Source organism: Stegodyphus dumicola, chromosome 8 (assembly GCF_044657685.1).
Source record: "Stegodyphus dumicola isolate Sdum_Otavi_A_Nest chromosome 8, ASM4465768v1".
In the NCBI taxonomy this organism is placed as follows: domain Eukaryota; kingdom Metazoa; phylum Arthropoda; class Arachnida; order Araneae; family Eresidae; genus Stegodyphus; species Stegodyphus dumicola.
Window position 1 is genome coordinate 61,576,450 of NC_140775.1, and position 144,179 is coordinate 61,720,628.

The 144,179-nt window shown below is 31.8% G+C and overlaps 1 protein-coding gene across 2 annotated transcripts; it reads right to left on the minus strand.

Moving 5' to 3' along the window:
• Positions 1-9,093: 9,093 nt before the first annotated feature.
• Positions 9,094-118,198, minus strand: LOC118195405 (lysyl oxidase homolog 3A-like). 2 transcript variants are annotated; one of them, XM_085821901.1, is made up of 9 exons: positions 117,985-118,198; positions 117,164-117,450; positions 46,539-46,744; positions 39,505-39,684; positions 36,128-36,281; positions 28,631-28,765; positions 23,019-23,136; positions 20,135-20,387; positions 9,094-11,359 (listed from the first exon to the last, which is right to left on the minus strand). In XM_085821901.1, the coding sequence occupies exons 2-9, from the start codon at positions 117,429-117,431 to the stop codon at positions 11,237-11,239; spliced, it is 1,437 nt and encodes a 478-aa protein (XP_085678027.1). In that variant the 5' UTR covers positions 117,432-117,450; positions 117,985-118,198; the 3' UTR covers positions 9,094-11,236. The 2 variants fall into 2 exon arrangements, with proteins under 2 accessions (XP_085678027.1, XP_035222604.2); XM_035366713.2 differs by having other exon boundaries at positions 117,164-118,197.
• Positions 118,199-144,179: the final 25,981 nt, after the last annotated feature.

Below are 144,179 nucleotides of genomic sequence, written 5' to 3' on the forward strand. Positions count from 1 at the left end.
AAGATTCCATAAGATCATTTATGGGTTTAATGTCGCCGTCTTTCAACGGGTCTTTCCTGACTTTTTCGTCACTCCATGTGTCTGGGACGATGTTGTCTGGCGGACGATGTTGAATTCATAACTTGACTAACGATCGGATTCCGAAGCTCGTATTTCGTTTCCACCCTGGAACAATATCAGCAGCTTGCTGGACAGGATCTTCTAGACAGAGCATCCGATTCTCCATGTGATGATCCAATACGATAATGGATAGTGATGTCATATTTCTGGAGTCTCTGCATCCATCTGGCTACTTGGCCCTCTAAATTCCTGAAATTGAATGCCAGGTCAACGGATGCATGATCTGTGCGAACAGGAATTTTCTGCCGTAGGGATGATGATGATGCAAATGTTCTATGGCTTTAAGAATGGCCAGCAACACGTACTTGATGACAGGGTATTTCCTCTCCGGTTTAGATAGACTTGCTTCAGTATGCTACGACACTTTCTTGATTATATATTTCTTGGGACAAAACAACACCGATACTCTCATTGCTCGTATCCTTTGAAGAATAAATGGTTTGTCTGCTGAGGATATGTTAGGATTGTAGCAGGTATTAAAGCCTCATTTAGTTAGTTAAATTCATCCTTCTCGCATTCTTTTATCCACAAGAACTTTTGCTTTCTCTCGGCTGATTATGAAAGGGTCTTGCGGTGGAAAGAAAGTACTTCACGAATCTCCTTTAGTTGGCGCAAAGCTCCAGAAAACTTGCCAGCTGATGAACACTTTTGGAGCGTCTCCAATCTTTAAATGCCGGCACTTTTTCTGGATCCTCACAGAAACCTTTGGCAGAGATGACATGTCTGAGGTAAGCCGCTTCCTATCTGAATAATTTATATTCGGCAGGACACTTTGATTTCTGTCAGCTTCTGGAGCACCTTCCGAATGTTTTTAAAATTATTTTCAAAACTCTATCCGACGATGATGATGTCATCAAGTATATCAGACAGGCTACGCGGGAAAGACCTCTGAGCACAGTCTCCATAAGGCGCTCGAGTGTTGCCGGCGCGTAACATAACTCAAACGGAATGACCCTGAACTGCCAAATTCCTTATCCGGTAGTAAATACTGTCAGGGTGTATCTCTGCCTGTCCACATCCACTCTTTAAATCAAGAGTCGAAAACCACTTGCCTCCATAAAGAGTGTCCAGAATATCGTTAATTCTAGAAATAGGGTAGCTGTCTTTAATTGTAACCTCGTTCAACAAGTCATATTCAATGTAAAATCTAGTTGAACCGTTTTTCTTTTTAACCAGAAGGATGGAAAAAGCCAATGGATTTTCTGAAGGCTCGATAACATCGCTTTCTTGCATGTTCTTTATAAATTTTCCTACCTCCTCCTGTTTAGCAAACGGTGGACGTTTTGGTGATGCTTGATTAATGGATGATGCCCTGTTTTCAGTTCTATGCTGTATCAAACTGGTCTGACCTGCGTGAGAAGATAAACTGCAGAAAACATCTTGAAATCCTTGAATGACATGTTCTGCAGCATTTCTATCTTCATCGCTTAGTTGTGCATTCTGCAATAACTTCTATGTTAGGTTCACCGAAGAAGAAGGAATTCCTTCCTTCCTAGAATTCCTTCCTTCGTAAGGAATTCGCTGATCACTGAAGTAAATGTTACAGTCACTTCACATTTCCTAACGACTTTCGGCTTTTCAGTTACATTGGCAACAGTTAGCGGGATAACGGTCTTCCATAGGTCGACGAATGCCGAAGCTAAGAGTACTCCTTTAGGACTGTTACAGTTTTTGAGATGTTTCATGATGTCACACCGGAAAGGCGGCACTTCAAAACATGATATTTAAGTTTAACTTTCCATCCATGTTGATTTTGTTAGCGGACATTGTCTGTAGGATAACGCAGGACGATGTAGGGATGAGTTTATCTTCCAATTGTTGAGCCCAATCTTTCGGATGACGGTAACATTTACTCTTGCACCAATGGGCATATTACAAAGAACTCCACCGATATGTCCACTGCTCCTCGATAGGGCCAATAATTTGTTACTTGCCACCTTGCTAGGGAGTGGTCTTATTTTAAGTGCGTTGGGGTTTTATGCAACTCCTTCGGACGTGGCCTTCAGCACTGCAGTTCCAGCAGTTTAGAGTCGGTTTGTTGCCACTCTTGTACCGCATCAAGGCATTGACTTGCTTGGATAAATCGTTTAGACGAGCAGTCATCTAATCACCTGTTTCCTGAACATGAGCAGCCCTTCTACGAATGTTTTGGTAGGCTGCCTGGAATTTTATGGCTTACACTGAAGCACTTTTTATATCCTTGTCATCCGCCGTTTTTAGTGCTTTCTGTACCTGAAGACTCCGGATGTCATCAGTGAAGTACTGCAAGGACAGTATCTCCCTTGTTTGCGTTGGACAGTCCGTAAAGAAGAGATGAGACAAATTCTCAACATACGTGGCGAGCTCCTGGAGTGTTTCTGAGGGCTTCTGTTGACGAAATTTTAACCGAAGCTGTTAGTCTTCTAAAACTTCTCGCCAAAGCGCAGCTTCATTGTTCCAGATAGAGCTTCGAAATTAGTTTCTAGTTTTCGGGCAGAGTTTGAAGGACATCCGCTGCGACTGCTCTCAGAAAAGCGGTCAGATAGCAAGGCTAAGCTTGGGAATTCCTTCCGTTAGCATCCGCCACTATTGGGAACTGAGTTTTCTCTACTTGCTAGGAGGTCTTTTCATCATATGTGGACAGCTTTAGAGAACGTTGGGAAAATGTAAATTGTCGGAGCGTATGTAAAAATTTAAAACCGTCAGAATTGCTTCCTACTGTCACTATGAATTTCATTATGCTGTCAACTTCTCTTTTGACAGCAGAAACTCTGTAACCGATTTCTTGTCCGACAGTAGAAATTCCCTCTTTAGTTTGTTGTTTGACTACAGTCATTTTTCCCGATTTGTTGTTCGTCAGCAGAAATTCTTTTTTCAATTTCCCCAAATTTATTTTCAGCCATGTATATTTTTAGCTTCCATAGCCTCGAATTTGTCTTCTGTTATGGAGGTAATTTATTTTTTCACTTCCTCCCTGATTTGCTCCAGTCTTTTCTTGAACTGATTTGGCGGCCCCTTCCATCTTCTCTTGAACAGCTTTCACATCTTTCTTAAAAGATTCGGTACTATTCCGTTTTGAGGGCCGTAAAAAAATTGCAGCGAAAATGTATGCGCAAAAGCGTCAAATCCAGCAAACGCGCCAATTTAACAGCGCGCCAAATCTAGCGTACGCGCTGATTTCAGATTGCGTAAGTTTATATAGTTCTATATTTCTTAAGACGCCATTGAAATACTAATTTAATTTTTAAATCCTTTTTTGATATCCTATGGATTTAATAATTTGGGAATTGCCCATGACGAAAAGTCGGCAATAGAATTTTGGGTAAAGTGCAGAATCACCCACTGCTTGACGCGTTTTTAAGAAATGCACATACTCGGTATGCACATCGGCCCAGTTTCACTTTAAAAAAAAAATCCTAAAATTGCACAAAAATGGCACTGCGCACACCCTTGACATTATGTACACATCGACCTATTTTCACTTAAAAAGTAAAAGAAAATTGACAAAAATCCAATTGTTTTTACCCTTGTAAAAAGCGGAAAACAAATAAGTGAGCGATTGTGCACTTTACCGAGAATATTTTCAAAGGAAAGGCATCATTTATTATAGAAAGTTACGTTTGAACAACCAACGAGATGAAATTATGCTTTAGCGATAAGTCGGTAGCGAAATAGCGATGCAGGCATCCATTCAGTTATGCTTAGCAATTTTTATATAAATTATAATAATGATCTGAAATAGTTATTTACTCTTATGCTTTCATTTAGTCATGTTCAGCCTTTTTCATATAAATTATAATAATAAAAAAGTATTATATGAAATTAACCTTTCATCTAAATTAAAACATGAATCTTAAATAGTTATTTAGTATTATACTTCCTTTCTTGCCGCAATTATTAGGGTTACCGCAATTATTTTTGGCAGCATTGGCATCAACAATAGTTTGGCGATTTTTTACGGCCCTCGAAACTGAATAGTACCAAAGATTCTTAGCCCGCTTTCATATTATTATTATTATTATAAGGACACAGCCCCGATCCTCCTAGCCGGCATAAGCCGGCCATATGATCGAAAAATGGGACTAGCCAGAAAAAAACAAATATAAGGGGGGGGGGAACATACAAAATCTGAGTCTCAATGCCGAATTCCAACTCTTATTGCTCTCATATTGTTGCGTGCGTACGGGTTCGTAATAGATTAAATTCGCAAGTCCGTTAAAAGGTTAATAAAATTTATTCTTATCAAAAGAAATATAACAGAACGCTTGAATTTTCCTCAGAGACATTCGTATAAGTGTTCACAATATCACGCAGTATAATCAGTTGTTATACGTCAAACTACTAAAACCGTTAATATACTACAACGCAGTGCAAAGCGTTATCTAAAAAGAAAGCTAATTCAGATACCTCAGTTCACGAGGAACTAAACAAATCGCAATAATAGTATTAAGAAACTAACTAAAACACTCTCTCTCCAGCCTTTTATATATTGCACCGGAGTTCGCGGGATCTTTCTAGTAATTTCTGCTTCCAGATTTCTGGAAAGCAAAAAGATGGAATTGCGGTTACAGCTAACTTAGTGTTCAATTACATTTATACGGTAAATATAAATTGCCGAGATAAACCTTTACTCAGTATTAAATGCGCGTGCTCCTGCATTTTCCGGCATAGTTTTCTATTAAAATTCATCTCGCGCTACATAGCTCGGGGAAATGAAACAATTTTAATTATAATTCTACTAAAATTAGCTATGCAAATATAAATTCGTAACAATATTTTCTTTAATGGACTTCTATCATTTTTCGGTCCGCTTGCGTCTTTTCTTAGCCTGCTTTCATCTTCGCTTGTCCCGTTTCATTTCTTCTTTGAATGCTGCAAAGACTGTCGCAAGCTGTCTTAGTTGCTCTCCGTCGCTCTTGTCACCGGCATTCAGCCGCATTCCTGATACCAAAAATTATTGCATGAGTATGGGTTCGTAATAGATTGAATGCACATAGAACCGATAATAGCTTGATAATATAATTTTTATAAAATGAAACACTTCAAAGTTCTGGAACTTTCCACAAAAATAATCATTTAGCTCCTCACAGTATCACAGAGTACAATCACTAGTTACATTCCAAACTACTAAGAATGTTAAACACAACGCAATACAAAGTGCATTTAAAGAGCGAAGTTCACATGAAGATATCTCAGTCTCCGAACTCAAGCTGAACTAAACAACTTCTAATGCTCTCTCAGATCTTATTACCGTTATTACCGTCAATTTAGGCGCCTTTTACTGATTTTTCTCAATTTTGGCAAAAAAATGCCTCCCGAAACCATCGCAAGCTTGGCGATATCTCACCAATTTAGTGATTTATGCGTTTATTCAATGTTAAATAGACTTAACCCTGTATTCTTGCTTTTCTGGAAAAGCTTCGCTTCCTTAGATTTTCATGTTACCTTATATATATATATAAAAAGTATAATTTCACAAAAATAATTTACATATGTACAAAATTCGTAACAGTCTTGTTGGTAGTGTGGCATTGCAGGACCGGTTATTCTGAGCTTTTAATGCAGTTTCTTATGTTCTATGAAGGCGCTCAACATGGCCATTAGACGGGGGATTGTAGGCAGTAGTATGTTGCAAACACATTTTACACAAAATTTTTAGTGTTTCACATTTAAATTGGTATCCACGATCACTAACGAGTTGGTTTGGCGTTCCAAAACGCGCAATCTAGTTGCTGTATAAGGCTCTTGCTTCAGTATCAGATGAGGTAATATCTAAATGAATTACTTTTATCCAATTCGGAAATTCGTCCATGCAAGTAAGACAATAAATATTTGTTATAAATTAATAGCTCGCGCCATTTGGTGGCTCTCCGATCGTCTTGTCTCTGTTGATATTCTATAATTTTAATTTTAGTTTGATGGAAGAATGAAAGTGTTAAGCCTAATAATGATGAAATCGTGTGCCTAATAATAATGCTTGTAAACCATTGTATTATATTGTAAATAAAACGTGTGTGTATTAATAACGAAGCGGATTATCACTTACCTCTGGAACTAATACTCTCTGATGGCAATGGAATTAGTTACTACAATATTTCCATTCTTTCGCAAGTTTCAGTTTTGTCATTTTAGAAACATAAGTGGGTTACTAGTATATAGCCTTTGAATACCTTTATTCAAATTGAATTACAATTTAGAAACAGCAAGAATACTTCCGTACAACTAAGTTTATTGTTTTTATTACTCAGCTATCAAAATGATCTGTGACTCAAAGTAACAAACACAACAGAATCAAAATAATTCCAAATGAATCCGTCCTGCCATTCAGCATAAGAAATATAAATATGAATATGAACAAAACGTTAAAGTTAATTTTACAATTAAACCCAAGCAAAAATATAAAACACGGGAAATTAAGAATAGTTATTCCTCGTGCAAAAAATGAACCACTACATTCTTCCTCTGTAATCTGCAGTAGATGTAGACGGCTAGAGGATCTTCTTCTAGTATATTATGTCCCTTTCAGTTCTCTAGCAGTCTCTATCACGAGAAACCTAAGTAGCTTCGTAAATCTTTATCTAGCAAGCAATAGCTTTAAAAGCAGATGCATCCATTTTAATAAACTCTTTTTAGTACTGAGATTCAAAAAAGAAGAAAATTCTTATTCATTATGCTGAAATTTTAAATTGTCTGCTTAAGAATTTATTTCTTGTGTAATTAATATTTGTGGTCCTCGTCAGAGATTTGTTTCTGTTAAATTCTTGAAATTTCTTAATTAATGAGGTAAAATTACTTATTTGTCTTCTTCCAAGACAGCTGGCGCATAGTTTAGTATCCTAACTTTTTCCTAAGAAGTAAGCAGGACACGGAATATTTAAATGATAAGTCCAATTAAAGTTTAAATAAATTATACTTAGGATACAATATTTACAAATTATAAGCATGACGGTATTTTCCGTTATGGACCTGCTATGCATGTTTGCGCCTGTGAAAGAGAAGCCAAATACACGCCGAGACCCAATGATAGCGCCATCTGGGACCAACCCATTTGTGTGTATGTGTGCGTCTAATTTAACTACATGACTTATAGTTTAATTACATATAAAATATTCAGCACGCTCTGCTGGACATGTCTTTACTCTTTCAAAGTTCTGGCAGTGATGGGATCCGATAGATGGTGCTAAAAATAGAAGCGCCAGCAGTTTTCAGGATGCACCATCTTTCCACCATTGAGGTCCGATAATCCAGCTGAATCATTAGATATGGAACCGCTGAGGAGGCTTGATAATTCGTCTAACTCTGGTCACAGTGACAGGAGTAGAGACAAGTTATGACGTTTGAATCTCATAGAAATATAGATAAATATAGGTGTAAATCAGAATATCAATAATAATTTTTGTGACTATTTATCAGTTAGACTGAAGTAATAAAATAGTTTAAAAGTTTTTTATGTAGTCTCAAAGTCTTTCCCATTCTCACAGCTAGAGGGTGAAAAAAAAAAAGCTGACAGCTCTACATACGGATAACTGAAGTTCTTTTTGTAAAAAAGATTTGAAACAGAGAAGTTCTTAATTAATTAAACGTTATGTTCATATTCGGATTTACAAACACTGGAACTCCGCTTTAATTTCAATACAGGTGCACAAATGGATGGGGCACCTGAATTTCTCCAATGGTTGTACAATGTAGAGCACAATGTAGAGTACAATGTAGTGTAATTTCAGCACACTGAAACTGTAAATCTTCGGCCCAGTTTTGATGAAGACCATGTCAGGGAATGGTCTTCGGAAATACCATCTCTTTTTCCCGGCCACAAAATCACAGGAGAGAACTTCCGGCTCTTCAGAATTTTAAGTGCTCTCATGCCGCACAGACACTACATACTTACAAACATCCATGCCTTCTACGCTATAAGAACCCGGACCTATCGGTATGGCTATCAGCTTCGTTAACCACTATATCGATCAGAATAAAAGAAATAAATTGTTCCACATTTTCACTTTCACCCAGGAAGTGGCTAAGTGCTCCATACTCCTGTTCTTATAAATTCTGAAGACAAATTAAAAAATTTATGAGTGAACTTTCACTACCAAATTTAATGAGTCACTGGCCAAAATATTTTTGAAAAGCGTGAATGTTTGACGAAAAATGGGGAACTGCTACAAGAACAATTAAAAAAAATTGACTAACTTTTGTGGCAGATTTTATTATCAGCAACAGAAATTCCATCTGTACATCGTATTGGTAAAACTTCTTGAGACAAAGATAGAAGTTCTTCACACTGCTCTCTGGCTGTTTCCACAGCTTACCATGGTGTTATCAACAATAATAAAATAACAGGTATTTTCAATTGATTACAATGATTTGACTATTTTCAATTGATTGCAGGTATATCCCATTATTAATCGGTTTTAATTATCGTTCAAAAATAATACTAATTCAACGAGAGTATAAAAAAAGATGATATATTGGTTAAAACGTTATTAAGCCATGAAAAGAATATTTTAAATGTATATTTAATTAATCTTAGCAGTTTATCAAACAAAGCATTTTCAAAACATTTGATAAAATTTTCTCGAACTTTGTTCATTTTTTATTATAAACAATTATTAGTATCAAAGAAAATTGTGAAGGGTTAAAACATGAAAATAAAGGTATGGTCTTACAAATCTGAAAGATGTAATTGAAAGAAATATAAAGTGTCGAATTAATCATGTAATTCATTTTTCAAAATTTTATGCAACTACATTGAATAGAAAGGGCTGCTTTGTTTCGATCTGTATTTCTATCGAACTCTGAAATTACCTGTGTACGTTTTTTTTAATAAAGGTCGGTTCATTTGTGTACTTGATTTTTTTACTTTAATAAAAATGCTTGAAATAAGCCATATGCTCTAAGAATTTCACTTCACAAATTACAGCATACATATTACAGATTGAAACCTGTGTTTTAAAAGGTGTGTTGTTTGTTTCAATGAAGGATTATTCAAAGACATTACTGAATAAGAAAAATTTATTTATCAATCAATTATTATATTATAAATTCCTTATGCTTGAACTTTTAAAGAAATTACCTTAATATATTCTAAAATACTTATCTTTTATAATAAAGAATTGAGATAGAATTTTATTCTAATTAGAGTTGTAAAACGTTTCAATGATGATCATAGGATTATCAAGCCTTTATCAAAGTAAACATACTTTGCCATTTTTAAATCAGCATTCCAAGATTGCATCTTCTGTGAGAACCATTCTTTCTTCGTTAGTTTAGTGAATAATTGGATTATAGCAGTGTATATGAGAATGACATTCACTCGGTCGTACATAGAATTCGATGTCTTTGGCAAAAATGGCAGCATAACTACACTGAATTATACAATTCACCGAGGATAGCTGATGATTGTGATCAACTAACCGTTGTGAAGAGTTTAAGTAGTATGCAAGTAATGTCCAAAGGACGGATTGTGAGATCAACCACAGCAAAAGTACACTAAAGGAAGACTGTTCTTTCGATTTTACAGTACTCAAGTTCTCTTCATAATTTTATTTCTAACAAGCATTTTTTTTTTTTAGGAATGTAAGCTATATTAAAATATTGCTTCTCCTAAATTCCAGTTTCTTTAATTGATCATTTTTGAAACAATGAAAGAATATAGGCAATGTTAATTTCATTATTTTTGAATAAAATTCAACAAGAGTATTATTAATTGTATTCAGTAGCAATAATATTTTCCACAAATATAGTCATCTGAAATAATTTCGCAGGTTGTTTTTGCCATAGAGCATCTGTCAATATCTTATGAATAATTCCTAAGCTCTGTATTATGATGCAAATAGTTATCAAAATACGTAAATAATATCATTGCTATTTGTCAATAATTTTTATTTTCGCATCGTACAGGAATTTCATTAGGATGTAAATGAGTATTTTTAATTAAACATGAATTTCGATGTGTCATTAAATGTGGTTTTACGAAGTCAAACCACATTATTTGAAGCCAAATCTTATCCATTCAATTTCAAATCACATTATGTGAAGAAAAATCTCATCAATTAATTTGAATCTAATGCACTTAAGTTTTCAAAACATAATAATTGTTTTGATTTGTAATCAGATTTAATATAACACTTTTATTATTTTAAACGCCAATAAATGAAGTACTTTCGCATTCTCTAAATAAGTGCTTCTAAAATATATCCATTTTTCGAATACTTGTTAGTTTCCCAGAGAGAGTAAAAAAAAAAAAAAAAAAAAAAATGTATGCATTGAATTCGACTTCTGTAATAAATCTGCTTTATAGTAATGTGATATAAAGCAATTACTTAAAATTAGATTTAAGCACAAATACTGTTAGGAGCAATATTGGAAAATGGCACTATATTCTAAAGTTATTTATAACATTTATATTTTACATTAAATGTTCTACTTCCATAAAGGCAAATAGAACAGATTATTTTAATGACAGAAACAGCTCTCTTTCCTTTAAACTGTTTAAAATTTTATACGTGATTCATAATATTCTCTTTAGTAACATATTGTTGGCTATTTCAGAAAGCTTAAAACTGTTTTTTCAAGCTTTAGGATAAAAGTATATGGGTGATACAATATCACATAAATAACACACATTTTGTCAAGCTCAATCTCAAACTAAGCAACAGTTTTCTTTCTTTTCCTAATCACATTTCGCTTTTCGTACATAAATAACAGCAAAAACGATTCAGTCTTAAATGTTACATCCATACTTCACACCATGTAGGCGCATAAATTAGAACACTATCGGAACTTTACACAAAACGAAAAAGTTTAGAAGAGAAAAGAGGAAGAAAAAACCTGATGATCACCACTGTTTAAGTTTGACACATGATATATCACTTTATGTTTCTTCAAGCATTAAGCAAGTCACCAATTTGTCGAAGCTGATTCAGTTCAGAAAAACAGTTCGCACTTAAAAGTACTGCAGTCCTTTGTACTCATGCTGATGTTCCAGAGCTGTGATAACAACGCGAGTTTTGCCAGCATTTTTAAGTGTTCTTTCACGTTTTCAGTCACAGTCACAGCTCTGTCTTCGAACCCCATCCAAGTGCAACATTTTGCACCTGGATGGGAACTTGACGCTAATCCTGGACGCTTCCGGTTCTCATGGTCTTCCTAGAGTGCAGTTGTAGACTTGTGCGGATACGTAATCAAAATGGACGATGCAAGTAGCGGCATTGTTGTCATAAGAAAGTTCAGCAACCTTCAGTTCAGGATTTACTGATACCTGTGGAAGAAAATTAATGTTAATAAACACACCTTCCTGTAAAACATAGTCATTCATATAAAAAGAGGTTGCTAAAATTAATTATGCATTGAATATGAAACAAACAAAAGTAATAAGTTACTAAAACACCATATTTCTTAGATTCCAAAAGCCTATTTTACCCAATACCTAAAAAACATAGGACCTCTTAGAATCGAATGCCTCCTATATTGGCAACTTTAATTGGCAAATTTCTTATACACATTGCAATAGCACCTAACAGTCTGTTTTTACTAGGAAACGCCACATCCAAACAACTATGCGTCGAATATGAAACGAACGTAATAAGTTACTGCAACACTATATTTCTTATATTCCAAAAAGCCTATTTTACCCAATACCTAAAATACATAGTACCTCTTAGAATCGAACTTTAATTCGCAGATTTCTAATACACATTGCAATAGCACCTAACAGTCTGTTTTTACTATAAAACGCCATATGCAGTCAACAAACCATTCAGGATTACTTGAGAAAGTACTATGAATGTTGGTTCTAGACATATTCCGGAAAAATGAAGAAAATTAAATAATCGAACAGGGAGAATGAATACAAAAATATGGAAACTAGAAACAGAACCAGAACTATACCAGAAATAATAGTACGGGACATTAATTTCTAAATGCAATAACACTCCTAATGGCTCTGTAAGGTTCGTTTAATTTCATAATCCATTATTTATGCTAATTCCTTTTCCTACCATTCCCTGCCAGAATGCAAATTTCCAGCGCGCGCGATATTTAAATTATGCAGAAAGAAGGAAGTATTTAAATGACGTTTGGGATGATGAAATCAGAGCGTGTTCTGCCTGCTTCAAGGCCATTTTGCTAACTTTGATAGTCTAGCGATTAGAATTCTGCGGCGTTGAGTTATTCTTGCCATTAGGCTTGCTTATGCCGACTTCGGTCAGAGCCACCTTGCGCGCTAGTTAACTGTGAAGCTATACTTAAACTTCATTAATTTTAAGTTTATCCATCATCTTGGATTTTAAGTGAAAAGTTTTGGCCTTTTTTAAGCACGACTTGGTGCCGAATCTTTATTTGAGTTAGTAAAAGGACCCTTTATCGTTCCCCTGTCATTGTGGTACTTACAAGACATAGCGATAATTCTCATACTGTCTTTTAGAGTTTTGGATCTAGTTTACATTACCAAAAAACACCAAACTCTATAGCTTAAAAGCTCATATTTTATAAGACAATGGAGGCACAACTTGAACAGAAAACCAGACTCTGACTAAATGTATACTGATGAAGTTGTAGATAATCTATGATTTAGAACAAGTACACCCAACAATTACTCAAGTATACCCAACACTTGGTGTCACTTGTTATATAACATGTGCTAGAGCTATAATATGTGGCTTACGATATCGACGATATTTTTTCCAGTTTTGTTTTTTGAGGATTATAAATTATTTTGCAGTGAATATTGTCATCTGAAATGCTAATAAATTACAGTAAAGCACATAAGAACTATCTGCCTTAAGAGAAAAGATGCTTTCTTGAAGGATTTTCTAAAGAAAACTGGCTCATATTCACAGTATATCCAAGGAAGACCACGGAAGTGCCCAAGCAGCTAGCCTTTTCACCAGGATTGTAACCCCAGTCGAACCTACAGTGTTCAGAAGATCTTGAAATATTAAGATACCAAGAATATTAGTAATTAAAAATCGAATCTTTTTGTATAAAATGTAAAATCGTGATTTATAGATTCTTCATCTCTCAACCCTTAACCGCTACAGCCATAAATTTGAAATTTGGAGCATACGATTTCCAAATTTGACTCATTAGCAGTTCCAAAATTTTCTGCAATCAGAATGCAACACAAATTACACAGGTGTCGTTTTGCTTTTGCGATGCGCAATAGTTGACCTCTCTTAAGTGTTCATACATAGTTTTGAAGCGAAAGATTTATTTTATCCAAGAGTTCATAAAAAAGAAGATTAAACTACGTACTATCTGAGATCGACTAACTCTGAGATCGACGATAGGAGTGGGTGGTTCTGTTTGAAATATCTCCTGATATGCGCGAACTTAGATTGAACCTTCAGTCAAAAAATCAGCTATGTACATTTTGCTTGATGTACAGCTGTGTACATGTGTACATTTAAGATTTCAAATGAAATTGTAACTGTAACTGAAAGATCGCGATCTGATGAATTTTAAAGACACGGCAACAATGTATGTCACAGATTATTATGTTGCTGCAATTCACCAACTGCAGGCTAAATTCGAACACAGATTCTAGGGGAGACAGACTAGGAGGAAAACATGTAAGTAAAGATTAACCTATTCTTTGTGGATATTGCCGATGCTCTGGGACAGATCTTCAAAAGTAACACTTAGATCTCCCGAGTGACTTAAAGTAAAATATTTCGAAGTATCCAAATTTAAAGTTTTATTAAAAGTATGTGGTGAATGATAATTTCTCAAAATCAAGATACAAGAGTCCCTTTTCAGCAGCACCTGTTTATGTGAACAATTATTTTCACGAATGAAATCTGTAAAATCTAAAATAAGAACAAAAGTAATGAGCAAGCATTCAGAGCATCTAGAATCAATTTAAATAACACTTAATAGAGTCATTAGTAAATGATAAGCAAATTCAGTATTTGTATCAATTGAATATCATACTACTTCTGTGTATGTAGAATCAGATCAAAACTTGTTCTTCATACTTTTGTCAGTTTTGTGAACCGTAGCCAGAAATGAAATCACATTAAGTGCCGCGCGACTGTCAAAAATTTGGGTACGTCTGTCTTAGAAGAATCATGTTATAATGCTGATTCACAGCGAAAACAGAATAATACGCTTTTTAATTAATAAATATCATGCTGTTATTAAATTAAATCTTGCTGTGGTAAAATGCCTATTTAAATATGTTTTAGCGTTTCGTTTGATTTATTTAATTTACCTAGAACCTACGTTTTTTTCCTTTTGATAGACCGTTACAATCACTGAAACATTGAAATCAAAGAAGTAACGTGATTGTTAACTTAAGACAAACGAACTTTCTTTTACATTTTAAATTATTTTACATATATCAAAAAGGTATTTGTAAATTTGGAAAAGATACAACTAAAGATTTTTCAAATTCAGATCAGTACGGTAATTTTAAATCCATGCATTAGTAATAATAGCAATTATAACAAGAATAATAATATTAGTCTATCAATCTATGTATTAATAATAAAGAGTAATAGTCATCGTTTTGAAAACTTTTAAAACTATTAATCAATTTTTAGACCAAAGGATTTTGGATTTGCTTTGGTTAAAGGACAATTTACATTCAAATGTGCCCTGAAATGGGATTACTTCATAAAGATGCATTTTATAAATACACAAAAAATATAAACTTCTCAATTTAATAAAAAGCTGGAATTGATAGATCTTAAGAAGAAAAGCAGTTTAAATGTGAAGACAGGCCATAATCTTGACCTCTTTAAGCAGTTAGCCTAACTATGAGCGTACAGAAAAAGGTCTTGATGAAAATTCAAAATGTCATTCTAGATGGTACAATATAGATGCTATAACATACAAATGGTAAGAAACTGAAGATAGAAATGGTAAGAAACTGGAAATACAAATGGTAAGAAACTGAAAGAACTTTATTAATGTACAGACTATAGGCGAGTGGGCAAAAGTAATTTCTCTCATGTTTTGATACTGGGAAGCTAAAATATTCCCGCGGTTCGTTCTATTGCTTCACCCACATAATTGCTTCACAATGGAATCGAATGAGAGTTATTTCAAAGTATGTTTGTTATTACACATTTTACGCTTTCTTCTAAATTTCATTTTGTTTCTTACGTATAGAAGAAAGTTCAAGCTTAAATTTACTCCTTGAATGTGTAGTATCTACAAGAATACACCACAGAAAAGAATATTTTAATGGTGTATCTCAAAAACAAGTTTTAAAAAGGAAAGCTTAGAAGAAACAGAGGTCAAATTTTATTTCATTTATTAGCTGTTTATATTATCATGGAAAAGTTATTTAAATCACTCCTTTGAAAGCAGATGTACTATTTCACCATATACATAATACCTAAATACTTAATAATTACAGCAGCTTCTTTGAAAATTGGGGCAACTTGCACATTATTTTCGAATACATAATTTTAAACATAATTTCACTTTTTTTTAACCAAAGCAAAAGAAAATGAGATACCATATTGCAGATAAAGCTTTCACTTTCGAAATTTCCGTTTTCTTGGGTCTGCCTGTCATTTCTCGCAGAGTCCAAGTTTCACCTTTTATCTCGCAACTAATAAGCTTCCGATGATACCAATATCAAGAAAGCAGTCGTAGAACAATAGAACTTCTTATTACTGACCCAGATACCTCTTTAGATATGTATGTTGCCAACTTAGATTATTAAAGTTTAGAATTTCACGAGTTATTTAAAAGCAATTTGATGGAGCTATTTTATGTCTGTCATAAGTGTGGCGATTGTTTCATCCATGGGATGTCTGACCTGAGGTCGCATTTTGTACCATTTTTCTTTTCTTTTGTTTTATCTTTTTATCCTCTTTTACTTTCGTTTGATCCCATTTAAGCTTTCAAAGTAATAACTGGGGTTTAATCAAGAGGTCTGTATCATACCCAACATCCTAAATGATGATCATAAAATTTGTTTTTATTATAGATAATCCGTTTTTATGATCAAAAGATTATCGTGACGTTATATTAGCTATATGAAGGAAATCATTGTAGCAGATGGTTTGATAATAAGAATCTGGATACTTTACTTTTAAATTGCGCCATCTCTTTTCGTTTCTTTTATTTGAATTATCTTGATGGCAGTGAAAAGGAAAACTATGTAAATTAGGAAGTATTGTAGCAAATTATTTCACTGTTTAGCCCTTTTGTAGTAACCTATATAGCCTAAATATGTAAATCTATAATGAATTTAAATACAATACCTTAGTAGCAAAAGACCCTTTTTATATACGTCTAAGTATAAATATAACAAAAGGATATCAAGAAACATAACAATAAAATGTTAAAAAAAATATTTATGACTAATACTTTTTCCTCTCACTCTTCATTTTTTACACAGACTTCCTCTGCACAACGAAATTTGTATAGATAAAAATATAACATTCTCAATACTTTATTTACTTATTTATTGATTTATTTTGAAAAAAGATAATGTATGTTCCTAGAGCAGGTATGAGTTAGGTAAAGTTAGAGCAGGTAAAGTCTCAACGAATTAAAACACAAGAAATAATTACACAGAAGAACAAAATAAAAAAAAAAAAAACTCTTTAAACAAGTATTTTATCTCGTTATTATTTATTATCAGAGACTAATACTTATTTTTAAAAAATGCTCTATGTATTTCGAAAGAATACGTTGTGGCTGTTTCTTTTTTAAGAGACAAAAATACTGGGCTTTTCTAAAAATACTTCATTAAATTAAACAAAATACATGTAAAAAAGAAAGCAACAGTTATAATTATTCTAAGAAGGGAAGCAACAGATTCAGCGTCTAGTGAATAATATGAAAGGGATTAAAAATAGAATGACGCTTTCAAATATTTTTGGAGCGTTTTAGAATATGAATTAAAACTCATTTATTAAAAATGAAAGATTTGGATCTCCATGGGATGATTAAAAGAAATTTTATTCATCATTTTAACAGTTTCCTTTTGAATAATTTCAGCTGAAGAAGAATGTTAAAATAATGGATAAGAGTCCAACAATGGATTAGAAAAGAAAATTTATCTATGTATTTCTTTCTGATGCAAGATCCGTATTCTTGAATGCAAAATTTTAAAATTCTTGTAGTCTGGCAAACAGCTCTTGAAAATTGGTAAACGAGCATGGGGTTGTCTTTCCAGTTTCAGCATATGCTTGAAAACCAAGTCAGATTTGATTTATTAGATATTTTGAGATGGCATTTATAAGCTATTCTTAGAGTGATTTAGAAGCTTTTAAACATAGTATATATGGTAATTTAGATTATTTAATCTGAAAATGAGAAAATTATTTTACTTTTGAATACTTTTGATTTCAAGTATTATTTTAGAAATCCTTGTTCAGCTAACACAAAAAGGGAAAATTCTGAAAATATAGCTATTTTTTCAATTACCAAATATTTTCGAATTTAGATAATTATACCATTTGGTAACCAACCTTATTATACTCATTAATTTGCAATTCATAAAGCGTATAATATAAATATTTCAAGGATATTTTAATTCTAATTTATGTTTAATTACAAGACATAAATTCCCCCCTTTTTAATTAAAAATACGTATGTTAAATTCAAAATTATTAATTTTGAAAATTTTCGCATAAAAACAAAGAATTACATGATGGTAGCAGCAAATATCGAGAATGAGTATTGTGTTGTAAAAATATAAGGTGAAGAAGTATTAATTGAACGATTTGGAACACACAAGTAGCTTAAAAAATTATTTCAAATTTGACAGTTCTAATCAAGTTTATGCGTTTAACATTACTTCCGTTTTAAATGAATGCTTAACAATAATTATGCTGTTTCACAGTAATTCTGTGTCATGAAGATGTAGGAAATATTCTAACTCACTATAAGTAGGTTTATCGAACACATTTAAAAATGTCATTTGCTTTGTATTTTGTCTGACAGTGCATAATTACTTTGCATTCTTTCAAAATAAGCACAACTTTAAAAGAATGCTGAAGAATAATTATGCATTGTCAAAGAAATGCGATATTAACTCAACATATTTGAATGCAAAGTTTAATTTTTTTTTTTTATTCTAGAAATCCTTTTAGGCCAAGATGATAACTTTCCATTCTATATTAAGGTCATTTAAACCATCACTGGATGTGGAAGTACTTTTTTTTAGTTGATTAGTAATTGCTGAGCTGAAACATTTATGATGAAACAAAAGAATTTAAAGACTCATGTGGTCAGCTTAGCATAAAAAAGAACAATAGAACAGAAAAATGCCGTAGAATAAAACAAAAGATGTCGACTTTGGCAATGAAAGCTGTAACGATTAATCACTGATTTCAGCTTTCCCTTTTAGTTCATGAAATACAAAATAGGGGAAACTATCTGGCAACATTTTCTTTCATTTTTAATGAAACGGCCTCGATGCTGGCCTTGACACACTCTGAAATATGTGGTATATTTGATTTCGCATCCGAGATGAATTTAGCCATAATATTTAAAAAGTTTTTAATCTTATTTCATATTCAAATATTGCATTATGCACAATATGCGAAATAAATGGAAATGCAGTGAATACGTCAAAATATTTGAATTAATAATGAATTGTGCGATTCAGTGCGAAAAAATAAGGGGTGTAATTTATTTATTTTTTCAACATTATTTCAGTGTAGTTCCGGACATTCTCATTTAAAAAAATGACATCTAGGTCACGCGATGAAACGTATTTTGTCACGAAGGTAATGATGTTTCCTCTTCAAAGCAATGCCACTGTAACCGTGAGAAATAATTCGTAAGAGAGGAAGGGAATAAAAAAAGGAGAAAGAGGGTCGAAACGCAACGTAAATGTATTTATTTACTCAAGCATCGTAAGCTATTCAGAAAGTATTTGTCAAACATTAAATGCTACAAAGTCGGGGTATTAAGTAAAGACTGCGAATGGAAATGGGCAATAATATAATTAAGGAAAACACTATTTTCTTACTTAATCGAATTTTTCGAATAAAAAATTGGCAATCTTCTGATATAATGAAAACGAAATAATAACACAGCTGCCTGTTATTATACAATATTTTTTAATAATGGCTGGAGGCTTTATTTAATAGCCATTAGCCTTGTGCGACTACAAAGGCCGGAAGTGGCGACCATTTTATTATGGAAGCACCTAATAGATGGCCACCGTTGCCTCCTATGAAGCGACGAACAGTTACAACCATGCCTTCTCCGGGATTCGAACCCGGGCCCATCGGCAGTCAGTGTCATTAAGCACTAAACCAGCTGAGCGGCATTTGTATTACTTTTTACTTATTACGTGCTTCACCCTTAGGCACTAGGCGGAAAGTTAGGGATGTCCTGTGGAGGTCTTCTTAAGAGAAACTGGCTCGTATCCACCTTACACATAGAGAAATCCACGAAAACGCCCATGCTGCCAGCCCATTCGCCGGGACTCGAACCCAGAACCAAACTACCAGTATACAGCGGCTTTTACCGCCCGGCCGCTGGTGGGCATTTTGCATAACTTAGGTCTACGAATGACAAAGAAGATACAATTGCTAAGCTAAATAAATAATAATGCAACTAAAAAGCAAAAGCCTTAACTATACAGTCATGATAAAATCGCCAAAATAAAAACATCAATTATTTTCATACGGCTAATATTAAATGGCGTGAAAAACCAATGCTGCTTTTGATAAGTATGTTAATTATTTTTACAGATTTAAAGTTTAGAATCATTTATTAAATTTTATTGATTTGCTTGCTTTACTCTAATGTTTAATCTTCCAAATTTTAACAAAATGTTGCGAGGAATTTCTTGATTTAGAAAATGTATTTCACGCCTGGCTTATCGAGCCGGTAGAATTAATCTTTAAAAATTCCCATCTCTTATTTAATATTCAATCTTTAAATATTCACATCTATTAGTTAATAATTAAACTTTAAAAATTTGCATCTGGATATTATTCCCAGCTTGACTGAGTTCAACAGAGTGAATAATAAATTATACGCTCCATGCACAAAGAAAGAAAGCGCTTCTACCCTTACTTCAAATAATATGGAGAAATAAAATCTTACTGACCTTGAAATAGTATGTTCCAGGTCGAATATCTGTAATATCCACCCACTGACAATCAATGTTGTGATGGTACGTATCGACGCAACCTACAGATATACCTTGGTCTCCATAATTGGCACAAGCATATTTTTTAGGAATATTGGTGTGGCATTCATTGTCCTCTAAACAGAAACTAGCCTTGTGTCCTTCGGCTACCTTGTTTCCGCGAGAATCGATGAGATCGAAGTGTGCAAATACTTCCATACTGTGGTAATGCCTGAAATGGGATAATGAAAGTTAAAAAAATGAAACCCATTCCTTCAGATTTCAATTTAACAGCGATATACATTTAAACATTTGAGTCCATTAATAATTACAAATCAAATATATTTCATATACTGAAATTAGTTAGTCGTATACTTTTGATAAGTAAATTAAAACAAATCGTTTACTTGTGACGAAAATCATTTACAATATTTGCAAATCTCAGGAGGAAACCAAAAATAATTTTATATTATTATGTTTGGAACTTTAACCAATAAAAGACTCAAGTGTAGAGGGTAGATAGATCATCACACTGTAGTTGTTCTAAATGTTGTAGCTTAGAATGAAACTGATCTAGGAGACAGCTGAATGATTGTTTCTGATCATTTTTTGAAATGTATGTTGGCGAAAAATTACATTCTACTCTTCTTCGTTTTTAGTAACCATCGTTTCAATTTTTTGTATACTTCCAGTGTTGTTACATATTTTTATTACTTCAGGTTATATTTTTTAATAAATAACACCTGAAGTTACATCTTTCTGTATTATTTTCTTTTATAATCATTTTGTAACGATTAACCGATGGTAAATTGCCTTGTACTTACGGTGATTATTACTCTATTTAGATAATTATGTCAAAAATCTGTTAATGTTTAATAGACTATATGTTACAAAAGCTACATTAGTGACATAACGGAAAGTGTAAAAGAATACAGTCTGAATCTCTAAGTTCTTTGAGATTTTAGTTTTAGAATAGACAGATGCATTTAAAAAGAGTAAGTATGGCATTCATAGGGAAAGTATTAAACATTCATCTGTCTCCCATGAACTTTTCGCCTTATATCTACTAACTCTACTGAAAGAATTTGATCATTCTTTCCGCTATTAATTTATTACAACAGCTTACATTTGATTGTTAAAAAGAACTAACTGTGACTAACAAGGATTGAAAAGGCCATCCTATTTTAGGAGAGCTATCATTACAGGTAAAATGTTTATTGCGAGCAGTTACACCGATCTAGCATGTCTGGACGGAGTAGAAACCCTTTCTCACATACTGATGTATATTGTAACAAATTTTTTAACTGAACTGCTATTACTTTATTTGGAATAATAATTTGGAATTTTTATTGTAGGCGATATGATGCCGATTTAAACTAGAAGCATTGAGTGACAGCGCGTTTGGAATAAACATGACGAGGATACATTTTCTAATCTTCTTTCCTTTATTATTTTTTAATAAAAAGTAAATTGCAATTGATATGCTTTTTCCTTGTTTCAACACAACGCATAAATTCTATGCACCAGTTGCTTTTAAAATAACCCGAATTTTAATTTGAAACCTACCATTCAAAACTATTAGTCCACTTTCGAAACAGAAAGAACATTCAAAAGAATAAGGTGAAACGTGCTTATTTACCCACCCAATAAATGATTTAACAATACGATTGTAGGCTGAGAATTCGAGGTGGGAAGTAGATAAACTGTCCACGCTTTTCCCGTTTATCGCCTTTTTTAACCGTTTTTTTCCCCTCAAAAGGTTTTGCTTAATCCGGCGCCATGCGAAGGTGTGGGCAGCGATGGCGCCTGAGTTGTACACATAGTTCAGGGTTAACCACAGACGACTTCCTATCTTTATTTCATGGTTCTATCCCTTTGTGGAAAAATCCGTTTACTGAACATCAAATAGAAGCAGTCAACTATTCTAAAATATGTCCGTGCAACTAACTGCTAAAGATGACAAATGATTGAGGCGTGGGTGGGGTGCAGTTACTGGAGGTAGCCATTTTACCTCTGAAAAATGGGCTTCTGCACAAAGAGAAGGAATGGAAGTTCAGAGCCATGTCTCTTTTGTTCATTTGTTTTGTTTCTTAACTCCTATTTCTGAGTTTATAAATAAGAAGGTCGTTGCATTGTGCAAAAGCTTGGGAAATCTGTAACGATAAAGTAAAAGAAATAAAAGGTGCATGTGCAAGGCACAGAGGTTTCTGTAAAAAGAGTATTAAATAGATAGATAGCTTTCAAACAATAAAAACTTACATGATTTTCGGAGTGCAAAATTTTCCATCTGTCAAATTTGTATAAATGTCTTGCACAGCAATTTACGTGCATATTATCTATGACTAGAATTTAAGATATGATATATTGCTTTACAAAGAATATATGTTGGTCTTTTATCATTCAAACCTGAAAATAAGTTTGAAAATGCTGAGGTGTAATTAGAATTGATTACTCGAAGTAGCTCTTGGAAAACGCGACTATTTCGCATTGTTAGATTTTCTTCTGAAACTACAGAAAGAAAACACTGATTGAAAACAGGGTTATTAGAAGTTCGAGACTGATTATTCCGTCCTACATGCGTCATTATGTCTGTGGGTTATGACGTGGATTTAAAATAATTGGGGACTTTTAATGGAGTGATTATCTAAGTTGAAGAAGAAATTGTTAGTTCATACGAGAAAGGAGGGAACATGAGAAAAATTAATAATATTTTAATAAGATGCAAATATTTTCAAATAAAATCATGGAACTTTCCATGGCCTTATTGAGCAATTTCGTTAATAAATACTTACTGGAATATAATATTTCCTAAAATATAATAACTCTTATTACACATGCCATGATGTAATTAAAGCATACTCACAAATGACAGGCATGCCACTGCCAAGCTTGCTTAGGTAAAAAGGGTCTGAAATCGGTAGTTCCAAAGTTTCCGATTCTGGCTGTAAAACGCAAAACTCTTCTTTGCAAGAACTGCCAACCTGCAAGAAAAGAAAATTTAAGTCCCAAGTAAAATATTTACATGCTCACGTATGTAGCCTGATATATATATACAGTGGATGGACAAAAATATGGAAACACCTTGTGAAATGCATGTTTGAAAAGAAAGATGTGAGGTTGTCATTGCATTATGTCAGAGTTAACAGACTTCGAACGTGGGCAAATTGTTGGAGCACGTATGGTAGGTGCTTCCGTAAGCAAGGTAGCCGAGGTGTTTAGTGTTTCAAGAGGTACTGTATCGAAGATTTATTCCGCATATTTGAAAAGCGGAAAAACATCATCTGCTAAATCACAGCGCGGACGAAAGTGTGTCCTGAGTGATCGTGACAGACGATCATTAAGGGCAATTGTGACGAAAAATAAGAAGACCACAGCTGCAAAAGTTACTGCTGAAATGAATGTTGTGTTACCGAACCCTGTGAGTACCAAAACAATTAGAAGGACTGCCAAGACTTATGTGAACATTTTGGCCGATGAAGTTCATCCCATGGAACAAACTGTGCTCCCCGATGGTGATGGTGTCTTCCAAGATGACAAAGCCCCTGTTCACACAGCTCACATTGTCCAGGACTGGTTTTCTGAGCACGAGGATGAGTTGTCCCATCTCCCCTGGCCACCACAGTCACCAGACCTGAATATTATCGAACCTTTGTGGTCTACATTGGAACGGAAAGTGCGTTCTCGTTATCCACCGCCAACATCGTTATCTGAACTTGCCACCGTTTTGCAGGAAGAATGGTATAATATTCCCTTGGCAAACATACAGGAACTGTATTTATTCATTCCGAGAAGACTGCAAGCTGTTTTGGATGCCAACGGGTTTCCTACACCATATTAAGCAAAGAAACATGTTTTTTTAAAGGTGTTTCCATATTTTTGTCCAACCCCTGTATATATATATATATATATATATATATATATATATATAGGTGCATATTATACTAAATCTGCATTTATACAAGAGTTTCGAAAAAAAAATATGCTTTCTTTTATTATTTTATATATTGAGATTAGACATCCAATTATAAAGTTTTCAAATTGAGATCGAAATTTTATGAAAGTAATCTCAATGTTACAAATGGCGAGAGCGCTAAAGAAAATTATTGTTTACATAGTTCTCTTAGGCTGAAAATTACAACTGGTAAATGTTCATTACGCTTTCATTAGTTATAATAAAACTTTCCGTATATTTACGTGCAAAATTTATTGAGATACCTTAATATATATTTACAAGCAGTGAGCTACAAATTTATTATTGAACGCTAATTTCAATCAGTAGAGAGCTGTAAATCGCAGGAATAAGCAACTTTGCGTTTTACTATACGTACATGAAATCATGGTGAGCCTACAGACCCTTCAGAGCACTGAGCTTAAATTAATTGCTACATGACTCAGACATGATGGTTGAATATATGCGATAAAAGATATAGAGATATTGGTACCTGTTGATGGTATAATAAGAATAATTCTTAACAGAACGTTACTAAGACCTTGAATGTGAAAGTCTTTTCTTTATGCATTTATAAATACAGAAATAAAAATGAAAGTCTGTACTAAATAATAAAAACGAAAACAGAATACGAAATAAGCTTTGCTTCCATTTACTTATCTGAATAGTCAATACAAATGTGACAGTCTGACATCGCGTGTTGTGATGGCACCTTCGGGACAATTTTTGGTATTCTGCAGCAGCCACGCTGGGGAAACACCCAGACTCCCGGCTGATTCCTTTATTGATCGCAACATATGGGGAATCCCAAAGTTTTAAAAATACAGAATAATCCCGCATGCTTGAATATAAAGGAAGGGTGCGCGTAGCAATAATGAAAATCGATCGTCGATTTGTGTCTTATAAAATATATATTGATTGAAAGTTTTTTTTACTTGAATTTTTTATTTATTGGTAAACTTTATTGGTTATCATAAAATCGCATCGCACATACATAAGGTTAGAAGTAAAAAACACAGCATCTCGGGGACCATATTGTAAATCATAAACGAAATCTGACCAGGATATGAGATAAATATTCATTTTTTAATGATTACACGCCCAGATACCATGGGACAACTGCATACCGATACAGCTAAGACCACGGATGGCATAATTAATCAGTCTGTACAGCTTGTCAAAAATATCTTTGTTCTAGTAGGCACTGTTTGACGCATAGGCAGTCACTTGCTGCAAAAAAAAAAAAAAAAAAAAAAAAAAAAAAAAAAAAAAAAATATTCTCCATTTTATATGATTGCTCCTGGTGAGATCATCAAAGTCATAAACTTCATAAAATCACGGCTTTAATTAATTGTTTATTCAAAATACTATGTGAGGTCATCAGAAGTTTTCACAAGTCTCTTATTTTATGTACTCGAGGAAAGATGTTAACCCGTATTTTTGAGCTAAGAGACGAGATGACTGCTTTTTTTAGAACACAATTTCAAATTGAGAGGCCGATTATGTGATAGAAATTGGCTGTTTAAAACTGCCAAACTTACATTTTTACAAAAACTAATGATCAAAATTCAAAGTGTTAATTTGTAGGCAAACAAGTAAATGTATTTACTGTTCAAGGAAATGAAAAAGATAGAATTTTGGACAATTTGTGAGCGCTTCAACGACTTTGATTGCTTCCCAACAGTAAAAAGCTTTTCAGAAGAGGAAAGGATTGAAATAGAAGAGACATTTATTGAAGAAATTATTAAACTGAAAAGTTTGAGTGAAGTTTTTAACCAGTATTTTCTAAAAGAACAGCAGATCGAGTGTCAAAATGAATTGTGAATTAAAAGCTCATTTATTGGCAAAGCACAATCTTTCGCCATGTCAAAAGAAGAACACAAAACTTTTATTAAAGTGACATCTGATTCATCTTTTGCGAGACAAAATTTTAATTAATGCCGTTAAAGGAATTCTGGCGCAGCTTTTAAAAGATGAAAATCCTCAATTTTACCATTTGCAGCTATATAAAAAGGACTTCTCTGCTGTGTGATTCAACAAAGAATAAATACCGCCACGGACGTAATGCTGAACATAGCATGCGAATTCATTTTTCGTCTATAAAGTCTAATATTAAGTATACATGCGATAATAAAAAGCAGCCCCACTCATCTCATTAAAAGTAAGTTAAAAGTATTGTTCGAGTACGCTATTTTATTTTAAAATGAGCTATTTTAAGTTAAATTTGAAATTACTTTCTGAAGCAAATAAATATTATTTGGACAAACTGTAATTTTTGTTGAAAATATCCATTTATAAAATGCTGCATTAAAATCATATTATTGAAGAAAACCAGGGTTTCCATGATAAAATGGACATTAAAAACAGTGTCACATATCAAAAAGATTAATAATATCTAAATAACTGTCCTTCTGCTACATTCGTTTTCTCTGCCAAGTATGAATTAAAGAGAAGTAGTGAGCTTCACACATCACGAGCGGCCAGAAATTGTGACCAGAATAAAATCTTTCATTCATTGAAAGGTCTGTATTATGCAGTATCGCTTTATTTGACAGTTTCTAACTTTTTTTAGCATTCTAACAACGTAAAGTTTCGCAATTGGAACAATTAAATTTCTGTAGGGCTTGGAATATTTTCTCAGCCTTTAACTGTACTCTAACTTTACGAAGCTTGATATTCAGCAATTTATGTAAATCTTAAAATGCATGTGATGCATTACACTGAAGAAGTACTACATAATTTATTCAAAATATAAGATATTATGTTTTCTTGCAGCGTACGCTGCAAGAAAACACGTGTCACTGCATGCATGAAAGGTACATTGTTTTCGTACTTTTTCAATAGCTGATTACAGTAGGTGAATAGGCAAATTTATTTCAAGGTTCACTGTTTTACATTTAGTAAAGAAATAATGAATATATATATATATATGTGAGTGTGTGTAATTTTGTAGATCAATTACAATGCTTAAAACATACTTTTACAGTATATCGCATGCTCATCACATTGAAATTCAATTAGAAAAGAACTTGAGGTTCTAGGTTCTGAGTTAACACTATGCAAGCACAATTATTTATTGCGTTTTGAAGATGTTGCCCTTTGATACAACATCTACAAAATTCAATACTTTTTTTAATCAGATGCAAAAGCACTTATTTAGACATACAAGAAAAAAAGCTGTATGTTTTGTTTTCCAAATTGTGTTTCATTAGCATAAGTTTTTAAATGTGCGGAGAAAGCTAAAAATAAATAAAATAAATAAAACTAAAACATCCTTTCCATTTATTATATTGCGCTATTCTTTATTGCGGTGGTCATGTACTGAATCCACAATATCTTAAGTACGCCTGCATTAAAATTAGTTTGGCAACAATTTATGAACTGAATTATCCTCATCGGAGAGCAGAGGCATATTAATATAAAGAATCAATTGCAGTAATAATTTTTCTGCTATCTGGCGAAGAGTTTTCAGGTATTTTTCTAGTGCTGCTTGTTTTTCAAAATGACAATTTTTTCAACTGGAATGTTGTAGACGACGCAATTTATACGAATCTGTAGGTAGGGCTATTATTTATTTCCTTGTGTAAATGATAAAATTAGTAACTTTCAGTACATGAATAATTAAATAAAAGAAGGAAAAATATTTTCACTTCGGAGATAGGTTATTCAAAATAATTTAAGTTTCAATATATAGGTTATTCAAAATAATTTATGTTTCAATATATAGGTTATTCAAAATAATTCAAGTTTCAATATAAAGGTTATTCAAAATAATTTAAGTTTCAATATTTTCGTCGTCACGACGGACTTAAAACAAGCTTCTCTTCTGAAACTCCATTTTATGCCATAAGTTACATTATCATTATTTACTAGTTTCAGTTTTAATGGCTCAAAGGTTTTGAAGGAATTAAATTTTGAAGAATGAATCATAAATTTTCCTCTTTCGAGTTTTGAAAATCTTATAAATGTTAAGTCTAGATCAAAACTTGCATTATAAGACATAGTAGGCGAAGGTAAGATATTTACGGAAAACAAAAATCTAGCACACAGATGATTTTACAACATTGTGTTGTTCCCTATTTATGACTTAAAAAACCAAATCCAGAGTATTCCAGGCAAACATAGAAAAAATATATGTGCCTAATATAAATATAATCCAATCTGTTGAAAAGCATATTAAACAGCAGCTTATGTCTTAGCAAAAACGTAATCTAATCTTCCAGCAAACATAACAAAAAAAAAAGATTGGTGAAAATCTAATTCATTCCGCCAGCAAGCATACTAAATAGAACTTGTAACTTAGTAAGCATAAGCATAATACAAACAGAACTCGTTGCTTAGCAGAAGGTCTGATCAGACACCTTTAAAAATGCTATAAACGTAGTCATTAATCTCCTATTTAAAGAAAGCAATTTTCGTTCCATTCAGAATTTAGAACATGTTTTTAATGTCCAGTAAGTAATGCTTTCTTGTTGTGACAGCTTCATATTCCATTACGTCTACATAGAAAAATAAATATAAAGTACCTGGACGCGTTCTGTCGTAAGCACTGGAGGACAAGCAATTTTCTTCCAAGGCACATTGCAGATTAGACATAGCTATGTTGTCGATATATGAGGTTCTTTCGATTTCTTTTTCATCAACTACTAAGTCTGGTAAACCTGAAATTAAAAGATAAACGATTGGTTAATTCATCTAAGATATATTTAGTCGTTCAGTTGTAACACAATAGAATAATTTATTTCAATTTTCTGTACTTAATTGAAAAAAAGGTGAAAACATATTAAGTTTGAAACATTTTTATATTATCGTTCTGAATATCAAAATATTTCTTCAACACGATAACTTATAAAGACTAAAATTTTATTAAAAAATACAAACTCCAAGTTCTCTTTAAGAAAGTACCCAATAATTTAATTTAACTATTTTAATCTATTTAAATGCTTTCCATGAATTACATCAAAAAACTTAAAAGGAATTAAAAGTGTCACAAAATATTTGTTTGTGATAAGTATTAAATAATTCTTTGGGAAGTAAAAATAAAAGTCTTAAATTTTGCAATCTAACATATCAAAAGGAATTTTACGTTAAATAAATAAATAAAATATCATTATCAACTGATAAATCTAGTTCCTCTTTATTTTAAATAAAGTTAAGACTCGGGAAAGGAATTTAAGCTTTGAAAATTCCGGAATATTTTTCATATTTCATTTCTGAATATGTATAAAAAGGGAAATATAAAAACTATATGTCGGTTGTGATATGGGATACAATACTGAGATTAAAAATTTTATTAAAAGACATATTATATGGTAATTAAATTTAATAGATATATTACATGGTGCTCAGCATTTAAATCAATACTATGAAATGAAAGTTGCTGGAAAATATTATTAGAAAATGTAGATAAAATTTCTTTTTAAAATAATTCACTCCGATACGTTAATGAGTGACTCATTTTAATATCAAGAAATTAGTTAGATTCTTAATCTCTTGTCGATTGGCAACGGCTTATATTCTTCATTTGTATGGACAAGAAAAGTTAAATGGAAACAACAGAATCATTCTGAGGTGCTGATAATAATGTACTACTATTCAGGTGAAAAAAAATACTTTGAAAATTAATTCCATTCACGCATCAATTTTAATTAACAAATTATTAAGGTGCAGCTTAAAAAATAAACAATTGAAATAATTTGTGTAAACACTCTCAATTATAATATTGGCATGCATATCACAATACAATAACCTGAAATCTTATATCAAACTAAAACTATTGACCACACTTCGAATGGAAGCCGTCAAATGTTATTCAGATAATGGCTGTTTATGCATATATCCTTCTTTACACGTGTGATAACAATTTAAGAATTCGTTAAACGAGTTAATGATTGATTTAGCTTGACGGAGATTAAGTGTGTTTTGATGCCAAGAGTTCACTGGTGCAGAAGTTCTAAATTGCAATTTTAACTCGGTTTGGAAAAATAGGAAGCTTGCTGTGAATAATATTAATTAAATACAATGCAATATTTTCTAAAAGAATTTAAAAAATGAATGGAAGAATAATGTTGCCGATTCCCGGAAAAGTTAGAAACAAATATTAATATATTTTCACGTTGACTTGATTATCATAGATTATGGAATTCACCTGCACAGGATTTTACATTTCCTACCTATATACAGGAAACCTAAAACGATGAGCTATCGATTCTTCATCCTGATCGATGCGAAATACTTAATTCATATTAGAGCTTTTTTAAAGTAGTTGTTAATTATACTACCGTTGCTGTTAATTCTACCAATATATGTTCTTAATTATATATAAATTTCTTCAACCTAATCGGTAGAAAAAATTTCTATTTCTGTACGCGTGGTACTTTATTCATGTGAGAACTTTTTTATAGTAGTTGTTAGCTATACTACTGTTGCTGTTAATTATGTTACTATTGGTTGAATGTTCTTCAACCTAATCAGTGTAAGAAATTTCTTTTTCCGCATGCGAATTACTTAATTCGGATTAGAGATTTTGTATTATTGTTGTTAATTATACCACTGGCATAGTTGCTTTAAAATGGCCTCTGCAAAAAACATTTCTTGCAGTATTACCTTAAACTAAATTAAATTCCGTTTGTTTACGTAATTTTTTATTAATTATAAGAATAATATTTTTTACAACTTATATAGCCATGCCATAGTATTTTCCGAAAGTATTTTAGTTAGTCTAATGAGTGATTTTGATTGTTTGCTGATATATATGAGTACTGTATTGCTGTCATTTATAAAAATGGGAATGGTAACACCGTGAAAGTTATGACATAAATATTATGTTGCAGAAATCAAAATTATTTTTCTGAATTTTAATATCAAAGTTTTTGATAATAAGATTCAGTTATGTCTGAATTTAATCGCTTTAGAGTTAATGTCTGTATGTTCACGCACGTTCATCTTACTGGAATATAGCTCATACAAGAAACTAGCACACAAGAGAAAGAAAGTTTTGCATAAAAATTAAACTTAAATGTGTCCTTTAATAACATAGGCATTTTTTAATGTTAATCATTTATTTATCGTTACCGATTTATACATAATCGCATTATCTCAGTATTTACCTGTTGTATTTAAATTATATATATCATAAATATAATTTGAACATGAATTAAAAGAATAAAAAATACATTCAGTAACGTGAAATGGGGGATTGAGTATATAATATTAGTTTAGAATGTTTTCACTGAGCACTCTGCATTATATTTATTCTATTTCAAGCTTACTGGTAATACGTATATAAATACGTTAACTTATTTATCTAAAAATCTGGTTTTTTTTCGTAATATCTTGGTTTCTTTACGTGCTTAGATCTTAGTTAATGTAATTATATCTGGTTTTAATTTTTACCTCTTCATTATCTAAGATTTCATTTGAAATTTAATTAATTTATAGCCTTGATTTCTTACAGAGCCAAGGCTCTCTTAACTGGTATTCGAATCGAACAAATGTTCTTCGTTCAGCTATTGTCAGCTCTTGATACCAAATTTTCTGTCTTATCCATTCCTTAATTTAAATGTCATACTTCTTAGTTATCAGGCTCACCAGCGGCCATGCGGTAAAGTCGCTGAACACTGGTAGTTCGGTCCGAGGTTCGAATCCCGCGAACGGGCTGGCTGCATGGGCGTTTTCGTGGTTTTCCCCATGTGTAACGTGTATACGAGCCAGTTTCCCTTAGAAAGTCCTCCATGAAGGCATCCCTCCTCTTAGGCATATAGCCCTCGAGGCTTTGCCATAATCACACACACACACACACACTCTTAGTTATCAGTGAATTTAGCTTCGAAAATAAGTACTGAATTTAAGACCTTACTATTCGAAAAGTTTAGAATGCTTGAGCTACCATACCATTCTAAAATAAGAATAAATACTTATTGAATATATGAGCCAACATAATGATACTAGCTATAATGATTAAAGTGATTATGATCTTTCGGCGATAATTCAGTTGCTCATTCGGTGACCATATTTAAAGTAAACCTAATCATGTATATTTAAAATCTTTTAGCAACGATTAAGTTATATTGTATTGTACATTTTTGAATTCTTTTCAAATTAAAATTTTAAGTGTAGATGAAGATTGGTTTTCACACCTTTTTTCGAAAATTCTTTACGAAATGAAAAATGTAGGCCAAAACATTTTTAATGCGTGAACATGTAAATGCTTATTCTACACGTCAAGATATTTTAAACATACTAAGTATACTTACAATAAAATAACTTCATGATGGATATCATGACAAGATTGCTTAGAAATATAAGAAATGTAATTAACGTTTTCGAGAAGGAAATGACTTTAAAACAAAAATTTCAGTTGATTGTCAAATGATTTCGTTTGTATATAATTAAATTAGATCTAATAAGGTATTCATACATCAGGGATTTGTACTAACAAAATTAATGAATGGGGAAGTAATCATATAAGAGGAGATTCCTACAATACAATTTCGTTTTAACACAGTGAATAAAAAGACTGTCAGAATAAAATTTCAATTTGAAATTTTGATAAATAAAAAAAATTAAAAAAAAAAAAAACCTAAGTAAAAACTGATAAAAATTTCCCTTTAAAATTTTACCCCTTCTCCCAACACACACACAAAAAACATACAGGTTGGTATTAACTCAGCCTGTGGAACTGCAGTTTAGTTTTAAAAAAAAGGCCCCTTTTTTACCAAAAAGTAAACTACGCAACTGTTTAGTTTCATGCTACTAATTTTTAAAGACTTACAAACAGATCATCAACAAATAAAAACAACAATTGTTTTTAAAATACGCAATGTAGATATGAAGTTAGTGCAAAAGAAAACTTGAAATGATTACAGTTAGTTTAATAGAATGGAAATGCTTTTGTTAATAACATGTATTCAATGTAATACGTATTAATGATGATACTTATCAGTCACAGAAAAAAGATAATGTGCATTACTTAGCATCAATATAAAATAAATTTGATTAATTATCCATATTTTAATAAACATATTTGTACTAGTTATGGAACTTGACCCTGTTGCTTAATTTCGCATAACAGAAATTAGGAATCTAATGACTAAATCATTCGAAGGTTACTCGTACACAACACGCTTTAGAATGATATTAGTAATAAAAAGGTTTGATCTATTAGCCAACAAAACGCTTTAGAATGATAGTAATAATAAATTAGTTTGATCTATTAAGCATGGTTATATAAACTCTGTGTGAATTATACTGCGAGAACGAACTGAACACTGAACATTAACATAAATGCTTAGCTTCCGCATACCCTTTTGCTGCGCGATAAACCTCACCGTGGTCATATATCTTAATCGTGTGGTAACTATACCCAACTGACACCTACTCATTAAAACTGGAGAAGTGTGGCTGGTAAATAATACACTAGCTCTAACGATTTTTTCTCGCATAACGCTAGAGGTATTAAGAAAGCAATTTCAGAAATAAAAATTGTCCAACCCTTGTGTCCTACTTGAAGGGATCAACAAGCAAATATCCAGAACAGCTGAATATTAGCCATATACAACACTGCTTAAGAGAAACTATTAGAAAGACATAGTGATTTTGGGCTTTAGTGTAACGGGCGCAGCTCGAAACAAAAACTAAACGTCGTTGAAAACTGGTTTCTCCCCATAAGAAGTCCTTATTAATTAGACTATCTTACTGAGCTGAAGGGCTTTTTGACATCCAGAACGCAACCACACCCTTGAGAAGTTTAAGGAGGTACACTGCACCTGCTCTGGTGTTATGTTTCCTTCGTATAAAATGCGAAGAAAACTTCAACTGAGATAGATTTCCTTTTCAGTTATAAGGCAAAATCTTTTCATGTTTAATGCTTTAATTAGTTTTTAAACAATTTCTCTTGAGAGAAAATAGCTGAAAGGTCATGTTATTTTTGGTCTGAAAGGCCTAATTTCTAAACCTTACAACAATTTTACAGCAAAATGAAAATAAGCGTCCTTTACATGATGGTTTGGTGGTTTAAGATGGAGAGATTATTAACTTGTTGCTAAACTAATGGTTGGGTTCGATAACGGGTAAAGTTTATATTTTAATACGTAGCTGGTAAGTTTAAATATTTCGTTCTTCAACGTTTTATTCACTAGATTTCAAATAAAATGATTCAAATCATTTTGAATGCTATCCATTTCTTTTGAAGATAATTCCGACTGCAAGTATAAATATCCATCTGCAATTTGGAATAGTGTACTTTAGAAGTGAGACAGATAGATAGCGGCAGTGTTTTTTATGCTTCATATTCTCCCTTGTTTTACACAATTTTCTAGAAGCGGTGAAAAAAAGAAAAAAAAAAAAAACATAGAGGTTTTAACTGTCAGAATATTGATAAAAATTCGGTTAAAAACGAGTAAAAACCTGTTTTAAAATCTCTACAGGATCGAACATTTTTTTTCCTGACATTTATAATGGACGGGCTTGAATGTTTTGCAGAATACCAACGGAGCTTGAGTTTTTCCTGCGATCGGATCATGATATAATAATTTGCTTTTGGAAAAAAGAACAAACTCTTTTTCCGAAGTACAGTGAAGTTTTTTAAAGTAAAGAAAAACAAAGTCTGAAATTTGCCAACCGCAAATATTCAAGTCAATTTGAAGCTCTTATACCTGAAAGCTCATTATTATGAGTGTGTAAGCGCTCATTTGAAAGTATGTATTTATGCTCATCTGAAAGTGATGACGGAGAGTAAAAAAGGAAGACAGCCTCATGGATACAGGTAGAAGTAGGTGGGACACCAGAATTACATCATTAGTTGGACAGGTATAAGATTCCTCCGCGCTAACTAAGCAGTTTCGCCCCAGTTTTGAAGAAGAATGCCTCTGGGGGTGGTCTGAGGGTCTCCCACACCCTCTTCTCTTAACTCTAAAGAGGTTATCACATCTAGACGGGTCGTTTCTGAGAAACGAAATTCTAGTAGCATTGGTTTAAACAGGAGGATTCCTAGATGAAACAGCTCCGCTGGAAGTGAAGTCTCGCCTAGCTATGGAAACGATGCCCCGGCTAGGCGGAATATTTAGATACGTCCCCAAAAATATTCCGTCTGCAGCTCTGTCCCTCGTAGAGATCAACCAATCAGACGAAAGTTCTGCTTCTGAAGGATCACGCCATCCCAATCTGAGCGACAATCGATTACTGTTTGGCGTTCAAGTCTGTTTAGTAAGTGAAAATGGTAACCTCGTTACGTAGGTTTCGTGGAAATGGGTGGGTTCTTAAAATGTTCTTTTCGACGTCCAGTCCTGCGTAATGGAAGCATATGTAACAGAGACTCATCCCCTCAAGAGGACTTTCGGTTCACCTCATAGACCTAGACACTTAGAAACATCTATGCCTTCTCCCGGATTTGAACCCGGCGCCATCGATACGGCAGTCAGAGTCAGTAACCTAAAGGCTAGGCGGCTGGGCAAATGTATAGATGTCTATTATATAAATTTCGATCGCAATTGAATTTTGTACTTTATAGAATTTTTCTATTCTTCAGACATACTCCAGTTAACGGATATGAATGCCAAGACAAAACCACGTGCATTCTAAATGCAATATGTTCTCGTTCTTAAATTCTATAATTCTTACCAAAAAATAGCCATATTGTTTCCAAGCAATTTACCAGTAATTTACCAATGTGTTAACAGCAGCATTTGCTTTAATATGTTTAAGGGAAGCATTTGGATTGCATTTTAATGTTATCCTTTAGTGAACTTAATTAATCAACTGGATCACTGTGGATATCATTTTGTAGACCTGTTCACTCTCGAGTACATTTTAAAATTAAATGCATTTATTCTGCCATTCAGTGAACATTAAACTCACTTGGTATTGATGCGACTAAAAAATTCAAGCGGTTGGAACTATGTAGCATTTGCAGTTCATCTCAAGCTCAATTAATATCTCTTGGAAAACCTTAAAAATCACGCATTCTTATAAGTCTGAAGAGTTATTCTGTAATTAATTAATGAGTTACTAATAGACAAACTTACTTGCTGAACATACTACGCCTGCTATATTTTCTTCTCCCGGACAAAAGACGCGACCAACCCTGTCATGTAAGCAATCAGCAATGTTGTGCTCGCTTCCTTTGCATTTGACACCACTCAGTATCATATTGTTGTGATGACCACCATAAGCTCCGCTCTGCAAACATAGAAATTATCGATTATTAAGTAATATTAGAATGTCAGTTAAGAGATGCAATACTAAATGTAGTATTTTAATTTTTTTATGAACTTAGGTTTGAATTAATACGTATGCTGCTAACAAAGAATATCACTTAAAAAGCCGAGATTAGGAAGTGGATGCGTCTCTGTTGTGAATTTTTACAAGAGGTTGAAAACATTGCCATATTGTTAAGCAGTAATAGTTATATTTTAATACTTATACTCTAAGCGATGAAATATTGACCACAGATTCAACCCAATCTGATCACTAAAATGGTTAAGATTTGACTCTGAAGACTGTGATTTCATCCCCTTAGTACTACAATGATCTTTGAAGAAGAAATTACTTGCAAGGATAAAGAATAATGACAAGAAATTACTTGTGGCTAACATTAAAAGAAAAATAATCACAAAATACTGCAGAAAATATTATTTTATTTAACAAAAGACAGATGAAGTAAAATAACGGTAATTAATATAGGCCTTCGCTTAAGTTTTCTTCTGGTCTTTCTTGTAACTAATGTTTAAAATAATTCACCAACGTTTTGACTTTGCAAATTTAACGTTACCTTCTCATTTAACAGTCTTAAAAACATTTATTTGTAAATTTAAAGTTATGTTTATTTTAATAGTATTGGAAATATCTAATCGTCGTGATTCTTAGTCTGATTAGGGTATTTATTGAAATAATATGCAAATCATTTAGATCCAACGGGGTGGTAAACATATTTCAAGATCATGAATCATATCTCAGTCACCTCCCTTTCCATGTATATAAAATGTTGAGTTTTCGCTTTGTAAGGGGTTATCGCATTTTTCCTTGTGTGTTCTCGCAGTGTCAGTGTGTCTCGCAGTGTCAGTGATGGCAAGTGGAAGAGCTGAGAGTTGAATGGCGGGGTGAGTAGTATTGACTTCTCATGTTCCAAAAAAACCTCACATTTAGATTTTTGGAATTATTAGAACTGTTAATTCAGCTACGACTTTTTAACAATTAACAAAGCGATTGAATGATTTAGTTAGAATTCTGATCCTGAATATTGCTAACGCTCCGAAAGGGCTGTAATAGAATTCAGTCATAGAGGAAGATATTAATAAGTATAAAATTGACTTAAATTGTCCATGAAGATGGAAATACTCTGATTTACACTTTTTTCTTTCTTCATTTTCATTTTCTTTTTCTTTTCTCGTTCAAAAAACACATACACATGTGTTTTTTGAACGAGCGTTCATATCATTTCTTGACACATTGTGGCCCTACTGGTTTAGGTTTAACCCTCCGAGCGTTACGGGTTTAGCCCTGAAATTTCAAAGTTCCTCAAAATGTCATGAATAAGTGTATTTTCTTAATTTTAATTAAAAAATGACTCTCTCATTTTGTACCTTGATTCCTTTTCTTCCAATATACATCCAAACCGAAATCAGATACAATAAAAGCTAGCAGAAGTTTTTATGTATAATGAATATAGAAGGCAGCCTAATATATGGAATTTTTCGGCCATAACGCGGTTAATCATGCCATTTCCTATCTAAACATTTCAAATGCTTCACTGCTTAAAAAAAGCATACGTCCTTCATCCTCTCTGCAATGGATGAAAGGATTAGTGGCCTGAATATTAAAAATGTTCAAGAAAATAACATGCATGCCGTTTCCTTTGTGAGAAGGTAATAATTACCAAGTAAATACCTTTTGCTATTAGAAAAGAAAAGGCTTAAAACCATAACAAATTTATAGAGTTATAAGTATTTTCTACCTCCTTTACGCATGCCTTCGTGGTGCGGATTAAGCAATTATTGTGTTTAAATTTACATAAGCAATAATGTTTTAAATAATAAGCAATAATGTGTTGTAATAAGCAATTAAAGTCTTTAAATTTCACTCTACGGTGTCCAATAAATAAAAAAGATAAACTAAGTCTATAATTAAAGAAATATGAATTAAATTAAAAAGTTAATAATAAGTTAATGTTCAATGCAAATCTTCCATTCTCAGTTATGAAAATTACTCATCACCATCTACATTTTACTGCATTTTCCCAATATATCCTTAAAAGTGCTATCGCAATAAATTCGCTTTAAAAATTCGTACCTACAAAATTAACAATGCTTAGTGTGAAAATATACATGAATACGGCTTAAAATTAACCACATTATTTATAAATGATTGCAATAGTTAATTATGATTTGCTTCAGGTAACCTCTTGTTACTGAATTTAAGAGTTTTTCTTTTACTTTTGACTTAAATGTGTTATTTAAAAAAGTGTAACCGAATCATTTGCTCAGTGTTTTAGCTCATTTCAACCTAATTTCGGAGTAAATGTCATGTTTCATTTAAGTTGACGTCCGTGAAGAAATACTACTGGTCAAATACATTTTACTACTAGAGAATTTATCATTGTTTAAATGGATCTAATTCGTGCACTCTGTTTTTGAAATGACTGGCCTTCAAAATAGACACGCCTATATTTCCTAATCAATTTTCTACTTTTCAAGCAAATTACCTGAATTCCAAGTGAATTTCAGTTCAAGGAATAATAACAAAATTTGTTTCACGTCATATATTTTGAAATATTTACATTTAATTGGGGCCCATTTTGGGGGGAAATTTTATGTTTAATTTGATATATTTAAAATTATTTCACACAATAACATGCCGGTTCGCTTAAAAGGTACTTAGCATGAGAAATTTTCTTTAGATCACAAATCTTTCCCTACATCAATATTTGTAAGAATTAGAATTTGTCAAAAAATATGTACTCAGCTATTTTTATCATACGTTTTTGAAAGCTAACAACTACAAGAAGGTTTGAGTTCTTCCAAAATATGACATCTGAATAGTATGAGGATTTTTATTTGTCTATATCGAACGTGAATATTGGATGGCATTTCTAAGTTTCTATGACTCAGTCACAGAAATTTTCTAGCTATTGCAATCTAATCAACGTGATGTACATGCGAACCCAACCCGCTATCAGGCCTTTATAATTTAAAATGTAAAGCAAGCTGTGAATAAAATGTAAGTGACAATACTCATAGCGTTGCTTCTAAAGTTAGATTTTTGATAGCACAGCAGATTTCAAGATAACTTTAAGAGGTCTGCTAATGACAGAATTATTTAAAAATTCTACTGTATTACATAAAGAAAGTTTTAATTGTTTACAGTAAGAAATATTTGAAATATTCTGCAATAAAAGATTGCTGACCTGTACTGCTGATTTGGCATGACCTAGTTGTAGCATATTGCAAACAACGTTAGCTTCTTGTATGCCCCAACCATCTCCGCAAAGGAGTCCCCATCCTTGGGGCATGCGCACTTCCACGCGTCCTTCTGTCGTTGTTCTGCCACCTACTACTCTGACAGTCAGATCTTTCTCGGTTACAAGCTACGAACAAAAAAAAAAAAAAAAAAAAAAAAAAAAATACATTACGATGAAACATATACATATAAAATTACCATTACTTACATGAAGCGCAGGAACTAAGACACACATGTATTTTACTTACACACATAACTTGGGTATTAGCTTAACAAACATTTTCTTGTATTTAAGAGAGAATTAAAAATTTCCCAACCGAGAACTGTAAGGTAAGATAGGTTAGTTTGAAGAATCTGTCTCTGATGTTAAAGCAGATGGCCATTAAAGATGCAGGTTAAAGATACCTTTATGATATTGTTGTTCAATGTAGTTATATATCCGAAGTAGCTGCCCTCACGCAATCTTCCAATTTAAACACCTTCCCTCTGGCACGTTTTGAAAAATCTCACATAATAATGAGGTACTTTGACTGAGGGACCGGGGTTCTCAGTTTAAAGTACTGATACTAGAGAGTGCTTTATCTTGTTATTATGCAGATGAACTCATCGCAGAATTTACTACTACATTTTTCTGTAAATGCATACCACAGTCGAAAGATCAGAACCATAAAAATCTATCAGTTGGAATCCTTCTAAAGCCGTAAAAGAATAATAGAATAATAGCACATTGGAACATTTTGATAGCAAATATGCCATCAATACCTGCAGTTCTTACTGCATACAAAATTCTGCTTGCAACGTATATATCTTAATGTCATGTGCTGGTCACAAGCCTATGCCATTAAAACATGCCCATGCCATTATGTCCAAACCAAGATATACGAGGTACAGATGATCTCAGCATGATCGAAAGGAAATATTTTTACCATCCCATATTTGAATACTGATTGCGATACTTCATTTGCATATTACACACAGGATACAAAATTTCATACGCGTAATAAAACAATATAAAGGTATCCTAAATTACATAAAACATAAGGTACATAAGATATCCTAAAGTACATGTGACAGATTACAGTGTTGTTTAAGTCGTATTGCACGCAACACACACGGTATTAATTACAACGTTCATTCGCTCATCTATAAACAAGGAATTGCACCCTTCATTATGTATGGCTCTAAAGTCTGGAGTACATCACTTTAGAAGAAGATAAATTATAGATATTTACCACGTGTTCAAAGGCGGATACTTCTGCGGGCCATATGTGGATATCGTACCGTTAGCTATGAGTCTGTTTATGCAATTTCTGGCTTTCCTTCAATTGACATTGCCATTCTTCATTCTATTGCTTATAAGAAAAATATTTCTGCTTCTGCTGTCTCTGAGTATGATTGTATTTTACCTCCATCTGATCTTCCTCATCCTTCAGAAATAAATGCTGTTAATTTTATTCAGTTTAGCAATACAATCGTAGATGATTCACCTGTAACTTGCTATACTGATGGCAGCAAAATTGATGGCAAGGTTGGTCTCGCATTTGTTGTCTTCAAAAATGGTCTTGAATTTGAGCACTTTCAATTTAGAATTAGAGATGAATGTACCGTTTTTATAGCTGAACTTTAGTGCTTAAACTTCGCCATCAAATGGGTCTCTGAACAAAATAGTGCTGTTTCAAACTATCTCATTTGTACTGATTCCGTTTCATCCTTGGAGATCTTAAAATGTATTTCTTCTTCTAATAATATCATTATCCAGAATCAAAAAGAACTGAAAAACCTAAAAGATAAAAATATTTCGGTTGGATTTTCATTTGTTCGTAGTCATACAGGTGTTGTTGGAAACGAACGAATCGATTTCCTTGCTAAGACTGCGACTAAGCGGGAAATTGACACTTTTGTCAATATCCCTAATTCCTTTTATAAGAAGGTCACGTATGAAAGTATTGTGGAGTCGTGGAACCAAGAATTCATTAATTAAAATAAAGGGAGCTTAATAACTAAGAGATTTTCCCCTTCTATCAAGATGAGATTGTCATGTCATCACATCTTCACAAACTATAACTTAACCCAATTTCTTACTGGCCATGGAAATTTCAAAAGTTATTTGAACAGATTTAAGTTGAGCCTCGAGTCTGTCTGTGATAGTAGCCTCGGTGAAGAGGAGAATGTTGAACATGTGCTTCTTCTATGTCCTAAATATGAGAACGAAAGAAAAGTCTTGAAACTGGGACTGAAAAAATTTAATATTAACTGGCCTCCAGAATTTTACCAATTTATTTCCGAGAAAAGTGCTTTTAACATTTTTTGTCAATTCATTGTACTCATCCTTAATTTTATTTCAGTTTTTTCTTCTGTTTATTTTGTATTGTGTTTCATACTTAAGCCCTATGTGATACTATGTGGTACATGGGGAACTTATTGTGTTTTTTTAATTAAAAAATGTACATAAAACTACATGTGTAATTTATTACGGGTGTGGTAGCCTAGCTGAAACCATACCTAATGCCTTATAAATGAAGACTGATTCGAATCAAAATAATAGCAATAATCTGTCCAATATGCAGAATAGGAAAATTAGGCCATGAAGTTAATGGACTAGTTAAGTGTTTAATGAATGCTTTTATTACAATTTTTTTACTGTATAGTATTTTTGTAAAATTAAGGAATTCGGATTTAGAAAACTTAACATAGAATATCGGATTACTAAGTATTAATGTTTTGTACTTCCATTTGTTACTTATCTTCACAGTTATTTCCTTTCTTAATATCACTGTGCTGAAACAATAGCTAGATTTGTTGCTTCTCAAGTTTACACTTTGCAAAGAATCACGGAAATTGCACTGTAGAAGATCAGATGGTATTTTAAAGACTAGGCTACTGTTGTTTTAATTTCATCTGAGGTTTTAATTGCTGAGAGAACATTATAATCTATCGCTCTAAAAGTCATTCGGTTTTCTACATATCATGTAGTTAATTAATTTTTGTAACTAGTCTTCGCTGACTTTAAGAACATAACTTAAAACATTTAACAGCTTTCCGACTAGTTATCGCCTAGTCTGAAGTATAAAATTATATTCTGTTTTCAAAATGATTGTACTATTAATCACTTCTTGAACAGTCTGTTTTAGATTGATGATTTAATAGAAAAAATAAGACAGGACTTCATAATGGGACATTTTTTGTTATCTAGCGTAATTTACGTAATAAAGTTATGATTTATATCAAGTTCACCAATTACTAAGTTGCTCTTTAATTAAAAAGGGGAAGTTACAACATGTAAAATTAGCCTCAAAAATCGCCGACCTTATATGACTTTCACTTTGACGAGATGACCGCGTTTCCTCGAAGAGATGAGAAGCATTGAAATCAGTTTTAAATATCATGTAAAACTTGAATTTATTTCAGTAAAAAATTTATAGCTTTAGTATTTCTATTAAACGGTTATTTGAAACCAGTGCTTCTGAATTAATATTTTTCTAACGTTAAAAGCTTCTTTTGAAAATTTGCATCTTAAATTAGAACTAAAATTGTATTATTGCTAACAGCAGTTTATATAAAGTCCTCAGAAATTTTGATCCCATGAAGACAAAAGTCGTTTAGGAGAATCAATAATTCGGTCATAGGAAATATATCTTTCACTAACATTTGTTTTTCTACTAAACCCACACCTAAGCTTAATTTTAATACAGTTTTACCTGATTATAAGGAGCAAAAATTGCCTTAGTGCTAATACTTATCTTATTTTATTTATTTCATAAATAGGAGCCACAGATCTTTGTGAAACCATTCAACAGTTTGTTAGCCAAGAAATTCTTTTAAACGCTGTATACGTTCGTTGGGAAATATATACTTAATAAACTATTTTAGTTATTAACGTAGTCATCCCAGCACCGACTGTTACTATTTGCAAAATATCTGCGTTGATACATAACATATTTCAGTTTATATTAATTCAAATTTTGGCAAGGAACCTTAGAATGCTGCAAAATTACCATTTAAATTAAATTATGTGGTCCTTGGATTGTACCTTTGACGTATATAAACTATAGTTCTTTTGTTGAATAAAAATTTATGGACTACTAAATATTCAGAAAGAAAAATGCATTAAATTTTAACGTTTGTCACAATTTCTACCCTTTGCTTGCTTATTTGCAAATCAGGTTAAGGACAAGGTATTTTAACAATAGAAACAATGAAATATATAAAATCTAGTAATAAAATTTGTCACTTTTATATTAACAGTTAGATATCAGCCTGTCTTAGAAACGAGCTTTAGAGTTTTCAAAAAGAAAAGAGTATTTCCTGCCAACGAAATTTATTATGCGAATAAACTATTAACAAGTGAAAAATAAAGCATGGATTAGCGAAAAATACTGAGATTAGATAACGGAAATACCTTCAAAAGTTGGCTCTAGGTATGGTAATGTAGTCGAAATTCGATATGACGACCGTTCGTTATAGCAACCCTTCCATTACTATACTGATACACAGAGTCTCTAACCGATGAGAATATATTTATTCTATTTCCTAAAGCAAAAATTCATTATAACGACTATTCTGTATACAATGTGAAGGGTCATCATAATGGGCGCTGGTTTTATTAGATTGATTTTTTTTCTTACTTATTTAGATTCTTTGCATATTGGCTCTGACTATTATTCACCAATTTGTATTACATTACTTTTCTCTACATTCATCTTAAGTTGGAAAGTTAAGGCATTACTTTGTTGGAATCAGTTACTGTGATTGAGTCCAAAAGACTGAGATTTTATTCCTTAATTTGCAAAAAATGCTTAGTGATGTGCCATATTTTAATGGTGAATTTTTCTGGGCAGTCCTAAAATCAAATAATCTGAGGCGGGAACCAAAGTATGAGATGTTTGTCATTTAAATAGCTGTAATAGCTATCGGAATGCTGCATTGATACAGATGAGAAATACCATGAACAATACCTGCAGATGCATGATAAACCCTTAATTGATCTTTTATTATAAACGTTCTTTTAGTGTGCATGACGTGATATTTTTTCGTATTATTTCTTTATCATTTCATTATTCAAGGTGAAGGGCACGTTCAATTTAAGCAATACTCTGAAAATTTTTAAGATATAAAATCTGATTGATGTAAAAAATTAGCGTGAGCTGCCATGTTTTACATTAATTTTCAGAAAATAAAATGATTTAAATATAATCATTTGTGAGACAGTGCTGGCATAAACTGAATTTGATATCTATTTCTTCAAGAAATTTGAAGTTAAAATAAACACATAGATTTTAAGATCTAACACAATATAAATCTTCATAAGAAACAGCATTCTTATTTCGAATCTCTCTATAGTTATAGCATACAAGAGAGAAACGAGTAAAATTCTTGTTACAAGCCATACATATATTAGCCTTAGTGAAATTTTCAGCGTTCTGATCTGATTGAAATAAGAGAAGAGAATTTATGTAACAGATTATGTATTACGAGGCATTTGTTAATATTAAAATAAGTACATATGAAAGAAGATAAGAAAAGACATACTGACGAACATTCCGCCAGTTGCCATTAATCCTTGGACTGCAAGAATCAAAATATCAATCTACCAGCAACTCCATTTATACGTGATTTCAGAATTCATTTGCGGTAACCAAAAATGAAGTAGCATTGCAAAGCTAACAATCGCGGACCCATATTAGATTCCGTCGATGGGGCACAAATCTGAGCATAAAACAAGCATGAGAAAAATCTCCATTCATAAGACATTTAGTGTTGATATGAATTGAAATTGATGCATGTTTTTACTAAATACTGGGACTCTTTTATTGTATACGTTAACAATGAACGAAGATTAGTTGATTACATGCTGGAAAGAGCAAGATATTTTCTACTGAAATGGCATTAAAAATTCGTTGGACAATCCACCGTTGCTTGTTGATGATATCTTCAGTCCTTGTAAAATTGTTGTTCAAATTAAATCATTTAGCACCCACTTCATCATACACATTGTCGGCTTTGAATTATGCTGAGCAATCTTTATTATGATGTCTGCAAAAATAGCTGCTGCTGTCATAGTGAATGATAATTAAAAGAGGTATACTAAATAAAGTGATGACTTTCAGCTAGTATTCGTGATACCGCACCTCACCATGTTGGTGTTGTTACTGTCAAGAATAACAGCAATAAGATCTTTAACCTTTTATAGTAAACAATGGCCAAAAGCTGCTTGCTAGTATACCTCGATCGATGACAGTTCTTTACTATTGTTTCAACATTGTGTGCATAAGAAGGTTTGCTTGCTGGGATCTTCATGACTTGTTATACACCTGACGGCCTTTCTCTTAAACAAATCTTTTCATAACACTCCGATTTTTTTAAATTTCCACATAAGACATTATTCTTCATTTTGTTGATGCCATATGTATATTATTATGTTTTTAATTTTATTATTTATAGTAAGAAATTTTAGGAAGAAAAGTCTGCTGCGTCTTTTATTATAGCAAACAAATTGGTATCTGAGAACTGCTCGCACTGTGATTGTTTCTTACTATATGGTTGACTTGCTTTTTGATTACATTTTACGCAAATTCTTGTACAATAAATTTGCAATTATGCAACTCTAATAACATGCACATTATACTGCTGTTTTAACCGTTCGTTCTTCATGATGTTTTAAGTTTGATTCATATGAGTAAGTATCCTAAATGATTAATTCTTTGTTATGTATATTACGGTTGGTATTAAATTAGTCTTATTTTTGTTTCCCGATGGCGAGCTCTAGTGGTTTATAGGCATTGGCCACTACTAAGGTCAAAAGCGGTGGCCTCTTAATTATGGAGGAACCAAATAGGTAGGCCACCGTTGCCTCCTAAGAAGGGACGGATAAATTACATCCATGCCTTCTCCGGGATTCGAACTCGGTCTCTTCGGAGTTATTAATGACATTTCTGTCTGGGTGACTATTATCTGAAGTAAATAGTAATAATAAAGGCTTACTCTGATTGCTGTCTTTGCTACTGGTAAAGCATTTGGTGAAGATTCAGGAGATGAGGCTTGAGATATTGCCCTGGCTCTTTGTCCATCGCAGACGACACCAGCAGCTTCAGCATGATTGCAGTCATGGACACCCCAGCCATCAAACCTACATCGGTCCAGCCTGAACTCTCTACCCGTACAGAACATATTATCCATCCAGATGAGATCTAAAGAGAGTAAAATAGAAGCAAATTAAAAACGAATAATGAGCTCATTTAATATTAAAGCATTAGTAAGTTATAAGCAATAGCAATGGTTCTGAAAATGTTTTGTACTCTGGACTAGTAGAAACATTTGATCCCTTTCGTGCCCATTGCAGGTGTATTCGTACATTGGAGGTTAACCCAATGTCTGATTATGACTCGTCATTCAAAGACACATGAAATATTTTGTGTGGCTTTCCATCTTGCAACTTTTAGGTGTGCTGGTTATTACACTTCTAAAGGCTAAGAAGGTTTGAATGCCTATATTAGATTGAGAATACTTATAAGATTTCGATGGCTATACAAGGCTGAGAACACCTGCTTTAAAGCGTTTCTATATCCTCAACAATCTTTATGAAAAATTTCAGTAGTCAAGATTCATAAATTTACTAGTCATAAATACTTCTAGATCCTACCTAAACGTTTTAAAAATTGAGTAATGATATCAACTCAGACCCTTTGAACAATACTTAACACTTTGCGCAAGTTTCTTTGTTATGCCTCATCCGTTAATATTTCCTCTACATTGATGCTTTTTGTATTCGTTTTCATAGTATAAAAATATAAATATTAAATTATCTCCATAAGGTTTCGCTGCAATTTTCTCTACTTCCTTATATCTGTTATATTTATTCTTTATCAACACAAATTTGAATGGATAAATTAAATGTAGAAATGCTGTTAAATTTCACTTTATTTCCAAACAGCGTCCGACTGGATCAAACACTAAATTGCAGCAGATTTCTTCCGATTTTGATTCTCTGCGGAACCTGTTATTTCTATATATCAAGTTTCCTTTCCATCCTTACATTTTACACGTACGTAAATGACTATTCTCCAGCGCTAGGTAGGCCTGACAGCTAAACCACTATATCATTAATGAAAGCCAGATATTCTCCAATCATATTCTTTAAGAGGGGATATAAATGACCTAAAAAAAGGCCTCTCATTTCATATAAAAACAAAGTGAGTATGGGGTATCAAAACATACTAGTAGTAGTAGTAGTATGTAGCTATCAAAACAATATAGGTATCGAAACAAAGTGGCTAATGCTTATAGATTTTAAATTTAGAGATTTTCATTTCTCATAAAAGGGATATATAAAATTTCGCGAAGATTATTCGAAAATATCCGAAGATTTTGTTCTGAAGTTCAATTTTTATTAAACTTAAAAAAAATAATAATGACATAAAGCACGAGGTAAACGTAAAAACATTTAAAATAAGCTATTCATGTTAAACAGTATAAATTCACACATTTTTGAGCAGATTTATTTCAACAAATATCTAATTAGAATTAAATATTTAAAGCCTTCTGCTGCCTAACTCTGAACATGCGTGTCTTGTGTGAAATGTGAAAACACGTAAATATGTCTAAGATTTCAGTTCACGTTTCTTGCATTATTCTTTCACTAAGAATGATGTTATTGAATCGCCAAACTTTTGAACTGTCACTTTGCATTCAAAACAACATGTCAGTGTTGGCCTTAACTGACCCTCGCATTCCCATCTTTCTTTCAAACGAAAGTTGTTGCAAAATTTCAGTAAAAGTACTTTCTCTGTTTTATTTCCATTTAAATAAATCCTTTTAACGTTACAAAATATACGGAACAAGAAAACAAAAAACGTATAAAATAAGGTAACAGGCAAAAGAGGTAAATTCGAGGCAGAAAACCGGAAACTTTCAGTGCATACCATGTCCAAATCCTTCCAGACTTACATAATTCACTCGGATAAGTCACGCGTTGCCGGGTTTTCTTGCACTTCGTCCAATTCATGTTAACAAATCGGCGCAATCATTTTACTTTTTTTTTTTTTTTTTGTGTGTGTGTGTGTGTGCAGTGGGCTCTTATGGCGCACGACCTTAGGTTACGCTTTGATGAGTATTTTGTTTTGACGCAAGTTTTGACACGAACTTAGTCGGGGGTGATCTCGGCCTAGTTTTTTTTTAGGGTTTGACGAAGATTGAGAAGGTGTGCGAACATCACACTGAAAGCATGGAATGAAACGTGAAATCTGTAAACCATTAAAAATTGCCTGAGCCTTTTTCTTGTAAGAAAAAGAATAGATGAATAAAGAACCACTTTACGCTGTTTTGTAGTATTGTTCAGAAGATTACCCCATGTAACATAACTATCGTTTGCAATTTTAATGCATAGTATTTCTGCACAGCTTGATAGACTATGAATGGAACTAAATACAAAGACATTACAATTGATATACCCTGATTATAAAATGAGGGTAGGAAAAATATGAAAGAAAATCTGGGTTTCGTTCATTTTTGCCACTTAAAATCTCGTAAAAGCCAGAGAAATGTCAAATGAGACGAAAAATTTATGATTAACGAAGTAAAAGTGTTGTTTTCGGTCTTCTTAGGGAAATGCAGGCAAAACGAATTGTAAGGAAAAAAGCGCAAAATCAGGCATTTTTCACGAGATCATCATTTAAGTATTTATTCGCAGGGATGGCCAATTAAAATTAATTGAGAAGCACAAAGTCATAAAGGTTACCATCACACGGCCGAATTCATAATTTGTTTCAGATTTTAGTTATGTATGTTATAAATTTAATGTAATCTTATTCACATATATGTGATTAGAATTATATTATGATTTATAATAATATAATTTACTTTTTAATGGTTTTATAAAAGTTTTGATATAAACTGTAGGGCTTATCAAAATTTCAAAAACTTTCACCAGCCAATTGAATTCTGACGATCTACATTGAATAATATAAGCAGGTTTTAAGAAATACATTGAGAGTCACTGTTTAGCTATTACTAATTCATATTATGTAAGGAAAAAAGTCTTCTTTTATTTTAGTGCTACAGTTTATTACAGTAGATGAGCCTAATATGATAGCGATTCAATTCGGATATTGTTATTGAATTGCAGAAGTGTCGCTCATTTGTATCTGAAAACATGGAACATACATGACATTTTATGATTAACAGGTCGATTAATGTTATCAAAACATTATGGAATGAAATTATTTAAACTGAAGTGATGTCGCTAAATAAGATTGAAATAGCGCATAGAAATTACCAAATGACGAAAACATATCTTCGATTAAAGGATTAAGTCGCCAAGCAGCTTGATTTTGATTTATGCCAGAAAACTTGGAAATAGAACCCTCTGTCCAGGTTTTAGAAAGATCAACTGGCTTGATGACCATACGTTTTCTGGCCAAAATATATCTTAGCTTCTTTTGAGCTTTACATTTTTATAAATGTTTCGTTCAAGGAAACGCTCACTATTTTACTCTGTTCAGTCGTTTTTATTACTAAACCTAGCAAAAAGTATAATGATCTGGGAGTAAGGAATAAAGTCGGCTTGTTGAACCGCTACCAATTCCCAAAAATGAGTCAACAGCAGCCTGCTAAGTTAAATATTTCTCAACCTTTCATATAAATATACCCTTCATAAGTTAAATATTCTCACCCTCAATTTGTAAGTTTATTTTATTTTGTGTTGTGTTGTTGTATTTTTTTTTTTTTTTTTTTTTTTTTTTTTACTAACCTCTGTAAGCCTTGTGTAATACTATGTGGTGCACAAGGATTTAAAATTTTCAATAAAAATAAAAAAAAAACCCTTCATATACAAGATTTTGAAGAATCCTAAAGATCTTATTTTCAAATCAAAGCAAAATCGAAATGAAAGTATGAAACAGATGCGTAGCTGAAAAGATCTCAGTGTTGCCAAAGCACTTAAGTTTTGACTTGGAGATGCTCATGAAAATTATGTGGAAGTCAGTGGTCCATCAGTGCGGCAGAAAGCTGACAAATTAGCCATAAAATCTCGGAAAGATGATTTTGTAACAACTGATGGTTGGTTTTGCCAAGAGAAGCAAGAAGGATGCCTTATGAATATTAAGATTAGGGGTGCAGCATCGGTCAAATACATGCCTGAAATGTTATGAGTATGAACAGGTAAATGAATTTTTGCATAACAATCACAGATAGTCAATCATTAACGACTTTTTTCTGGTTAAAGTGCTGTAGAAGTAAGAGTTTATATGTTTGTAGTTTTATTTATATGAAATAAGTTAAATTGCATTGATATTTTCTTCATCACTTAATGTTATCATTCGGGGAATGTAATCAAAATAGTCATCTACAAACGTTACTATACAGATAATCTTTTCTCATATTTACCATCTATAAATGTGTTTCACGTAAAATGTTTATTACCTTTCTGTTCACAGTTCGTCCAGCTAAACTTGCCAAATGATTTTGCTTTTTTTTAAAAAATGTTTTCGCTTACATAACTTACATATCATAGGGGGCTCTTAAACATTTGATAAAAGTCATAACTGCAGCACAAACGCTAAACACCGTTACTTTAAACTACGTCATTTCATAACATATTTAATCTAAGAAAAATTTGGTTGCGAGTACTAGCTTTCGCCCATTTTGGCTTGAGTATTGAAATTTTATGTTAACTTTAAATGTCCAGAAATTTAAATTATACAGACTATTAGGTGATTGAAGTAGGAAAAAGGAACAAATAGAATTCTTGACTTATTATTTATGTACATATTATTAATATTTAGCAATTTATTGAATCATAAATGAAGCATGAAAAGCGACATGCACTATGTTAAAGTATTATAAATATCAAGAAAGTTAAGCATGAATACAAAAAAAAATTTAATTAACAAAATATTTATTGAATGGGTATAATCAATACACATTTTGTCATTTTGAACATATAACTAATAAACATTTCGTTATTTTTGTTACGTAAAAGCATGTTTAGAACTTTACATATAAAGCTTTAAAGCCTCACGTATCAAGTCTAACGTATGTGTTCATCTTTATGCATAATTTCATATAATGAAGCTCTTTAAAATAAATAAATACGTAAATCAATAAAAGCTTAGCATATATACTACTAAACTGAAGTACCCGTTCTACACCCGCATGGCAAGCATTTTTTTTTAAACACTGAAAGGCTTGTTCTCAACGCAAAAGATGCAGCCTAAACATGGGAACTGACAGAGCATAATGGCGTTTCCAGCTGCCTACTTCGAGTGCGCTTCACCCATTTCTTACTGACAGGCGACGAGCATTTATTCCCTCTCAGTCACTCTCAGTGCAGCGCCCTATACCAATGACCAATGATACAGTGCACGGACCGCCCTGGATTTTAGTACGACACGTTATTGAAATACCTGGCTTAGCCCGAGTTTTCCACCGATTAAAGAGGCTTATTTAGGGGGATAGGGTCAAAATTTTTCTAAATGTCGGGTAGACAGTGATTTTCCTCTTATATTGCTTCAAGGTGAATTGTGCAAAATTTTACCAAGCTAGAAAAAACTGTAGAACTAACAAAGCGCTTTGTTCTGTTATCGGTTATGTTTTTTTTTTTTTTTTTCCCAAAAAATGAGCTTTCTGAAGATCAACATTCAATTTGCCTAATTTCTCCACCGTTTTCGAAATATTCGTAAAAACTTAAAAGACAGCGCACTCAACTACTGCTTGGCATTCTTATCGTGGTTATAATGTATACAGAAAAAGATTCAATCATTTAGAGAAGTTAGAAAAACCACAAGAAATTCCCACTAAAGATGACTTTATTTAAGCTTCATCTCAAACTAATCAAGAAATGCCTAAAAAACTTTACAGTGACAAAATTAAGCAGAAAAATCCGCAGAAAATTTAGCAGAAATCATTAACATTTTCAAAGATCAGAAAACCCTTTATCTCATGAAATCAATAACCACAATAGCTCAGAAAATTAAATCAGCTAAATCAAATATGCAGAAACTTTGTCTAGCTTTTCAAGGCAATTGAGATTATTTTGAACTTTGCAGATCAAGATTAATTCGCAGCTTCTCTCAAGCCGAGTATAGCCGAGCGGCAGAAATCCTGAAGATGCAGATCTTCACAGCGTGCGTTCGGTCCTCAACCTCGCTCACTACAGTTTTGCCAAAAGATGGCGCCACGTTTATTCCTCTCCTAGAGATTCTGCACTAGGTGCAAAAAGTACGTTTCAAAAAGTACTGGATACTGGTGCAAAAGTACTGGATTCAACTCATCATTCAAGATGCACTATTTACAATATATTGGTAAAGGCCGCACTAGGTCGATTGCTTCTTAATTGCGTTACGACATAGACTGCTTGGCATTTTCTTGCAGGAAGCAATGGGTTTCAAAGTTTTTCTCGCCTCAAACTTCATCTGGAGAATACTATTTACGGACTTCCTCAGACGTCAGTCCCAATTCGGGATTCACTCAGGAATGTGGAAAGAGCAGGGACAGGAATTCCACGCTGTATAACAGAATAATAACAATAGTATCAAAGTGTCTGCTTTAAAGGTTCTACAGTGTTCTGCAAAGTTTCTCGTTTGTTCTAAAGTGTAAACCAAAAAAATAATGACATGATGATGGCTAATGTGATATCAAAATTAACACTGTATATAGAAATATTAATATTAATTTTTTTATAAAAACAATTATAAAGTTTTCCGTAGCATGTATGACTTCCACTGATAGCGGTAATGTAACAACGGGGACACGAATCAAGAAGGGTGACGCGAATGCAAACTTTCCAATAAAAACGACGCCTTGGGTGTGGATCCCGGTGGAATAGAATTTTTAAATCTTACGTAGACAATGCTATTTTTCTTGTTTTGAAAATCAAGTATGCAAAATTTCATCCAGCTCGGAATAAAACTATAGATTTTTATCAATTACCCACACACGCAAATAAACAAACGGACACTCTTCTTTATGTATACAGATAATTTTAATGAGAACAGCTAGTGTCATTTTACGAGTCAAGTTAGTAATTAGTAATAATTGAAATAAATCTGAGTTTATTGCTTTTAAGTCGTTTAGTTTATTCATTAATAACAGAACAAATTTGAAAGAAACACAAACTATCTTACGCTTTGCTGAACTACAAAATACTGCGTAGTGGAAGATAAAAATATTTTAATTCGGTCAATGGCATTTAAAAAAAAACTCTTATTTTCTTTATTAAATTTGAAAGCGTATTTAAATATATTGCTAGTCGCAACATATTTCTTTTATATCTCCGAATTTTCTGATTAAATTTGAAATATTTTACGCTTTGCAGAGTGACAACACAAAGCTTTACTGGTGACGAACGATGCACATCCTTGCGAAGTTATATTATAGATTCTGAGGTAAAATTAAATAAATATGTCTTCTTTTAATTTAAGAGTTTAAAAATACATGATGAATTTCATAAATGTTATGACACTATTGGGTATTAGGAGAGTTAATTCCTTAACACATTTTTATTGTTTACTTTTCGAACAGTCATCCATGCTATTATTTCACCTCATGTTTACAAAAGCTTGATAATCAGAAGATAAAACACATTGCTTATGATGTTATGTGTTGGAGTAAAAGTTCACTGAGAGCACGTATCTAAGCTGCTGAAGTATACAGTGTCTCACAAAAATGATGGGACACTTGTGCTTTACAAAAGGAAACTCTAATAAAATAAATTAAAAAAAAACATGTAAACATTTTTTGTGAGTGTGTTTCATACTGAACAGTCATCCATGCTATTATTTCACCTCATGTTTACAAAAGCTTGATAATCGGAAGATAAAACACATTGCTTATGATGTTATGTGTTGGAGGAAAAGTTCACTGAGAGTACGTATCTAAGCTGCTGAAGTATACAGTGTCTCACAAAAGTGATGGGACACTTGTGCTTTACAAAAGGAAACTCTAATAAAATAAATTAAAAAAAAATGTAAACATTTTTTGTGAGTGTGTTTCATACTGAAATTTAGTAACAATTATTACATAACAAACATTTTCTCAAAATATTAAAATGTTAATTTAGTAAAAATACAATTGTTTAGAACGGAGCAAAAAAATGGCTCACATAAGTGATGGGACACCATTAGATACTACTACGTACTACAATAAAAATATTTTTTGGGGTTTTTATTTTTACTCAAAAGCAATTGGCAATAATTTATAAAATCGTCTGCAGTATTTCTCTCCAGTTTGTTTTGGAAATTTTGTGTTTTTAGCTCTGTGCAGCCATGAATGCTAAACGAAAAGAAACTTTGCCTGAAATTCAAAAATTAGTTATTAATTTGCATACTGAACGTGGAAAATCTATTAGAGAAACTGCTGCAACAGTTAAATTGAGTCATTCAACAGTTTTCAATATTATTAAACGATATAAAAAGAATCATGTGATTCAGGATAAAAGAAGACCTGGCCGACCATCAAAGCTATCCAATGGAATAAAGCGAATTATCGTTCGAAATATTAAAAAAAAATCCAAAAATGAGTGCTCCTAAAGTTGCTGCTTATTTACAAGCATTATATGGAGTAATTGTTAATCCTGAGACTATTAGAAGAGTAATTCGATCTGCTGGATATCACGGTAGAGCAGCCAGGAAAAAATTCTTCGTAAGTGAAAACAATAGAAAACTCAGACTGGCTTTCGCAAAATCCAACATAAATAAGAATTTTGATTACTGGAATGAAGTTATATTTGCTGATGAGAGTAAATTTAATATATTTGGTTCTGACGGTAGAATCTTGGTATGGAGAAAACCCAGGGAAGAATTTCGCAAACAAAACTTGATGCCAACAGTAAAACATGGTGGAGGAAGAGTTATGGTATGGGGGTGTATGTCGTCCGCTGGAGTTGGTAATCTTGTTTTTATTGAAAGTATAATGGATCAATACAAGTATATTGACATTTTAAATCAAAATTTGAAATCTTCAGCACGAAAATTGAACCTTCATAACGATTTTAAATTCTACCAGGACTATGACTCCAAGCACACTGCTTTGAAAGTTAGACTCTGGCTGCTGTATAACTGTCCTGAAATAATAAAAACAGCACCACAATCTTCAGACTTAAATCCCATAGAGAATATTTGGTAAGAATTGGAATCAAGAATTCCCAAACACACCATTTCTTAAAAACAACAATTAAAATCGGTGGTTCAAGAAGAATGGGGTAAAAATACTCCAGAAATCACAAAAAAAATTAGTCGAATCCATTCCAAAAAGATTAAATCATGTTTTAAAAGGAAAATGAAATCCAACAAAATATTAAAACCTTTTAAAAAGTAAAATTTTTGGATAAATATTTGATGGAAAAGTAAGTGTCCCATCACTTATTTGAGCCATTTTTTGCTCCGTTCTAAACAATTGTATTTTTATTAAATTAACATTTTAATATTTTGAGAAAGTGTATGTTATGTAATAATTGTTACTAAATTTAAGTATGAAACCACCCACAAAAAATTTTTACATGTTTTTTTAATTAATTTTATTACAGTTTCCTTTTGTAACGCACAAGTGTCCCATCACTTTTGTGAGACACTGTATAAGGAACCAGGTTTTAGCCTAGAAAAAAGAAATTGCATTGTAGTACTCCATCGCTTCACTTTCAGAATGCTAGCGATTAGAAAAGACTTTTGATCTCAGTTATATGCGAAAGAAAAAGAAAGAAAAATTTCCTTGTTGTATGACCTAAAAAAAAGTTGTTTCCTTCCTTCTCTGAAGCTTCTCTGAAGAGCATTCATGTTCAAAAAATTCGAATGCCAAATCAATTTCACCGTTTTTCCCCCGACGTAGCGGAAAGCCGTTAAGAAAATCGTTTGGTTTTCTTAGAGTTGAAGTTCTTTTCTCCTGACCTCTGTCACATTTACCTCAACATCGGTCACGTGCTGGCGATATTTATGTCTGTAATAATTTCACTTTCAGCTCCAGCTGGAGAGGTTTTCCCTCTATTCGAAAATTCCATTTTTTTCTTTTATGATGCTCATTGTTGTAGCTGACATATAGCCTGTGATAACTTCCACGAATCAGGCAGACAATATTTTTCTTCTACTATTACAGTCGTCAGCAATTTTTTAACTTACAAACCGACTCACCTCTTGATGCACATAGATTGCCGAGATTGATTCTCTTATCCAGAATCAGATAGCACCACGCGCTAAACATTCTTTCTTTTTCAAATTCGAGTCCTTCACATGAATTACACTTTTCACAACGTTTTATAAACAGCTCGAAAACATAAAATAGACTGTAAGCTCTTTGCTTTTTCAATGCTGAGAACTCCAGAAATAATATATTACGAAATCTCGAATATTTACACGGTATTTAAATATGCAGGTTGACAAAATTTTAGGCAGAGGTGCTAATATCACAGCTGCCTATTGCGGGGGGGGGGGGAACCTGTCCCGAAAGAAAACCACTATTTCTTCAAAAAATCCGCTTTTTTCCCAAATGGCAAGTCATTTTTAAGTCATATATAATTTACTTAAAAATCCTTGTTCTCTGCTGCCCATGAGAGTGTGGTCCATAACCTCAGTGGATAACCTGCTAGATTATGCTTTGTTGATTACTCGCATTTTACTATCTTGAAAGTGCCTTTATCAATGAAATACTGATATCTGATATATTAAATATTTCCTCATTATGTGCATACTGCTTCAAGTATTTCGTTACTGCAGTCTCCAATTTTAACACAAAATTCAATCACATTACGTGCTGTATAACCATACAGACGACTTCTTGATCCGCCATGGCAAAATGTATTAAATAAATTTATTCGCTGTGGCCAAATACTTAGCTCGTGGCTGTACAGTTGCACTTTCAAACACGTCGGTAATAACCTTCACAAAATATAGTACAGCGTTGCCACGTCTAATAGTGGGAAAGAGAAATAAAGTCAATCTTAAACCATTTAATCAGTCCTTGTAATATACAAGGAAGGTATAACACCATTCTATAACAGCGAATGTTTTATTATTTTGTTGTACAGCACTCTTTGTCTCAGATTTGCAACTTTTGTATATTGCAGTTTATTTCAATTATTACTAATTACTAACATGACTCGTAAAAAACTGAAACAAACATTGAAAAAGCATAAACCGAAGTACCGAAGGAAAACCACTCTCTTTAGAATACACTCTCTTTAGAATTAGCTACACTCTCTTTAGAATTAAGAAGGCAAGTTGATGTTGAAAACTACAACCTCGTTAAACTTTACAAAATAATGACGATTCTTCAGAGCAAAGCAAATCGGAATAATCTTTATAAAAGTCGACAAAGCTATCGGAAAAACTAACGAAACAAGATAACAAAAATGAAAGTGATAAAATTTTTTATAAAATTTTTCAGTGTGATATGGGCGGGACGAATTATAAATTTTTGTTTGTACAAGAAACATACTACTGATCTGGGGTTACATGCAACCATCCAATGAAATTTATGACTAGGTGGTAATAATGGACTTATTTTGTATAATATTAAAATAGAAAGATATAAAATTATTCAAATTTTGTAAAAAGTGAGAGAAATGTAGTGAGAATTCTGGGTAGTTTTGGCAAAACTGATTAAATTAAAGGGAAAAACTTCAGAAACGTAGCATTTAGTTTTCATGCAAACTAAACACAAAAGCAAAAGCGACTTAAGCCCAAATTCAATGTTTTTATAAAACCTATTACCATACCTATATGTCAAAATAGTCAGTAATCAATGTTTTCAGTCATTGGATATTTTTTTTTTAAATTTTCTTCAGATAAAAATCTATATTACTTCAGTATTTATGCTATATATAATTTGTAAATTTAAAATAGTACTGTAGTTGGCAGAAAAACCGAGCTTTATTGAACTTTCTTTCTTAAACGGATAACTACGGTTTTCTAAAAACCTGAGAAGTCAACTCACCCGTATATAATAACACGTTTTATTAAATGGGAAAGCAATAAATAAATTTAACATTATCATAAGTGTGATTGCATTCTAATTATGTAGTTGATAGCAGACGTTGTTATTTAGAGCATTCATCCTTGAAAAACATTCTAGAAAGAAGATCGATGAAGGAAGATCTAGAGGAGTGTTTAGAGAATAGTATTTTCCCAAGCGACAGGTTATTTGAAAATATTATATAACGTTTATGTAAGGTTATAAATATCTACGTACAATCTGCAAAAGCAATCGGTTCGAAAACGGGACAGCTCTAAAAAATATCCAATAGGATGTCACCAAAATTATTTAAATTATAACTTTAATTGAAAAATTATACTTAGAATAATTTTTCAGCTCAGGAGCATAGAAGAAGAATATTTTTTGTAATAGAGGAAAATATTCTAAGTATAATATTTAAACAATAACATCTATCTGGATATCATACATACGAATCTTTTTCACCTTCCCGAGGTCGAAAGGGCCTGAAAAGTACGTAACAAAATATTTGTCTCGATAATTATTTTTCAGAGAGTTTAACCATGGGTTGAAACCCTTACTTTCGATTGCTTCAGATGCAGGAAGAAACACCTTTCTGCTAATTGTCTGGTTTTTCGAACGCTGCGTTTGGAATTACTTAACTTTACCACGTGAGACAATGATCAGCTTTACTGTTCATCTTCTTGGCAGTTATCTGCACTTTTCAGGAAACAGCAAAGTTCCACCAGAGAAGCGAAGCGAATCTTGAACTATCTTCCCAAACATCTCGAAAGTGACACGCACTACGTCCGTTACTCTTTCCTGTTCCCAAATGACTAATGGAAATTCCTTACAAATTACACCTTTCGTGTATCATCAGCGAATTTCCTCTTTAGCCTCCTTTCCAATGGTAGGCTGCCATATTTCAACTTTCACTTCAGGATCATCAATAAATTTCTGCTTCTTTTGTTTCAGAATTTTTTGTTATTTCAATTATACTGTTGATCGCACACATAAGTCGGAAGGATTATGGAGAAAGGAGCTGTAAAGAAAATAGTCGAAATGTGCGTCATTTACGCAAATCATATTGAGTCGTCCACTTTTACGATTGAAGAATTTGTATCAAAGAACAAAATTTAGAAACTTAGAAAAGAAAATAAAAAGAATTTAGAAACTTAGAAATTAATTTTCTGTAATCTTATTTCTTTAAATAAATCATTTGGAAGATGGTAGGTAATATGTCTATTAAGGAAAACATATCAAATGAGAATTTTCGAATACATACTTAATAATATGCGTTAGCAAAATTACATTAAGTATTCGCGAAAATGCTTTTTGTCGTTTAAGGTATGGCAGTAAACGAATGATATTTCATAAAGCAAAATTTTTCCTGTATGTTTTATTATTAATGGCACCTGCGAGTATTAATAGCTGCTGTAACTGAAGTTCGCGAATACATGCATTATATTGCCAGTTTAAGCTTCTGTTTAATTAGAACTAAATATAAAAGAATTAATTGAAAAATAGGGGCCTTTTGAAGAACATTAGAACATGGACAATTTTCTATCATGTTATGTACTCTGGTTCAATTTTAAGTTTGCTTCTAACATTACGTTACCTTAAGTCCTGCAGAGATATTGTCTGTTGCAATTAAAAGCCGTGACATGCTTTAAAATAAAATTTCTTTCTTAAATTATATTAAATTTTGAAAACATCAAATGAAATACATTAGTAAAGGTTTGAATTTGTGATATCAGATCAAGTCAATAAAAGAAAAAGACGTTTGTTCGCAAATGAATATGTATATTAAAGCTGAAAAGTAAGACTACTATAATAAAGCCTCATCTCTTTGCCCCGTCAATATTGCTTGATGTTTAGGAAGTTAATCCTGTGATCGTGATCGATCAATATACGAAAAATGTTAATAGCATGTATAATTAATTCATTGCTTTACTTATTTGAGATGAAAAATCACCAAAGTTGCAAAGACTTTTATAATTACAGTTACATCATTGTAGCTACAAAGTAAACGGAATCAGCTAAAATGTAGACGAAATTAGCCTAAGTTACAAAATTTTCTAGTTGTTTGTTAAATGTGTCTTATGTTGAAGCACATTAGGTTACCTTCACTTTAAAAGAAAAGAACATTTAGAGTTAAAAGAAAGGTCATGACGAAAGATTAAAGTAGTTAATATTTATTGAAAGTGTTATTTTTCTTTCAATGATAATTTATTTATGACTGAATTACTAGGAAATCCCAAAATTTACCTTCGATTCAGTTTTATTTATAACTAGCAATATATTTGTTCTTTTTCCATAAGACATGCAGTGAAAATACTGATTATAATTATGATAATGAAGGTAATGATATAAAAACTGTTTGAAATTTTTCATTTGAATAATTTTTTGACATTGCATTTGCAGTTTTCGTTCCGTTTCGAGAATATTGCTGATGTACTGTCTTTTGGTAAAGAATGACACTTCAGGTAAGATCTTTGGTAAAGAATGACACTTTGGTAAAGAATGACACTTCAGGTAAAATTGGAGTATCATTATTCGGAATCAATTTTATTTTAGCTGAAGCGCTTTCAGAATTTCTCCCAATCGTCTTTACGTGACACTTAATATTTACTAAGCTGGTATTCGTCTTTTATTTAGTTGCAGCTGAAGAAGGCAGTTGTGTTCAGTTGCTAAAAGCATTTCTTCTAAAACGTGATTAACGTGTCATCTTTACACATATTCTCTTGTAGTATAAAGTACACTTAAAAACGTTGTCTTTTGAATGAAAGGATTCGGTAAGTAAATAGTTTTAACTATCGCTTGTTTGTACTCCATTACTTAATTAAAGAATATATGGCTCATTTTTTTACCTTCGTTTTCAACTTTGCTTACTGTTTTATTTTTACGATTTTGAAAATAAATACTTTGATGAAAATGTACAGAATAATTTACATGCTTTTTAGTAGGCATAATTAGTGTAGGTTTCCATCCTGTTCATTTGAATTTCATCTCACAAGTACTGCATAAAGAAATTTATCTAGTTTCAAACACCAGCAGTGGAATGTTAACCTCTGTTTTTTCGTAAAGAAATAGTTATATTAAATTACCATGCTTGAATAAAAGTTCCAGATTACTTTTGATATACGCATGCATATCAATATACGCAAATATTACACATTGAACTTTTTCCATTCATGGCCCCTTTTTATAACTAAGTGTTTTTCCCGACCCCAGATATTAAATACAAAATAAAGGCATAAATATATTTCGACAAATATCTTATTTCTTTTGTAAATTTATACATATAAAAGGAGTTTTATTTCGAGTATGCAATACTTGAAGGAAGAAAATCACATTTTAATAAGACAGATTTGCTTATGTTTTGCTGCGTTAGATATTAAATATTGGTGCAATATTTGACACTGCTGGATATAAACCATCTTCAACGTATTTTAGCCTTGAATGATATTTGGATTTAATAAGTGTTAAAGCCAAAAAAGTCGTTTCACATAGGTATGGAGTGCTGAATGGCAGAACTTTTAATGCCATTTCAGAAATTGTGTGAAAATTAGTTCTAGCTCCGAAACAGAATTTGGTCAAGGGATTTTGTGGAAACTCATGTTTCAAGTTTGATTCACTCGACGGCTCAACAAATTCCGTTTGGGTTTTATACGACGCAGGATTAATCTCATTAATTTTAATTAATAAAATTTCTTTAAAAGTGCCATTAATGTAATTTCTGTAAATTCATGTTTCTAAATTAAATTTTCGCGACCCTAATATTTCGCTTTGCTACCCCATTTGGAATCGCGACCCACAGTTTAAAAAAACCACTGTGTTAAACGCATATGTTGTGGTACTATTACACGCATATATTATGCCATAAATTTATAGCATTTAAAAAATATACGAGTTGTAAATCAAACTTATAAGTAGTAAAAAACAATCTTTGTCGTTGGTATCAACTGAATTTTAAAAATTATTAATGGTAAACTTTAGTGCATTCTTTCGACAAATTCAGATCATATCTTATCATCGTACCTTAAAAATCCAAAATTTCTCTCTTTGTTAGTAATCAGTTACATAATTTATTATATGCATCTTTATGATTAGACAAGACGCGTGCCTGCCATATCAGATTCCCTTCTAGATAATAATCAACCTTCATTTGTTTTTATTTTTCTCAACTTTATTCAAGAAGTGGAAGATATTACATTACGAAGAGAGAGGGGAAAGTGTAACATACCAAATTGGATCGTTTGCTACTGCTTTCATAACTCGTCTTCAAAAATGCCGAAAAACGTGTTTCGGGAATTAAGTCGCGAGCAAAAACTGGTAAATTGGCCACAGACGTATCGATTATTGAGATTTTCACTCCCTCCCATATTTTCTTCCCCCCCCCTCTTGGTCGCCAAAACTATGTAGGTCAAGACTGGCCTGTCCGTGAGATGGTTCGACAATCAAGTTTTCCTCGGATTCAAAACAGAATTCCTTACTGACCACCTGTTGGTACCTCTTCTTGAGATGAAGCAGTCTGAATTATCTTCCTCCTTGAAGCTGAATTCCAAAGCAACTATGGTATGTCAAGATATAAATTAAATGTGCGGTTTATCTTGGATGATGTGGGGAGCTTCCATTTTGACCACGTGTGGCACACTATCCTTATTCCTTCTCGATATCAATAAACTTGAATAATTTTCTTTCCTTGATGTTGTTTCAAAGCAGCTATAGAATTGTGTCCAAATAAGAATTCCAAATGCAAAGATTATCCTTGAACACAAAAAAGCATTCGTTTTTGATCATTTGTCGTTCACCATGCTTACTTCTTCTCAATTTGAATAAAACAATACAATTTCCTTAAAGTTAAAACTACAGAGTGCGTCCAACTTCCAAAGCGCGGACATCATTACAGATGAAACATCAACATCTCCCGGAAACAAACAGTTTGAATTAGTTTTTTTTTTTTTTTAGTCCAAAGGGATTTGAGTCCCGAAGGACTATTACTTTCGTTTTGGCATTTTGCGTCGGACTCCTATAAATGTCGGTTCACTTTTCAAACTGTTGCCACAAAATGTTAGAGTCCTGCATTATATTTGAAGAAATTAAATAATGAAAAATCTGCATAAACATGTGTATATTTCTCGCATTGTGATAAAACAACATTACGTAGAGCCATCCAATTTTGAATGATGTAATCCTAGTGCGAATATGGGCATCTGAAATCCCAAATTTGAAATTTAGAATTTGTTTTATTATCGATTTAATATTTTGTAAAACATTAATGAATTTTTCAGTAGCAAACTCAACGATTTAAAAGCGAGCAATGGTAACCTCTACCCCCCCGGGAAGAGGGAAACTTTTTTATCTTTAGCGCGTCGAACTGTGTATCGGAAATTCTAAAGATATGCTCATTTAAAAGTTATTTTGCGATCTTGCTATTGAGCTAAATTTTATGGTTTAAGTGCAAAGAACATGCTATTTAATAAATAAAGGTAACACACAAAACGTTAAAAAAACGCCCCTTTGGACGTAATTTAAAATCTGAAACATTTCAGATTTTTTTTTTTTTTTTTTTTTTTTTTTTTTTTTTTTTTTTTTAAGTTTGAAATCCGTAATGTATTCAATTGTAAGTTACGAATCACGAGCGTTTTCTTTTTAATATCAAATAGCAGCTTTTTGAAAAGGTTGTTATTATAGCTTGAGGTAAAATTATTTAAATATATTTAATGTTTAAATGCCAAAAACAATTATTTGTAAAAAATACTCTTTTTAGCCCAAATGGGCAATTTGCCCAGAAGGGCTATTAATTTTGTTTTGGCATTTTGCGTCATCCACTATAAAATTACGTTTCACTTTTCAACTTGCTGCCACCAAATATTAGATCCCTGCATTATATTTACAGAAATTAAATAATGAAGAATCTGCATGAATGTATGTATGTTTCTCGCAATGTGAAAAAACAACGGTATCTATAGAGACATCACATTTTGAATAACGTAGTCCTTCACTCGAATTTGGGCATCTAGAAGCCCAAATTTGGAATTTGGAATTTGTTTTATTATCTATTTCATATTTTGTAAAATTTTAACGAATGTTTGATTAACAAACTCAACGATTTTAAAGTGGACAATGGAAACACTGTACGGAAACTAAAACATTTTTATCTTCAGCTTCAGAGACTGTTATTCAGAAATTCTAAAGATACGCTCTTTTTAAATATTCTGTGATATTGCTGTTGAATTGAATTTTATGGTTTAAGCGCGACAAACATGACATTTAATAAATAAAGGTAATACACAAATCGTTAAAAAAAAACGCGCCCGAGCGCAATATAAAAACGAAATCTTTCAGAATTTTTAAATTTTATTTTACAGTAAAAAGACATAAAAGAAAGCATTTAAAATAAATTTCTGAGTCACTGCTTCAGGGATTTAATGCGAATAAAAATCTTTTCTCAATTTATGAAATTTTTAAAAAAATTTCCTTCATGAATTTCATTCTAAAAATATTAAAAACCACTAACAGACTTCAAAAATAGCAAATGAATAGCAATAAAATATGCTTTTGTATTAAAAGCTTGAAAATAAAATCTTCAAGATTTATAAACTTTTCCTTTAATAAGTATTACAACTTTTGAGATCTCATATTTTGATGAAAAGAAAGCTAATAAAATCAATCAACCGTTACAGCCCTATCACCTCATTTCCTCACAATGCTTCTTTCAAATTCTGGAGCGCTGAAGTGTCCCCTTAAAGCTCCAAGAAGCTTTCATTTCGCAATATATGATAACCATATATTTGGGCCACATGAGGTACGGCGAAAGGCTCTGATTTAATTTTCCAGCAACCTAAATATTTCGATCAAATTCAACCACTACTTTTTAAGTTTGTTGCTGCTGTGTTAAAAACCTTTTAACATCTTGTAAAGTGATTTATGCATCTGTTACAAAATTAAGTGTACAGTTTATCTACTCTAAATTTTCCTTTAAATTTTTCTCCTTAAAATATTTATTTAAGCAAAAGATTATTTCAAATCGTACTAGCAAGCTTCTTGAATAGGCTTTGCGTTAAGGATACGTATAGAAAACCTAACTTACAAAGGACAAATAAATATGACATTCTAAATAGCCAGTTCATATAAGAATTATTTGCTTATACAGAAGAATGATTTGATGTCCTTGAAATTTGTTTTTTGCTTGATCAGAGGAATAATTTTGTAATCCTGAAATGATTTTTTTACCAGAAGTCGAATTCGGAATATCAAAGTCCGCTAACTGCTGCCATTTTTAATTTTTAGTTCAGCTTTGTGGACTGGCTGTTTTCATAACTTTTATTGATCAAGAATTTCATTTTCATTAGAGTAATAAATTATGCTTATTTTTATAGTAAATAGGGACGAGAATTCAAGACTTATAAATGACAGTAATATGATTTTGTTTACAATATATATTTCCGTTTGCAAAAATAAGTACTATAAAATTGCAGTTAAAATTGTAACATTTAGGAATGGCTAAGACTGCGAGGATTATCTAAGTGAAGAAATGCCTTCGTGATGATTTTTACAAGGCAACTGGCTCGTATTCACTATGGATTTGGGAAAAATCACGAAAAATACCCATCCAGTCAGCCCGTTCACCTGAAGCTGTGTCGAATTACCAGTATTCATCGGCCTTTTTCGTCTAGCGAAGCCTTTAAAAATATCAAAGAGATAAAAATTTGCTTTTATGATCGTGAATCCTTGGTTACTTATTTTGACTAAATTAAGGATTAAAGTTTTTAAATTTAAAAATTTTAATATAAAAAATTTCATATAGCAAAATACGAGAATATTGATTCCAAATTAAAAATACAGTCATCTTGAAATTTTTAAAGAGCATAAAAATTACTAAGCAGAATTAGTCACATGAATTTTCAGTTTTGGTAAAAAAATTATGAGGCATTTCTCCCGCCTTCTTAGCATGCCTTCGAAGTGTAGTGGTCAGCACGCTCGGCGCGTATTCCAGAGGTTCGTGTTTCGATTCCCGGCGAAGGCGTTGCTCATTTTTCACTTCTTCCTGTTCCAAAAGTAACCTAATGCCTCTACAGTGGCTCCCGAACTAAAAGGGTGGTGGATGACGATTCTGCAGACTTAGGATTTGGCGATTGGGTCCCCTGATCCCCAATCATCCTTTAAAAGGAGGAGTATATAAAGTATTTCTCTCGCCTTCTTAGCATGCCTTCGTAGTGTACTGGTCAGCACGCTGGGCGTGTATTCCAGAGGTCCGTGGTTCGATTCCAGGCGAAGGCGTTGCTCAATTTTCACTTCTTCCTGTTTAAAAAATAACCTAATGTCTCTACAAATTGAATAAATGGTTTTAATTAAAAATTATTTAGCACTAGAGTTCAATGAAGCTTTTCAAATTGTTATATAAAAGCAATAAGTATCTTTCATTGTTTGATGTGAAATACTTTTTTAATTGAATGTACGTGAGAATGTGCCAACAAATATGACTGCCCCGTTTTACTAGATTTTGTAGAAGAATATTCGGTATGAATTCGAAGTTATCGCATTATAGAACTTTTCACATCAATATGCTGCACAATAGTCGAGTCAAAAGAATTGTAATTTAAAATCATATATACGGAAAAGAAATCACGATGTAGAACACTGTTATTTATAAAGATGAAGGTCAATAGAATCGAAATAACTCACAAGATATATCTAATTTTTAAATTTCTGTAAGTAAATATTTTTGCTTCAGTTTTTATTTAATCGGAATTTTAAAACACGGAAAATTCCTGCTGAGCTTCTCATCCAAGTAGAAACAAAACAAAATGAACTAGAATGACAAATCGTTTTCTAATAGCTTCAGACAATTTTCCTTTATCTAAAAAATGGTACATATCCCTTCTGTCATCTTTGTCCTCGATTAAAATTTATGTCTCGTAAAAACAAGCTTCAACTAGTTTGGTTGGGAATATCCTCAATGTCAGCACCAGGAAATATCTTCAAAGCTAAATGCAGAATATCATGTCTTGCGGGAAAGAGAGAAAAAAACATACGTAGAATTAAAGGCCACAGAGCCCATTAGATCAATTCCTTCCCACCAAAGATAACGAACTTGCTTGTAAACAAAGATTCCATCATCTCCAAAGCCGGAAAACACCTTGAAATTAGAAATATGAATCAAAACATAAACAAAAGGAGTGAGACTAATTACAGTTCTAAAACCAACACCTGAAGAAGACCTTCCGTAGACAGCACCTCCCAACAAGTGATGCTCTAAGGTCGTCAGCAATGGATGACAAACCTTGGAAATCCTTCTTAATGCTCTCGAATTTCCTTTTTTGTTTACAAATGATATTCTTCTTTTCATGTCACATAAGTATGGAAGAATGCACAATAGTAGAGGGCTGGTTTTTATTAGAAGACTAAGTGATTTTTTCCCTTGTCATCCGCTACATGATTGGTTTTTCAGGCTGCGGTAATAAATAACAAAGAGAATTGATTTCCCAGTTTCATTCTTTTTTTGAACAGGATGTCTGAAAAGAAAATGGAGCTTGAATGTTTACTTTATAGTTACAATTACTTTTTGTGGCTAATTCGTTATTGTTCAATGAATAAGAAAACCTTGTCTTAGCTTGTTGTGGCTTAAACTAGATTACCATTTTGTGTTCTTCAGGAAATAATGACTTAGCTTACCCTACATGTTTTGGAAAAGGTAACCAATTTACAACATTTACAACAGTCTCTTTTAAACTTCATTGCTGCTAGATTAAGCCATTAGAAGGAAATTTTTGTCTTTAGAATTTGAATATATCAAAATGTGTGATGCAAGTGCAGAGTATGAGTCTTCTTAAGTCTGCACAAACTCAAGCATTATGTAAATATTGGCAGTTAAAATCATTATCAAAATTAAGAAAAAGGTAGCGTTACTTAACAAAATAGAAAGACTCAAACTCATACATTTATATTCAATGAATTAAACGATTCTTTTAACGTTCGAAGATAACGTAAAATTTAACGTAACGAATTTAACGTAAAATTCATATATTGTAGATGACAACTTTAGCAAAAGTGAAGAATGTGCTGCTGAGGTTTATAACAAAATTCTAAACATATCATTAATGTTTAAAAGAAAAATTTAGATTTGTATCTGAAGAAGATGGCTATCATTTTGGTAAGTTCAATCCTAAATTCTATGATTAAATTTATAAACGGAATCCAGAGTTATGGCAAGTAGTTAAATGTAATATTTTCTCTATGAATTATTTTTTAGTAGACGAATTATAATAAAGTTGATATTATAATATTATTTGAAGCTGTTGTTGTGAAAATGACGTACAGTGTCTCAAAAAAGTGATGGGACACTTGTGCTTTACAAAAGGAAACTGCAATAAAATAAATTTTAAAAACATGGAAAATTTTTTGTGGGTGTGTTTCATACTTAAATTTAATAACAATTATCAGATAACATACATTTTCTCAAAATATTAAAATATTAATTTAATAAAAATACAATTGTTTAGAACGGAGCAGAAAATGGCTCACTTAAGTGATGGGACACTTACTTTTCCATCAAATATTTATCCAAAAATTTTACTTTTTAAAAGGTTTTAATATTTTGTTGGATTTCCTTTTACTTTTAAAACATGATTTAATCTTCTTGGGATGGATTCGACTAATTTTTTTGTGATTTCTGGAGTGATTTTACCCCATTCTTCTGGAAGCACCGATTTTAATTGTTGTTTTGAAGAAATGGTGTCTTTGCGATTTCTTGATTCCAATTCTTGTCAAATATTCTCTATGGGATTTAATTGTGGAGAAAGTGGCGGTGTTTTTATTATTTCAGGACAGTTATACAGCAACCAGAGTCTAACGTTCAAAGCACTGTGCTTGGGGTCATTGTCCTGGTAGAATTTAAAATCGTTATGAATTTAAAATCGTTCAATTTTCGTGCTTAAGATTTCAAATTTTGATTTAAAATGTCAATATACTTGTACTGATCCATTATACTGTCAATAAAAACAAGATTACCAACTCCAGCGGACGACATACACCCCCATACCATAACTCCTTCTCCACCATGTTTTACTGTTGGCACCAAGTTCTGTTTGCGAAATTCTTCCCTGGGTTTTCTCCACATTAAGATTCTACTGTCAGAACCAAATATATTAAATTTACTCTCATCAGCAAATATAACTTCATTCCAGTAATCAGAATTCTTATTTATGTTGGATTTTGCGAAAGCCAGTCTGAGTTTTCTATTCTTTTCACTTACGAAGAATTTTTTCCTGGCTGCTCTACAGTGATATCCAGCAGATCGAATTACTCTTCTAATAGTCTCAGAATTAACAATTACTCTATATAATGCTTCTAAATCAGCAGCAACTTTAGGAGCACTCATTCTTGGATTTTTTTAAAAATATTTCGAACGATAATTCGCTTTATTCCATTGGATAGCTTTGATGGTCGGCCAGGTCTTCTTTTATCCTGAATCATACGATTCTTTTTATATTGTTTAATGATATTGAAAACTGTTGAATGACTGAAGTTAACTGTTTCAGTAGTTTTCTAATAGATTTTCCACGTTCAATATGCAAATTAATAACTAATTTTCGAATTCCAGGCAAAGTGTCTTTTCGTTTAGCATTCATGGCTGCACAGAGCTAAAAAACACAAAAATTCCAAAACAAACTGGAGAGAAATACTGCAGACGATTTTATAAATTATTGCCAATTGCTTTTGAGTAAAAATAAATACCCCAAAAAATATTTTTATTGCTTACTTCAGACGATTTTTGTTGCATAGTACGTAGTGTCCCATCACATAAGTTAGCCATTTTCTGTTCCGTTCTAAATAATTGTATTTTTATTAAATTAATATTTTAATATTTTGAGAAAATGTATGTTATGTATTAATTGTTACTAAATTTAAGTATGAAACACACCCACAAAAAATTTTACATGTCCCATCACTTTTTTGAGACACTGTAATTTTAGAAATCCTTCTAAGGTGCTATAACTGTTACAAATCTACATCATTCTCAAAAGTACTATATTCAGCAAAGATCAGAACTTTTATTTAGAAGTTAGTGCACTTACGATTTCTTTAGTTTACTATATAATGATGAACATATCTGAAAGAAAAATTATCTAGTTGAATTATAATTATTAGTAGTAAACCATTAGAATTATGTTATGCGTTTGCTGTTTAAATCCATCTGATTAAAATGCATACATACCCAAATTCTACGTATACACAATTAATAGATTTACTATGATAACACGGCTTATTATTTCAATTATCTTTGTGTTAAATGTTTGGAGCTTAATTTTAGAATCAGTTTTCGCCAAAAAGTGCATTTTTCACATTTAATTTTAAGTAGTGGTTTATAGTATAAACTGAAATATTTAAGCTATAGTTTGATTGGAATTCGTTTAAAAATGAGGTGAACTTCACAGCAGCAGAGAGTGTTCTTTTATATATTAAATCATATATTTTATGCTGGTAAAGAAGTACTCCGAAACCCTTTTTCCCAAAATGATATTTTTGTTATGGAATCATGACGTCCTTCAAAGAATTCAATTTTCAAAATCGTTGCTTTTTTAACCGCATCTTTAATACACCAACCAGTTTCTGTTATTGTCAGCTGACATGAATAGGTACAATAATGAGAATACATAACTAGATTCTTGTGAATCTTTATAAATAACTTTTTAACTTCCTGCTCAGTGAAGAACAATACGGAACTCGCCTATATCGTCTGCGGGCAAAGTCTCAGTACTCTGAAGGAAAATGATAGGCGTATTGCCATCCTTAAATGGGAAATCCACGTTTAATTATTTCTGTGAAGCACGTTTTTAGACTCGTATTCACGCATTCGTGTATTGTGCTTCGAAAGTATAGAAAATGCGCAGGTTACGAGAATTGAATACTTTACGAAGCACAGTTTTAGACAAACGTTAAGCAATTATTATTTATCACCTAGCGAGCTGCAAGGCTATTTATAAACAAAAAGGAAAAGAATCATAAATAGGAGTAATGGGAAGTTTTTTTTAAATAAATATATATAAAACCAACATTCCATTTATACTTTTTACCATCTGAAATATTCTATTACTTCTGTATTAAAAAAATGATAAAAAACCTTTATATATTCAAAACTACTTAAATGCTTAAAAAATTAAATGTGTTTTATACTGATCACGAATAAAGCTTTTTAAATATAAATTTATCATGGTTTTGGATGAAACAAATGTGATGTTAATAGTGCAGGGATGACAATAACTACTCAGCCGTAATAATTCTTATTTATGATGTAATACACCAATTATTTGTAGAAAATTGCACAGAAAAATGGAAGAAAATAATACAAAATTAAATTTAACAGCGTCCTTTTTTTTAAATACAAAGTAAACACATTTTTGAAATCTCTTTAATATGCAAATTAAAATGCAAATGTAATGGAATATTATCCACATATTAATCTGTTCCAGAAAATTAACACTTTCAACGAAGAACTTAACGATAGCTTTTGACAGGTCATCCATAATAAATCGTCACGTAAGAATACTGAATAGTCCATCGGGCATGTAATTTGATGCACGACATTTAGAAGGAAAATGTAATATGAAACGGAAGAGCCAATTTTTTAAAATTAATCAGCATGCTAACAAATGTATCAGGTTTCTAGATAGCAATGGAATAGATCTGAATTATTTCGTAAACCAATCTTTATCTCATAAGGAACTAATAAAAATTTGATTTCATTTACAAATATGTCAGATTTGTTCTTTCATGCATTTCAGCATCAACTAATCGAATGTAACGCCATCTGCCTTGAAGCGAATGCTTTCATTTATTTCCTGAATATACATAAGTGAACAACTAGCAGTTTCTGCAGTTTGTCGTGAAATGATTTTGTCGTTAAAAATTTTTGTCAAGGAGAGTTCAATTTTTAGGCATGACACATGTCCCATGATTTCAAAGTGTTGACACACCATCAAAAGAATGTAAAATATCTAACTAGTTTGCCATCTTTTAAACTCAAAAAGTCATTTCTTAATAATGCGTACATGGAAATGGTCATAGATGTTTCGCTTATAGCCTTAAAACTAATATTGAAAATGATATTATATATATGCAATGCAATTTATTACAATAGTGTTGAGAACATTACAGTGATGAAACCAAGTAACTGAAATAGATGTATTCCAGTAAAATCGATCAACAAATCAAAACTGATGGATTACATTATTCTGTTTTACATTATACTGGTATACTTTTGACACAATATAAAATAAGAATATTAAACATTTAAATGTACGTTTATTTGGGAAAAATATTAGATTTTACACTTAGCAACAAACTGTATTGAAGTAAAGAAAAAATTTAAAAAAATAAAGAAGCAGAGAAATTTTCTAAATTCATATGCGCTTGGTATTTTGAATTAAAATTTGCGCTGTTTCTAACTAATTTAAAATCAATTTTTTCCTTAAAACGAATCGAACGTTCATTGTTCCGTCGCACATTAAAAGGAATTAGGATCAAATTACAATGAATAATGCTTATTTTGAATTTCGTGGTACATATGTTACAGTATAAGGAGATACCGTATAATTTTGATTAAGTCAAATTTGAAGAGAATGAAAAGTTCGAATTAATGAGATTTTTAGTGACTTGTGCCTAAAAACGTTTACTTCTATGCAAATACGTATTCAACGGAGATTGATAGAGGTTATTGGGGCAGTATAATATTGAAAATTATTTCTACGCGTAAAAATTTTGAATCCTTTTTTAAATAAGAAGTTACTCATTACAAATTTCGACGATGATGTAAATGTAACTGAAAATAAGGAAAGCAGTCGTGAAGAAAATGATAATTTTATTATATTATTGATATTGTATTATTATTGTATAAACGTATTATTTAAATCATGCCTCTAATAGAGAACTACATGGTATACATATTCACTTGGAAAATGACAGTGAAACTTAGTTAAATGTTTTCTTCCTATTTAGTAAAATTTCTTTTTCTTTCAGCATCAGAGTTATTAAAAATATTAATTCAAACAATGTAATAAAAACAAAAATTTTGAAAAGAAACTGTGGATTTCTTAAAGAATATGTAAATGTTCTAAAATCCGAATTAAAAATATAAAATGCTCATCAATTTAATTTTATTTAGTTCCAAATAAAGATATATAATATATTTTACACATTAAACTATCATTCATTAAGCTGAACTTGTAAATGCGTGCAAAAAGAAGAGCTGCAAGTACTTGCTAGCATTAAAAAAAATCTATACCAAATTAACTTGTATATTATTTTGCATTTAATCATTCTACAAAAAAAGGTAAGACTTCCGTTACTTTGGAATAATGTCTGACTTCGCAATACTTCAAAGAAATTTGATATAAGAAGAAAGGTAACATCATAAATATTAATTATTTATCGTTTGCAAAAAGCATAAGATTTTTGAAAACTTCGAATCATCGAACTTCTATTGTATACGCATATTGTAAATGCACATTTAAGTTAGAATGCAATTACAAAATGACTCATAGTATAAAACTGTCAAACTGAATTCAAAAATAGTTTAAAAGGAAGATTTCTTCCGTTTTATTAGGTTGTTATGATATCTATTTTTAATACAGATAAAACAAATTAGGAAATCATAATAAAGACAATAAATGATTTCATCCAGCTGCATTTCGACTTCAAAACAAATTCATTTATTAAGAACTTGATTGATATGCGTACAAAGTAAAACAAAGGAGCTACTTTTTAAACCTTAAACAGTGATCCAATACAAGAATGGGCTAATTTCGAAATTATGGTTTACATAGATAAGTCAAAGTATTATTCTTGTTGGGAAGTCCAACAAGTGAAAGTTTTGCTGACTGTCGCAGCTTTGCTATCGTTTAGACATCGAAAGTCCTAGTGAAATTTTCCGCAGATTTTGTCAAAGGGCTTCCCCGTCATCTCTTCTAATCCTCTCCACCATTACGTAATTCTCATCTAATGGTGGCCTAAAAACAGAATCCACAGAAGATGCAGCACTTCCTGAAGCAATAATTTCAGGTTATACCCATTGCGTGACGTCACTATACGTCATCGTCAGCTGACGATCAACGGGACGTTCACACCGGACTGTCACGTGGGCCATCAACGTGGTTGAAAGGAACACATGGAAATACCCAATGTAAAGAGAGAAGGAATCGGAACTTCGTTGTGATGAGACACCATTTTTGAAGTCCAGATGTATATCTTCATGATTGGTTATTCCTAGCAGATAGGACTGATAGGATATGGAAGTTTGATTTCAATCACCTAATTTTCGGTAGCTTTAAATAAATCCAATTCATCAAATTGATGAAACTTATTCTTTGTCTCTTTAAGATGGCAGTGTGAACGCTACTCGAATCACATTATTTAAAAGTTTTAAAATTTAAATACGCTTTTAATTAATACACTGAGTTTATTAAAAAAATCTGTCATGCAGTGAAACAGTGTTTTAAAACAACATTTTATATTTTGCACTATCAGTATACAAAGCTGCGAAAATGTAAATTAACTGAAAAAAAAAAAAAAAAAAAAAAAAAACCCGCCGAACTATAATTCTTTCCTTTATTAATTAAACCAATCATGAATATTTTGCATATAACTGATAATTATGAAGTAAATAAAAAATAAATAAAAAATTACTTTACTTAAAATTAAAAAAAAAAAAAAAAAAAAAAAAATTGAAAGAGTTTATGTTACGCCCAAAAGGGCGTTTGTTTTTTTATTTACACACACATTTACGTTTTGAGAGCATTTGGACTAAAAATACTTAAAAACATCATATCTTTAGAATTTCCGATAGACGGTCTCGCGTGCTGGAGATAAAAATGCTTTTTTCCGTACTGTGTTGCCATTGCTCGCTTTAAAATCCAAAAATTCGTTAAAGTTTTACAAAATATGAAATAGACAGTAAAACAAACTCCAAATTCGGGTTTCCAAGTGCTCATATTCGGGTGGATGACTTACGATATTCAAAATTTGATGGTTCTATGTATCTTTTTTTTTTTCACAGTGCAAGAAACATACTTACATCCATGTAAATTTTTTGTTATTTAATTTCTTTAAATATAATACAGGTGGATAATATTTGGTTGCAACAATTTAAAAAGTGATTCAGCGCTTTTAGTGATTCAACACAAAATACCGTTTCGAAACTAATAGCTCTTCTGAGCTAACGCCCTTTCGAGCTAGTAGTTATTAATCATTTTCGAATATTGAATAGAACAGTAAATTATGATATATAAAATTGCTTTATTTAAATGCTTGCGAAACATAATGCAGAGAATCCTTTGGTTCACTGAGTTTTTACTATAACATATACGGTAAGTTTAAAAGCATATACGTTAAACATCTTTTAACGGAGTTTTTCACCCGCACATTTAGCTACGGCAGATTACGCTGCACTGTCTATTATGTTTTTTCTTCATGCAACCATCCAAAACACTCAGAGTCCGATACCTTAACCTATCTCCTGGTAAATAGCCAGACATGGAAAAGTTCCAAGTATTGGTATTCGACGTGACCTAAGACTTTGAATTTATATTTCACACTAATAGTTAATAATCTAATTAAGGTTACTTAGAAACTGTAATATATGTGAATATGGTGAGTACTCGAAACATAAACGTTAATTTTCCTTTTATTCGGAATGGGAAATATGTTTGCTTGTATAATCATTCCTTATTATATAATCATTCTTCATTATGTAACATTCCTTATTATATAATCATTCCTCATTATATATAATCATTCTGAACCTAATTATTCGATATATATTATCTATTAAGAAAACATTCCTTTTCGGTACATTGCAGGCTTCATGTTGATTCTGGTAGCAACGTTATAATAAGACAGAACTAATTGAATTATAAAGAAATACCCTATGAATAAAATAATTTCTTGCGAAACGAAATAAGAAAAGGAAGTAAAAAGTAGAACTTCCCACATCATCCCGCACCTGTTTTTCTTCAAGGAGGGCGTAATAAAAATAATAAAATTTTTTTTGTTCGTTCCTAGGCGGAAAAAGTTTTTGTAGGAGAGGCTATTTTTTCCTCATGTATTAAAAAAAAAAAAAAAAAAAAATACGTTCTGCCATGCCGTGAAAAACGTGGAATACGAAACACATAGAATATTTGTGTCATATTATAAAGACAGCAAGTAAAGCTAGAAACTGGAAAATGCTGGTCACTGCAAAAATTACTGCAGTCCACTGCAAGCATTAACTGCTCAGTAATCAAGCTCGAGTGTGACTAAGGTGGATTTAAAATTTTTGCTACTAAAAATATACGACAGAATATGTTGCTTATGAACGTTTTTACAAATTTATCAAGGCAGATTGGTAAAAAATTTTTTATTTTGCTTTCAAAGCAAGAAATATTCAGATTTTAACTTTCTACCGTTATAAATATTTTTCGTTCTGGATTATTTTGATAGAAATAAAGAGAGCATTGAAACGTTAAATATGGACTTTCTTGTTTGAATGCGCGCTTAAATTCATGTGTACTAGTTTGTTAATGGCGCATACAAAAAGGGTCAGTTCCAACCTTACGCGATGTAGAAAACAGACTAGGACGCAGTGGTATGAAATAAATTTGAAAAAAATGTGCCACCTTGCTTACAAAATCCAATAAACTAAGGATTATTCCTGATCATAGCTGGTGCACCATCGGTTGTCATTCGACGAGTTTTGTATGGATACGTTCTCTTCAGTAAAATAGTTCTTAATTGCATCATATGTCTTGCTCTGGAATGTGTTTTGTCAAAGTGAACATGGCCAACAATGCTTCTTTCACGAAGAAGTCAAGCAAAACCATTCTCGTTAACATCAGAAGCTGTGGTGAGTGAGTAACAGTGAACTCATCAAACTGCAGGATAAAATGTGGCCATTCTTTGAAGTCAGATCTCATTTGTAAGTTGACGTCTTTCGGGAAATACGACCGCTCAATCGTACTTCGTGACAGAGGCACGCCTTTTACAGTTGTGTTTATTTCATTTTTTATTTCAAATTCGTGAAATCAACTCTGATATGTCCAGTATAGCTTCCTCCCCAATGGCTTCGTACGAATATACCTTTTAATGTTATGCAGGAATGTAACTTATTTGAAGGATGCATCTGCGTGTACTTTGCTTCATTTTTGACAGCTTTTAGAGAAAGCTTTGAATTTTATGTCTACGTAAAGCAGACCTGAGTGGATATTTACCGTTGAAATCCTTATGAAAGATTTTATGATGATATTCACATCCGAGCGTTTTGGTACCGCTATCGAAACACAGCATATAAACAAACTGCTTTTTAGTCATAATTTGTAAATAACAGCTCTTTCTTTCATTAGTAGTTAAAGTAATTAGTAGCCCTGGCACGTCACCCATGTAGACAACCACACCTCAAAATATAAGAAATAATTAAAGTGTTATTTTAAAACTCGTCAGAAACAGCGCAGTTTGGTAGCCGCTACTGCAAACTTTTAACAAATTATTTTAACAGAACTAATGTCTGATGACCGTCTACCTCATGGCCGAGAAATTCACTATACGACCTCAATGCTAGAGCGAATTAACCTCCTATCTCGAGATTCCACTGTACTAGATTTAACAAGAGTATGAGAGAGTATTCATATACACAATTTAAAAATTATGACTTCCCCTACATAGTATGAGACATTCATTATTAATTCTTTTTTTCTGCAAGACCTGAGGGGCGTTAACAACGAACATGTTCAAGTAGGCTTTCTTAATTCTAATCCCCCGCGCAGATAAAACCGCTGAAACGGGATAGAGTGAAGGTAGTGCTACTATACTTTTTTCCTCATTAGAAATAAAGTTTTCGGCCTCATAACGATATTGTGATTGTGGCTGGCAGGCGTCTAAGATTGCGAGAGGCGCCTTCGAGCAACCGGTTGGTTGTTAGTTATGTGACTGGTTTATGTGATTATTGCAAAGCCTCCGAAGGCTATCTGCCTAAGGGAAGAGATACCTTTTTGGAGGACTTTCTAAGGGAAGCTGGCTCGTATTCACGTAACTCATGTGGACAAACACGAAAACGCCCGTGCAGCCAGGCCGTTCGCGGGATTTCAATCTCGGACCGAACTACTAGTGTTTAACGACTTTACCGCTCGTTCGCTGGTGAGCCCCATCGGTTGGACACGACTGATTTAGATGGAAATTTTTGATAATTATCGCAACTTAATAAATATTCATACTTTGGTCGTCACATTTTTAAAGCTATTTTGAGAATGATTCTATGTTTACTTCATAATTTTAAAGTTAAATATAGTAAAGTTATTTACTTCATAATTTTGAGGATAAATATATAAAAAATTTTATGAAAATCGTTGGCAACATTTACAGATTCATAAAAAAATTGGAAACCTTACGTAGCTTTTAATACAAACGGTGACCTTTTTCTTTTTTCTTTTTTGTTGAATTAAAAAAAGGAAATTCTTTCAGTTTTTTTTTTGTTGTTGTTGAATTAAAAAAGGAACTTCTTTCAGTTGTATTGAGTCTTCTACTTTATTTTTGGAATGCATTTTATTATATTTCTAAGTAAAAATTACACTCCTAGTGTTAATTTCTTTAACAATGGAGAAGAAAAATAACATGTAACGGGAAGTAAATTTTAAATATAAAATATGAGTTACTAGTGCAGCTTAAATACATTATGCAGTTTAACCTAATGTATTCTCGTACACTGAACTTTCCGCAAAAATCGAAAGTTAAATTTATGCATAGGTTAAATATAATGGCGGTGGTTTATGCACTCAAATGGAACGTTATTTACTTTAGAATTTTTCCTTTCAACAATAAGAATGAAATGCTATGGAAATTATGAATGTTTCTTGCAAGAATGAGTGCTATTTCTGTCGAGATCAAATGAGTACCTAAAGTAAGTTTGTTGACTTTTTTTTTTTTTTTTTGCTAATAATTTTGAAAGAAAGAAACTGCTAAAAATGAAGTATGATTTTATTATTAACTTAAATAGCTCAACATTTTCTACAATGTTAAATGATTTTCCATTTTTCGTATGTATAAAGGTTTGTCTGTCACCGAGCATTTTATGCATATTCAACACTAGCTAAAGTGCCTCCTCCCACGGCCTAGCTATGATAGATCCAGAAAAGGTAAAAAAGCAAAATGTACATAAAAATTTTATGGGCATTAAAATCTGTAAATAATTTTTGTGGCTTCTAACCGTCGCATATTTTTTTAAAACTTTTATAGCGACTAAATCACAGAATACACTTGAACCTCGAATCATGAAAGCCTCACTACACGAACAATTGGACTCACGAACAAATTATCTGAGTAACAAAACCTCAGACGAAGAACATTGTTCTGAGTTACGAACACTCAAGTCAGTAACATACAATTTTTAAAGGTATTTCGAACTCTGTGCCAGAGTAACATTTTATATATTATTAAGATTATGTAGGATGGTCTTCAAATACAGCCATGGCTTCTAGACCCACAAGTCTAGAAAACCTAAGGCTATACATTTTAGCTCACCCCAGATCAGCTAATGACTTCTCATAACCCTGTCAACCTCACAAAATTATGGAAAGTAAGCAGAGGGCTGCTATAAAATGTTGTAGATATGACATAGTCTTAATCGGGAAGCTATAGGAGAAGTTTTACAAAAGAACTCGAAAACATCCTCCTTGCTTATTCTTACTCCTTTTTTCTTCACAGATCCAGTAGGCTGCTATTACACTAATACGTACTGGATGACGGTAGTATCAATCTGATGACAAGCGTGATTGATCATTTCTTCAAGGTGCGGCAGACCAGTAATTTTTTCCATAAGATTTTAAGTAACCCCAGAGATGAAAGTCAAGCTCTGCATGTCTGAGGTCGAGCTCGTAGGTTACCGAGGGAGCACTGATCAGTTGCTAACAATGAGCTTTGTTAGCAACTACTCAGTACTAGCTCAATAACCTACGAGTTGAACTGAAAACTGGCAATCTATGATGCTTGCATTATGAGATGTTTTAAACAATGTGTCAAATTTTCAGCTGCATCAGCCACATTTTCAGCTACTGCAATTCCATTAATTTCAAATAACATATCGCTAAGGTTTTGAAACAATTGATGATTATAAATATAATTTATAACTTATATAATTTATTAATACTAGAAATAATGCTTAAAGACTAACAGACTGAATTAATGGAAATTAAAAATAAATGGGAAGGGTTGTCATAATAAATGGTAAACGTTATGATTTGAAACAGTAACTGTAAATTGGATCTTCCTACACATGTTAAGCGATTTAATAATGGTATTTCAGAAACATTAATTTCCTTGACAATGACGAAAATGTGTATGAATGCTTATTTTCAAGAAGACTAGCGCCTATGAATCATAGATGAAAAGGAAGCTTGTCATAATACTCATTTCGAAGACAAAACTGATGTATGATATTAAAAAAGGCTGCAAATATTTTATCTATTAATTGCAGATACTTTTCTATTCTAAATATTAATTATTTTTTCTATTAAATTATTAATTATTTCTATTATTCTAATTAAGTATTACATTTAAAAATTCATTATTTTGCATTGGTAATAACAAAAACTGCAATGTACCTAACACTAAGTTCCACTTTTCAGCCTGAAAATGCATGGCAACGAATGATCCTGTAATTTGTGACATATGTAACAAGATATATCTGGAATACTATTAGGTCAAAATTAAAGAATGAAATAATTAAATTTGCCGTGTCATAACACATTATATGGAGTGAATGTTTTATATAAAGAAGTGCTTTTTGAGAAATGTTTTCATAGGTAAAAAATAGACAAACATTTCACAATTCTTTGCAAAATAAATAAATATATTAATAAATAAATCAAATGTTTACATATTTATATAATGTGCATCTTAAATTAATTAACATATCTGCGTTCTTAGCCAAATATTTCGACATGAATAAAAATAATTACGAACATCATTTTGAAATGTATTTATTTAAGACTCGTGGATAAGGTAATTCTCTATTGGGCTTAACATCAGCCTTATATTAATAACGTTATAAATGCTGAGAATCAAAACTAGGTTTCTAAATGGCATCCGAACTCCCTGACCACCAGAATAAAGGAATGCAACCTGTATTTTTTACCTAGTTTCCAAGACAAATGACCCATATACATATTTCAACACTTTATAACATTTATGATAACATTTTCGCGACATCAATTTCTTTTGGAAATCTTATCACATATTTCGTCAAGCATTACGTAATATTCAAAAGCAAACGGATTAGAAGAATTTATACAAAGTTCCTTATAATCAATATCTAGCGATGAAACAAAGAACGACACTAAAGAAAATTTGCGGAAATCCTGTTTGCAATTGCTTTAGCTATTGCACAGTCACTTTTGGAAATAAGTAAATAATTTCATGAAGCCATATAACAGTTACCAACACCCTAACACTCTGCAAATGTCTACGAAAATCTGTGGGTGTTGATCTATAAGATGACGTTCAAATCCTAATTAACTAGTAAACAAAACTCCACAAGCAGGGTTCATTGCTAAGGTTACTAGGATAAGCAAAAGACAAACAAAAGGACGGGAGAATCCAAACGAGCTTCAACATGTTCGTCTTCCCCACTTTATTGGAACGTTTGCCACTGTCTTCCCCCTTTTCCTGATGGCCTTTCACCGCCGTCCCACCTGTGTTCTCTATGTACCACAACATGTCTGTGAGGCAAAAGATATAAAAAGAGAGAAGTTCTTTGGCCCAGATGCAAAGCTGGTGAATGTTGACCCATTTGTGCGTTGACTAGATGCTCGTCAGTAGTCAGTAATTTCAGAAGAAATAGGATACTTTCATTTCAGTTTTCAGACTGTTATGTAATATATAATTAATTGGATTCACTTATATTCTTTAAATAATAGCTAGCAATTCCCTTTTAACATACTAGCGATCCTCTTATTTCATAAGTCGATCTTCATATTCATAATTTAAATGTCTCTTTATATTAGAAATAAAGTTGTATGTTATTAAGTTAACAACGTGTAACTACGGATTAACTGCTATGACAAAATATGTAAGGATCAATGCTATAAGTTTCTGATCTAAATCTTTATATTTTAATATAAATAATTATATAAAACATAATATTTATATTATTAAACAATAAAATATATTACAGCCCTATTAACTTTAAAATTAAGTAAAATTAAAATTTTCCATTATTTTTTCCCTTTCTCATTTTTTACACTAAATGATCATATATTATATACAAAGTAAGATAATTCAAATTCTGCTCATCCATAAGCTAAAATAGAGAAATGCCAATATTTGTTCAGTTATTTATCATTATTAGCCCCAAAGGGCCATTAGTCTCGAAACATGATTTTGCATTGTTTTATTTTAATGCGCTGTTTCACTTTTCATTTGAGTCTGCTTCCATTCGTAAAAAAGTAAGATATTATTTTTCATATTTAATCTGATTGTTATTAATTAACAAACTAAACTATTAAAAAACAGCAGATGCAGTTTTAAAAATATTACTTTTATACTTTTTAATCTGATTGATTTAAATAGAAATGAATTTAATTCATTATATATCTAATTAAAAACATTAAGTATTTTTATAGAATTACATTACACATTTTTTTCTTGTTAAATAAAGAGAAGATATATAACGTTACAATGGTAATCTAAACGCATATTCATCTAATATGTTTTCAGATGTTTTGCTATTCCACCTATGCCACGTTTAGAGATAATATCTGCTGATAAACCATATTAAACTTTAAAAGGCCTTTTAGGCGATTGTTAAAATCTGAACCCTTCCAGATTTTTAAATTATGTTCATTACTTTTACAGACCTCGCAACATACTAACATTAGATAATGAAAAAACATCTGATAAATGCCATGTTTGCATTATTAATAATTTATTATGTTAGTTGCAATATTTTTTACTCTTGATTAATTATGAATCTTAATTTGCGATACGTTTACAATTTGTTGTTGTTAGAAGATCTGCGAACTGTGTATCGGAAATTCTAAAGATATGCTCATTTTAAAATTATTTTACGACATTGCTACTGAATTGAATTTATGGTTAAAGGGCAAAGAACAGTCTATTCAATAAATAAAGGTAACCCACAAAATGTTAAATAAACGACCTGTGGACATAATTTAAAACCTGAAACCTTTCAGATTTTGTTTTGGGGGGGGGGCGCTTGTACTTTATTACTTTCTTTTTTTTTTAATTAAAATTTATTAGTTAGAGAATAACATGACATTCGTCTTATGCCAAGTTTTTACTTTCGTATAGTAAAAAATAACAGTTTATAAATTTACAAACAGAATTCGAACACTTTTTTTTATAACCGTTAAGCAACGGCGATTGCGCTGAAAAGCATCAAACAGCAGTTACCGCAGCAACAAGATGATTAGTTATTTATAGCTCTAACAACACTTTTCAAAGAGTACAAAAGCCTGTTAACTCCTCAGAAGTTTCTTGTTTAAAAAAGAAAACGTATGTAGGCATTCAAGCGTGAGACGTTGGCAGATAATCTGCAAACAATAATGAAAGATTATTCTTTGGAAAATCCTTGTAAACACACAAAATTTAGATAAGAAAATTCTGCTTTTTCAAACGCTCAGGTGTGTCAGCCATAAAAAAAAGTGTTCAGTGGTCAATGGAATTTTCCTCTTTTCTTCCTACTTCTGTCTCTGTTGGGTAAAAGCTGTCTTCCTTAGAAATTATCTTCCAGGAGACAAGAATTTAACTTCATATTATTCTGACAGGAAAGATGAGTCTTTCACCATTTGGAATTTATAGCATGTAAAAATAAAATGTTTACTTCTTGTAATTATGTAAGTAAAGGTAAGAAACGGGAAAATTTAATCACTTTTTGCTTTTGCAAAGCAAATTTGGAAATTGTACTTTTTTATTCAGTTGATATAATTATTATTTGCAAAATTTCTGTTGCAAATTACTGTTAATGTAATTTATTTATTAGTAATTTATTTTTTAGTAATTAATGTTAATTTAATTATTAGTAAAGTGATATACAAAAGAAATAGATTGCTGAATGGATCATGGAAACTGAGGCTCCATCTCAAAATGATAATAAATCATTGTCATATTAATATAAAAGTCAAGAATGGCAAAAGCACTTAAATCACAAACCATAAGATATTATTGGACAAAAATTCGGGAAGTACAATATAGTTAAATACAGATTAGGATAAAGCATAACTTCAAAACTAACGTTTACCTTAATATGTATTGTAAGTTAATACTCTTTGACTCGTTAATACGAACTGCAAGTAGTTTAATTGTATTTTATTATTGACAGCGCTCTCTTCTGATTGGATTATGCCTCCTCATGTATGAAAGCAATCAATAAATAAAAATATTCTTTATACGTCATTTTTGTAATTTCCTTTTTCAAATTTTCATCAGAAACACTGCACATCCTAAGAATGGAAAGATTTAATAGCTAAGAAAAGTCTCAGGGCTATTTAAAATTATAAAATGTCTTTAATTTCTCACGATTCAAGGCTTACTTTTTCTAGAATAAAGCTTTCATTTGTTTCAGACAATTCAGCAATTATATTAAAACTTTCAGCATAACAATGTAAAGGAAATAACAATATGGCATTCTAGAATAATAGAGAGATTAAATATTCCCAGTTTCTCAGCGCTTTATCCCCTTCCGCTAACGGATGATGAATGAAATCAAAATAAATGTCTATGCGAGAAAGTTGGACAGTCTGCCCATTTTTTTTTCCTTCCGTTCATTGTTCTTTGCATTCAGGATAATGTAGTAACCAAGGACGACTTTACACCCAGTTCTCTAATAGCTATATGTATAGTTTAAAAATTCCTTTCTTTATGATGACTTGATTAATATTATTTTCATAATTATGGGCTAATTGCTGCTGTTTACTATATTTGTGAATTTAAATTGTCTTTATTATTTTTAAAAAACAAGGATCCATTCACAGTGAATGATAGCAAAATTCTTTGAAACATGCTTTTTTATCATATATTTAAATTTATCTATTACTTAACGTAACTTGAACGCTCTGTTTCATGTGTATTATTAAGTACTCATATCTTAACTATAAAATTTTATTTTTTAATTATAAATCAAAATCAGAATTAAGGAAAAAACCAGTATGCAAATAGATAAAATTTAGAAAAGCACAAAAATTGAAAAACGAGATCCTTTAGTAATATAGAAGAACAACTGTACAGTCAACAAAAAACCGAAACTAACCGAAACTTTGTATATTTTGTACAACAAAAATTTTGAGAACAAATCAAAATACTTATACTGTAGGAAACTACATCAACAGTTTATAGGTTTTAAAAAATATCCAAAAAGGATTTAATAAATAAATAGCAATAGGTTTTCTGAATTTCTGCAGTAGTATATTTAAAAAAATATTGTTATTTTTCCTAGATAAAATGATAAAATCAAATTATCATCCTGAATGTTTTATGAAATTTCGGCTAAAAACAACTTGAAATAAAACCTTAAGTTCTCACTTAAAAAACGATAAAATTTATAAATGTTTTGTATAGGTATTAGCTGGAATAAAAATAGCAGACTTTTGATAATTTTGTTGTGGTGAAACCATGATGATGGGGTACTGTGACATTGTTAAGGTTAACTGCTAAGAATGTTATATGAGTTTACACGAGGTTAAAAAAAGTGAGAATAAACGCAATTATAATACTCGAAAAAATTCGCTATTGCTGTAATCAAGAGTGACTGAATGACACTTTCTTTTTATAGCAAAATGTTTCACCGTTACCATTCAATTAGCTTTTTTACGCATTTCCACACTAAAGATAATAGGAATTACAAGTTTCACAATCAAAATAATAGTGGTAGTGTGTAGCTTGTGTTTGAGGTCATCACAGAGTTCATTTCATAAGATATTTTCGCATTTAGTTCATCTATGATTGTTTATACAAAATAAACATGTATTTTTACAAATGAGTGTAAAGAGGCAAGGACGAATAACAACCTTAACCAGCAAAGACTACAAACTGTTGGCGATAAAATTAGGACTGGCATAGTTGTCACGCGAACCTCGCGTTTTCACTGACCTGTCATTTATTTCAAAATAACACTATTTAACCACTTAGTGAGGAAAAGGGGAAAAAAGTAATCCGTACAGCAAATAGACACATGTGATGTGAAGACATGAAACAGAACGGGTTCAGCACTGTCACAAGTAATTTGATTTTGGTGTGTTGGCCTATCAACGAGACCAATAAAAAACTCCAATTTGCAGCTTTAATGACATGCTGATAATGAGTCTCTTTCAACTGACATGTACGCACGACACCATACTGCGACAAGAATGCAAATTGCCATTTTAACGAAGGTTGCAGCAACGATTCTTTGGTAACCCTTTTTCGCTGCAAATTATTGGTTCCAACAAATTTCTGTGACTTTGAAATCTCATAGGAAATTATTTGATACATGTCGCAATCTTTTTCGTTGCAGCAATATTAAAACTACTTATTAGCCTTTAGTTTGGCAGAAGTTAATTATTAAATGTTGAATATATAACCAGTGATATGTAACGTACGCAAAGAGAAAGTTAGTTCGATCCACTGCTATCCATTTAGAACAGAAAAGTAATTATTACGAAAGTAAAATTCTGTATTTCTTTATTTGCATCTTCTCGTTTGGAATACCCATTTCTAACTCACATATATTCTTTCGCAAAAGAATTCTTCTTTACTCACATTTATAAATTCAATCTCTAAAATGTCATTAAATAACTACAAGTAATTATTTTGGGTTTTTTTTTTAACATTTTAAATTTCTATAATTTGAAGGTATAGAAATCTAAAAGAAATTCTAAATGCCTCAATGTATAAAATATTCCCCATTGCAATAAACAACTTAAAAAAAATAATTTTCACTCAGGTACGAGTATTTATTGGACGAGAGGAATTATTATTTATCTGAAAAATTATTAATTTAAATAATACATTTCTTGGAAATACTGGCAAACGTAAGGTTAGAGAAATTTCTAAACATTTTGTTATTTGCTTCTTTATTTTATTAGCCATTCTCTGTATTTATTTATTTAATTTTCTCTCAAAGCAGACGGAGAAAATTACTGTATCCCCAAAATTTTATTTCTGACGAAAATGAAAGAAAAGAAAATTTCACGCACGCGAAGGAAACTCAAGCAAGAGTCCATTGGCATTAAATGCATAGCAAAACGTTTCCATTACTCGTTCTCAGCAGTATCATCATCTCAGAAAATTAAAATCACCCACTTAACCAGAAGTGTAATTAATGTTAATAAGGCTCTATTTATAGCTTAATGAGCTTTTATGAATGAAGATTTCTAGAAATCATCTGAAGTTAAAGCCACGTTCACGAATCTTCTCTGGATTGTTAAATGAGTTCAAGATTCAGCTTCGCCCAGTATGAGCTCTATTTCAAAAATGTATATTTTCTGATATGCGTTCTATTAAACGTTTCTATTTAGGTTAAAATCACAACAGAACTGTGGCTTACTTTTTAGAATACGTAATTAAAATCATTTTGTTGCGGAAAGTTTTCTCACATTGAGGAAACACTTGGTGACACAGTTGGACATATTTCTAGAAGAATCTAGCTGTTTATCATTTCCTTACCGAAAGTGACTGCTTAATATATTAGCCACCTGCAGCTGGAAGACGACACTAGCATAAAGAATTTTAAACTTTTCCTGCAGGCATAACAGTAAATTTGTGAAAAGGAAAGGAAGAAAAGAGGAGACGAAACCCATTGGCAAGAAGTGGCATCTAAATATAGATTTGGACCTTCTTCTGTCAGACAAACATAAATGTGTAAACACTTGATTGTCATTACACTATCAGGAAATGCTTTATTCAAAATGAGCCGCCATAGTACCGCTTCTCACCACGTGACCAACACCTTCCGTAACCTCGAACACAAAGTAGGTCACTGTCCTATCGGCTTAGAGTAAATGAAACCATGGCGTCCGCAGCAGGATGAAATTTGTTTTAAAGGGAGGGTTTAAGTTAGCTTTATTTTTAGATTACTTTATGTATGCAAATGTGCCGATTAAAGCTTGAGAGTAACCTAAAATATCACTTCCTTTTTTTTTAACCAAATTTAATTTAATGTTTTAATTTTATTTCCTTTCTTATTTTTGCATAAAAAATACAATTTTCATACATATTTTTTAATTTGCCGCAGATGATGAGTTTGAAAGTTCTTCCTGTTTATTTTTACGTCTTCATTCAAAATGCAGCCAACACTTTTCAGGGTATGCGATTATTTAGGAGTTTGGGTGTTAAAAATCAGTGGCAAGCATTACTAAAATTTCATTAGAAAGAATTCAGATTAATTTAAGAATTCAGATTCAGATTTCTAGTATTCTCTTATTAGTAGAATTGCAGTAGTTCACGAGTAAATTTAATTTTTCAAATTTATGTATTCTACATTTTTGAAACCATAAGCATGAAGGACACGTTTTATATCCTAGCGAAGAAGTAACAAAAATGTTCTTAAGAAACTCATTCTCATTAGGACAGTTTAAGATGCATTTTAAGCCAATTTTTGTGTAATAAATAACGTAAAACTGGCCCCAGATTTATGTAATTTATTAGAAACTACAACGTAATATTTTTCTGGGTATTAAAAGTAGAGAAAAGTTTTGAATAAAATACTTTTATTTCTCTTCAAAAGAAGCTATTCATAAGAATTTTAATACAAGATTAGATGAATGAAATGTTGCATTTCTTCCGTGACACATATTATAAATATTCATAATTCTATGTGCTTCAGTTTAATACATTTTTATTGAATTAAGTCTGAGTGTGTAGAAGAAAGCAAAATGAAACTGAAACCGCTATCGAAATCATTTTTTCTGCAGTTGCAAAAACAATTTTATGCGTTAATGTTTATTGTATATAACTGACAATAAACATTAAAGCAGACTCTTTCTTCCAAACGCTGAACTGTAGCATTTATAATTTGACTGCGGCAGAATGATAATTGAGTATATTCGTTTCTGTTGTCTTTTTCTGCTCTAAAATAGAAAAATTCTGCTTTTTTTATCTTTATCTTTTATCTCATATTTTCACTGTGGTAAGTAATGATAAATTTCTTTAATTTCAATCACAACTTTTAGTTAGACATAAAGATGCATCCATGGTAATTTTGCCGGCCAACGCTTAATACTTAAGAGCTGTAGAAAAATGATAGATTTGAACACAATTCAGATTCAATAACAAATTCTACCTATTTATGTGGGAAAGATGCATCTATGATACTATCTATTGCATAACTCGACTTTGAAGGATGTATGATAAAGAAACAAGCTTAGCACATAAACACGTGGATGAACAGCGCACAATTGCACGCATCCTCTTGCTATATCTGCATTAATTGTTTTAACTCCCTAACAAACTTTCATTTGATGATTATTATGAAGTACTTCGCATGCGGATCGTTGTGCATTTGCTTTAATGATCTTGTCGTAAATATAGCTTTCGAAAATCTTTCGTAATTCAGTGCAAAAGTTAATACATTCTTAGACCTTGCGGGCTATTCGTGGTCATGGGATTAAATTCACAGACCACATTATTGAATGCCATTCTCTTGTCCTAGTGTCCCTTTCACCCGTGTCCTCATCTGTTATGCCAATGAAGAATTACACCTGTAACAACAGTTTAACTTGCTGCTCCAAGGAAAGAAGATGCTGGAAGACATTTTAAGATTTCAAGATTTGCTAATACTTCAGTCACTTTTCAGCTAATTTCCACCTTTTTTAGGCTAATATTTGCATTATTTCTTGCATTGCAAGATTCCTCATATTGCGTAGAAAACATCTTTAAGTTAGATGATCATATTCTTTAGGCTCTGTCTTAACTGCAGAAATTTTTTTCCTATTTGCTAGAAGCAGTATTTTTGCATCTTATTTCGTATTTATTTTATTTGATTAAATAAGCATGGTAATTTTGATCCAAATCCTATTTTTATGATAATATGATTTTCAAAAAAGTTACGCTTATGAGAGGGTATAAAATATCCACATAAAATATTAAGCCCAAGCAATGGGAAAACTAAACATTCAACATCAAATATTCATTGGACCCTACCAGAGTGAGTTATGTGAAATATAATTCGCGTTTACGTCTGTTTTGAGTTGTAAATAAATGAACTATTCTTAACGAAAACATACTAGACTATGCAAATTTTGTGAGCAGTACGTATTTGATATGTTATATTCTGTCTTTACCCGTATATCTGCATCAGTATCTTTTGGGGAGTTACCGTATATCTTTAAATGCATATCTGCACTACTTATCAAAAAATTACTGAGGTGTATTTTTCAAATTATTGTAATAATTAATGTGTTTTAATTACTATTTGAATGCAATTAAACTTAATAATTATTTTAGTAAAAAATAATAAATTTTTACTACTTAACGCAGTTGATGTTAAAGATTTACGGATATTTTCCTTTCTTAATGTACGAATAAAAAAATATATTAGTAAAATGTACAAAACCAAAGGTAATCGGTCACTATTAATTACATGAAAGAGATTAAATGTATAAGCCTGTTAAATAAACAAATTAATTCCTTTTAAGGAAATATATGACAACTGATGTTTTCCACACGGCAATAAGGTCATAAAAATTATACACAACTCTTCCCCTTATGTTAGCTACAGTTTTTACATAAACGGTTAATAATGGACTGAGAAACACAAAAAATGAACAAAATTTTAGACTTTATTAAATGTGGTAGGGGATAACGCTTTTGTTCTGTATGAAAAAAGGAGATTAAAAATATGCAACAGAAATTATTTTTAGTGGCTCCTGTTCTTCAAGTCGTATTAAGTAATAATATTAAAATTAGAAAACAACTAAAATTTCCTTCAATCGGGTTTTCAAAATTCTACAAATTACCAGCTAAGATACCTCTAAGAAGAAACGTTACTTTTGACACCAATAAATTTTAGACATAGTATAAAAAATTCATGAGTCAGCCACCATAATGACAAGAGATCTGGTTTCATTTCGGATAACTTTATATCAGCATACACATTATAAAACAAAGTAAAGAAATTTTGTTATTTAGGTCATTCATTAGAATAAGTTTACTTACCAACTAGATTTGTAACATTACTTTAACCATACTAGGAATTTATATATGATCAAATCCTACTCACATATCCAGAATTTTAAATTCAAAAAGTAACTGGAACTACCAGACGCATTTTACGTGTTAAGATAGTTATTTAAATGAGTAACTTTTGATTCCTTAATTATTATTATGAAACTTATAAAAATGATTAAAAAAATACGCGATTACAAAAATTATATACGTTTCCCTATCCAAGAAGAGGTAAGGACATAGTTAGAAATTCAGGATTGTTGTGGTAACCCTGTCAAGGATCAACTTTATACAGAAAAATAGTTAAGAATATATCATAGTGATGATAAATATTGACGCATGAATTACTTTTCAACAGTACTGTTCTATGCTACATATGAAGCGCAAATGAAACAGTTCCCTATATTACGTGAATACTACTATGTTACCCATATTTAGATCAACAGGATTTAAGTCGCTAGTCTGCAATTTGTAAAGCGTCTTTTAAAATAGTGTATTGCGTCATCTTATCGAAGATCGCAACTTTTGGAGAAGTTTACAAGTACTTCTTCCGATGCTGCCAGTAGGTGACTGTTGCCTAGTCAAGGATTCTTGTGCAGCGCCTACGCATTGTCGAATCACGTGCCTAAGAGATCAATGCTCCGCAAAGGCCCACCTCAAGGCCAACGGCCTATATATTAGAAACGAAGTAACGAAATCGCGGTTTCGTTCGGTTGCTGAATAAGGCGGCTGGTCAAGGGGGGTGGGAATATGTCCGGAAAGTAGGACGAAATTTCAAATTCTTTTTTTTTTTTTTTAGATTTTGTTCCGTTTAGCATGGGACAGGACACTTAAGAACTGTTAATCTAGTTTTTGTAAGTTTTCAGTAGATCTTACTTAAGCTAGAAATTGTGAAAGATGTACTTTTTGAGGATCTGTGGGTATCGAGAAAAATGGTTTTTGAGAACTGCCAAATGTTGCAATAGTTTATGTCTGTTGGAGTTTTCTTATAAAGTCATGCTGACTTCCTAAAATAAAATCATAAATAAAGCTGCAAACACAATGCGAAATGAAATGCATAAAAAATCTTTTTATTCAAAATTACTTCTCAAACTGCATAAAGACAGCATATAAATTTGCACATTGTTTTCGCCTTTTTTAATTCTGAAGTAGTAAAAACAGGAAAAGTATCTAATAATTAAAGTAATGTTTATTATTGTTTGAAAAAAAAAAAAAAAAAAAAAAAAAACGAAATATATATATAGACTTAAAATCTACGTGTTATTCGAAAACTCCACTCCACCCAATTAATTTTACTTTCCATGCATATGATAACGTCCGCAAGAAACAATGATAAAAATTCTGATGTCGACCTATTACTGAATGTCAGAAATCTACTTTATGTATAAAATTCACGCTGTAAAATGGAAGGTATTGCAAGATCTGATTAAAGCCGCCTAACAGAGATAGTGATTAGAGACGTTAACTACCGTACCGAAAGGCCCGGGTTCGAATCCCGGAGAAGGCATGGATATTTGTAAATGTATAGTATGTGTGCTGCATGGGGGCACTGTAAATATGCGACAAGCCGGAATGTCCTCTCGAGAGGTTGTTGCTAGAGGAAGAAGGGGATGGAAGACCTTCGGACCTGTCCCCTTATATATACTGCTCAAGGCCAACGACAGGCGAAATCTTCCACTTCTTGCCACGATGAATTTCCTGGGCTTGTTCTGATGTTAGGGTCAGACAAGTAAGATAAGTCACAACAACAGCAGATATGATTAAGAGAGCTAGACAAAATGATTTTGGCTGATTAACTTAACTTCAGATGTTCAGCAATGCTTCTACAAAATATCGAAGATAAATGAAAAATCTTTTCTATTGTCGATTGGTAGTAATGTCTATTCAGGTCAAATGCAAATTCATCAAACTGAAAATAAAATTTTTACATCAGTTTATTGGTAATTATCATATCAGATCTTTTAACAAAGCTAGTTATAAATATCAGTAAGTTAAAGGCAAAACTTAAATTACTCCTTCAACTTATAAAAAAGAGGATGCCTGAGCTTTTCCAGTCCCATAATTTAGCTCCGTATAAAGCTAATTCGCTGTCCTCGATTGTTACGGAAGTTTTCGATCAAGCAAAAACCCATTATTGCTAATAAATATTTCCTGTAAATGCATGCCTTCTTTAATGCTACCTGAAATATAAGTAATAAATGCTGCGTTCAAAATTTACTTGTTTTGAGTTTTTTAGTAAAATGTTGAAAACGCATCTAGTCATTGAAATACAGACACAAAAAATTGTTGCTGTGGGACATTACATGAAATGTTTCAAAGTCGGATAAAGCCCTAAACAATTATATCAGTTTTCCGTCATTTACTATTATTAAGGTGCTAATATATAATCGACGTAATGTGCAGGTTCAGGTTTACATTATTTAGTACAAAAGCTGAAGTATAACAGCAATTTGATCCAAATTCTAATCCACCGACCAATATAAACTAACTATAAAACTTATAATGAATAAAGGTTTCAGAAAAAGTCTTGATTTTACTTCACAGAGTCTGAAAAGTTTACGAAACATCATTTGGGAAATGCTGACTTAAAGAGTGTATTTTTGAATAAGTAGAAAAAATTAATTCGTTAGTAAAACGGCACATGGGAACAAGTAATGGATGATTGATAATGACAATCTATATAAGACAGCATAAGAGCGGAGTTTCACTTTTAAGCTTAATAATTACGTTGATTTTTCTAATTTACGTATTCAAAGAGCAAAATGACAGTAAAATTAATAATAAACTTGTAAGCGGGAAGATTTCAGACTAAACACCTAAGAACTTAACATTAAATGATTTAAAAATTAAAGATATGTAAAAATCATAAAATTGTTTCTTTACTTTTCTTAAATAAAAAAAAAAAAAAATATCTACTGTTACTAACTCTTAAAATAATTCTTTATTATTGAATAAATAATAATAAAGCTCTACGCAAAAAGAATTTAAATTTTATTAAATTTATACGTGTTATTAAGATGGTTAATTAAAGAGAATAATTAAATGTGGTTAAAAACGTTCAGCTAAAATCACTTTTAAAATGATGCACTGTCTGTCTACTTCAAGAATATTTGCATTAAATAAAAGCTATTTTATCTATTGGTGATAATTGTTTTCTTGTTTATAGCGAAAACTAAAATGCTGAATGCAACAATAATAATGTCTTTCCGAATTGTTAAAAATATTGCTAATTATACCTTATATTAGTAACGAAATACTTAACATATTTCCTACAAATATTAACCTGTTATAAATGTCTGTTTGAGTGAAAAGATCAAGGAAATGTGCAAACTAATGCGTTATTTTATATTCTAGAATTGTGGTTGAAATTTAATAAATCACAATTTAAGTTAATGAGAAACTGTAGCAAAGAATTTCAAAAACATTCAAAGGAGGAGAAATTCCATTTCCTGCTCCAAGAATACTTTCACTGAATAACCGGATAATTCTGACACGAAGTAATTTGCAAACTCGTATGTGTTCTTCGGTTAAAGAGAAGAAATTTTAGCATGAGCAGTATCTTTTTTTTTTCTCTTTTTTTTTTTTTTTTTTTTTTCTGAAAATATAATTTGCTATTATAGTCCCAAAAAATGGTGAGAGATTCCATTTTCACTGAATGCCAGGTTTTGCGAGACCTAGTTTTTAATTAAAGTACCATTTCGAAAAAGATTTTCTGTAGATAACCATAATCAAGAAATTTATCACGAAACGAGATCAAAGGAGATAATATTTTCAAACAATTACAGAGTGAAACTGCAGCATTCCGCCAAAACTGCATTCTTTTCTTTACGGCTGGCATCGCTTCTTCATTCTTTTTTCTACCAGAAAGAATTTTCCCGCATTATATAACAAGATTTAAAATGATTTTGCTTTCTCTTGTATTATTATGTTTTTTTCCCGTAGTAACCCCGTTTAAATTCATGCAGAAGTGAACAAAGAAGTTTTATGATGTGCACATTTCAGGAAGCACTTTGCTTAAAACGCTAAATTGCTGCCACTAACACCTAAAGAAATCGTGACTGAGAAATGTTTGAGGTAACAGTGCAAGTGGCAATTGTTGGGTTTTGTTGAGAAGTAAATTACTTTTAAATTATTATTATTATCAAGATTATTAGTATTGTTTGAGATTTAATTATTGATAGTGACTAAACTTACTTAACGAGATGCGCAAACCGAATGGCAGTTATATTACATAAGATGATATGTCAACAAACGATGTTTTAATTGCTCATTTCCATTTATTTATTTATTTTGCATTCAGATAATTACTTTCCTTTGCCTGCAATAATTTCTGAATGCCCTGATATGTTATTTTAAGTATTTTTTAACGAAATTCACAATTCGTTTTGTCTATTTTCGCGTATTTAGACGTCTACAAGAGAAAAATGTCGTGGACGAAAATGCCGCAGAGAAAACTACGCTATGGGAAAACATCGTCACACAAAACAGCGTGAGAAAAAAGAAAAAAAGGACAGAACATCGCAGTTAAAATATTTAAGTGAATTTTCGCATAATGAGTTGCTAGAATAAAAAGTAAAAAAGGAATACTTTTATCTTTATATTTCATATTTTTGCATTAACTAATACATTTTCACAGAAAAAGTAAGAAGTAGTCTTCAGCATTAAAACTCCGGAGATTAGTAAAAGTTAATGCTACCATTTAAAACGTTGCCAGTATACCAGTTAAAAAAATTTTAAACTTAAATAACATCTATTATAAACATGTATTAGTAGTTTTTCGTAAAAAAATAATATAAAAATTATTAGAAAGAAGAAGAGATTCCAGTAACTGTTATATGTAGCATTAAGTTTTACTAATTCCAAATTTTAAGTTCTTAAATGTTCTCCTTGCTTTTGTATGTAGCTAATACAAAAATAAGTAAAAATGTTCTTAATTTCTTCTTGTATTCACAAACCATCACATGAAAGTTCATTAATTTTTTTTTTTTTTTTCATTTGCTCATTAATCTATTTAGAAAACGCATGTCTGCGATTGTATGTCTTTTATATTTTACTGAAATATATCGTACGAAGATGTTTTAAAATTACGGTTTTTTTCGCCGTTTTAATTTCTACTACGATATTTTAAACGCAGGTATAAGCCCTGTTATAGACGTGCGATGTTTTCTCTTTGCTTTCTTTTTTCCCACGATGTTTGTTTCGACGATGTTATTCCCTTGCATTTCCTCGGCGTTTTCGTCCGCGATGATTTTAGTGGACACTGTTTGGTGCATTCTATTACTCAACGAAAGTAACTTTGGTAGCAAAAGTTCGTAAGTACGAGATTTTATTTAATTTGGATTAAATTTTTCATGATAACTTTCATTATGCAATAATGGATCCTGATAAAAATTAATTTTACTATCACATGAATTTATTTTAAAATTTATTGTTCCTCTTGAACTATATTTTCTAACTCTTTCTCATTAAGTTTAATTTTCTGATATATAACTTCATTTCATTCATATTAAGTGTTATTTAAAGAAAGGCATAAGAACGTCGTTTTTCACCCAAATTTGATTGGGAGTTTTTGATTGTAAGACGACATACTAAAATAATGAACACAAAATATCATATTATAAGATAAAATAATTTCAAAAGTCAATTTAAATGCTAATTTCGTTAAGTTAATTAATCAAATAATGTCACAACTAAATACTAAATTTACTTCGTCGTATGGAAATAAACCTTAAAAAATGTTAATGATAGTTTAATGAAACAACATGTATTATTTAAGAAAAGGTCTCATGTGTCTAGGAATAAAGTACTTAAGTGTTCATCTCTAAAGAATCATAGAAAACTGCAAAATACATTCATACTGTCAAGATAAAAATAGAGAAAAACGTGAATAGTATTTTTTTCTTTAAAAAATTTTTCTGATTAAGATTAAATGATACTTCTATATAATAACTTTAACAGATCTCTGATTTCACTAAACGTTTAAGATTTTGCACTTATTTGAAAGTAAGTCTCCGTTCAGAAGTTATTTCTGCTGTCACGTCCACAGCAAGCCTACTTAGCAGTACACCAGTAGAAAATTATTCATGAATGCATTAATGCGTAAAGTTATTTGGAAGAATATCATTCTTAATCGGATTAAGATTTCGTGACCGGAGAAAACTATTTCAAGACGCTGAGGTTAATACTGCATTAGAGTTGGATGCTATTTCCTGTTAAACATTTCAGAAAATGGACTACGGATATTTATTTCTGTCTTATACACTTTTACTATAAGGAAGATATTATATATATATATATAGTTATTATCAGTTGTCCTGTAATTCTTCATTTTAATTTGTGTGTCTTCCTTTTTTATTCTAAAATCAGAAATTGTTAAAATAACTTTTAATGGACTGCATATTTTCAAAATTAATCTGTTTCACGCTTTCTTATGCAATTCTGCGATGCAGACAGCTTTTATTCAATCAGATTCAACCTTTTGACTGTATATCTCACGTTTTGTTGAAATGCATTCTCTCTTTCCGATTTACTGTCTGCTTTCTAGCCTCTCTCGCGTCGCTAGCTTGTTTGTGTCGTCCATTGTCTAAAGATATGATAAGCTATATAAAATTGTAGAATGCATTTTACACGCATGATGATGTGTGAAGACAAAGCTGTGTATCAAGAATTAGTTGTCCAGTATTAAATTATGTCTTCGACCAAGTCTGTGTGTAAATGTCATCCTTGTACCTACACAGAAAAGCATCCGTCAAGTTGTTACTACGCCACTATCTCCAATACATTGTAGCTACCATCCAATCACCTAGATATTTGCAGCTTATATTACACACACACACACATATATATGTGCATAATTTTTGGTTAAATATAAAATATTCCATTCAACTGGAAATTTTATTCTCAACATTTGGCCACTTTTAGTTATATATGTCAGATTTATCAGATCAAATGCTATTCGACAGGAAATTATTCTGTTTAAGGATATGTATAATTTGAAAAAGAGACTAGAAGAACTCAAATATAAAATTAATTGGTAATTAATTGGTTCGATCATTCACTTAAATTAATTATCAGACTTAAAATTGTTTAAAAGTTGACATGACAATCTTCTCAGATGACAAATATTTCGTTAATCATTTTGTTCATGATGGCCATTTCTCATTAAGGCTTTAAAATATGAAAGTTTTTTTAGATGTAATTAAGCCTCTTTTTTGAAGGTAGTGTGGGGGCAGCAAAAATAATCTTTTCTTCTGAAGGTCGTTTCTATGTCTTTCCTTCCCTTTGTTAAGTATTATCCTTATTTGTGATATTTAATAATTTGTTACTTTTTTTTAAGAAATAAAGAAATATTGTAATCGCGAAAAATTTCAGGTTTCAGAAACCGAAGGAAAAATCCATTTTGATGGCTTCCGAATCCATTCTGACTTTTTTTTTTTTTTTTTGCGTGTCTTCTGTGCATATGGATAGAATAAAAGACTCTTTATTCCAAAACGGATTGTAAAATGAATTTAAAATGGATTAAAAAATGGATTTTTTGTGACATACGTATATATCTCGTATAACTCAAAAATGATTAGCCGTAGAACGTTGAAATTTTATGTATGGACCTGTTTCAATATCTAGTTCTGCACCTCTCTTTCTTATTGCAATTGGCATTATTAAAACTATACATATATATACACTCACCTCCCTTATCCGGAGCCCACCGGCGGCCGAGCGGTAAAGTCGCTAAACACTGGTAGTTTGGTCCGAGGTTCGAATTCCGCTAACGGGCTGGCTGCATGGGCGTTTTCGTAGTTTTTTCCCCATGTGTAACGTGTATACGAGCAAGATTCCCTCAGAAAGTCCTTCACGAAGGCATCCCCTCCCTTAGGCAGATAGCCCTAATGTGCTTAATTAAATAAACCAAACCAAACCCTCATCCGGATTAAATGTCCTTCCCCGGCTTTTATTTTCGTAGTCGTTGGCGGTAGACATATACGTCCAGCTACAGAAGTGTTTTAAAAGACAGAAATATTCATGTTTTGGCAGTTTCAAATTTAAAAAGATGAATTTTGGTCAGATAAAGAAATCTAACGTTTTTTGCTGTCTTCCGTTTTCTGTACTTATGTTTGGGAAAATGTGATGCTCGTTATGAAAAACAAATACAAGAAGTTTGACTCTTGTACGAAAAAAGTAGACCAGGATATTTAATTTCAAAATCTACAGTTTTTGATGTCGTTTTCATCTTGCCTTGATGAATCGGTTAATCAAGTTAGAATAATTTCAGGGGAGATGTTTAAATGAAGTGCAGCAAAAAATGTGTGTAATTTAATAGGCCGTACAAGGAATTAATGTAGTATACATATCGGATTTTTTTTTTTTAAATTTCATTCTTGACTTTTGGTACTTCTCTGGTTGGCGTTTTGCCATTTGCTAGATCTCTCTTACTTTTCTGGAAATATTGTGAGACGATTTTACTTTTGCCTAAATGCCCTTTTCGAATCGTTAGGCCTACTTTTTTTGCCCTTTCTTCTTTCATAAATTATTGGATTTCATCTCTTTCTTTTAGAAAATATCATTCTCCTTTATTTTTCTGTTTATTTTATTTTAAATCTTTTTCTCTAGTACGAGAATCTTTTACAAACGTCATTAAAATGACTATAGATAATAATTGCAGATATTAGTTATGTAGCCCGAATTCACATTACATTTTAAATTTAGGTAAACGTCTTTCTAATTTCTAAGTTATTGAAATTATCGAGAGTAGCCAACAAAGGATATTGGTAGATAAGACTTTAAAATCGAATAAGCAAATTCCTACATATATTGCTGAATTTGAAAGAACATATTGTGTATTTCTTACGCCTAACAAGAGTCGGTCTAATTTTACATAAAAAAGCATACACCTGAAACTTCTGTTATACTTTGAATCAGAGCACTTATTTGCGTATCGTGAAAGTGATAGTTACTTGAATTTCATAGAATTTAAATCAAGACATTTTTCTAATATTTTATTTTAACTAAAAGAATGATTATAATTTTTAACAACCTTAAAAAATCATTATAAAATCTTTTCTTTTGCATTATTCCAACGTTAATAATTTCGCTTTTTCGAGTTAATGTTTCGTTTGCCTATATGACTCTGATTAGAAAAAGATAATTTGCTTTATAATTTCTTCCAGAAATAAACAATTTAATACATTAAGTGTTAACTTATTTTTCTTCAGATGTTGAGCAACGTTCTCAGTGATGCGACAGGTAAATGACCAATGGGCTCTCCCACTTCCGAAAAATGCTTAAATAGCAAATGTCTGTCTTTTGGTAAAACTTTATTTTGCCCAGAAATCGAATATCTTCTTTCAAAACACTACATATCCTCATATAATTCTCAGATTACCTGAATACTTTTGCGCATTATGATTTGAAAACGAAGACAACTTCGAAATCCCGAGCTTTGAGAAACATTAAATTTTTCATCGTATTATAAACTATTTGAAATAAATTTCTCATTTCAGGTACACAGAGCATAAACTTTAAAATACAACTGGAAATTCTTTTCCTACAGAACTATACGTGAAACATCTTCCTTTCCAGAGTTCAAAATGACTTAGTGGAACAGTACACTCTGATTACGGTTGCAGTTAAAAATAGTTAGAATTGCGTGCAAATGGAACAATGAAAGGAAATTCTTCAGGTTCATCATCACTCTGAGCTCCGGTGATGAGATAATTTTCATCGAGAATTTTCCTTGTCGGTAAATGTCTCGCATTGTAAACAGCTGTTTCAAGTTTTACTTCTTTTGTAAGGAAAATTAAATGGCATCATTCCTCTATCGTCTGACATTCGGAATAGATTGTTATTCTATTTTTAGGTAAAGATTTCACAATTTTTATATTATTCGGCCAGAATATATTTGATACATCACATGCTTTTTTAAATTACGATAAACTAACACAAAATCATAAGTTTTTGGGTTACATATTATTGAAGATACAAACAATAGTTTGAAAATATGAACAATGTGAGAAATCTGAAGAGATAAAGCCATCTGTAAGTAATATGGATTACTGAATCAAGGAGCAAAGGTATGTAATACATGAATTTAGATTAAACGTTTATTAATTAAACTCATATTATAAATGTTTATAAAATAATTAACCTTCATAAATGTACTTTTTCGTGCAGCTTCCTGAACAGTTTAAATACACAGTGTTTCCTTACAAAAAAAAAAAAAGGGGGGGGGGACAATTTACAGCATTTAAATAAAATTTTTAATTTTGTGAAAAAATTCATTTTGTAAAACATTATATTTTAATTCTTGATAAAGAATTCAACCAACTCCGTAAAAATAATATCTTAAATAAAAAAACATTAAATGATAATGTTTAATATTTTTAAATTAAAACACTATTAGTTAGTGTATATGTTTTAATGCTAGAAGTTTAGTAATATTATACTTAATAGGATTAAATATAATATTCTTGAATAATTAATTGCATTAGACTTGATCTGATTCAGTTAAAACTATATTCCTTTCTAAATTTATTTATTTGATGAAATTCTTATATGAAAAATAATTTAGTATAATTATTCGATAGTAAGTAATATAGCAGTAAATAAACAAATAAAAAAGATTTATCAATCATTTAAATTTAAAGAGATTGTATATTCATATATATATATATATATATATAATAAAGATGGTTATTTAAAAGAAACGTTTTCTTTTGTTAGGGGTTAAATGTAGGTCACTGATTTACCTAGAAATAAGTTCGTTCAGCTTTAATGGCTAGGTCTTAAATGTTATTATTAATAAGAATTAAAATTGCCCAAACTAAATTTGTGCTTTGAATATAAACAATGAATTTATTGAATATATTTAAATAAAACATAAATTGAGATTCGAATATGTTTTGTTACCATCTTGATATAAATAATTCAGCTTTAAGATACTTAAATGTAAAAATTGATGCTCTCTTGATAAAACTTCAATATAAAAAATACTTGTATGGCGATACTTGGGATATCGCATGTGTTTAATGTAACGATATTTATTTTTAAATAATTTAAAATTTACTTTTTTTATAATGAGGGGAACTGTTTTTAACACTTAGTATCTTAATAAATGTGCTGTTATATTTATTACAATATTCATGCCATTTTTTGTCAGAAATATTCTAATAAAAATGAAAAGAAGTCTGAAATTCTTTTAATAAATCTTTTTATTAAATATTTACGATTTGCTGTTTTATTTAAATTAATCCATACAAAATTACTTGAGTGTTATTTTAAAATGGGTTTATAGAATTATTTTTATTAGAAAATTTACCTTCTATTAAAATTAAATGGGTAATAATATTTTTTCCTTTATTCAGTTGCTGATTTTAGACATATCAATTGAGCAAAAATAAAACAGTCGCTTTAATTTATGCTTTAATTTAGTTCAACGATTCGATTAAATCACATAAATAAAATCATCCTTAATCGATTTTATATATTCTTAAAATTATTTTTATTGCAGTTGCTACCAAGTCTGGTAACAAATTATTTTATTTATTATAGAAATTGTTTCTAGAGTGCTGCAAATTTACATTCAGTCTGCTAGTTGTTAGTTTTCTAAATACTTTATATCTATTTTGTGCAGAATTCTTCAAAAGTAAACCTTTTTTAAGCGTGTTGTAAAATGCATAACATTTCTCTTAATATTTCATATGACATACTTTAATATTACGTGTTTCTGATTTTCTGTTTGAAGAGCGAGAAGCATCTGATAGCAAAATGCTTAAGGGAAATCGATTTTCAGTTTATAAAATCATAGTCGTAAATATTTACGTATCCCACTTTAATAGTCTGTTTAGTTCTGATTCTGTAATGAAAGATTTGATGTAGATTTCTTGCTCTAAAAAGTATATTATTTGTACTTTCATTTTAATCATAAATTATATTTTATCTTTGACGTTATAGACTTCACACGACTTAACACTATCGCAGACAATTCTAAATATATTAAAATATTTACAACTTCATGATACACGCTATATTATTTATTAGTAATTAAGTTGTTTAAGTATTTTATTAGAATTTTGTCATCCTGCTTTTAAACAAATTGTAAAGTTGAATATACCCCGCAATGATATACATTACTCCACTATTTTTCATAAAAATACGAATTATGTTGTTATTACGATTGTAGAAATATTAGGAATGTTTTGGCAGCAGGCAAGATGAAAAATTAGCAACTGCTTTCGCCGGGAATCGAACCCCGGACTTCTGGAATACCGGCCCAGCGTGCAGAACCACTACAGCACGAAGGCACGCTAGGAAAGCGGAAGAAATATCTTATACTATGAATAAATTATGTTATGATTATACGTAAATATGAATTATGTTGTTATTATCTAGCGAAAAGCACCTGGTAACAAAATGTTTAAGATAAATTTATTTTTAATTTATAAAATAGAAGTCGTAAATATTCAAGTATCATGCTTTAATAAATTTTCTTCTTTAAAGTGAACAGCTAAAAATCAAACTATTTCGTTTTAAATAAGTTATAAATCAAGTAACTTCAAAGATAAAATATAATTTTTAATCTCTGTTTATAAAAAATTAATTGAAAAGGCTGGCACTGCGTGTATTTATAATTACATATTCTGAAATATAATAATAAGCTTCTTTTTGTTAAATATCTGAAAGTAGGACGTTTTCTGAAGCGTGCAACGGATGATAATGGCCCACATGCTAACTTTCATCAGCCGTGAAGGTTTCAGTAACGTATCATTACATCTACCAGAAAACATAACAAAGATTTATTATAAGAAATAGACTACAGCGTCAAATGGTTTTTGCACTGGGATGAATTTTGAAACTTTACTCATTTGTTTATCATCTTATAGTTTCTTGCAAGTTTATCCAACTAATTCTCTGTCATACATTCTTTCTGTATTAAACACCGTAACGAAGTAAAACAACCCCTTTCAATAATAAACAAGTCATAGATTTGACAAATCATGCTGAAAACCTAAAAAATTTAATTTAAAAACGAATATAAAAATGCTTTTTTCCCAAATACATTGGGAAAAGCATTCACTTTTTTATGAGCAAATCATCTACAGAATAGAAGATTTTAGTTCCCCTATGCATCAGCAATAATGTGCCAACGGCATAGTTTCTGAGGCGTTTACAGTTGGAGACACGTCAGCCATGTGAGAAAATAATAGTAGAAGAAAATGAAATTGCCGAAATTCACGTGTCGTCTGTTATGTATGAGATCAGCAGCGCGTGCGGAGTGAATGCTACATGTACGCTTTTTCATAGCGTGATTGTTAACTCTTCACAAACGCTAGAGGGGCGGGATCCATGCAAATACCGTCATTTTCCATTCAAGGCTCAAAATAGCAATTTTCTACGGACTATCACATAAAAAGTTATATTTCATTCAAGGTGATGCAAACAGCTCAAAGAACGCAACAGCGGAGATGGAATTGGGTGTTATTTTTTTTTACTGTCGAAATACAGTCATAGGATATTTTTAATTATTCAAATTGTTTTTCCATATCTATTGAACTATTCATAAATCACTCAAAGCCTAAACAATTTTTAATACTCCTCAGGAAAAGTTTTACAACATAGAAAACAATATTAATGGTACATATCAAGAATTGAGAAGACTGGAACTTTTGGATATGCCTTATCTCATCTCTGACAACGCCTTATGTACTCGAAGTAATCTCAAGCCTTCGTTAGTTGTTTCTGCTTTTCATTTTTCTGGCTCTTAATTAGTAACTTTTACAGAGATTGCAAAACGGTCTCACACATGTCGACAATCGATGTGACGAGATTTTAACAGTGGCGTAAAGTGCAAGATTTTGTGGCTTGCATAATCTTCCAATTTCAGTAAACCGTACGTTTTTCTGCAGGGATATCACAGAAAAAAGAAAGCTTGAAATAAGTCGCTGACTCTTAAAAACTTTATTCAGAGCATTACCGATAAGATCCGAAACTCTAAGCTTGCGATACTGCTCTATGCTGAAGAAAAGCATCGAACATCTCGTCACTATGTACCTGGTGTAGACCGGTGATCAATTCTAAATGAGATAATTTATGTTTGCAGTTTTATCGAGCATTTCTGTTCATTCATTTTTGCTCTGGAATCAATATTCTAAACTATTATTTTTTACTAACAAATCTCATTTCTGTCCAGGAATTGTAGTGTTGAAAATCTCATTTTGAAGATAACTCTTATTGATCTTTGGTGATTTAAAATATACCATATGATAGTAACTGAAACACTTTACAAGTTATTTAGTTTTAACAAGCCATATTATAATTTTAGTGATATCTTTTAAAATCTTTGTTTATGTCATTTAGTAATTTTATCCTTAAGCTGTTGGTACATTTGTATATTGATGATTTTCATGTAAAAGGTGTATCATTAATATAATTAAATGATATAATGTATATTTATATGCATAAATATTGTGTGAAAATATCTATTTAGGGTTTATTTTAAAATAATAATTTCAGAGTTATAGAGAAGACCTAAAAGCATAATATATGAAATTTGAATGTTTTCCATGCGTTATGCAACGTAACACTGAAATTAAAAGTTTAGACATTTCGAAATGTCTACTACAGTAATTATTATACAGAATATTTCATAGAAATCTAGAGACACTCTTAAGCCATGCGGAATGACGTCCGTTTTTGCAATGCGTCCAGCGTCCTCTTCCGCTTCACGTATCCATGCGCCGCTATTCGACCTCACTTTCATCTTCGGCCTCGCAGAGCGGTGACGTCATATCGTCTCTCACTAATCTTTCTTAACGACTTGAGTCTGTGGTCGTGATACATTGCTGATTAGGCAGTTGGATTGGTCGGTTAAGAGCCAAGCCTGAAGGCTAAAATTGATTTGTTCATGCATTTTTACTGAGAGAAAAGGAGTGCTTTCGAAATGTTAGTTGGGTATGATTTTTTACTCGGTGTGCTGAGCAAGTCTGAAATTAAAAACAGATTCTTTGATCTAAAATTTTTCTTCTTCTACTTTAACTAACAGAAAATTAGATGAAGTACTATTTCAAGATAATTTTAATTTTTAGTATAATTTTTTCCCCCAATGCCAGATTATGAACAATTACAAATGTAACCCAGTCCATTAATCTATACAAGGCCGGATGTGGTGGTCTCTTTATTATAGAGGCACCTAATATGTGGACCACCATCGCCTTTCCAATGAAGGGACGGACAGTTACAACCATGCCTTTTCCGGGATTCGAACCCGGGCCCTTCGGCATCGCAGTCAGCTTTCCTAACCACTATACCGACTGGGCGGCTTTTCAATATAAATAAATATGAAAACAGTTAAGTGTCTTTTATTCTTTAATAACCTCCTTTAATTTGTATATTTAAAATACAAAAATTAAAAAATGTAATCTATAAATGTTATTTTAAGCGTTTATTTAAATATATTTAGAATAATTAACATATTATTAAATATGCGTTAATTTAAAAAAATATTAATTTGTTTAAATGCCATCTATTTTAAATATATGTATCATTTAAAATTTTTGTTTATTTTGCACCATAAGTTTTTTTTTTCTGTTTCTTAAACTAGAGTCTTTCTATATACTGTTTTTCCGGTACTTCCGGAAAAACAGTGTATATAGAAACTCTTATACTGTTATACTGTTTATAACTATTATACTGTTTTTCCGGTTCTGATATCAGGACGGGATTCAGAAATGTATGGTGTGTATGTGCGTATGTGTGTATGCATATGTATGCATATATATATATATACAAAATGCATACATGAATACATCCATCTAATCTTCTAAATCTGGTCCCGATAACATAAAAGTACAGGTTTTTAATTCATTTTTTTTATTAAACTACACTTTTCTTCTAATTTATTAATCTACATTAAAAAATTATTATCCAAAATACTACCAGGCTTTCTGCTGAGAGATTTTTTAAAAATATTTATTGCTGAAAAGGATATTAGTCCAAAAGGGATATTTGTCTCGAAATACAATTTTGCGTTGATTCCAGGACTTAGAAGAGAAGGGCTAGCTCATAGAGCTTTTCTCCCTGAAGCAGAAAGTGAGAAGTGATGACGTAGTCATGATGACACTGAGCGCGCAGATGCAATTCACACCTTGAAAATTAGCGATTTTGAAACAGCGTTTGAAATGAGCTGTGTGTGAAAGATAGCTATAATTTGGAAGAGTCAATGTTACTGCTTTATGCATTTTAGACTGAACCATTAAAAAATTTAATAATACTTACTCAATTTTAAAATAATAGATAAAATGTGCTACTCTTTTAACATAAAGTTCCGTGGGTTTTTTTCAATTTTTATTTGCAGGATTTTTATTTAATGAACGTTTATTTCTAATCATTTCTTTATCTGCATGTGAACTGAGAGAATTTTTATACTGCTTCTAAGGTAACTATAATAGCAGCTATTTAAATTTACTCAAAAAACAATTTTACATTGACATAGTTTTAAACATATATGACATATATGGCAACATTTCTGCTAACCTACGTTTGATCTTTTGTCTAATTGTAAATTTTACATTGTTATAATTCTCTTCCGATTCAATATAAAAATTTTTTAAAATAATTTTGTAATTTATACTTATATCTATATTACAATTAAATAAATGTATGTAAGATTGTTACCTTAATTTTGACAAAATAGCTTTACTCAGAGTACCTAATACAGTTATTTAATTTTTCAAAAGTGTGAGTAAAGGAAGCAAGTCTTTTTATGCCGATTACTTTAATGTTTTATACTATTATATTTTATCTAGAATAGTAACTTAGCACAAAATCTAATCAATAATTAGTTACAAAGGATACAATAAAAATAACTTTAACAAGTACTTAACAAAATTAGTTTGTTAAATACTTGTTATTCTTGTTGGTACTATTCATAATACCGAAGATATTATCGATTAACTCATAGAAGTCAGATGCTTTTTGATTTCCTGTGGGATGGAGTATACCTTTTTGAAAATAATGTTTTCTCTGGAACGACTTTTTGTCTCTCGTTTCCCTTGACCATTAAATAATTCGGTTTTAGTTTGTGACATAATTTGATTTCTTCTCAATCTCTATTTAAAACCTCTTTAATAATAACAAAATTTAAAACAGTTCCATCTTCTAAAACAAATCCTTTATCTAAAACGTGGTTTCTCAGTAATTTGAGGCAGAGCGCGAAATGAGACCTCTGATTAAAACAAACTGCACATTTTGAAAAGAACCGAGAACTTGGTCCAGTTTAGAGTCATAGCAGAGTTTTCAATCTATATATATGCATTTCGTCGAAACTGAGAACGCATATTTTTTCTACAGAATACAAATATTCGCCTCTTTCGTTCTTTAGAGTAAGAACATCACTTTGAATTCTTGGAACTACACTAAAATTTAGCGCACCATTTCTTTAATTTGCTAATACTAGGTAAAGATATTCCAGTTTTTTTTCTTAATTTTTTTTCTTTCCAAAAATCATAGCTTTAAGATGACAGAGCTCTTATGACAATGCAGCGTGAAATATCTTCACTAGTCCACCTGATTTTTTTCCTTCTTTTTCAGTAATGCATTAATCTGCGTCTTTATAAAAATAGGCTTTTTTATAAACACAATTTTTCAAATTCTCCGATTTGTGCTTCCCCCCCTCAAATTTCGCTATTTGAGATTTTAATTTCTGATACCAATTTCTGTCTAGATGTCGTCCACCTTCTTTGTCGCTGAACAAACATTCTAAAATTTTTCTTTTCTCTATTTTTCAACACTTTAATACAATTTTCTAAGGATATTATTTTGTTCTTCAAATTATCAATGCATTCTTGTTTATCCTTAAACTTAGGGCATTCAGGAATATCTATATTTTCATTTGTGAGTTTTATTTCAAAATCATTAAAATTTGATTTACTATTGTCATCATCAATTTCGATTTATTATTGTCATCATAATTTACTTTCGGCACAGCATTCCATTCCAACAGTTTCTTTTTGTGGCTATCCAAACAAGCGATTTTTCATATCATCTTCATAAACACTGCATAGAAAATGTTCGCTGCAGATTTTTCCGCTCTTCGCATTAATAGAATCTTGTCTTTGACATTTGTGTATCCATTCTTTCGTCAAAAGCAAAACCTCATTTGGATCCTTTGATCTCATGAAATAAAATATCTCATCCTTTCGTACTTCTGTAAGTGCTACGGCAAGTTACTACAGCGCAAAAAACCATATTACGTAAATGGTACTTTACAATATAGAATTTAAAATAAAAACTGACTAAAATTACATATATATAAATTATTTTAAATATATACATCATTAGAAAACAGATATATATATGATTAAAATTAATTTGGGATATGTAACTAACCTCTAGAAAATTGTCTCGCAGCTGAATGAAACTACAGTTTTAAACGCGGGAAATCAGAACACGTGGCATCACAGTGACGTCAGATTACTGCCTGTTAATTTTCTGCATTAGGCTCGCGTCGGCGAGGAGTCGAACAAAGAAATGAGCTAGCCCTTTCTATTTATCCCTGGTTGATTCACTTTAACGCATTGCATCACTTTTCACTCGAGTTCTGTTGCCATTCAGCAAAATGTAAGATACGTATCTTTGAAATTGAATTTGTCTACTATTGATTAACCAAATAAGCTGTTTTAAAGCATTAGATGCAGTTCCTAAGAACATTATTTTTTAAGAATTGTTTTAATTTTTTAAATCTGCCTAATTAAAAAAATTAAAACAAATATTAAAGAAAAGAAATGGAGGGAAAAAAGAGAGAAAAGGAAAAGGTTTGTTTGCTTGTCTAAAAATAAAGTATTGTGAAATATTGTTCGCTGCCTTTACTTCTGAATATTATATTCTCATTTGTTTCTACTCATTTGCATAAATTTTAAAGGAGATTACTTTTATCTTTTAATTATATTTAACTTAGTTCTAAATACATAATGTAATAGATTATAAAGCTAATTAAGAACATTTAAATTAATGAAAATTTTATTTACATGCTTAATGTTTCTTATGGTCAATACTGAGAGCATTAAAAAAAAAATCGCATCAGTAAAAGCTTCAACCTTTATTTCTGTATGATATGTTAGATTTTCCATGGCAAACAAACAGAAGTCAAGTTAAAAAAAGATTCGTGAAAAGTTTTAATTTCTGTTGATAAGTCATTCGTGAGATTAACTGTAACCAGTTAATGATAACTATAAATAATGGAAATTAAACTTTCATTTTAAAAGTTCTATTAAACGTTTTCAGTATCAGCTAATCAGTACTAATCAAAAAGTAAAACGGTGAAGAAGGTTTCCTTGGATTTTAGAGTGATAATCTGAACTTTAATATACCTAATGTAAAAGTTTTAATTACATTGTAAAGACATTAGGATTTTTTTTTTTTTTTTTTTTTTTTTTTTTTTTTTTTTAAAGCAGGAGACATGAAAAATGAGCAATGCCCCCGCCGGGACTCCTACAACGGATCTTTCGAATACGCATCGAGCGTGCTGACCACTACACCACAAAGGCATGTTAAGGAGGCGGGAGAAATTCCCTATATACTCTCCCCCTTTTAAAGGGCGACTGGGGTTTGAGGGGACCCGATCGCTAAATTCTGATGGTGAAGAATCGTCATTCACCACCTTTAAGTTCGGGCGCCATTGTAGAGTGATTAGGTAATTTCGAAGCAGGAGATATGAAGAATGAGCAATGCTCTCCCCGGGACTCGAACCACAGACCTCTCAAACTCGCGTCGAGCGTGCTGACCACTACACCATGGAAGCATGCTAAGAAGGCGTGAGATATATACGTAATTTAAATATGAACGTATTTCAAAATTAATAAAATCCTTATGTGCCACTTTGTTTCAGTTTAATTTAGCTGCATTAATGTAACATAGAAGAATAACTGTCAATTAATTCTTACAATAAATAAATAAACAAAATTCCAGCATTCTTTACTTGCATATTCGTATCCACCCAGGAAATTATTCGGATTCAACATACCAAGGACAGTACAAGGACATTCATGGCATTCATGGATATTTGAGCATCGACAGATACGTGTTTCGTGATTTGCGTTATTATTCTTAGATAATCTTAATTAATATTTTAAACTTTCCCACAAAAAGAAAAACAAATATTTTCTAGGTGTGTTACTTCTTTTAACGCAGATCTACCCATGCTTGATGCTTGTTTATGCTATATTGACGGGTGACTGGAGCTGTGTATTTTAAATATGACTGCCAAATAAAAAGAAAATTATAGATGAATCACAGAGGCCTTCAAATTTTATTTTAAAGTAATTGAATTCTATAAGTAGGTGGCTAATTTCTGCATTTACGACGGTTAGTTTGAGATTAATGCTGGCTTCACCGAACAAGACGGAGCGCTTGTAAACGGTTGTTTGGGTACAACATTACTGGGACCAAATATGCAAAGGAATCATTATGTCTTTTAGAGTATGAAATCTTTGAAAAAAGTGTACCCTTGCCGGGAATTCAGCCCTAGTCTTTCAACTGCTAGCGCTGTAAGTACTAGCGCTAGCAGTTGAAAGGCACAAAGGCACATGAAAGCACTACAAGCGCTCGTGGTAAAAATCTGAAAAATTATCGGCCCCTTGTGCAAAGATTTTTTTTTTTTTTTTTTTTTTTTTTTTTTTTTTTTTTACGTTGGAAATAATATATAATTTGCTGCGTATTTTCAGGTTTTTATATTGCAAATGAAACATTTATTTTGTAGTGAAACGCTGTCTATAACTTAATAGCACACATTAAAACGTTTCATGCTAAAGTATTAATGCATGACATTATTTTAAGAAAAAAATGCTTATTTACTGTGGCTAACATCACTTCTTATTTATAGAAGTCTTGCGCTTGAGAAGCTGAATTTAGCATTGTAAAAAGGTTAACGTGGAAATAATAAGATTTCATTGCTATTTGCGTAAGAAAATTTCAAGAATTATTAAATAATTAGAGCAAAAAATGATAAAAAAATAAAAAAAGAAGCAGCCTAAATTAATAAATTAGGAAACGCAGTGAAGATAAGAGAAAGGAAATTCGTTAAAAGAGCTTTGGTGAACGTCAAAGATTTTAATAATTGATAAACAAAGTTAATACTCAACTGCGGTTAATCATGATTCGGACAATCAAGATTTTCCTATATTATTCATATTTAATCAAAATTTTGAAATGTGTCACTACTGTCTGGAGCTTGGGTTGTAATTATTACATACAAGATGTTTCAAATGTATGCTATAAAAACACTGCATTTGTTTCTATACTTATCTATATTGTGACAAATATGGCTAAGATAAATGCTTAATATTTCATTAATTTATTAAGTTTCAATTAATTATTAATTTTCGCTAATATTTGAAATAGCAATATAAACGCTATCATGTGCAATAAAGCTGTAGCCGCACTTTTTCAATTTGTGAAACTTTTCTGTAGTTTATAAACAAGCAAAGTAACAATTTTTTAATACTGTTAGTACAATATTTAGACAAATTTTAACTCTTCATCTTTCCTAATACCAATTTTCTATAAGTGTTTTACTTCCTAGAACAAAGGAATGAGAATTTTAGAATTTGGTTCATCTTCAGGTAAGGTGCCTTCGCTGTACTATGTCCAAAATAAACAATGCGGAAAAAATTTCCCGGCGAAAGCATCTGATACAAAAGAATTCAGCTGTTCTTTCTTTTCCTATTCAGGCCAATACCACAGGAAACGAAGTCTCTCTTATATATACGATGGCCGCCTATTTACAGCTGACGGAGAAATAGAAGAATAACGCGTTAAAAATGAAAAAAACATGTCAAGGGTTTTCGATTTGCGTATCAAAAGAAGAAAAAGTAAGTGGAGAAAGCGTAAAATAATGGCGATAAAGGTGAACCAATGGAACACCGCCATGATTGTTTCGCGATGCAGAAATAATTCCTATGTATTTTTATTGTATATTGTTTCCGAAAGCTTTCTTCTTTTTAATAGGAAGTTAGGGAGTGTTTGAGGCATCTGCGCGTGTTTTGTGCTTTGGCATTTGAAATGTGAAAAATCTTTTTATTTGTCTCTGTTCATTAACAGGAAACAGGAGCTTTTTAGTATTTTTTCTTATGTATTACAAAAGTTTTGTTTCGTTTATATTTGTTCAAAATACTGTAATAGAAGTTATTGTTCTATTCAGTACTACAAAAATTATTAAAATGTATATTCTAATGAAATTCTAAAATTTTACAATTTACACATCTCTGTTAAAATGCAAATATTTGCATAAATAAGTATTTAAAAAACTGTGGTAAATTTATTGCACAGTTACAGAAACAATTAACCAATAACCTCTGAAATTTACAGTACAAAATGCTTATAAAGATTATGTTATGTAAAATAATTATTTTCTTCAATTTTACTTGGTAACTTATTTCAGATTTTATTTGATTGGAACTGATTTTTTAAGTTATTTGCTTTAGCAAGAATGTAACATATTTTTATTTATTATTTATTGTGAAAAACATTTTTGGTCACTTTCGATTTCTTTTAAATTTCCTAATCTTGAAAATAAACAACAGAAATAAATAAATTAACTAATTAAAATTCAAATTAGTTCCTTGTTAGTTAATAATATTCTAGGTATTAGAATTATCATGATGTGAAAAACTAAAAGTAAGTTAATAAAACTTCAAACTATTTTCTTGGTAAATGATAACATTCTAGGTGTATTATAAACGAATACGCATGAACATTATATAAATGTACGTGATCAACAGCACTCTAACAAACGTACAGGATAGATACTTTTCCTACAAAACCAGAGGAACAACATTTTAGTAAATTTGTAGAATACCTCCCCTCATAGTAAGAAATATTCTAACAGCATAGATACGCAACCGAAAATGAAAATCAGTTTTCTAAAATTTTAATTGCATCTGCCGTTGGCGGACAATGTGATAAAATAACTATCCACTTGATTGCGAAATTATGAAACATATTTTAAATCAAAGCCTGTAAATTTAATTTCACTTTTACTAATACGATGAAAATGTAAGACTCAGCCTTTCTTAACCTAAGTGAAAACATTTCAGATATTTAACTAGGGTTTTGGAGTAAGAACTAATAATTTTATTTCAACTCATATTACAAAAAAGTCTTTAGTTGAAGCCCACCAGCGGCCGAGCGGTAAAGTCGCTAAACACTGGTAGCTCGGTCCGAGGTTCGAACACCGTGAACGGGCCTTTCCACATGTGTGACGTGTATACGATCCAGTTTCCCTTAGAAAGTCCTTCACGACGGCATCCCTTCCCTTAGGCTTATAATCCTAGTGTGCTTTGCCATAATTAAATACACCAACCAACACCTTTAGTTGAAATTTGATATTCGACACCCATATCATACCTATTCTGCAAAAGGTTGAGCTTTAAAATTATGACTTTTACTTTCTGTATTTTCATTCTAACTTCAGTTTCAATCATTATTAAGTTCATGTTCATCACTACCATAAATAAATACACTTTTTCCAACATTAATTTCATCTTTGACTAAGTTACTTTAGAATATTCTTTTAGCAAGCGTTCAAAATGCTATATTTATTATTCGCTTTTCAGTTCCCTATATTGACAGTCTGAAATTAGTAAATACGCAATAAAAATTATTTCCAAGTTATATAGCATTTTATTATAAAAAGAGAAATATCGCTGAAAATATGCTAAAGCAAAATAAGGTTGAATGCTAGAAACATCTGCGTAAAAAGTAAAATGTAATATTTTCGTGATTTACCGAGCATATATGGAATATCTCGCATGGAAACACAAAAATAATCATAATGCTTTATGATTAGAAGCACATTGCCTTTCATAATAAAATATTACATTTATTAAAGATTCCTGATAAATGAGGTATAATATTTATATTTATTAAAATTATATTAAAATGTCTCTAAAATAAGATTTGTAATTCATGTTTCATTCCTTTTTAAAAAATAATGTATTTTAATTTAATTATATAACAGTAAAACATTTTCAGTCAGTATGAAAAGGGACCGTTAGGTTTTATGCTCAACAAGTCTTTTAAATAGTTTATATGTTAATACAGAAGCTTGAAAATCGTTGACTAATTGAAAATAATTTTATTTTACATCACGCAAACAAAGCTTTGTGTACATATATATATGTTCCTATGACCACATATTTATTTGTATAGAATTATAGCCAGTGCAGCAATATTAGCGAAACATATTCTTGGCAGAGCCATCAGAGCTTATTCTCTGTATCGATAAGATTAAATCAGATCAGATAAATAAAAGGTAATCTCAAATCTCAAAAAGAAGTAAAATGAAATTAGTAATCATTTACCACACTATCATAAACGCTTTTCTTTTAATGGCACTGATTTTAATACTGCCATTAAGGTAATTTTAGCTGTAGATAAACATCGTATCCTATACCATCTTTCTAATCATTAAGTGTTAAGGAAAAATATCGCACATTACAATAACTAACATCTAAAACGTGTGAATCTTAGAACATAACAGTTAGATTTATCGTTATACCTGCCATATTTTAAATATCACATTCAAGAATATACACATAACGAGCCCTTTAAATTGTTTATGTATTAATACTGAAGCTTAAAAATCATTAATTATCTGAAAGTAATTTTATTTTATATATTAAAAATACTTCTGTAACATTTAAAATAGTTTAGGATTACATAGTTTAGGGTTATTAGAGTTTAAAAGACTGAAAGATGTCTAAAATTGAACGTATGTATACGAACGTAATTTGAATATTAATGTTACTTAAGACTCTACAGTAAGTAAAAATTAGAAAACAATCCTTTATTTTACTTCAAACTCAAAATGCTTTTTTGAGCTTTAATTCTGCAGGTCATGAAATTAACATTGTCCTTAAAATAGCTTTAAAATAATAAATTATATTAAGATACTTTATGTATAAAACATAATAAAAATTTAATAAATGTTTTCAAAACCAATGAAAGCTAGATTTTCAAAATCCATTTAAAAAGTCTTTAAAAATTTGCACAAAATACATGATTCTGAAATAATTACTGAAAGCAGTACGTCATGCTAGGCGATTAAATGAAAAATATAACATCGTATACATATAATATACTCAATACATTAACTTCATAAGACTAAACTTTTCAATCTTACTAATAACATCTTTTAAACCAGAATTAAAATCTAATTCATTATAACAGAAGATTTGTTTAAAGGAAAATTAGCTTGATGTATTTTAAATGGAACTCAATAGTTTCTTTCCTAACTGCATGAATGACTCGTAGGAAGAACATTTTTTAACATTTCTGCAATGAAAGTATATTCAATTATAGAAGGGTAAAATTTCGGTTTTTATTGGTGTTTAGTGTGCACTTGTTATTAAACCTATCACCTCATGATTATCGTTTTGGATGCATATTTTACAATAAATGTGATCTTCACATTTTTCAAGTTAATTTTATAGAAATATGCGAAAGAATAAGTGACATCAACTTACCCCTTCCACGCCCAAACTGGGAGTTGAAAGTGGCCCTCACGGCCCTATTGTATCCAAGCATTTTGCAGACGATATATGCTTCCCGGATGTCCCATTCGTCGTCGCAGATAGACCCCCAGCGTCCTCTGTAAAACACTTCTACGTTGCCTTCAGTAGGGTTCCGTCCCCCCACGAGTCGGATGGAGCCATCCGGGTACACAGGTCCATCTTGAGCCCGGACAGATGCTATGGCCACCAGGGCCCAGAATATCAGGAACATCGGTACCATTCTTCTCCTTTTTAATGTCCTGTCGAGTAAGGAATGAATCCTGAGATATTGAAAATACACCCAGAATTGAAAATATACAAGCTGTGCTATACTATGTAGGAGGCAGCGTTTAATTCTCAGTTGAGATCAAAGCACAGACATGCGAGATGCTTATGGTCACACTGACTAAATATCTCTGTTATAAATGATTGCTATGACGACAGACGAGAGAGCAGAAGAAGAACGGGCACCGCTAAGACGGTGTTAATAAAAGTGAATCCGAACAGCTACTAAGAGAGGGAGAGAGCGCAAGGCAGCGATCCGTTAACTTAAGTAACCTATTTCCTCAGGAATCAGCTGGACCGTCGAAAGCAAGCCGGTTGAGAAGGTTTCTTTTCTCTTTGCTCGTAGCTTTAAAAACTAGGGCTGAGCAGCAAATAAAGCAACAAGAGTGGACGCGAAAGGAAAGGGAAGGAAGAAAAAAGTTGTTTTTTGCCATGCGAGATTCTACCAAAACATCACCAGCGGCGAATCAAGATCTTAGAGAAAGTATAGCACGAATATGTGTGCTCACCTAATCGGTTATTGTGTTGGATGATTTGTTATGGATAAATCGACAGGCCCACTCGTGTGCGTTCTTGAAAGTATTTATGTACCTCCTTGGTCGAGTACGTGGTAAGTGCTGGGGGATGGAGGGTGAACCGAGAGAAGCAGGCACACCAAGAGGAAAAGGAGGACTAGCTCGCCAGCAACAGGTGATGGGTCTTTTAAAACCGCGCCGTTTCCCAGATATACCTGTCTGTCTCTCCTACCTTCCTCAGGCCTCTCTCACTCTCTCTCATCCCACTCTCCCTTTCTCCCGCTCCCTTCCTCTTCGGACAGGATTCCCCCGCCTCTGCAAGTTCGCTTTCCCCCTCCTCCTATTCCCCCAATTTTCTGTTTCACATTCCTCGATTCTCTCTTTTTGTTCGGCAATGGCCATCTTACTGTAGAACGTGCGGTTTCTTTTTCATTTGCTTTTTTTTATTTCACATTATTTTATTTTATTTTTTGTAGTTAAATTTGAAGGAAAAAAGGAATTGTGACGTGCGTTCTCTCGTTTCTCTGGTTGGACGATCGCGTTGGTATCACGTGGCTCAAAAACACTCGCGCGCACACGCGCACGCAGGTTTTTTGAAGGTTAAAGACGGCAATAGTCAGTACTCCATAGGTTTGCGGTACACACCCACTCCATTTCGATTTCATACGGGACAGAGATTTAAACTGTCCCGCCACCTATGCTCCACCTGGTTCTGAAATATCGTTTATAGTTTTGTTATTGACACTAGTTTTCTACTTTCGTTTGTCTTAAACTGCAAATACTATGTTTCGGTATAAGTTGCATCACTTCATAAGCAACTGTTTCAGTCCTACCTATTTTCCCAAGAAAATGCCATCAAAATTCATATAAAAAATCTGAAAAAAGGAATTAGTTTGATTTTTAAATTGAAAACTAATATTTATTTATTGAAAACATTTTCGAGACATTTTCTGTAATAAAAGGAAAGAGAAATGCATTTTATATTAAAATTACTGGTATCTAGTTAGATATATTTCTTTTTCAATGAAGGAGATGTTTTTATCGAACAGAAAAAATTAACACGCTCGTTTTACAGTTTTTTTCCTTCACATCTCCAATTTTATTAGAGTGGAAACTCTGTTGTCCATCACCTCGGAATACCACCGGTAGTCAAAATCTCTCAAATGACCGTCTCCATAGAAAAACAATATGCCCTGAAGCAGGTAAACTGAGGGAAGTTTCATGACATTTTCCCCTTTTCCCTTCAATTATTGAAAAGTGATAAAAACCCGTATTGGTTTCATGCTCCATGCTAAGTGACAACGTGAAAACTAAAAGAACTGTAAATAGTCAAAGATTAAGAATCAGAATTACGTTTCTGAAACGTATGAAAACTTCAAGTCTTCTTCAAGTGCTTCTATATAGGCTGAAGAGAAAGAGAAAGACGCACAAAGATATTTTAGTGCTACATGACAAGATACAGTTAAACTTCACCCACCAGTGGTCAAATAGATAATATTTTTAAACGCTCATCCCGATTTCGGTTTCTGGCAGCTCAAATGGCTGCTGTATAGGATACAGCGGTTTTCCCCATGCAAATAACATGAATACGAACCAGTTTTGCTTAGAATGTTGCCTTTCTCGAAAGCCTCCCCGCTGAGATAGACAGCCCTCGACGGATTTGTGGTAAAAATAAAAATATAACAAAATTAATACGGTTAGGACTCTGACATCTCATGGGGATATTTTTCTAACTTTTCTTCATTTATGCAGTGCTTTCAAAATAGTGATTTCTCATTATAGAGATAAAAATTAAACCAGCTTTATATCTCGCCTTTTAATAAAAACTAAAGGTTCAGAAAGAGATTAAATAATAATGTAATACAAGAAAAAATATGTCTTTATGTATGTAATAATGAAACTCACAAATCGAATGTATGTATTTCGGTCAATAAATTATGCAAGTAAAAGGCAGCAAATTAAAAAGATAAGTAAAAGAGACACGTTTGCATCAAGTATAAATTCTAACACAAAATACACGGTGTAGACAGATTTTTATATTTATCACTATAATGCTGCAAATATACATAAAACTTATTAGTTACTTTATATCTAGTCAAAGGGTAATATTGTGAAAACTAGATGATTGACGCGGGTATTATGTTTCGCTCAATGGCAGTACTTATTAAATTTATGTAGATGATTAATAGTGTAGCAGCAACAGGTGTTCAGGTAGCAGCAGCAGTGTCCAGGTAGCTCAGAAATCATCGTTGTAAGAACACAGCAACTAAATAATCGCGGAGAAGAAAACACAAATGTTCAGAAAATATCATAAGAGAAAAATACAATAATTATGTGCTTAAGTACATAATATACGACATTCGAAACATCATTTTATAGTTACGGTAATGTCGCAAATATTCGTAGAAATTATCAGTTGAATATATTAAATATTATATGCATTCTGGATTATATCAACTAGATGTATTATTAAAAAAGTAAAATAAAGATTTAAACTATTTAAAACTGTGTTCATTGCTTTAAAATCACTCTATTAAGCAATTAGCTATTAATTAAATCAGAACTAGCTGTTTGCAAAGCATAAGAATGATAAATGAAAGTTATGTTTCGCTTAATGCTAACAATGGCAACAATAGTTCAATGGTAACGTAAACGTAATGTAACGAACGTAAAAGTCCAGACTGTTTTAAAGAACTACATTAATGAGGTTTCAGTCAAAGTTAAGAAATTTTTTTAACCGAGATGCACTGTATGCAACTGTGCATGTGTAAGCGTACTGTGATACTTACTCTGAATGTAATTCTGCGTGCTACCGGATGTAGCTCCCTTATTATTGATGTGCCCTATATTGTATATTTGCCTCCTGATAGATTGTATACTATTTTGTATGATTTGTTGTTAAGTTACGGTTTTGCATTGCTGGCATTTCTTTTTTTCTACATCCTCGGCCAGCTAAAAGTCAGTGAATTAGCACATCATAAACCACTGGCAGGTTCAGTTGTGGGTATAACAATGGCAGCTTTCTTTACAACAGGTTCTGTTACAAAAGCTCAGTGGATACTGCAGCTAAACACTGACGATCGACAGAATTGCGGAAAAGAAATCTGGAAGATACAGTTTGGTTCTAACAGGGGGGCGTAACAGCAAGCACAAGTATGGCTATACTCTAACACTGTAAGTGCAGTAGGAGAGTAATTTTAGAGGACTTGTTTTCAGCGCTATCCAAATTCTTTATAAACTAGAGCAAAAATATGTTACGCATGAACTCTTATTACACAGTCTATATTCATTACATGCACTCAGTGTCTTTCTGTTATTTAAAGTTGGTAGTGTAGAGACAGGTTATTGAGAGATGACAAATGAGCAATGCCCTCGCCGGGACTCGAACCACAGACCTCTCGAATACGCGTCGAGTGTGCTGACCACTACACCTCGAAGGCATGCTAAGAAAGCAGGAGAAATAGCTTATATACTCCTCCCTTTTAAAGGGCTACTGGGGATTAGGGAACCCATTTGCCAAATACTGGTAGTGGAGAATCCTCATCCACCACCTAGTTCGTGCGCCACTATAGAGACATTAGATTGTTTCGAAACAGGAGTCATGAAAAATGAGCAATGTCCTCACCGGGACTCGCACCACGGACCTCTCGAGTACGCATCGAACGTGTTGACCTCTACACCACGAAGGCATGTTAAAAAGGCGGGAGAAATACTTTATAGAAGAAACAACATGCACCGTTTTATATATGGCGTTAGAGACATACTTTATTAATCAAATTAATTCTGCAAACATTCATGGGAAATATTCATGAACTGGATACTATAAATTACACATATTTGGAATTGTTGCAATTAAATGTATTACTAAAAATAAAATAAAGATTTAAGTTATTCAGAAGGGTATTTACTACTGTTAAATTCTTCAGTTTATTAAGCAACTGCAAATTGGTTAAATTTGAACGCTGGATTTAAAAATCTTATGCAATACACCGAGAACTGACAGTCCACTCACACAGCAATACACTGAGAACTGACAGTCTGCTATGCTGCACTGGATTTAATTCAAAGATCTTATGCTTCTTTAAATGGCAATATTTGCTAGGTTGCATGATGGACAGATGAGTTGGTAGCATAAGGTAAGTTACTGACCTAGATGTTCTGATGAAGTTTCATATTTTTAAAATCAATGGAATATATATTCATAAAATGTAAATAGCGTGAAAGCATTTATGGAGAGCACTTTTGAATATGACTAGTATTTCTGACAACATGAATAAATATCGATACTAAAAATCTGGCTTCCTCCAGAGAGGGCTAAAATCGTTTGAAACTATAAATGGTCATCTTAGGAAGGTGGAAGGTTTTATCTCGCGTGTCATTGTATGTATGTATAAATCAAATATATTTCACGTATTTATTCGCGTATCATATTATGTACTTACATATATTTATTTACTTTATAGAGGTATTAGGTTTTTCGAATCGATTAACAAAGGAATTCGACTGTGTCCCCATCTCGATTTGAACCAAGGATCCTCTAAAGCGCAGTTGAGTGTGCTCGTATTTACTTTAGGACAACAAGCACGGAGAATGCAATAATTCTGTTACGTATGCAGTATGTGTATGTATATATGTTTTGATCATCGACAACTGTTTCATTTATATGGAATATACCATTGGCATTCAAACTTTATGGCAGTGAGACCCCATAAAAATACAAATGACACCAAAATCAATTTCACGAACTCAGTCAGAGAGTTAACACTTAGTTAGATACCATCAATTCAGATTTTTAAGACATTTATCCATTTTGCGATCCCACTATAACGTCTCATAGTTTGAATATTTGAAGATACTATCTGAGCTTTCGGGTGATTACGTGCTGTGTTTCAAATTGAATTATTATTAGGAAAAGAATCTGAGACTTGAAAAATAACGTCTTAAGCTGAAGGAATTTTCTAAATCTTTAGAACATTACATTACATTAACTGCCACATATTTATCATCCACGCGTTTTGGCAACTGTTGTCATTTCACGAACATTATTCTGTCTTCCAGATGTGACTCCTGATTCATAAATCATGGTTGATTAATGGTTTTGATGGTTAGCAGTATCTTTCAGTTCAGTTTTATTTATTGGTGATTAAAGACTTTCACGCTGGTCGTTGTCTTATTCTTAATTTGGACGTTAGAAACATTCTTAGTGCAGTTTTTCTAAATATTTTGGCCTGTTTCTTTACGTTCAGTAGCATTAATTTGCATCTGTCATCCGAGGAACTTGAGTATTTGTTGCCACTAAGCGATGCATAAAAGTTATAAATCTTCCATGTAGTGCTACCAGTAATTTGAGCTAAGGTAGCAGAAGAAGAATCGATAAATAGCAGAAAGCTCGTGATGCCAGAGATTACGTGACTTTTGCGTCTTTATATGTACGTGGATTGACATGAACTCTGATGGCATGTTAAATCCTGTCTCCGTAGATTTCATAAATTATGGGCTGTAATTCGACTCTTAGTCGTTTTATTATTTACGTTAGTTTTTTAGAAAATTAAAACCATGTTGCTAATTTTTCGTTATTAATGTAATAATTCTCCATGTCTTCTTTTAATTAAATTCAAATGCATTTTTTTTCATTATTCCAAGGGAAGATTAGTTCAGAATTTTGCTTATGTGTTAAAGTAGTCTTATGCCACGCTAAATCAGTTTCATCTTTCCCCTGATGTTTCATCTTTTCCCTGATTTCATCTTTCCAGAGCTAAGGAAAAGGAGCACTGTGCGGATCCTAGCTGTGTTCTATACAGCAAAATCCGTGGCCAGTTCCAGGCCAACTAACAGTATCAGAAGTAATTTCTTTACTAAATAACATTATTCATGCTTTTTAAAATTTTTGATATTTCTTAATTTTCCGAACAGAATTTAGCATTCCATGTTTACTGTTTTTCTAAGTCGATTTATGAAATAATATTCCTCTGTCTACACTTAATGCGATTTACAAGCATTCTGGAAAAAAGTGAAAAATCTGAACTGTTACTCAAATACATTATGCCAAATTATGTTGAGAAAATGATTCTGAAGATTCAAGAATTTTGCTAACTTAATTCACTAATTTCATCAATAACGTTCATTCTCAATAAATCAAAGTGAGTTTTTGAAACTTATATTTAAACTATTTTTTCAGTTAATGCAACATTATGAGTCTGCTTATATTAAGATCTTCTCAGCCCAGAAAAGACGTTAGTTCTGAATGGGATAGTAGTCTCGAAACGGCATTTTGCAATGAATCACTATAAACGGTGTATCACCTTTTAAATTGTTGTCACAAAATGTTATTGCCCTGTATTGTATTTATGATAATGAAGAATCTTCACATGAAGGTGTGCGTGTTTTTTTGCATTGAAAAAAAAAAAAAAAACAATGGGAAGTGGAAACAATGGAACAGAAGATATGGGTTAGTAGGAGTGAGTGGAGTGAGTGTAACAGCAGATTGGTAGACTGCGAGCTCAGCGAGAGCTTAATAAACCTTAACAAACCCTTTTAAGCAACCGTTAAAATGTAAACCTTTCAAATGATTTTAAATTTACTTTTTAATGTTAAATTCATTTGCAGAATTTACAAAGTTAGCTTGCAATAAACTTTTGCGTTATCTGTTTTCATTCTTCTAAGCCAATTCTCAAGCGTGAAACTTAATATTGATTCCATTTGGATATTATTCATAATTAGCAATTTATTTAATACAGAAGCTGTAATTTAGCTTAATCGTTTCAAGCCTACTACACATATATCACCAAAATATTAAACAAAATAGTCAATTAGGCACATGCCACTATTATTGAAAATTCAGTGCATATGTGCTCATGCGCTACGGTCGCTGTATTGCTGGTTGCCAACTTTTACTTAAGCCTAAATAAGTTATTACTTTTTATTATAAATTTTAATAGATACATTATTTTATTCTCATTTTACGATACTCTTAAATTCAAAAATGTAGCACAAGGAAAGGACTGAGTAGAGAAAATTTGCAAAATTGCGTACACATAAATTTTAGTAGATAAGTTTGTCAAAAATAGCAGATTTGCGAAGATTCCTAATTTAGTTTTTAAATTTATTCATTCAGTAACTTAATAAACTGAGAAATTTCAGCGAAATAAATGCCTGCTTGATAATTTACAGCGACGTGAATGATATGAATGATAACTCTCCGGTAATCAAAGGCTTTGGCAGTTACCTGTAACTTTCAGGTTAATTTAATTTTAACTTCGTAGCTAAATTTACTGCTTCACTTCATACCCCTGACCAATGGTTTTACAAGTCATGATAATGACTATAATATGAAGATATATGAAGATTATTAAAATAAAATGGAGCTTCTAAATGATATGATTTTAAACATTTTGAATGTACAGATATGGTATGCCAAACTGATAATTTTTATGACTATGGTGTACAACTATCTTTTAATTATTAAAAGATAGAGGTAGGACCTACATTACGATCATAATAAAGAATCTTTTTTAAAATTTTTATTTAACCTGTCTTTCATTTAAAAATTTATGATAAATTAAGAATTTGATAAAAGACTTGATTTTGAGAGACTTGGCCCTCAAGAACTCAGAAAATTCTCAGTGACTGATATTCCAAATTTATGACATTTGGAGAGAAAGGTTTAACAATATTTCAAGAACTTTACAAACTTATCTCGTAGAGACTTTAAAATTCATTTTAAGTAAATTTCTGCATTCCATTCCCAAATAGTATAATATTTTGTTATTATATTCCAAATTATATTTCTATATTATTTTTATATTCCAATATGAGAAAGTTCATGAAAGAATGACGGGACACAGTGGAAACCTAAGCGCTATGTCCTTGAAGCACTCATTTGCTTTCTCATTTGCAATTATAAATATTGTAAGTGTTCTCTAAAATTTCTCTCCCCTTTGATAACACTACTGCTTTCTTCTCAAAAGGCTTTTCTTTCGCCAAGGCTGTTCATCTTTCAAAGGGGGATATGTAAAACATGTAATAAAATTATCAAGTTTAATTGCAATCAACTGCCCATAGATCTTCAGATTCGTAAATTTTAATTAAATGCATAACCGCTTCAATGGATATGCTTTGCTGTGTCACTCTACCGCATGTTACGTCACGATTTCCCTGCAGTTTCATTGTAGTGCGACATCTGTAGCCCAATCACTGCTCAGAATTAATACAATGATCTTCCCGCTATAAATAGGAGCGAAGTGAATATTCTCGCTCCCTTCTTTTATTTGGGACTAAGCTGTTAAATCCAGTCTTCATCGGTAACAGAGTCTTTAAAACAAGACTCTCCGAATGGTCGTTAACGTCCCTTGATATATTAGGAACTCTGTCATCCACTACGACCTTAAAATTCAATAATATGAATGACTAGATTAGAAACAAACGTCATTAAGTTCTACCTTTCAGTCAAATACCATCAAAGTTCAATTATCTTCAGTCAAAAACACAGTCCCTTTCCAGTGGAAAAATTAGCTTATCTTGCTAACACTGATTACTGAATTCTCTTTCCCAGCTCTTCTGCTTTTGCAGACTTCGGGTCCACATCTCTAATCCGTTTTGAGTTTTTCTCTGAAATTGCCTCTGCTTGAATTTTTAATACATACTTTGTAACTCATACGGAGCATGCATCAAAGATTCAAGCAGAGGCGATAAATGCTTTCAACATTTAGTCAAGTTGTCGCTTGTATGTTGCTGAGTAACGCACGTCTCTCGCTTCGCCTTCTGTCTTTATAGCCTAAAAGTTAAACTACACATATTTAAATTGTGGGGCGTATTTAGCAATCCTAATGTTGTATCAGTTTAATCAGAAGTATATTTTTAAATAAGTGTTCCTGTAAAAAATAAAATCGATGCTTTAGTAAGCAAACCAGTAGTGATTTGTTCTAAGAAACAAACTTTTCGGCCATGACTCAAGCGTTTCAGCTCCTACCCCCCAAAGAAAACATCATCAAAGAGATCATCACACACACATACACACACGCACATATATATATAAGCTTTTCCTACCTATGCAAAATGTTTAGTCACGATAACATTATTTTAATCGTAAAGTCCTATGTCTAGATGATAATATATATATAATAGCTATTAGAAAACCCTCAATCTGATTCTTTGCATTAAAATATTGTCAGATTATGTAATTAAATGCAGTGGTATTCAATCTTTGGATCGCGATCGTATTACATTTGGAAAGCAAGGTGAATGAAAAAGTTTTCAATAAATTTAATTGAATGCAAATATATTATTGACAAGGTTTTTGAGAACACATTTTGGCTTTTAAAATGTGAAATACATTAAATTCTAGAGGGTTACCCTATTTTTAGAATAAGAACATCAAAGAGATAGTCAACATCGTGTACTGTTTGTGTATCACGAGAATAACTCTTGAAAGATAGTCTGCGGCTGTCTGTTGCTGTAGAAACAAGCCCTAATTCACTTTTTATAAGGATGTCTTAAAGAACTGCTTTCCAATTTGCCATCTTGGTGCATTTAATGATGAATTGTTCTAAAAAGTTTTTTTCCTGAGGCCAACATTCGCCAAAAATAAAACAGAAATAACTTCGGCTCACCCCTACTTTAAATACACTAGCTTTGTTGCTATACTGACCACCACCAACTAGTACCAGATATAATGCAGATACAGTTCTCCTAGTAAACAGATAGTAACATTGCGCTGGTTTTCAAAGAACGTACACGTGTACAAGTGATGAAAGCGTAGACTCTACTTACCGTCAAACTGGCACATTTGTAAACTTAATTATTATTTGAGCCCAAAATTTCGTATTTAATTTTGTGTTTGTTTTAAACGGACTGTTTTCTGGCTGCTTTAACTTCCGAAACCATGTAAGTATTTTTAGAGGCTTCTGCCTCTACAGAATCGAGACGTAAAGAAGTAAAAGCAAGCAAACAAATTCATAAGTTTGATAATGAGTTTATAAAATAGGGTTTTGTATTTACTGAAGATGATGAATTAAGAGCTAGATGCATTTTATACCTAGCAGTACTGACAAACGAGTCACTGAAACCCAATAAATTGCAGAGGCAGCTACACACTAAACACCTAGAATCAAAAAGTTAAAACTCAATAAATTTCTTCATTAAAAATAGACCATTTGAAATGTAAGCAAAATTTTATGTCTACCTATATCTTTGAATATTAACAAAAAACATTAAAGGCTTCTTACCGAGTAAGCTATCGTATGATTGAAACTTCATAAGTCGTACATAATTGCTTAAGAGTTAATTGTTCCAGCATCCAGCAGCCCAGCACTGGCGAAAAGGAAAAGCAACATTTACAGTGGATGGACAAAAATATGGAAACACCTTGTGAAATGCATGTTTGAAAAGAAAGATTGATTTTAATGAAATATGTAGGTGGCGCTGGCGTTTTTGACTACTGACGCCACCTATACAACTTCGTAAATGTGCTAAACAGTTCAGTTGTTTGTCGGAGTACTGTTATGTGAGGTTGTCATTGCATTATGTCAGAGTTAAGAGACTTCGAACGTGGGCAAATTGTTGGAGCACGTATGGTAGGTGCTTCCGTAAGCAAGGTAGCCGAGGTGTTTAGTGTTTCAAGAGGTACTGTATCGAAGATTTATTCCGCATATTTGAAAAGCGGAAAAACATCATCTGCTAAATCACAGCGCGGACGAAAGTGTGTCCTGAGTGATCGTGACAGACGATCATTAAGGGCAATTGTGACGAAAAATAAGAAGACCACAGCTGCAAAAGTTACTGCCGAAATGAATGTTGTGTTACCGAACCCTGCGAGTACCAAAACAATTAGAAGGGAGCTTCATAAACAGGGAATTACTGGCCGTGCTGCAATCGAGAAGCCACTCATCAGTGATGTTAATGCCCGTAACAGGAAAAGGTGGTGTTTAAGTCATAAAGCCTGGACTATAGAGCAGTGGAAGCGAGTAATATGGTCTGACGAGTCTTCTTTCACATTGTTTCCCACTTCTGGCCGAGTTTACGTCTGGAGAACGCCATCTCAAGCCTATAATACAGACTGCTTGTTGCCAAGAAAGAAACATGGCGGGGGTTCTGTTATGGTTTGCGCAGCCATATCGTAGTTCTCTGCTAGCCCCATGATAACCGTGTCAGGGCACACGACTGCCGAGACTTATGTGAAGATTTTGGCCGATCAAGTTCATCCCATGGTACAAACTTTGTTCCCCGATGGTGATGGTGTCTTCCAAGACGACAAAGCCCCTGTTCACCCAGCTCACATTGTCCAGGACTGGTTTTCTGAGCACGAGGATGAGTTGTCCCATCTGCCCTGGCCACCACAGTCACCAGACCTGAATATTATCGAACCTTTGTGGTCTACATTGGAACGGAAAGTGCGTTCTCGTTATCCACCGCCAACATCGTTATCTGAACTTGCCACCGTTTTGCAGGAAGAATGGTATAATATTCCTTTGGCAAACATACAGGAACTGTATTTATCCATGCCGAGAAGACTGCAAGCTGTTTTGGATGCCAACGGGTTTCCTACACCATATTAAGCAAAGAAACATGTTTTTTAAAGGTGTTTCCATATTTTTGTCCAACCCCTGTATATGAAATAATGTTCTCCGATACAACAATTGGTCTCAGAAAATAACAAATGTCAGATAAGGTGGAGAGAGAATTTGTAATCAGAATTCAAAAAAGTAAATGTTTCAATCTTCAGTTGGATGAATTCACCGATTGCAAAAACGCTCAACAATCATTTTGTTTTTGCAAAATATGAATACAATAATTAAGTCGTTAAAAAGTTTCTTTTTGAAAGGAAAGACAAAGGACTACAGAGAAGAAAATCGTTAAATTGATGAATGTTTTTACAATAAAGCAAACAGTATTTCTTGGGTAAATTGGAGAGGGGGAGTGCGCAGTGATTGAAGCTGGTGCCATGGTAGCAAAACACAACGCATTTCAAGCACAAATAAAAGAAGTCTCTCCCAATGTAACATAGGTTCCCTGTATGATTCATAGAAAAGCTCTTGAATCTAAAAATATGCCACCGAATTTAATGTCTGTCTTATATATTGGAGTTATTTATAGCTAATTATAAATTCTATAATGAACTCAATGAATGTTTTGAAAATATGCACAGAAACGGACAGTGAACAACAGTAGCCCTTTTTTATATACAGAGTTGCGTTGGCTTTTGAGGTAGAGGATCCTAATGAGGCTGTTTGAACTTAATGATTAAGTGTTTGTGTTTTTAAAAGACATTAAAGACATGTCTTAAAGACATTAAAGACATTAAAGACATGTCTGATAAAGACATGATTTAAAAGACATTAAAGATTTAAAAGACATGATTTAAAAGACATTAAAGACATGTCTGATAAAGATAAAAAAATTTCCACTTATTAACTGATGAAGAATGGCTATGTAGATTGGAATGCTGAAGAGATATTCTTCTCAAATTGAACGAAGGGAATTTAAGTATTCAAGGAGAACAACGAAATATATTTATAGCTAATTATAAAGTCACAACCTTTACAAAGAAAATTGATTTGTGGTGCTCATATGAGAAGGAGTTTGCAACATTTCCTACGTTATAAAGTTTTTTTTTTATAGAAAACGAACTCAAAGATGTCGAATTATTAAAGATAAAACTTTCTTAAAAGATCTTAAACATCAATTTAATACTTATTTTCAGAAAGAATTTTCTAACTGTGAATGGATCCGAAATCCCTTTCATTTCGTGTTACCCCAAAATTTATCATTTCATTTAAGCGAAAACCTGAGTTAACCATCTAGTGGAGAGTTCATATTTGTTTTCAACAGCTTGAATTAAGCAATTTTTAGCTTAAAGTTCGAAGTGAATATTCAGAATTGTCTGATAAAGCTCTGAAGGTATTATTACCATATGCCTCATCACAGAAGTGCGAGATGGGATTTTTCCCAATTTCTCTATCTAAAATCTAAATGCTGAAACAAATTAGCAGTAGAACCCCTTTTAAGACTTGAGCAAAGCAGATCCAGAAATATCAGTACTTATAAACAAGAAAAAGGCTCATAGGTCTCATTAAATGTTTTCCTTTTGTTAAACTAAACTGTTTTAAGCTCTTACGTTTTATACCCCATGATTTAATTTTAATTTATAAGTGATGAATGCTAGGCGATTTTTTAACTGAATATTTAGTATAATTACATGGTTTATTTTACGTAATTTGATTATTTTGCCCGAAATTAATAAAAAATTAACATTTTCTTGATTTTTATTACCTAATATTAGATTTGAACACTTAGAATTAAATTATTGGTTGTTTTAAGTTTTGGGTTGTCATCCTTGATGTCCCAAGTAGGTTTAAATACTACTAATTTAGTGCAAACAAGTAAAAAAAATTAAGAAATTTATAGTAGCAGTTTTCTAACTTCATCTTCAAGGAAAACGATAAACAAAGATATTTAATATTAAACACTTTTAAGTGTGTACTTTTGTGCGTAATATTAATGCAGGTAGAAATATTCTATCAAAAAATCGTATGCAAAATCTGGCATGTGCATAAGCTCCATCGGTCAGAGATAAGATATTATAAAATATGGGAACCCGATAATCATTCCACTGAAAGGACATCAGCTTTGCAACTTAATTTTTAAAATAGTAATAGCAGTGGGCATATAGTTATAATGTAAAACGCAGCAAGCTGCTTGAGGGCAAAGAAACCTGCTCACAAATTCACATTTCGAAGTATGTTTCTAGTTATTTTTCTTGTGAAATATTTCTGCACTATGAAAATTGCATTTGACATTGCAATCTAAAGTTCTGCGATCAGTGATGATTCACTTGTTATATTTCAGTTGCAAAACGTTTTGTAGTGTTTTAGTAATGAGAGAATACAACTTTGAGAATGTTAGTCATGTTTAATAAAATATAACTGATTCTGAAAAATCTGGCGAGTGATGTCTAAATTCATTGTCCCTATTATATTTTTATTTAAATGTTTCAATTATACGTAGGCATTCTTGGACTGAAGAATGATAGAAAAATTTGATTGTAAAACTGTTCAGCTAGATCTCAGATCTAATCGAAAGCATAAAATGCTTATAACCGCATAGTAGCTTTTCTGAAGAAAACACTTAAAATCTGTTAAGATGTTGTCTGTGTAATGACACTGTTATTACATTCTGAGTACTGGCTTCGGATCATTTCTGCTTATTCGAAGTACTGGACAGATTCAAAATATTGAACATGGATAATATAGACTGTATCTGGTTAGAAATGCATTTAGCCTCGTTAAAGAAATCTTCCCAATTTATGCTTTAACATCCTACGTAGATCCAAAGATCCTACGTAGTTAGGTAAATATTCTGTACATGTAAGATTCTGAGAAATCATAACGCTTATAGCGGGTATGATATTTAAGGACATCATTTCATATTTATATTTGCAATGCGTCTGAACCAAATTATGATAATTTTCATGACTTTGTGTGATCCAAATACATATCAGTTGCCTTGAAAAAGCTACTAAAAGTATACACAGTTTTCACTAGAGATAAAATTATAGATAATACCTATTTTTTATATTTAATATCAGGATAATCTACAGTTAAATCAAAGTCAACATAATTAAAATAACCCTAGTTTTAATTTCATTCTTAATCTAAAATGCGGTTATCCTTAACTTCCGTTATTTAAAGTTAATGACATCATATCAGTGTCCTTAAACGTGATTTGCATTTGAAGAACTTGACATATCCTAACTTAATATTAACTGTTTGTAAAATTCCATGCAATAATTTTCAACATGTCTCCTTTAAGACTAAATAATATTCTTAGCTCGTTTATTTGTAACATGCCTTGCATCTAACGGCTTTTAATGAGAATTACTTTCTGCGTAATGCATATATTAATGTAGCTGAACAGAATTATAAATCTTTTGTAACATTTTCATAATTTATAATATGCTGCAACTGGAAGGAAAATTGCTGTTTTACGTTTAGAAATGAATTAAACAGGACGTAAGTAGCAGTTAGGTTTTAATAATTCATTGAAGCGCAGTAAAAAAAATCTAAAATGTTTTATTTGGAAATTTTATAATTTTACCTACTTGTTGCGCATTACTTACCTTTTTCAAACAGAAAAAATAAGTATTTGTTCTGCTAATTTTTTTAAAATTTACTGTAAATGATTTTAGATTTACTTTTGATACTATAAAGAACTATGCAAAGAAAATCTTAGTTTAAGAACAGAACCTTTCACCATCATATAGTTAATACCATTATACATGAATGTAAAGAGTAACTAAGTTTCAAAACATAGGCAATAACAATGATATGTATAAGAATAACAGTTACAAACATGCATAAAATATATGAGGTCAAGTAAAATAAATAGCAAATTAAATGGTTTAATAGTTTACATACAAAACCTTAATTAATTTTATACAGAAAGTTTGCCGAGATATTTGACAAAGAATTTATTAGTTTTATATAACTCTTTTCAATACCTGTGACCAAAACAAATTTCAGATTTTTCTACCAAATTTAAGAAGTTACTAAAGCACAAAAGCTGAATATTTCGACAACAAATGATTAATGATTATGTAAGGAATAAAGCATTCTCGATATAATTTATAGCATATCCCATGAATTATTTACTAACTATGTGTGAATTTGCATAACTTTAGACGGAATCATAAGATGTCAGCCGAAAACAACGCGAGGAAACAGCGCAAGGTGAAAACGTCGTTGTACAAAACATAATGGAAGAAAATTAAGCAAGAAGAAAACATCGCAGTTCTAAAACATTGTACTCAAAACATCGTAGTAAAAAACAAAGCAACTGCAAATCGTCGCATGACGCTAAAGCGTGTGTTTTTTCAGGCTTTAAAAATTATAAATATGTGTTCGCAGAATGATTTGTGAGTGCAAGAAGAAATTTTGAACAATTTTATTTTTCATATTTTTGAATTAATTAATAAATTTTTGTTAAATAAGTAGAAAGATATTATTAGCTGACATACCTAACAAATCGTATCCAAACAATTAATTACACGTTGTACATAAAACTACTAATAACATTTTCTCCTTTCTTTCAGCATTCCGTAGTGATGCAACGGTAGCATAATCGACTCGTATTCGATAGGTCCAGGTTAGAGTACCGGCGAGGGCATTGCTCATTTTTTATGTACTCCTGCTTCAAAACAACCTAATGATTCTATAGTGGCGCCCGAACTAAAAAGGTAGTGGACGATAATTCATCATCACTAGGATTTGGCGACTGGGTTCCCTAATTCTCACTCGCCCTTTAAAAGGGAAGTATTTAAAGTATGTTCTTCCTTCTTCCAGCATTCTGTAGTTGTGTAACCGTAGAACACTTGGCGCGTATTTGAGAGATCCAGGTTCGAGTTCCCGTGAGAGAATTGCTCATTTTCCCCTCTCTCCTGCTTCAAAATAACCTAATAACTCTACAGCACTTTAAGAAAATGAATAAACTGAAACAAAAGAATATTATTTTCCACCAGAAGAACATCAGTTAAAAAAGATGTAAGAAAACAAATTTTACAATTTGGTAATTAATTACACAATTTTAATAAAGATAACTTCATGCAATTACTCATCTTCCGTTTTCTAATCTTTTAGACCATATTTTTCATCAAAAATTGCAAATAAAACTATAAAAGATATTAATTAATTAATGACCTCTATTAGTTAACTCTGTAAGCTTAAAACTCTGTTAACTGCCATAAGTAGCATTAATTTTCTATTCATTTTCAGTTTTTGATCAACTAAGGCTCCGTCTTAAGTTTTCAGCAAAACTTTACTATATAATTCAAAAATATAAAATATAAAACAAGAAGTAAAAGTATTCCTCATCCCTTCTTGTGATCACAAATTATTATGCGAATATGCATTACAAGTTTTAAAGCCTGAAAAGCACATGCCTGTGATGTTATTGTCATACGGTGATTTATATGTGCTTTATTTTTTACCACGATATTTTCGACGATGATGTTTTAAAACTGCTTTGTTTGTGAACCGCTTTATTTTCAGCGAAGATGTTTTATACCACGATGTTTTAGAACTGCGATGTTTTTCCCCCTTCCTTTTTTTCTCTCACAATATTTTCGTCTTGTGTCGTATTCTTTGTGATGATTTCGCCTATAACCACTGATAGGGAACGTTTTGCAATTAACTTATCAAGATATAATTCTTATCAAGGTAAAATGAATACTTTAATACTTGGAAGTTTTTCCTTTAGAGAGATAATCTAAAATCTTAGACTGTATATTTACAGAGTCCTACCCTCACTTATATGGAAGAGGTTTCACAAATTTCGTTTCTTTATTCTCAAAATCTCTGCACTTTGAAGTGCTTTACTAGGAAATGTGCTTGTGAAAATAAAGCCTCTAATCTCTCTTTTCGAGTATATTGCATGAAATGTACTATATTGCAGTGTAGTTTAACACATTATGAGATTTCATTTTTTAGCATTTAGTCTTGATCAAACTTAATAAAAGGTAACTTTTTTTTATTCAGTTGAAGCTTGGAATTTTTATTTTTGGACGTCTGGCTCACGGAAGAAGGAGAGTGGTACAAGGAAGGCTTTAAGGTAGTATACACTTGGACTGTCTATAAAGATATCTAACTTTGATATCTGATGTATGGTTGACAGTTCCAGTTCTATCCAGTGCCTGCAAAATTGTCCTCGTACTGGTGACCTTCATCCTTTATTTTGACTTTGCTGCAAATACTCTCCTGCCATCGTATACATCTGCAATGAATCCCTTCACATATTAGCATCAGTCTTAATGAAATGGCTAATGGAAAGCTAAGGAAAATACTTCAGCGGGTCTGACAGCGTTTTAGAGATCTGCTCGAGAGTTAAATCTACTGTTGCCTCTTCCTGGCATTATCCTGCGACTCATGACTGGTACTTTAGCAGGTGCTATTGCTTTTGGGGGTAATCGGGCTGAGCAGACTACTTTGACGAGGTTTCCAAGTGGACATCTGAAATGTCTTAAATTTGGACGAGGAAATAAGATCTACCCCATCTGTAGGAAATATAATACTGATCATTTCATTCCCAAACATCTTCTCACCTGTTTGGAATTTCTAAAATAGAATCTACTGAAAAGACCTATTTTCGTTTTGGATTTATTGACGGTTCTTGGATCTGGTCTGGCCTAATTGCTAACTAGTTAGGATCAGTAACAACAACAAGATTTAAAATTTTTATTCTTAAATTACTTTTACGAAGATTTATTTGAAATTTCTCAAAAAATAATTTTTGATGTAAAGATTTCCTATTATTTACTATATTAATTGCCCAAACCCAGTTTATAATACATATATCCCGTTTTTAGATTTAACTTTCATACTTTAGTTACACAGAATAATTTTGAGCAAATTCTTATTACTTTTAGAATAAAATTTAAGTTATATAGCATAATTTTACTTGAATTATAAGAAGTTATTTTATATTTAAAATTTACAGTTTTAATAAATTTTTAGTTTTATAAAACTAATTTTTGTAATATAATTTTGTTTTTATATCACTTCAGAAGTAAAATATAACTGTAACTCCGTATGTTAATAGTGAAAGTAAACATTAAATTTCTTTATTATTTTTAATTTTTCAAACCTTCATTTTATCAGCAATTAAGTTTATTTTTTAAAAAATGCTTTGAAAAGAAAGATACATCAGTGTCACCTTAATTGGGATTGGATTGGGTGCTCTTCCATCGTCTTTTGATTCATTAATCAAAGCTTATTACTTATCTTAATATGAACACTTTAATTTACTGCAATTATCGAGCAATTCTAAATCGATTATAAATTCAGATGGAATAATACATCGATGACGATAGTTATTTAAATTTCTGTACTTCATATTCTTAATTGATTTACCGCTTAGGATTTTTTTCTTAGACAAATGACTGCTCAGGGAATAAAATATATAGGGCATTCAAAAAGTAAGCCCACAAAGATTACTGTTTAAAAATCGAAATTAATTTGAACATAACATAAGGTATACTCTGTTTCATAATAGATACATAATTTTCCATCATGAGAACATAGTCCTCGTGACGATATAGTTATTTTTACCTCCTTGTACGAAGTAAAGGAAGAACAGCAATCGCGAAAAATTTCGGGTATCATGCTTCAATGAAAATATCCCTTTTGACCATTCTCGAATCCCCTTGACGATTTTTTTCGCATGACGTCTGTACGTGCACACAGAATAAAGGACTCGTTTTTTCAAACAGAGTTGTAAAATTCAAAAGGGACTTTTTCCCGTGACGTCTTTACGTACTTACGTATCTTCGTATGTATATATCTGCCTCGCATAACTTATAAGCGATTAGCCGTAGAATGTTGCAGTTATGCATATGGGATTGCTATACATCTACTTGTGCACCTCCCTTTTTTGTTGCAGTCTACAATACCAAAAGTATATATATGTACATACCTGCCCCCTTACCCGGTTTCGCAATCGTCGATCGTCATATACTTATCTATAGTCATACACTTACAATTACAGTAGTATTTTAAATGAGGAAATTATTCATGTTTTGGCAACGTCAAATTAGAAAAAAAATTAATTTTGGTCAAATAACGAAATCTAACTTTTAATGCGTTTTATCGGTTCCTATACTTATATTAGGAAAGTTTTATGTACGGTATGAAAAAATAAAATTATAAGAAATTTGACTCTCGTACAACAAAAATCGGCCGGGATATTTAATTTAAAAAATTTGTAAATTTTTGACGTCATCTTCAACTTGCCTTTAGTTAAAATAATTCTATAAAATAAGTTAAAATGAAATGTGGCAAAATTATGTATAATTTAATAAATCATACAAGGAAGTCATGTGGTGATCCCATCACAATTTTTAAAACAACGAAACAAGTTTTTTATTACCTGTCTCGTGAAAAGTTATGCTGTGGGCACTGAACCATCTTGTCGCTATTGATGTGACTCCACTCCATCTTTACCCACTCTGTGGGCACCAACTTTAGTGTGCCATTATTAGACTAGGAGACATTAGTGACATTTAGAAGCTTTAAAAAGAACATTATTTCACCTATTTTTCTTGACAACAAATGTAGTCGTATTTTCAATCGAACTGGATCAGCCCGATTTGAGGTGTTAGCAGGTACGAAGAATTAGGTAGCTTCTCCTACTCCTACAGCCAGCCGACTTAAACATGCTGTTAACTACTAGCAATAAATTGTAAGAAATTTTAATTTTCTTAGGGTTCTTATCAATTTAAAGTTTGATTCGTATTTAGCGTTCTTGCGAATTCACAGAGATGTACATTGACGCACCAACTAAACTATGAATAAGGTTTCTGTATAAGATGAAGAAGTTTCCATAAGCTATATCATTATGAAGCATTTGCAAGCAAGCAATAAAGCCACTTTATGTCGATGTCCTGATGAACTGGTGTTATCACATTATTATCCATCATAACCTTTATTGTTATTTTAAAAAGAAACAAATCATCGCTAAATGCAGATTTCACCTGTATTTCCATACGAACAAAAATGAAATATCACACCTGTCAATTACAAAGCGAAGTAGTGTACGGTTTCAAACTGATTAAATACACTACTTCGCTTCAATGTATGCAAACTGAAAGAAACAGTGTGTAATTACTTTTTTGCTTCCTATATTGGCCTTCTGTATTCTCTACAATATATTTTATGTAAAATAGATCCAAAATGCGCTTTTTAATATCCTACATACATGAAGCTCATTTATCGAGGCATTTAAAGCCTCGATAGTAAGGTTGCCTTTTTCCAGGCACTTTATAGATAACATTACGGTAATCCCACCAAATACAAAGCATAATTTTTTTGTTACTCAAATTGATTCGCGACGCTGCCTATGGGCTCACCGGGCGCAGACCGACCCCTTTTCGGCCTGTGTTTTTGAAGTAAGTCCACTGTTCGTCATAAGTGACGATACGGTCCAGAATTTTATCCCCGCGTTGATATTAGAGCAGATTAGTGCACGCCCGAACATGTCTTTCCTTATCTGCTTGAGTCAGCTCATACGGCACCAAGTGACCGAACTTGCACATTTATGCGTAGCGCGACTAATGGACATGGCACTTACGTCTAACTCCTTAGCAAGCTCTCGAGAGGTTGCATTTTGATCTTCTTCCACAAGTTCTCGCAGGCGGAGCTCATCAAATCAACATCAGCAGGCCGGCCAGAGCACTCTGCTTCTTGAATGCTATAGTCCTTTTTTTTTAACTTTCGATACCAAACCTTCACAATGTCATATGATATAAAATGGTACCTAAAGCTAGCTGTACACATTGTTTGGTGACATTCTGTAGCTGTTTTTTTTTTTTTTTTGCTACTTCACAACATAGTATTCTAAAGCGAAGTCTCATTCTTTCAAATGCCAAAAAACTTTACAAAATATGGTTAAACACGCCAACGCGAACTGGTTGTACAGACGATATTTACGGTGGAGGGAAACTTTCATTAAAACTCGATATTAAAATGATATATGTAAGTTATCTTTCTCCAAAGCTAATCCAAATTTTTTTTTTAAGTTATGAAAATGCAAATCTGAGAAGAGTAGCCAGAACCTTTGCTAGATTGATTTAGCTTGAACTTTTGCACAGATACAGGCCACCTTGTAAACTACGAATTTTCAGCATTTAAGTTTTAAATAAATTTTATACTTTCCAACTCTGATTGATTGCCAGAGTCTTGTGTGGCTTAGCGGTACTATGCGACTGTTTCAAGCAAAGTGTCTGTTGTTGAAATAACTGTCTGTTATGTTTGTTTTATTCTATCCCATTTTGCAACAAAATTTATTCCCAAAGTAAATGGGTTTTAAGAAGCAGAGTGAAAAATGAAAAATATATTCTGTTTCATTAATTAAAAAAATGCACTAACATGACTATGACTTTTTATGTAAAAAAATCGGTAAATTCAAGGAATTTTATCAATTCAATATATTTTAAGTTAATAATTTAAATGCTGTTTGCTTCATTAATGCTTTATACTGTATGAAGCATTTCTATAAAATCTCACTGAATATAATTTGTTTAGTTTACTGGCTTTCATCAGTATTTATTGGATGGAATTAGTTTTGATTTCAATTTAATTAGATGTTTAATTATAGACTACGGGTATGAACTAATATTTATTTCCCATTAATAATTACCGAGTTTTTGCTGTAAAATTTGACACTAAATTGTAATAAAATCCTTTCTTTCAGTTTTTTTCAAAATTAGGCTTACCCTAGTTTCATAATGATATCTAGTTCCATATAATTAAGAATTTTTTAAAATCACTTCCGAGTTTATAATGTATGCCTGGTCATATAGCAATGAATAAACGATAAAGAATATAAACTGATCATAGAACTTATTATGATTTTTAAAACAGTTATTAAGAGTAGATTTAGGAAATCATTAAAATCGTTTGATGTGGGCTACGTTTTGCTTTCTGTTGTTATACCTTTGTTGCTAACCTTATAATCTTGAATCAGCATCTGCGGAGGATACAAAAATACACAAAATTTAAATAAAATTCTACTTGATAAAATCTCACTTATTATCAAAAGTAGGCCATAAAACTGTTTACCGTTTGAACAACGTATGAACAACGTGAAAAACAAATACAGATCTTTCGAGTAGATTCTAAATTTAATCGTCATATTAAAAATGGAAGACTTTGCAATATTACTCGATCTCCACAAAATCAAAAAGAGGAAAGAAATAAGGAAGAAGTATCTTTTTTCTTTTCTTTGTTTCAACGCGAAATGGCACAAAAGACCTCATTCCGCGGTTGGGTGTTAATTCTTAAAATTTCATGGCCAATTTGATTTACTTCCGTCTACCAAGTACCCAGAACACGCAGACGACTAAACGATAAGAGCATACTAACGCCCCTGAAAAGTAACAATTAGCTGACGATGATTCACTTATAATGTTTCAAGTGTATTCGTAGGAGTCTCTTGTTTGCACTTAACTTAACCTTCGCTATCAGGTATTGATGCCAATCAAGTATTTCCTTACTTTTGTTGACAATTAATTATATATGTCATTGAGATGAATAAGTTTATGCCAATTCAGATTATTCTTCTCTATGGATATAGTTTAATGATTTTAATTCGTCATTTTATTAATTAGAAGTTAATATTTAGTTTTCAATATTTCATAACAGAATGGTCTATCAAAATGATGTTGAGCTAAGGTACTGATAAAAAATGATTTAACATTATATGAAACTTGCAATGAGAAGTAGGAAGGAAACTGTTTATCATATATAATTTATGAAATTTAATGTATTTCTTAAGCGTCGCATGACGCTCTTTGAAAATAAGCTTGATTCCAGCATCCACCTTATGCAGAAATCGTAATCAATTTCCATGCGCCTCATAGTTTGGTGTGAACTGTTTAAGATTTAAATTTTGATGAGAGACAGACGTTCAAAAACAGACATCTGCTACACACGAGGAGAAATCCGTAAGAAATCCTTATAATGTATATTGTATATTCATTTACATTACGTAGCTAAGATTGCAACATAAATGTTAAGCTATACTTTATTTTCGCTAGTAAACGTGTTTAGATGGATATATGTAGTCTTAATATAAATTTCTTGAGTAGAAATCGACAAAAGGTTTTCTAGATTCTTCAGAATAAGGTTGTGAAAACAATAACGAAAGAATCGTGTGTTATTAAAAATACATTGCTAATAAGGAATTAAACGTTACATATATTAATTAATGAAATCCTGAGATTTGTTTCAAGATTTTATCCAAAACCATGAATATCACTAATCTGAAAATATAAAGACAATGAAATGTTACAGCTTCTTCATTATAAATAAGTGCATGAGACTGAAAAGTATTTTCTATTATGAATTGCGATGATCTCTTATTTAATTTTTCGATAAGTGCTCGGTACACTTGATATTTATTAATGTTCTTTTAAGAGCAATCGCAATGTTAAAAAAGTCATTTGTGCCATAACTCGTCAAGTATAAAATCATAAGAGCTTAAGTTTCTGTACAAGTTAAAGATACTGAAGCATAAGAGCTTGGAATTTAGATTTAAAGAAACCAATACCTGAAGGTGAATCATTTCTATAGTGAAATTAATGAATTTCGTCGGACCAAGTAAGATTTGGAGCAAAAACTCTTTACTTTAAACTACTATTTACTTAAATTATCTCATGTGAATCTGTAGTCATAGATATGTATTCTTGTTTTTCTTATAATATTTCAGTGTGTACATTGTCATGCAAGCCCAGATGTAGGACTTGCTTGGCTTACCGACATTCCAAAAGGCTGAAACTCAAAAAGGATATAACTTCTTGATGTGTAACGATAGTACATTTTGGGTGAAATGTGTACATTTATTGAAATATTGTGGCAAAGGAAGATATTATGTATGTTACAGAGCATAATTACGGCAGCAGTTTTTTAAGCCACATAGGAAAGATCCATAAAGAGTTTTTTTTCTTATATAGAACACAATTCATTGTTTTCTTTTTTCTTACTCATGTTCCATTTTTCTGTCGCTAGTGTTTCACATTAGAAATTTTCAGAAAACATTTCATTATATTACACTATGCCTGCCCTGCACGTATAAAAAATCATTCAAGACAGGTAACTGTTTCAGGCATAAAATTATTTTACAATTTACAATGCGGACCAGCTTATGTATGCAGTAATATCTCTATTCATTTAGTGATATTTTGGAGATCATTTGAATATTTTCTGTTTTGTAGAAAAGCAGCTTTTTAGCGCTTTTGAACTGTTTAAAGCATGATAAATAGGAAACTACGTAATATTTAATAATTTTTAAGCTATCTTCCATGTCAAAGCTTCTCTTGCACTACAAGCATGTTTACGAAAATCGTGAGTTTATGTGAAGAAAGTATTAAATAAAAACGGATGGGAAATAACACCAATGAGAATGATTTAGGATTAGTTGACTTGGAGGAAAATGCATCTTTTTTTTTAAGTGACGGTTCTTTTGTGATAAACGTTCCTCCATTCAGATAGTTACTAAGTGGTCCGCTTCTTCTAACTCAGGGTTTCTTAAACTTTTTTCAGTCGCTACCCCCAGGATCCAATAATATTTACAAAATTTTTTTGGGACCCCCATAAGCATTGCGCAAATCCGTAAATAAGTATTACGTGAGTGAAACTGCCAATTTTTTTACTTGTACTCTAATATACTATTGAAGTTTTAGATCATTAACCTTAATTTATAATTTTAAGACATGTGAAAATTTTTGTCTAATGTCTAATTTTAAGACATGTGACAATGTGAAAATTTTAAATAAGTAACAGGAGAAATGACAATGATACTTGCAAAGCAAGGAAAATGAACGTTTATATTATAAAAAGAATGTTTCGAAACGTTTTCGTTTTTTTCTTTATCTGTATTGTCTTACTTTATCTATTTTCAGATACATTGTGTGAAAATATTTGGTAATTGTAAAATTATTATAATAAGTTAAAGAAATATCAAAACTGCTAAAATTTTGGCGACCCCCTGCTGCAGGCCCCGCGACCCCCTTGTGAGTCACGACCCACATTTTAAGAAACCCTGTTCTAAATCAAAGAAATAACTTCCCATTTAAAATTGAATTCTGATGAGAAACTTAAATTTGAATTTCTTTAATGATATATTTAATTTTATTAATAATCATGTTGTATTAACGTACTTCAGTTTTGAATTAGTGGTTTGAATAAAGTTTTCCTTAATATATGTACTCATTTAAGTCTGAAATCATAGCTCCCTGAAAGAAGTTATTGACATGTATAAAGTCATATGAAACATTTATAGTAGTTCTATTTTCTTTCATATAGGTAATTTCTGGGGAGCCATAGTTATCACTGCATGTATTTGTGCAAGAAAAACGTCTATCATCCGGCAAAATAGAAGGGAATAACACAAGAGCAAATTTAATGATTAAAATAGCATTTTCTCAAATTAAACATAATTGTGTAATCTTGGGCATTTTATTTGCTTATAACTGGGAAGGTACGATGAAATTCTTTGCAAAGAATTACTGTATATATACATAATTTTTGTTTTTCTTTTGATTTCTCAAAGTCCATGATTTGAGTAGGCAAGTTGAATTAAAAAACAGTTTTTACATTCATGAGATTTTAAAATTGCTTCTTCTAAAGCAATTTCAGTTCTTTTCTATT

What these genes read in the sequence shown, in the direction of transcription:
- LOC118195405 (XM_085821901.1), bottom strand. Translation starts at nt 117,431, where the DNA reads ATGGTACCGATGTTCCTGATATTCTGGGCCCTGGTGGCCATAGCATCT. An exon ending in TAGCAAAGACAGCAATCAGA is followed by an intron (nt 39,685 to 46,538) that starts GTAAGCCTTTAT and finishes TTTTGTTCGTAG; the next exon opens with CTTGTAACCGAGAAAGATCT. An exon ending in ATGCCAAATCAGCAGTACAG is followed by an intron (nt 36,282 to 39,504) that starts GTCAGCAATCTT and finishes CTATGTTTGCAG; the next exon opens with AGCGGAGCTTATGGTGGTCA.